Genomic DNA, 130,196 nt, shown 5'->3' with positions numbered 1-130,196 from the left:
ATTTTATTAAAAAGAAATGGCTGTTTGAAAGTGATAACACTTTCAATAATGCAATTTTACAACCACGCAAGCAGACACGTATAAGTGACCATTACGGCCAGTTTACACACGAAAGAGATCACTCCAAGCAATATTTACAAGGAAATCACTGACAGACTCACATGAGGTGACAAATTTGAACTAAAGTTCAAGTAACTCTGGTTTGTTTGTTTGTTTGTTTTTATTAGGTTTATGTGCTATAAAACAAGATGGTAAAACAAAACCATGCACCATTTTCTACCCTAAGATACAATCTAAGATCCAAAATGATATCTGTAGAGTTATGACTTTACACCCCAGCAGTTGACCACCCACATACAAGCTTTAAGGGGATGAACCACAATGTGTAGACCCTGTACACGTACGTCATTTACAGGGAAGATAATATTGACATGCTATAAGAGAGGGTCAATTTTTAAATTCACACAAATAAAAATTAAACACTTGAATCTACTTTCATTCTTCCCGTCCCCACATAGATGGTATCTCGTATTTGCTTATTAACCAAGATAAGGGTAATTTCTTTTAACAGAAAATTACAACAATAAAGAATTGGGTCCCATGCAACTAGCGTACTGTATATGGTATACACAATCATTATTGTTTCTCTCGAACATTCACTAAAACTAATGTTCTTCGACGCCACCTGTGCAACGCATGCGAAAAATGTCAGCTGCACATCATGACAGGACTTATACAGTAATGCAAAATGAAACGCTATCGGAAGGCAAGCAATTCTGTCTCTTTTATCACTCATAAAACTCTGACATCTCATGATTACCCATCATATCCATCAATTTTTCACGATTAAAGGCACTTCAGACAATTATTGCGCAATGTGTGAATTTTGCATTTATGACAACTTGCCAGTTGCTGATGGTATACTTAGTACTTGTTGAGCGGCATTTTTTATTTTACACTGTACAGAGTCTACGTATGTGACACCTTTTCGAATCCTACAATGTATATACCAGACGATGTAAGAAGTGGAATTGGTACAGATGGATTTTATTCCCAAAAGCTTGTTAACACGAGACAGCTGTACCTTAATCGCTATCTTTCTCATTGTGATGATTAGAGTCACTTTCGGAGATTTTAACTTATTATGAGCTGTGCTCTATACTTCTATTACTAATGATAATCACAATAGTGACAATAATGATGATACTCATATAATTACTGTACATAGTAATAACAGTTACTTCAATAGTCATACCAACAGTGATAATGTCACAACATGCATGTTTAATAGTGTAATCATCATTATCATCATCATCACCATCATCATTATCATCATCACTATGCCGCATCATCAGCTTAACATAATTAAAATACGGTTACAGAGAGCACTGTGTTATTGCAAACATGCTTAGTGTCGAGAATGAAAGGTTATTACAATATTCACAAACTTGCGTTTGCACCATCTTCGCGATCGATTCACAAACTTTTAGATGTACATCATTGCGACTTTACTAACGACGTAAGAAGCACGCACAAACGAATTACAACTTCTCAATGCCAAGATTGTTGAAAATCGGAAGTTTGCTCCGATCTTTACTTCTCATTCGTACCGCACGCTTGGGAAGCTATAGTATTTCTTTGCAGATTGGTCGATCCAAATCGTATACATCCATGCTCAAAATATTGCGAAATGATGTGCATTGCTTCTGAAGTACGGGGGGAGGGATTAGACATGTACAAATCTAAACGCGTTATTGCGATTTCTTTTGAACATTGACAATTACATAATGCAGCTACTTGATCTTCTCATTTCGTTGACTTTCGAATTCGTCTAGTTTGAATCCCATTTTTCTCCCATAACTGTAAAGTCAAGACACGGTGACATTTTAATACCGACCACAAATATAGGACACATCTCAGTATACCATGATTGTACCACCACCTTAGGCTGTACCATGGAGCTAGTAAACTTTTGTGCGTAATTCAATATAGTACATAATATGTAGCTCCGTTTTCCGAGCTTTAATGTACGTGTATAAGGTTGGTGAATTCCCTCCTGCTTGACTGGTTAGTGTTCCCATTTCACTGCGTCAAAGCTCGAAGGTGTCGACTCTGTCGGGTTTTGCCACCAAAAGAAGCTTTTGCAGGAAATGGTTACAACGTCCTGGTAAGAAACGAGAAAAGATTTTTGATTTTACGTTCAACACCAACTGTCCTCAACTTATAGGACAGTGTGATCTTTCACACAGTTATTCACTAAACCGAAATCTCTTGGTGATTTCCACAGTCATACCAGCTCTTACAAACCTCGATCTCATTTCTCAACTTATTTCAAGCAATAATTGTCACCGTTGGTATATTTTGTATAGTCTTCCCATATCTGTATCTACTGCTCGCCAGCACCCTGCAACATATCCCACGCCACAAGTAGCCATCATCGTTATTTATTACGTCTTCAAGAGGTATAGTGTTCCTGAATGTTTAATTTCTTTTTTCTGTAGAGTAGAAACGCTAATTTTAGAGACTGCAAAATAAGTCAAATTACGTGTTTATCTACTTTCGTCAGTACGGAAGAGAGCTCTTTGTTTATCTTATTTACTCATTTATCTATCTATCTATCTATCTATCTGTCTGTCTATCTATCTCTATCTATTTATCTATTTTGGCAGCTAATATCATAATAATAGAGCAAGTAATTATGAATTATTCTGATATCATGAACAAAATTTCCCGATAATATGGTTCTCTCTATATTATACGGAGTCACATTTAGTGGACAGCGTACATATTGTATATCCCTGTTTAATACTCACCGACCAACCGGAGGAAAGCCCGTGGTCTCCCGAGACGTATCAGGAAGATTTGAAGCGGGAAAGCAGGCACTATCAATGCCAGAATGATGCCCAGGACACGCGGGTTGTTGTAGACAGCCAGCCCGGTGAGGAACACACAGTAAGCCACGAAGATGACAGGGAATACAAACGGGACCTACGGATCGGGAGGAAAAGTCAAACAGAGGAGGACAGAAGAAAACACAGTGAAACAACGTATTACAAAATGTTTCAATGATATGTATACAACATGTGTTCATTTGGACCAATACCATTCTCGACAACCAAGAGACATAATTAAGCAGACTTCCCGCTTCAAACTTTCCGAACCCCGAAATAGAAATAAACACACAAACCAGAGCAAGCAAACAAAGTACAATTACGAAAATTTAGAAAAGAAACCTTCATTCAAAATAAACAAGTGTATCATAATTATGAAGTCACTAGAGAAACAGATGTAAAATAAACGAATAGATCAGTACATTACTAAATCCACAAGTCGCTGAATGCGACAAAGGGAAGTAGATCAAGTCGTCGTTATTTCATCTTCACATGAACTTAGGAGTATACATTACGAACGATATAGTCCTAAACTTGTTTTCTTCTCACAAGAGTCCCTTGTATGTCTATAGAATTTGTTTGGGAATTAGGGCCCATATACCATGCACTCGATCAAAATAATTGTGACGACAAGTGAAGTTTCCTTATACAGCTCATCTACAAATCACGTTACATCCGATTACATACAATAGTTAAGTATACCATTCAGCGATATACATGATTGCGTGAAAGCCGATCATTTTGTGATTTATCTCATTAGTAGAATACCACTATGGGAATGTTCTACCACTAGAAAATAGTTTCGTGTTAATACAGAGTGAATGTCAAAGGAGAACAGTGCGTCAGCGTACGTTGTACTAAATTTGGGTTTATGCGCACTACGTGATGGGACGTTTAAAGACTGCAAGCACACTACGTGGGCTTGCTTGTAATGCTGTGAAAATGGCTATGTTAATGACGGAAATATTCAAGTTGCAGGTATGCGTTACTTTCAAAATACATTGGCAAACCGATACGACATGCTATCATTTATCATGATGACTTCTGCTGTCGGGAATGTACAGACGTTTCTAGCTTCAGGACTTGAAAAGCTATCTTGAGGGAGTACTAGTCTTGTACTGTCGCTCGAGGTTACGAACTCCCTAAAACATTTTAAACATTTCGGTTGGATAATCTTCAATATTTCCTCCCTCGCCAATCACCATTTTCATGCAATATTGTCCATGCGATCTTCCTTGGGTGTGTCGTTGATCCTATAGGTTAAAGTTGTTGACATTTGATTTAAACGAATGTTTTTCCTATACCGGCATTTTTTTTTTCAGTCATGATCACTGACATAAGAAGGAAATCAAAGCATTGAATAAAGATTCTGTAAAGAATCAGTGTCTTTATTGCTCACTGATACATAGAGTCGAGTTCTTCACCCAGTACCTTAAAGGGTCTAGTTAGATCCGGGTACTTCACACGGTAGACCAGCACCATGACCACAACGATACCACCTGTCAGCCACTGGAAGGGGCCCAGAGTCGCCAGGAACAGCTGGACATCCACGCAGAGTAGCAACAGAGCGATCGGCAGCTGATGCATGAACAAAATGTGTTGTAATGTTGGGACCAAGCAATCATTTTACAGTATGTATTGTATAACCTGTTGTTGTTTTTATTATTATTATCATATGGTGTGATATGAGTGTTATTATGTCTTATTAATTACAAATCGCACATTGAAAACTACAGAAGCATGTGGCATTAACTAATGACCTTTTGTAAATATTGAGAGAGAGAGAGACAGACAGACAGACAGGCAAACAGACGGGCATAATCACGGAGAAGAAAACAAATCACATGAGCAGAAATGCTGCATGACTTCTCTAACACCGTCACGCTAATTATCATTCATCCACAAGTAAGAATAAAGTTGTACTAATTTTCTTGTCGATAGTTTTGACGTATTCAGAGTCGATAAGAGAATTTCCGTATTTCTAATCCACTTTTTTTTTCAGCAGTATTCAATAAACTAGAGTAAGTTCGTTTTTGCGATATCAAAGTGAATGTTAATTGTCATTAGTAATGATTAGGCAAATCGAACATTCTATTTATTTTGAAAGGTGGTTAATTTTGCCTGTTTCTTATATGCACTCGACATTTCTTATTAGACCTGTGATACTGAAACAGATACTTAATTGGGAAGATACGCGTAATCATAGATCGCTACAATTTGTTAGCATTATATTATTGTCTGACATGTTCTTAATTCCGTGATTGGCGGTTTGATTTGTCGCGATATTTTGTTTTTTCTTTCATATGCCTTCTGGTGACATAATTCTGCTGGGTGTCTGTACATGGTATAATTAACACCAATACAACAACTCACCATGACGATAATAGCCGGGAGAGGTGTAAGATACCTAAGGTGTACCATGGACCAGAGACTGGGAGACTGCCCCTCACGACCGGCTGAGAAAAACATTCTGTACGGATTACAAAGTCGTGGTTTGCAAACGATAATAATTCACATATCACTGAATCTAACTATCTATATAGATTGGTTGACGAGATAGGGTTGGTTTTTCGACTACATCTGCCTAACATTAACTATATACCCTCTGGTATATAGTGTGAAAAAGGAACTATGCCCTTGCGGGCTCACTTCATTCAAGTCCCGGCTTTATTTTGAAAGCTTTCCCTTTCCCGGCTCCTAGTAAATATTCAAAACGAGCGCTTACGAACTACATAATAGGGACATATCTGATCGGTATTACCTGGAATTGTGTGATTCGTGTAAGAATTTCGCCTTTCTCAATATAAATTAGGGAGTCGGATACGATTTCTTACGCTCAATCAATGTATACAGTGAATCATATATATGAAAAGAATAATTTATAGCAAAGAGACGAAGCTGCATTACGGCTGACCAAATTTTCTTTTCTCAAAGTCAATAATATTTGAAAACACACTGTGATACCTTGACACAGAGAGAATGAGGACATTCATGTCGGAGAGGGCGCAAATCAGGATTGGTAGATGCACCAGATATGACCATCGTCCGAGGACCTTTTGACCTATCACCTGAGAAACGATAAAAGCATGATAATCATACAGGTTGCATGCCTACGTGTCTGTGTTTCATACAAATGTAAATTGTCTTTCTCCCCTTCTTATAAATGCGCTTCAGAATCAATACGTTGATTAGAAAAGACATGTTCATGCTCTTGTTCACCTTTAAGTACTCTCACACATCACGTGTTTTGCATTGAGACGTTTTATCATTATCGCTTTTTAATGAGCACAACAGACACACACACACATACACACAAAGAGTGAGATTTACAATTTAGCGTCACAAGAAATGTTATGTTTTACGGTATGTGTGCATGTCTGCTTGTGTGTGGACGAAATATCTTACCATAATTACTGGCTGCTTTGAAAGCAGTTCGTCGGGAGTAAGAAGTGTTCCATAGGCTACGTTGAGTAAGATGCACAATACGATGGCTGCGATCAGCGAAAAGGACATCGTATGTTGGATGGTTCTGGGAAAGCAGAATGTAATATGTAGGTGAAAGTAGGTAACATATTCAGACGGTAATTAGATCCACACCGATTTACGGATAACAAATTTAGAAAGAGACGCGTGAAGCTCCTTTTACCTACAAATACACTCACGGATCATTGTCTTGTGCATGAACGGTTTTCCCGTGCAATTTTCTCAGATTTTCATTCAAATTCATGAAAAAGACGTTCAACTTCAAACGATTTTCATCAACCCTCTACTTCCATGGTTCATTTTTATTCTTTGAACATTCGATTTCGTCCGATTTCATAAGTTCAAGTTCAAGATCAAACGACGCTAAGTTGTCATTCAATTTTACGCCAGCTAGATAGTATTGCCCTGGTAAAAATTTAATTTCTTTTATAGGCACACGTTAATGAGCGCGTTCGAATTCAATACACATTTAAGCAAATTCTGTAGTTCTACAATTCTTACTGCCTTTCCTATAATGTTTAATGTCCCTTTTCACAATTTGTAATTATTTGCTTTCATCTTTTACTTCTTTGTAATCGTTTCTTCCAGTTTCACGTTATTCCCTTTCAGCATAGATATAACACCTACAGAACGATCATAAATCATATCATATACGTCTATATTCATTTTTACATTTTGTATAACTCCACCCCTTGGGTACGGCTTTTTGATCAGCCCTCCCGTATCCACACTATACTCTACAACAATAGACCTAGTCGTACACCTGCTCTTTTTCAAGAGTGTCGGCAGTTATAAAATGGAGCTACATACTTTAGTAACTCCATAATTAGAATCTTGCTGGTAGTCAAATGCTTCAGCCAACCTAGCTCTGTCCAAATTCGAGATATTCATTGTATTCTGATAGAGCCGCCATGTCATATGTAAATGAATGCATATATGTATGAAAGTGTCGTTATACGAGCTGATCCCTCGATGACGGTTTATTGAGGAATGGGAAATTTCAATGTAAAGCAAAGGTCCCATTTCAAGGCTCATTAAGTGCGTGCATAAATCTATTCAAACAGATGAGGAGATGCTATAAAAGTAACGAAAACCATTGCCAAATGCTGCAAGTGCGTCATTCATACATTTCAATTCCTTCACCTTCATCGAAACGGTGCTGCATGGTGTGAATTTGAATGCGTCTCATATGCATTTTAAATTTTTGAACGCGCTTTTCACACATTTATGTGAGAAAATCATGATATTGCATGCCAATGAAATTTATTTGAATGAGATAATAATCTTTTTCAGTGTTGATCTCGGTGATCATTCAAATTCGCTTGAAATTGTATGATCGCATCGCTAAATAAAATGAAAATTTCAGTGACTGAATTGAACGGGAAAACATATAGCATTACTGTGTAGTCCCTATACCGTATACGTGTAACTCGTATGAGCTATGATTGCTATGCCTTACCTTGCACTTTATTTACGGAACTGGGCCTTTGTTGTAGTGGTTTGTTTGCTTGTTTCTTTGTCCCGTCGGTCCGACCGTCTATCATCCTTCTGTTTTTGTCTTCAATTCACCTTTCTATGTCTCATACCCTTTCTCTTTCAAGGTTCAAAGTTCAACCCGTACTCAGCTCTTCCAAAACTATTTATTTTGTGAATACTCCAAAATGCAATATTCAAGAAAGACCAGAAATTACTGATATTTGAATGCATCACTTCAAACAAACTCACTTTTCTGGAGATTTGATTTCTTCTGTTATGAAAGCAAGGCTCTGCCTATGGAGAAAATAAGGGAGAGAGTCACGACATTAGGTAAAAATGAGTACAACGTAAATGTAGGTATATATCATTTTGTACCTCTGGAATGATGTATATAAATACCATTTGGGCACTTAGCTTGACTTTTGAAATCCCTTCGCCCATACACTTCACCCTTTTGGTGCCTGGGGCTTTGGACAGTGTGTATACAACGCTTTCGGGTTTACGTGCCAATACACAAATATAATGGTTAAGGAATGTGCTGACTTGGCTGCAAGCATTAGGTTAATAATTTTCTGTCATAAGTGTTTTTTTCAAATCCATTTGTTTATAGAAGCGAAAAGTTACGTTTGCTTATTTTTTAACTTATGATGTAAAGTTTAGTTAATATGTAATCAAGTCAGAAAGGTGAATTATCTAAACTCAGGAGAGCATCAGCGATTAAATCATCAATGTTTGTTTGAGGCATTTCAATCTTGATATATCAATATTGTTCCCAGAGACAATTAGAATGTTATAATATAGTTTGGTTAACTGACGAAACAGGCATCAATGTCGGCATATCATCGGAGTCTAAACTTTAAACATAATATTTATAACATAAAGGAAGAAACAAACATTCTAAAAATTCACCCCCCCCCCCCCCCCGGACCCCCACAAAAAGAAGGACCTGGACAACAACAATAGAACATTGGAGTGAATTTTGAATGCAGACGAGAAATTCAACTGATTCTGTATCTATAAATTTCTACTTCCAGTCATATGCACTATGAATGAGGAGAAGACAACAACAACAACAACAACAACAACAACAACAACAACACACAAACACACAGACACACACACACACACTCACAAAGATGGCTCAGTCAATCCGTTCTCTGAGAAAGTGATTCCTAGAGAGTGTTTTGTTTTCTTATATTCTTTTCTCGATTTCGGTGATCAAAACAACAACAGCAAACAAGCAAACAAACAAAAGTCTCCACCCTGGTTAAAAGGTAGTAAAAGAAAATGAAAAATAAAGACACAAACACAACGATACGAATAAAACTTACCATCTTACTTACTTACCATCCGGAATAGGACATTGAGGCCACTGCGAAGGCGATCATTACATTTGGCTGACCGTTTGAGGGCGGGTGCCACGCGTTGTACTGAAGGTTCGACAACCTGCCTGGTCAATTTAATACATTAATTTCATTATCAGATCAATGAAATTAGGCCTTACTCATATATAATATTTGATATCACATAACGATTTTAGTTACAAGAAGATTCAATAAATCCTATAACAGCACATTTCGAACTTATTTGATTGATGATGGCGCCTTAATACGACTATTCCAACAAACACACACACACACTCTCTCTCTCTCTCTCATACACGTTTTGAAATGCCTGAACAGGCAATTGCACACTATATTCCACTTGACTTCAATACACTGAGTATAAGATTAGACGAGCAGACTGATGGCTGCTTCGTAGTGGAGTCTGAGTGACGTTGGACCTAACCACACACACCACGGGGGTCAACATCGACCACAATGGCACCCCTCACTATAGGCTATTATACTCTCCCATAATTATGGTCTGTCCACAAAATATCATAAAAATCACAATTTTGGTTGATAATCTAGCAACTACAACTTCTTTCATACTTTCAGCAATCGCTATTGATTATCAAAAGACCGCAATAGTCATTTCAATGCAATGGAATGAATGTAACACATTCTTACATAACTTCATGTAAGAAAAAGAAGTCATAATTTCGTTAAGATTTTTTTTTTTTTTTGCAGGTCTATGAGAAACTTGTAAGGTGATGACATCATTATTTCCCAAGATGCTCGTATGTTTTATGGTTTTAATAGATTATCACTTTTAAAGAATACCTAAGAATAAGAAATTTGAAACTTTCTTATTTCATTTCCGATTTTGATAAAACTTCTACCATTCCGATGATGATATGGTGATGATTTCATGGAAAGATAAGATTAATCAAAAAGGTTTTAATGTACTTTATGAATCACTGAATAGTTGACTAAACTAAAATCGCACTCAAGTTCAGCGTCAAAAGAAACAAAAAAAGACTCTCCTACTTGTTTATGTCTTGCTCAGATGAGCTTTTTTTCAAAAAAATTAAACCCGATACACTCGGCGAAAACTAGGCTAAAACCTGCTTGAAACATCTTGTGTAATGTACATATATATATATATAGGCCCCTGTGTGTGTGTGTGTGTGTGTGTGTGTGTGTGTGTGCATATATATATATATATATATATATATATATATATATTACATGTATTTACTTTTTTATTATGTCTGAAGATATGTACACAAATAACTAATTCAACACTGCAACACAGCATGAATAAAAAAACACATATTCATACATTATCATTTGAATAAATGTGTGTATATAGATCAGCTCAAAAGAGAAATAAGTTTGATTAGCTAACCCGAAGCTAGGTCGACGAATCCCAAGACAATAATAGCCAGGAATGATGCGAGTTTCACGAAGGTGAGTATAACTTGCAGCCAGGCGGCGAGCAGCGTGCTACGGCAATGAACGGCCATGAGTACACCTGTTGGAAACCATGGCAACACGAATCAAAATCCAAAAGTCAACGTCCCGGGCATGAATCAACGGGATCTCCGTATAATAATTCTCTACATCCTTTTCGAATTCACATCGCCTGACGATTCAAATTCTATGTAACGTTTCTTATATCTGTATAATGCACTCCATTTTAGTTGCATCTATTGGACAGGGACTAACAGTTTATTAGTGGTGATGCAGTTGAAATGTGGAAATTGTTTTTTTCTCTTGTTTGATTAATGCATTCCGTCTTGATTGCGGTAATTCATTCGGAGTAATAGTGTGCGTGATGCTAAAGTTCTATGTTAGCAGCGATTTCACCCAGGCTAAAATCATAATTGTAATGACATCATTCATGAATCATATCCTAAGACTAACGAAGATTTATTTCATTGTTAAATCATTTTAAGTCTTTTCACTCAAACGAATAAATTATCAACTAGTCAAGAAGATTTCTTCGAAAAAAGGCGTTCCACAGAAAAGTGATGCACCATAGCATAGTACATTTCTAAATCAACAATATTATGGGTATTAATTACTCTTTATTTGACAGTAAGAACATTTTCTAAATACAAAACAGGAATCTAGATGGGCTAATTTATATCATACAAATATTATTTTTATTATACTTTTTATATGAATTGTACTTCTTACAAATAGTGAAACAATTTCATTTGTCAAATATACGCTTTATAATTTGTCAAATACATTCTTATCAAAGCTGTCACCAAGTACACTACATCAAAGTAGATGTCCACAGTCGCTTTGTATTTTGTATCACCTTATGTCTGATGTGCATAAAGTAAACTGAATAGAAATTGATGCGCGCACACATGCACAAAAGAAACCAGTTTTTAAAGCAATGAATTATCAAAGAACTGTGGCTCACATATTAAAAGGCCCGCAATAAGTTTGATTTCCGTGGCAGTGTGGTCCGTGTCGTCACCGCACCTGTTGCATACCAACGCCAACAGGTGGACCGCTGCTAGTTTGCCTAGCACCGAGATGGCAGTGCCCGAGCCCATGACAAGCCCCATCCAAACCTGCATGAAGGCTGGCATCTTGACGGGCAGAGCGTGGAAGAGGAAGATGAAGTCCCCGCCGGTCTTCGGCACGGAGGTCGCGAGCTCGGCGTAGCACTGGGCCCCAACGAACATCATAGCACCAGCGGATAGCCATACCAAGAGTGCGGGAACGAGGCCGCCTGAGTGCACCAGGATCTGCCGTACGGAGAATAAGGAGCCGAAGCTAACACACACTCCGAGTACAACGCACACGCAGTGTAGGGATCCAAAGTGTCGTTGGATTGTAAGTCCAGCCCTTGCGGAGTTCGAACTAAGAGGACTCTCCCTCGAAACGTCCACATCATCGGTTTGGTTTTCGACGTACTCATTTCCTACGAGATCGATGTCGATGGTCGATGTCGTGGCATTGTTGTTTCGACAACGACGGAAACTAGAAGACAAAGATGATCGACTTAAGGAATGTTGTGGCATGATTCCAAGTTAATACCTTTTCTGTATTTTGTAATGCACTTCACAGAATGATGAATCCCGTAAATTCCAACATCCACTCATTCAAAGAGCTAGCTAGTTCTCCAGTCTACTCCAACCCAAGAAAACAATGCTTGTTCCAAATATAGCGAAGTCATGCTGCCCTTATCGTCTGCTGCTGACGAGTTCAAGACATAAAGATCGACGCAGGCGCACCTTGGGAACAAGTCTGACGATTCGTAATGAGAAACATATGCGCAACGCCGTGTGGCATTCTAGAGACGGGATCGGATACCAGTCTTGCGAATTGAGTCTTAGGATTTCTGTCTCCCTCTCTCCTCCTCTCTTTCCCTTCTCTTAGTTCTCTATCTGTCTGCCTGTCTCTTTCATCCCGTCATCTCTCCCTGTATCTCTCCCCCTCATTCATTTTCTCACACTAAATGTTCACTTTCACATCTTCCAAAGGCCGATAAATAAAGACGTCCAGAGGGGTGGGAAGGTATCGAAGGTTCGACACAACGTGAACTTCGATTAAGAACATGGTCTATAGTGAGTGAGAGGAGGGTAAGAGAGAGGGTAAGAGTAGTATTAGCCTTTGTCAAAAGTCCTCTCGTTGAAATATTAAATTTCAAGAAAATCGAGCTGGCTGTCGCCACGCAAAACAGGAGCGGAAACTCCAGACTGACGCGCGCGGTTTAGGGTGTTCGCATTGCATTGGGGTCTTTGAAAAAGGCTATTTAGATGTTGTAGAGAATTTGTTGTTGTTATTTTTGATACCGTGCCAAACGGACTCCTATGTAGTGAGTGGGATCTTTGGTGCAACCAATGTGAAACAGTTTATGGTTCAAGCCTGATTAACAACTTTACTTTCTGTATCGTTTAAAGGGACTGTACAGTACTGGTTGAGGTAGGGATTCATGTTTTGAACATTCCTAAGTGAGATAATGAAAAGCCTCTTATGAAATATGAAAGAGCATGTCATTTTAAGAAGGATTCAACGTTTATTTGACGAAAATTGGTTTTCAAATGGCTGAGATATCCCAAAAAGTGCTAATAATAAAAGGCGACATGCCCCAACTTTATTAGTATCTCTTTGTTTCACCTTGTTTTTGGATATCTCAGCCATTTCAAAACCGATTTTCATCGAATAAACTTTTGATACCCCTTAGAACTGCATGCTCTTTGACATCTCATAGAGTGGTTTCTGAATATCTCACAAAACGGTAAAAGCTAAATCTTCACCTCGACCAGAACTGTACACACCCTTTAATTCGTGCATATCGTTTGTTCACCGACCACATCTTTTTAGTCCATTTGAAGCAGATGATATGTTTGTTCATAGCAGTGTGATCAAACCAGACACTAATTGAGCACCAATATGTAAAGTGTAGGCCTATATCAGAGCTTTGTTTACCCTGGGTTTCTTTTCCCCCTATATTTACCATAGCAATATAGCAACTGATTGTAATAATATTAGCTTTGCAGAGGAAGATTCTACCATCAAACTTAAATGAAATCGTAGACCCCTTCTCATCCCTCTCGTGTGTAGGGAGTTAATTTGAATAGATGCTATCGGACGCTTCCCTATCGTTGATTTATGCACATCAGAAGTACATGCATTATAAACATCATGCATTATATTTTATGAGACGAGTTAGCAACTATGGTTGCCTCGCCATCTGTGAAAGTCATTGGTATCAATCATATTGACGCGGTCTGTTTTTATTGAGGGTAGACTGTTCAGTGTTGCCACTGCTTTACAAAGACCAGGGAGGTAAACGAGATATCGGTTATTACGAGGAAATTTTCCCGGTCCCAAATTTCCTTCCACACAAGTCTATGTAAAATGCTACTCTTATAGCGAGATCGGCTATAACGAAATAACTGCTATAACGAGATAAATTTTGTGATTTCCAAACAAAGAAAAACATAGCCAATCAAACCTGTTATAGCGAGGTAAAGCAAAATGTCTTCGGGTAAAGCTTTACTTCGCCTGTGCTATCATGTTCCGAGATTGTAAAGCTCGATGCGCCAAAAACTGTCTTGTACACACATAATCTTCAGTTCACTCTACAGCTAGCACCGCATGTTGTACGTGTATACTGTGTGTGTGTGCGCGCACTGATACCTGCAGAAAATGTGGTGGGACGGCCGTATACATGACATCATCATGACGTTTAGCAAGGTGAGGCAATCTGATGCTGTGATTGGCTTTCTCCGTAGGGAATTCCCCATCTTCACACACACGCAGTCATAATGTACATGCAGAATGTATCACACACACACAGCATTGTGCAGACCATATTCAAGCTTTCCACACACAACACACACCCATACCATAACCACATACCAATCCACAGACGATCTTCACACAATCGCAAGCTATATAGATTTACAAATTGAAACATCTACAATAAGAAAAACATTCTTGATATTGGATTTCATTGGCGAAAAAGCATCTTCTTACCCATAAAGGTGAGTAATTACCTCACACACATTACCAAGTTATCAGTATCGATCGAAAGATGATGGGTAGCCCCACGTGTGCAAATTAATGTCTTTATGTTATGCTTTCTTTTATGCCTACTGATATAACGAGATATCGGCTATAGCGAGGAAAATGACTCGGTCCCGACCATCTCGTTATATCGAGTTTCCACTGTATCTCTCATCACCTACTTGCAAAGAACGTTTCCATATAACAACAATAATAATGTGAAATATTTATATAGCGCTTCATACATGTTTCGAAGCGCTTTATAATTGTCAAAACAAACAAACATACGAATCAGCTTCGAATACAAATAATCACCTATGCATATCAGTTCTGTTCCAAAACATGGCGTACAATGATCTATTTCTGTTACACAGTCCAGCAGCCTTACTGATTTCAACGAACGAATTCAAAAAAAAAATAGTGTGCGATTATCATTATTGTTATTATTATTATTATTATTATTATTATTACTACTACTACTACTACTACTACTACTAATATTATCATCATTATTATTACTACTATTATTTATTCAGACAATTGAAAATGACTATAACATTAAGAAAACATACATTCACATGGAAATGACACAGTTGACGTATACACAAAATATGAACAGGGAAGCAATACATGGGCTAGGGCTCACAAAATATATAGTCTTTGAAATGTAAAATATATCTGTATGAGGTACATAGTAGAATTATTCAATATCAATGGTTTGATATAATTTTTTTTTCTTTTTTTTTTCTTCGCCAGTTTATAGCGCTTTGTACAATATAATGGACTTTCATGTTCCCAGGAAGATCAAAGTGAAACCATAATTTTTATGTTTTGCTCCTGAAATTTCAGTCTCTTACCAGGTACAATTTTTAGAACTTGATATAAACGCAGTTCCTGAATTTTCTACTGGTTCTTTGTGAAAATAGCTTTTGAACGTGTAGGACGATTCCCTCCGACCTCACAAAACTTTAATGTAAATATATGAGGATTTGCTTTATGTCTTATATTGTGTCTGTTGTTTGTTAAAGCTTTCGTCTGTCTATGAGAAACTGGCTTGCTGAGAATGTGTTATACCTTAAGTTGATATTTTGCGCCATCATGAAGAATATTTGAAATTAACCAGCAACTTATGTTTTAGAGTTTGGGTAAAATAAACTGCAAAACGAATTTCATCTCAAAAGCTTCCTTCACATACCCAACGCTCCTCAGTTTATTTCAAATATTATGATTATGTTTACATATCTCAGGTTTTATCATGATACAATAATAATGGTTGGTGCACGTCACGAGACCGACACGCACAAGTCATACAGTCCACGAGTCATACAGTCTACAAGTCATACAGACCATTAGTTATATACAGCCCACGAGTTCGACACTAAGCAAATAAAGCCCACGAGTTCGACATCACGTAAAATAGGCCCATGAGTTATACAGCCCATGAGTACGCAGAAAGGCTCACGAGACCGACACTACGCAAACAAAGCCCACGAGATCGACGGGATGAACAGCGCCACCTATAGATCAATTAATTGTACAGGGTGTCCAGATAATTGCATAAGGAAGATATGAGAGATGGAAAAGGAGAGTTGCTATGGTGTTACCCAGTCAAATGCCCTCCCTCTACCTCCCTGAAATGTTCAAGATCTTTTATTGTGCTTGCGTGTGTGCTTGTGAAAAAATAATTAACAAATTCAGCAATAGTATACGTCAGATCTTTCCAAATTTATTTTAAAAATGCCAACAGACCGTCGCTTATATGTTAAATCTTTGACCTGTTTTCGGTATTCTTACTCCCCCCCCCCCCCCCCAAAAAAAAAGGAGAAAATCTGCCTACGATCATGGTTGTTATAGTCCAGTGGGATCATCGGGGGAAAAAAAGAATGTGACTGCTAGAGGTACTTTACAGAGTAAATGTTGATACTGCACCTTACCCTTCTTTCGGCATGATTCAAGTATGCTGGGTTGACTAGGAAAAAAATATGGTTTGCAACCGAAATCCCTCTCAATTCGTTACAATTCTGTCGTCGATAGCGTGACGAAATTGCACCCGCCAGTATGTAATTTCGCCCTTCATGGAACACCTTGTACAGGTGCATAGGGCCTACCTGTAATTGACATGTAGATGGCGCTGTTCATCCTGTCGGTCTCGTGAGCCTTCTTTACGTAGTGTCTGTCCTGTGCATGGGCTTTCTTTGCCTTGTGTCGGTCTCGTGAACCTTTTCTGCGTAGGCCTACATAGTGTCGAACGCATGGGCTGTACGACTCTTGAGCCGTATAACTCATGGGCTGTATGACTCATGGACCTATTTTGATGTCGGACTCGTGGACCGTTTAACTCATGGGTGTCGGTCTCGTGGGATGATCCCGAGTTGGTATCCTCCTCCTGAATTTATTGTATAGTATACCTTTGATTCTTCAAAGTGATTAGTCTCGAGAGCATTATCCACTTGAAGGTGTGGATGCTTTGTTGCTAAAGAGTACCCCCCCCCCCCCCCCCTTCCCGGTTGAGAGGGTGAGAAAGGAGCGAACGGTGAGGGCAGCACACACAACATCTATAATTTGCAAAAAGTACATTGTAGTTCGCTTGCGGCAAACGTGACGAAACTTAAGGGGAGCTCAATCCCGAAGCTCAACTGTTCCATGTTCACAGATAAGCATTCTTCGCACACCGATAAAATATATCTATACACATATTTTAAGTCACAACTCAAGTTGTTATAACTTTCTTTCTTTTTTTAAACGCATTTACGATTTATTCCCTCTTGCAAATTGTAATGTCCCCTGTGTTTGTATGTTTGTGTCCAATATAATCTAAGAGGCTTGCCACGGTCACGTGATCAAGATGGCTGCTTTTGGTTAACTGTCTAAAAACACCTTTATGATAATGTTTTATCCTTGTCGTCTAATTTCGCACCATCTCCATGAATATCATTCAAGAACACCCCTTTTCTCGACATGATTTTGTTTAAGATGATGCGATGGTGAAAAAAAAAACAACCATATTAATGAGGTAAGAAGCTCTGTATGGAGAGAAAGTGCGGGGGGGGGGGGGTAGAGGGGGATAGAGAGGGGGAGAGGTGAAAGATGTTTTCAGTGCGGAAGCTCTCAATTGCGGCTCGACACAGCCGGACGTTCTCCGCACTGATGAGTAAGCTCAACGCATCGGTATGACCCGAGTACTAATAGAGATCAGTGCCCGAACCGCACGATTCACCTTGCAAAGTGATAGTCTGCCTGCGTGATGCGTACAAGTGCCGCGAACGATAACGGTTTAACCATCATATCTGCGTTAGATAGCTCCAAGCTCACGGGCATCTGTGTTACTTAAAAATTGTAGATCTGAAAGGGTTAAATTGTATAACTCCAACGTCTTTAGTGCGTCTTCGAACTGCAGTTTAACATGCTCCCAGCTCTCTAATCATTGCGATGATAAAGCAATGTGATCTCCCAGAAATTAGCAAAGATTGCGTATAAACCTTCAACAGTTATCTACTATGTGGTATGCATAGATTTACATTTTGTTTATCATACTCATCTCTAGCTTTAGAGAAGGAATTCACCCCCAAATTGAATAAACTTCAAAAGAAAGAGAAAAATATTCCCTACAGAACGATACAATAATGACAAAAATCGGATAAGAAATAACAAAGATAATATTATGAAGATTTTTTGGAAAACATTTCTTGACCAGTCGTTATATGAATATTTGAGCGAGTTGATGATGTCATACCCTCACAATTTCCATCCACGTTATACATGAAATTCGGAAAACTCTTATCTTCAGCTAATACAATTAAAGAAACGTATGTTCCCATACCAAGATATATCAGAGCTAGCATCACGGTGTAGTTTTAAGGCAAGTTTTGTATTAACAGCTGAAATATGAGATTTCTGTCATTTCTGCATACGAAATGAATATATTGTGAGAGCATAACATTGTCAACTTGCTGATTTGAATATTCACAACGACTGGCCAAGAAGTGTTTCCCGAAAAAAAAAATGTGAAATTTCAAAATGCTATATCTTCCTTATTTCTTATCCATCTTTGTCATTTTTGTAGGACATCGCTTGTGATGCTTTACATTATTGGTATATATGATTCTATAACCCATCCTTATATGGACCTGACAGAGGTAACTGATGCTGAATCACTAAACCTTTAGATTACAACATTATCTGATACATTTATCTTTATCTTTATGACTTTACAGGTAATAGTGAGTCGTCCTGCAGAAAAAAAAAATGTCATTTGATTTTTCAGTTAAAAACATTTCTTAACATCAAAAGAGTGTGCTTTTTTCCTCCCATACTTTGAATGTAGTCTTGAAGTCCACCTAACATGTCTTGTCTTGCTATAGTGTCTCCTTTCAGCATGCGTGCTTCGCAGATGTTCACTTTATTCTTGCTCCTGCAAAAACATCGCACTCAGTGTTTACATCCCCATCAGCATTCACATTCATATCGCTCATGATTTTCCCGTGAAATGGTCTGTACTCATGCACAGCATAGAAAAAAAAAAAATAGGTCTACAGGGATTGTTCGAAGTCGTCAGGGATACTTTTGTAAAGTTATACACGTACAGGGATTCAAACTGAAAACAAATAGTGACATGACATTTCGCTCCTGCTGCGGTCTTATTTCTTTGAAGGACTAAGGGTTTGGTTAGGGTTGTGATAGGGTTTTAGGTTTAATTTGGTGTGAGGATTTGGATTATGGTTAGGGTTATGTTTGTGAGTAGAATTTATGTTTGGCTCAGTGTGCAGATATTTTCATGGGAGCAATTGTCGCAGGAGGAAATGCCATGGAACCGAAAACAAAAACCCCTTTTGCCGAGAGGCAGAGATAGACGTGATGTGCATTCCGAAGACAAGAAATGGATATAGCCCCTTGCTCCAAACATTGATGCATTCTCTAAAAGAGGGGAAGAGGCTGAAGTCTTGTTGCAATCCATAAACAGACATGTGATGCTCTTTACTTGTGAAAGTATCTACTTTAACCTCCGCTCGGATGCAAAAGATATCGTAAATATTGCAATGACGTATGTTCAGTGACAGGGGTAGAACCTTTAAAGGTTTCCATTGTAAATCTGAACTAGACAGAATACACTGTGTAGTATCCATCTTACATGCAATCTCTAACCCCCTCCCCCTTCAACGTGGAGATGAAATTACAAAAGTTATCTCGCCTGCAACAAACGCGGGTGCTCCCAGTTTTGATGACGTCACTTAGAACGCAAGTCATGTTCTATGTATGATGTGCGGCTTGAGGGTGAAGGGGTGGATATGGAGGATTCAGACATTTTCATATATTCTTTTATTATATAAATCCGTGTCACAGACTTGTTATAAGGAAGTATGATGTCGCTTTCTAAGTATTACTGCTAACGAAATGGAAGCAGGAGACTCAAAATTCGTCAATATTTCAGCCAGTTTCTCTCCTAATTCATTAGTGAAGACCTCTTTCTTCTCAAACGTAAAGGGATTTTACTTACGGGTGGGAAATTAAAAGTGATACACAACTCAATTAGGGCAAACAAGATGACCTAAAGCTAGCTTTTCACTCCGTTGAAGAAATCTGATATAAATCGGAGAAAATTGCTTTTAAATCTAAGTGCGACCGGTCACGTACAGGCGTATATGAATGCTCTCCCGCGGAAACTTGCGTCGCGCTATTTTTGGGACGCGCGAGGGAAGGGGATTTGTCCCCGGGGTTCAAAGTTTGAGCAGCGGGTAACTCCCGACTGAACTCCCCGCGCGCAAAGCGTGATCGCCTAGCAGAAGCTCGAGCGACTAATGGAACGATTTCATAACAGACTCGTCATTTATCAGTCAGCAGACTCTTACGGGAGCTTACGTGGATGTATACCGTGAAATGCTCGGCTTTGCATCGAAGGCGGCTAAGTCTGGTGAGTATTAAAGTGATCATGCGATACGGCAATTTCACAGCGTTGCTGCCCTATGTATCAAATGAAAGGGCGGAATTGCATTATTCGTCATTTTCCGATCTGTTTTCTGTAAAAGAGATGGGTTTTGTCGATGTGTCAACATTTTATTCCGTCTGTTTATTCCTGAGATAGTTTTCCGTACGGAGTGCAGAAAGTCAGACATGAGGTTTGACTTCTATAAGAGTGCATGTAGGCCCTACTATACGTTTGTCAACCAATTAAGATGGGATATTTTTAGCATGTGCAAACTTTGTTATGAGCCCAATGCTCATTCAAACAAAATGAAATATTGTTTAGACGTGAAGATTTCAAAAATTACATCATTGTGTAGAGATTTATCTTGTCTTAACCTTTACATGCTTTACCACTAATGTGTTGTACCTGTATTTATTTATTTATTTATTTATTTATTTATTTATTTATTCATTTATTTATTTATTTATTTACAACTTGGCACCCCTGTCTACAAAGATGAACCTTTCGATATGATTCGTATGATCGATCAAACGGGTTCGGTCGTATCAAGTATCAGAAATATGCAGACCAATAGAAAGCTCAAACGAAGTCTATTCATTATGCAATAAATGTCTCCACGTGAGGATTTGAATGATTGATTTCTCCCTTTGCATGTTTCTGAAGGCGTTAAACAGAAGAGAGTGTACAGTAACATGTCTATTATTGGTCAAAAGGTGTAGCTCACAAAAGTTCGCAAACTTTCTGTACCAATAACCCTATAAGAGGGCCTAACGTCTTCCAGTTTCTTTCTGCGACGAACCTCAACATCCCGTATCACAGAGTGGCTCTCTACCACTCGAGAAAGGTTGTGTCTTCCACCAATACCACTCCAGCTGCTACCAATAACACAGATGTATACCATACCAAGTATACCATATACCTGTCACTGATGATAGCGTCAGTATACAGTGTTAGTACACCACTGCTGCCGCCATGTGGAAATGCGACTACTTAGCTACTGTCTCCCCTGTTACTACACTGTACTACCATACTACTACTACTACTACTACTACTACTACTACTATTACTACTACTACTACTACTACTTCTACTACGGCTACTACTACCGGTATACTACTACTTACTAGGCCTACTACTACTGCTGCTACTACTACTGTTCTGTTTATATACAGTATATCTTTGATTGTGAATGTTCGTTACATTCAGTATGCATGGTTACCAACGTTATCATTATCATCATCGTCAACAATTCATATTCATGTTTGCTACCACAGCAATGGTTTCTTTTCGTTTCGTTTCGTTTCGTTACGTTTAGTTCATTTCATGCAATGAAAAACAAACAATGAACCATATAGTATATAATACTATTTTATAATTTCAAGACAAGTGCAGAAAAAAAATTGGTTGGAAATGTAGGGGGAAGAAGAGCTTGTATATAGTCTGCAGTCCCCTCATAAAGAACAAACTGTAGTTACAAAACTGATGAAACGAGGCAAAGAAAGTAAAGTATAAGACAGAGACGAAGTACTGCACATACAGACACATTAACAAACACGAGACATCTCCCTTGCAATGAGGGAAAGAGGAAAGGTAAGTAAGGGTGGAATGTAATGGAAGGAAGATACTACCTTCACAGTGGACAGAAGTTCAATTCAATTCAAGTAATTTTATTTCACAGAAAGTGATACAAAGCAATGTACATAACGCTTACATAAGTACATAGTATTTTAAGGAACTTTGAATCACATGAGTTTCCACAAAACATGGATACAATTATAACAATATCAACTTTGTTTTTGGATAAATAAACAAGCAAGCAATACAATTTTATTTTGTAACTCAATATGGAAAAGAGGAATTTACAAGAGAAGCATAGCTTGTAAATTTTGTGAATTACTCTAGAAGATGAAGGCATCTCATTCTCAAGATCCGTCAAAGACTCCATGTATGAAAATTTTCATTGGTTATCATGATACACGTGTATCATAAAGTTAAAGAAGTACGTGTAAAAATAGCTGTGGTAGTTATGGTAGTGGAACTTACTGTATATTATAGTCTGTTGTGCCATTCATTACATTTACCTGCAACTTAATGAATCCTTTATTGTACAATTGCCATGAATATTACAAATTCTGCGCATTCAATTTGAACTGTATACTCTTTACTGTTTTTCTAAAATTCTCAGTTCCATTTTGTTGATGTCATGGTCATGGAATATAATGCAAGTAATGCATGGATAACGTTTTGCTTGATGTGTGTGTGTGTGTTTGAGAAATGTATACTTGATTATACAAAGCAATTTAAAAAAGGGTAGGCCTACTGTAGAAATACCGATCCTTGCAGAGTTAGTCAGATGTCAGTTGAGCCAATTTCAGAATTGGCGGGAAATTAACTTCAAAAGGTCAAAACATTCCGTAAAACCGCATTGTGGATGGAGGCAATAAGGCCGCTCTGGCCGGAATGCACAGGCTGAAGTGAAATCTAGTAAGAAATCGAACGGAATGAATGATGAAATAGCTGACTAATCAGGGACATCCAATATCACTTATTTCAACCCAAATCTGAGGATCAGTTACGTCATCTGATCCACTTACGCTGAAGCACTATATCGCTGTGTCATTATACTATTCCGAAAACTTGAAACTGGCTGACTCACCCAAAACAAAGTGCTCTCATTAGAGAGAAATCAGGGTAATGCAGTAATTAGTTCACCACTTCCTGTTATTTGGACTTACTTATTGTTTGTATATATTTTTTTTATTTGATTTTGATCTATTAATACTGTGTGTTACATATAATACTGTTTATCATAGTGTTCAAGTTCAAGTTCAAGGTGTGAGGACACTTGTCTTGATTATATGCATTGATCTATCTTGCCGATCTTGTCTGACTTTCATTAAAAAGAGTTAACATGTTTATTTACACTGTTTGCAGTTTGCTCCAAACAAAATCAAATTTTCATTTGATAGTATAGCGTAGTATATAAAACTGAATGATCAAAATTTAATTTCAAGAAAGGTATTCATCTTAAAGAAAGACCGTTTCTCTTCGGGTATTTTTACCCACTGACGGAAAAGTGGTTTTAAGTTTTGATGTTCGATTCCATTTTTCTAAGGGTGGCGGCTACACCTGACGTTTGGGTATCTTCATGATAATTTACACGTATGACATTCTCAGTTGTGGTTGTTTGTTTGTTTGTTTGTTTGCTTTTTGTATTCCTAAATTAATTCTCTGCAATCCCTTGTATTACTCGGATAACAGAATATCTAGTGACCCTGCTCTGGTCATATTCATTCTTTTTTTTTTCGCAAGTTCTGTTTGACTGGTGTTTCATAAACAAATGAGATCTGCTGTTTATAATGATAAAGTCCTTATTAACTGCTGTACATAAATCGATATAGATGATATTTATTTAGTTGTATACTATGCGTTTTGTGATCCACGTTATACAAGCTTTGTTTTTTATTGAACCACTTTTTTCTATTGTTAAACTTACTTTTTTTATCAGCCTCGCAAAGTGTTCACTGCTAGTCTTGATTATTTTACGCATTGCATATACATACTTATTATTTCATTATTATGATCCTCATTGTACGTCTTTCTTAATATACAAAATGATCAAACAATAGTTGCGTAATGTACGCATTGCATTTTGCTCTAACTTTTGTTTGATGGAAATATAAAATGACAAATTGAATTGAATTAACAAATTGAATTGAATTGAATTGAACTGAATTGAATGGAATTGAATTGAATTGAGTTGAATTGAACTGAATTGAATTGAATTGAAGATTAGATCAGGGAGGGCCTATAAGATGTTTCACGTTGTAGTGGGAACTTTGCTTTCTTGCCTTGAAGAAGGCTAAGCTAAAGTACGGCTGTCACGGCGTATTCGTATACACCACACGTCTCGGCAGACCACGTCACTGCTGTCCTTTTTTTTTTTGCCGCCTTTGGATTAGCGACGATGTGACAGCTGATATCGATACGTATCTCTGATATACGTCATCCTGATGTGTGGCGGTTTCCGAAGCTCTAGAAGATGCTGAGAAAAAGAAAGAAGAGATGTGAATCATTCATGACAGTTTTCTTTTTCTCTGTATATTTGTCTGTAACTTTTTTCTCTCTCTCTTTCCACTTTAAAACTTTACCTCCCACCACTGTCCTATATACCAGAAGTGTAAAATGGAATGCCACTCCATACGAACGCAATTAATATTAGATGAATATAGTTCGATTATAGGCTTTTACGTATCAACCAATATGTAAGGTATGAGGCAAAGAATTATATCATCTCAGCCGCATATTATGTGATAACATAATATTCATGAAATATATATATATATATATATATATGTATATATATATATATATATATATATATATATTTATTTATCTATGATGGTTGTTACGTAAAAACATGTGAAAAGTGATAATTCCGTAACATTCTTATTTACTAACACTAATGATAATCATACTTCTACCATACAGATTTAGAAAGCGTTGCTTTCCAGTATCGGTCCCTCCATCTTGCGCCATAAGCAAATATTTAGTCAGACTGATATAAGAATTGCAATGAAATACGTTTGATAAAACATTTACATTTTGTTGTCAGGAATTTTGTGTGATATTAGGGTGCTGCGTATACTTGAAGTTGATGCCGTATATAGTGAACAATGAAATTGAACAGTCGAATCATATTGAACCTTTTCATCCGTTTTCTTAACAACACTCGTCACAGATAATTTGAAAGTGAGTAGTATCTCTTAAAAGATTAAGTACGACAATAATTTTCTTTTGCCAGTCCTCTACAACGAGGTACAATTCTGGACAGAAATCAACAAGCTAATATCACCATATCTAGTATGCTGTGCCAAATCTCCACAGATTACTAGCAAATAACTTTTATATCTACCTTGCATACTTGAATCATAACGTGGAATTGATAGAATTTGATTTCCGCTGTTACGATTGGAAAATTTTGACGAATATCAAGTCAACCTGGAATTCAAGTGTCTTTGGTTGCTCTTGTGAGGACGGCATTTTATGTTGAATGCGTTATCGAAGTGGACCATACGTATCATCAGAATTTGATGGCACACATTCTGTACCAATCTTATGTCGGTGATGGAGAATTAAAGAAAATCATTGCTTTCTCTTTTTTAAGGCATTCTGTGTGAAATTCATACAAACAGAAGTGACTTGCACAGCAGTGCAGCAATCGATATTCCCTTTACTGACCCAAAATGGTAAAATCAGATAACTATGTACAACAAAATCAAAATGAATGTCTACAAATGTAATATATCTGTAATGCTAATATAGATATTTTCGTCTGATTGGTGTCATGTATATTGTATACACGTTTATACATAGTAAAAGCTAAATTACATTTCTCTTGCATATGCTGCTATACAAACTATAATAGTTTCGGGAATCAAAGTGAGCATAAATGGCAACCAAAGACTATATCATGTATGTCCACAGAATTATAGCTATCACTCTCTGAAACGCTTTTATCTTTTTAGCATGGATGCATGGAACGTTTCCCTTTTGCCAATAGTTACAAAACGGGTTGATATATAACAGTTAGTAGAGATCGCTATTGATAATCACGCAACAGTATTTTACTGCTGCCTGACTTTGCTTCCATCATTTTGCTATTCATCACGAAAGTAGCCTGAAAAAGCATAAAATCCAATGTGAAAATGATAGGATTCCACAACGAGTACATTACATACATTCGGACAGTATATTCCTCACCAAAAAAAAAAAAGCTTCTGTTTTTACTTTACTACAAAGCGCAATAAAGAAAGACAATAATGCATGTTGTTTGTTTATTTCTTCTTCTTTTTTAACACTAAATAACAACAGCTGTGTCCATAGCAACTGATCAACTAATGACGACCTGACCGGAGCGCCAGTTGAACTGAAATGTTCTCTGACCGACCAATCAGCGGATAGGTCTCTCCTGATTAACCAAATTGTACAGTTACTCTATGCTGCACCTGTCATGTTGTGTGACCAAAGACATTTGCATATCAATAACATGAGTATATTTTGCAACGGGTGTGTGTGTGTGTGTGTGTGTACTTTGCAATTAGAGATTCCAGGTCGCATGTTATATACCGTTCATTATTTTGTCATCTCTATTAGACACCGCTTTTTAGGAATGCAACAGGCAAAATGAGGAATAAAAAGATTTGCGACAAGTTGCGATGAGCTAATAACTGATTTCTTAGAAAACTGGCGTTTCTCTACTGTTCCTTACCCAGGAGCCTCATACTTTAATGCTGCCGGTCATTATTTTCTGAAGGAATCTTAGCACGTGAGGTAGACACGCGATGTTCACTGACGTCATAGTACATTGTGATGCTGTTCCTTACATGACTAGGGCCCCGTTGCTAGAAACTTTGCGTTTAAACGCAACTTGCAACTGATTGTCACTGGCCAATCAAAATCATTGTTGCATGCATGTCTTCTTAATAGGGCAGACCCTGAGCCAATCAGAATGGTTGTTTCAAAATTAGCAATTATTTGCAATTGATTGCAACTTTCTTGCAACGGGGCCTAGAAGATACAGAGAAAAGGGAGAGAATGATAGAAGATTGAATGAATGTTGTGACAAAGATCTCTTTGAAAAAGGCTTCGAGACCGTATCTTGCGTATCGACAAAAATAAAGCGAAAGGAGGGGGAGGGGGAAATCCACTTTGAAAGATTAACCCATCTCGAATTGGGACGATATCAGATACACGTGGGTATTCGTCATTTCTTTTTCTGGATTGTGACGTCGGCGACGGGGAAATTTCATGTGCTCCTGTAATGTAACCCGTTAATGTAGTCCATTAATGACTGAAGTATGTAGCTCTTCTAGGGACATAGGCCGTCCAAAGGTAGTTTGCGCTTCATTTTTTTAATCACGTTTACATAATACATTATATTTTCATTATATTGCCTTCATTCCAAATTACTTCCGTCAAACAAACTTGCATTATGCATGTAGGTTCAATGCTTATTACTTCACTTTTGTTTGTATTTATGATCTGTGAGAGTATTTCGTTGAGGTTCTTTGGATATATCTTCATTTGGGAAATATGTTTTATTAAGGAAATTAAACAGCAGTTTAAAAACGAAAGATTCGCAAATTATACCTCTGAACAATGAAGATTTGGATTGATAATGTAAATTGTTAACAAGAGAACAATCTAAAAAAAAAGAAGTGCAGAGTGTTAAGAATCTACGCGTAAGAGCTTGAGAGCACTTCGTGTTTGTCTTTGGGTGTATTCGTTCGGAGATACTAATCTGCTAATTCAGTTGTTTTGAAATTTCGCATCTTTTCATTATCTTTTTAATCCTTCATGGCTGTAACGTTCAACGTGTCGTGACTACCGCGTGTCCATTGTATTATTACAATGTTTGATTAATTATTATCTGACGAATAGCTCGTTTGTCGGTCTTTACTCGAATGCAACGAAGAATGCTTGATAGAAAGGAGTCCAAAAAGATTCGTAAAAGGCAGCGGGGAATGAATTGTCCCCTGTGTGTACGGAGATGGTCCAACTGACTGCCTGGTCTCCCCCTAAGCGCATCTGAAATAGATGGCTTTGTAGGTCTCCAATGAACTCATTTCCTTTGCAGCCAAAGAGTGTGACCCAGTCATAGCTGGGGTAATTTTATTTTAGAGAACCGTTATCGAGCAAGACGTGTGTGTAGCTAGCGTATCAGATCGCGGCATCTCGCTGCGCTAATGGCTTCGCGGGTGGGATCGCGAGTTAACTGAACTTGAACATCACAGATACAAAGTTCTACACGAACTGGAGGAAGGAACTCCCTCTCTCTCTCTCATTACTGTTCTGGTTTTCTGTACATAGTCTCTTTCTCTGCCCTCCACCTCTCTCAATCTATCAACCCCCCCCCCCCTCTCTCTCTCTCTGTCATTCTATTTCTCCTTCTCCCCCTCCCTCTCTATCTCTTTTTCATTCTATCTATCTCTCCTCTTTGGTTTACACTCTTAACCACATTACATTTACTTATCCCTTTCGATATGTATTCACGATTCATTATTTTCCTTTGTCTATTATTATGAACACATTCTTTTATTGCTGTTTCATCTCATGTCACCTAAGTAGCTATGTAGGAAACAAAACTAGTGGTTCCTTTTCCAGCCGTGACTTTGTTATGGCAGTGCTCAATTTATTATGACAACTTAATTTCTTTTGGTCCCTCTCTGAATGTCTTCCTGTAGATATCACTAATTAGTCTATACCGACAGATGGACATTATGATCACACGACTGCGACGTCAACAATAAGAGTTAAATTCGCGTTCGTTTTAGGTGAAAAGAGCCTGAAGATGCGCATTGCCTTTAACCTATACGAGACGATACCTACATATTCATACCCGTTATATTCTTTAGGCAGAACCTGAACGTCATGACTACGTTAAACAGACAGGAATTCTACAAGACAGTTTTCTTGTCCATTTACAGTAGCCAAATCAGCGATGATTTAAATGGATGAATCGTTTCGTGTTTTTTTTCTGCAGTGTTCGGTGCCCTTGATAATTATGTCGCCTTTGAATTTCAGGAATTCTTGGTAAAAGCCTTGACATACGTCGATCAAGAGACTTTGAGCAAAGGGTTCGTTATGTTTGTTTACCGGAAGTGATTCACTCAATTCATTCGCACAATAGCAACACATGGGGGAAAGTGAGTAAACGGAAACACAAAAACACACACAGAGTCATACAACACATACACAGTGTCACGCATGGACGTTTTGATACTACAAAGGCTGCTTATCTGGGCTGACATCGTTATAATATTATGTGCACATTCAAGGAAAAAGTAACCTTAGTGAATTGAGGAAATGCAGCAATGTAAGTCGAACACATCACTTAAGTTTTAGGAAAATCGCACTATCGGCCATCGCTGGATAAGAAGATTATTACAGCAAGAGAATATTAATCAGAGGGGTGAAGGTTGAGGTGTGAATTTTCTTCAATTTGTCTGATCTGTAATTTAAGAAACATGTCGGGAAAAAGGAACCGCGGGACTCGAACCTGCCATCTACTGCTTTCCGGGCAGCGACACTACCTTCAGGCTGTCCCTGGTTGCCGACAGTGACACGATGAACATGGAACAAATACCTTTGCTCCGAAATTCCGACATTGTTATGTTAAGTAGTCCAAAGCGGACAAGGCTTTAATGAAAGCAAGAGAATATTGATATTAATTAAAGATTATTACACTTTGCGACGTGCCATATGGAAAACAATTTAAAGAGCATATAGAGAAATTTCAACATTTAATTTTTCTTCCATAACGAAAGATCATTTCTTAGCAGGGGGTGTTGCCCTGAACATAATTATGTCAGTAACAAGTGGACAGAATGTGCCCATTTCATTTACAACAAAAGAAGGAAATATTGCAGAAGTTTCTTTATATTTTCTTCATAATTATTGTTTTCCATACCCGACGCCATGAACTGTAGACTTCTCATCCAGCGATGGCTGTATAGAAAATTAAAAGATCTATAACTTTTCAACGAATTGTACGGTTTTCCACAAACTTCGTGTTCAACTATTGATGTGTTCAATTGATATTGCTGCGTTCACTCAGTTCACTTGTATGTTAGGGTTCCATAACACGACAGAACAAGAGTACCTGAAATGGTTGAAGTATCAACATAATAGATTAGTTTTGCTGAAATTCTAGAACGGTATAGATGTTTACGTTACGATGTGTGACTTTATATATAATCTTTTCCGTTTCACTTGATTTTTTCCCGTTATGTTTCTTATGTTTGAAGGGGTATATATACTGAGTGCATTCCTAGCTGCAATTAAGGTTGAGCAACCCTGGGGCAAATCTGGGGATAAGTGGGTGGGGGTGTCCATAATCTTCGCGACGGAAGTGGATCTGCGTAAATGACATTCGACTGTCTAAGTAAATCTACAAGCTGATATATAATCTCTTTCCCATCACTTTTTTTTCTAGGCTCTCTGGAAATTAAGTCACTATACCTTTTACTAAACTTCCTAGATTTGTGTAATAGGGCCTTGCAAAGAACCGGATGCCATTCAAGCTCAGAGCCTCAAAATCCTTCACCTTCGTTATTATGCTGTCATTCATCCGGAGGTCGCAATCACGCGAACTTCCATTCTTGTTTTCTTTTCTCTTACACTTTTACCCCTATAGGGAGAGCCGACAATTAGCGAAATTTGTCATTAATTATCAGCTGCTTTCAACCCTTAAGGACACCTCATTATTTTGTGAACTCCAGTCGTTGTTATCTGACGAGATTAACAGTAAAGGTTGCAGAGTTATGAAGTATCAGTGACACAAACCAACTGTCAGCGTTTGTCCGATGAGGTAAAGCAACATCCATAACACGAAAAAAATGCGGCGACTGCAAAACAACAACAAACAAACAAACAAACAAACAAACAAACAACAAGAAACATAAATCATGTGGCAGAAAATTGACAGATTTATTGCAAAGATTTTAATATTTGTGTTGTTTTGGTTTATAGGTTTATTTCTGCATACAAACAAATTTAGATTCAAACTCAAATTCCAGGCAATAGTATTAGACAAAAAACACATACAAAACATACACATAAAATAAAAAAGTATACAGTGAACTTTTTTTCAGTAAATAATAGAAATAACTGAGATCGCCAGAGTGAGTGGTTAGGCTCGAAATGACTGGGCCTCATAGTACATTAAAACAAACAAACAAAAACATTCGTTGACATTAACACTGTTGGGGAAAATAGACTGATTAACTGGATGTAGTGCGTAATACATATTTATAAGTCATGATATACGCAAATAAGAAAAATTGGACCTCGAGAGATTTTGTAGCATGCTGTAACAATCACTGAAAATCTTTATCAAGTTCCAGAATTCATCAAACCAAATGTTTACAATGACATGAGAGCTGGGTAAATGACAATTTCTTATCATATCACATGCAGCGTTGAGGTCATATTTGTAGCAAAGTGATGACTAATTTGTCAGCTATATCTAGTTCGGATGTGTTTTTTATGCATCAGCAGTTTATCAGCAATATATTTCACATGACTTTGTCCACTATATGATGCTATATGAACTTGTTGATTCTGTTAACATGGCTCCAAAAACGATGTTCTAATATCAATTGTGATTCAAAAGGACGAGACTTGGTATTCTCGATAAATAGGAACATTGAGACAATAAACCTGATACGACCACTAATGAAAGTCACCAAAATAATCGCTGTGATCATGTGACTGACTTTCTCCATGTCGAATTCCCATTCATTTCCAATTCGATATACTCTATTCCATCCGGGGAAAATCAATGCATAATACAAAGTACAAATTTGACAATTCATATTATTTAACAATATGTAAGAAGTACAAGTCATAAAATATTATGCATATGTACTAATGATTATAAAATGATAAAACAATGCACACTTTGTAATGGTGACAAAAATTGAATATAGCGATGGGAAATAGTGATCTACCAAAAAGCACCTTCTGGCATTTGATGTTTTTTGTTTTCGATAAAAGAACGAAAAAACTGTTGATTCTTTTTTAATGTGCCAATTTCTCATCGTCTCGTTGAAAATAAAAAAGATAAAGAAATTACAATTATTGTTCAGGTTAAAGTTTAAGTTAGCATAAAATGCATGAGATAAAATCGAACAAAACTTTGACGTGGTATAAGAATGTTATGGAATCATAGAGTTTGACAAGTTTAATGAAACAGTAAAGTAGTTGCAACCATTGCACAATAAGACGTGAACTTGGTTAGTTGACGGTTATTGCGTCATAAAGCATCGTATTAACCAAAACATGGTGTTCATTGTAATAATTGTTGCTGTTTGAAGGCCAGTGACCACGATGTTAGGTAATGGTGGCATCATCTGATTTTGTATGAGTTAAAAATACAAAGATCCATTCTTGTATAATATATATAATATATGCTGCAATCAAGGAATCTCAAGTACCTTGAACTACATTGTTGCTTTATACAAGTAGGCCTACATGTATTTCAGATTGTATAGGAAGTGTATCAGTTGATTGTAACACGATACAAGTGACTATCATTTGGAAGTTCAATTAATGTATGTCTATGTTGATCTTCTTTTTTTCATGTAGATTCTGAACCAAGAGGTAGCGGAACGTCCACCGCCTCCAACAATTAGGCTCTAAAGCCGCCAGGAGTCACTGTTGGCAGTAGAGCAGAGACCATTATAACGGACGACCAACAGGTGCCAAAAGTATCGCGGGATTGTTTAGAAGTCGGAAACTGATCACATCCATCGTCAGCGTTCTGATATAAGCTTGAATGTTGTGACAATCCAGGAAAGATACATTTATTTATACATCGCTTGGTAATTTCAAAAACATCATAGCGAGAGAAAGAGAGAGAGAGAGAGTAGGAGAGAGAACTCATCGTCTTAAAAAAGGGAACTCCGTAAGACGACGGGACAGCACAGAACAAATTCCCGCCATTGGCTTGAAGTCATCGCTATATCACCTGCGAGTTGGCACGGTTACATGACAACGCGCAGCTTGTGTCAGCTCTTGATCTTCTGGCCGGTCGGAGTGTGTGTATCACCCCTCTCCTATTTCTGACTCCCCGTGAGTGAAGCTCTGCATGTGCACCATCATCCCTCGACAATTTTCTATGCTCACCTTCAACAGCGCCTCTCCAGTCGACGGCAGAGCCAAGGCATGGAAAGTTCTCATGACAATACCAAAGCAAATAGATCCCGATGATTCAGAAGGGAGAACACCGACGAGTCTTTGACAACATACAACAGCACCACCTTCGTTTCTTTGACATAACCTCAAAAAACGTAGTGAGGTCGATTCTAGGGCTCCTTCGCAATCCTTGATTAATTCTTCTTCTTGGAGGCATACTGTGCGTGTGCAATAATCACGGTTAGTGGAACCTATTAATCCAACCTTTTTATCTGCATATTATCACACTTCTGCACGTGGTTACCTCATATTTGAAGGCCCTTCTGGCGCCATCTCCACAAGCGAAAAAAGACACTGCGGTTAAACGTTCACAACATAATCTTACAACAAGCTTTGTCGATGTTGTTGTCGTTATTGCTGCTGCGGCTGTTTCAACTGGAAGGTCAATACAAGAGGCTGGACATAACACTGTAAGTGATCTTTACAACGTGTCGCCTTGAGCTTTGTGTTTGGAGGCTGAGGAGATCTGTTAATCCCAGGGATTATTACAAGCAGCGATGACGCACCGTGTAGCCATGCAGAAGGTGACGAAGAAACTCCGCCGAATGACGGCCCCAGCCTCCATTCAGGTAAGGGTCGAGGCGTTTCAGACCAGTTTGTTTTATTTATCCACTTGTACAAATTACAAGAAAACAAAGTAATGGATAATTGATAATCTAACTACATATATATGATGAAATCTGTGATTACAAAAACTGTTCATAACATAGACAAACAGGTACAAGAAAGTAATAACATATCATACGTGTAAACAGTTACATACACAATCAGGTACAAGCAAGAAGTTTATAATATACAAGAGACCGTCATGTGCTTTACTGGAATTGCAGCCTCGGAGCGACATGGTATATAAGAAAATTGCAAAACTTTAGTTTGAACTGAATGAGCAATGACAGAAACAAAAATCTTAAACCTATGCAGACTCATTGTGGCGCATCAAGTTTAAAGGCATCATTTACCATTTGCAGATGTAACAAAAACCAAGCTTAAGTGCTTCACGTTCTAACATGTGAGTTTAGGGATAGAAACAACCAGTGTAAAAAAGCTCATCAGTATAATCAATGTTAAGTGTCGTTAGATATACAAAATGTGAATAATAATTATGATAAATTTGTGTATAGACTAAACAGTCTACAGTTATGTTTCGTGAGAAAAATAATTGTATCTCCTTATATTTTAGACTTTATTGCAGAAGTTTTATATGGTATATAGGATGTTTTGTGATACAACTGACCTACACATATGCATCAAATGTGATAACTCGAACATTTTTAAATCACTGCTCTCAATGGTAAACAATACCTTTAACATAGGTCTATACGGAGACACATGCGAGGGGCAAAGAACGGTTACAGCTCGTTATTCCGAAGGTTCATTATTCCGAAGGCTCTTTAGTCCGAAGATTCGTTATTCCGAAGATTCGTTATTCCGAATTTCATTTTCGGATTAACGAATCTCCGGAATAACGAACCTTCGGAATAACGTCACAAATGTTCGGATTAACGAACCCTTTTCATTTTCGGATTAACGAACCTCTAGGTATAGGGAATTTGTGTGTTTCGGATTAACGAACCTTCGGAATAACGAACCTTCGGAATAGTGAACCTTCGGAATAACGAACAGCACCCAAAAGGGTTTACCTGAAAAAAGAGAGGAGGAAGAGGAGAGATATCAGCAGTGATTATAATGACCCAGTTTGGAGCTGTTAGTCTAATTGCATACAACATAAATGTTACCTAGGAATTCTTCTTTTTTTTTTAGCCTACATTATATCAATGTGACTAATAAAGTGGGCAACAACAGTAAAAAAAAATGTTACTGAGATATAGTCACACTGCAAACTTTCTGCTCATCCAGATATCCACATCCAAACCATCATTTCGGATTTATGTCTTATCATTTTCACTTGTAATATCACTGATACAATTATCACGATCCGTACTGACCGAGCGAAAGTCTCTGCACATATTGGATTGGTTTCAACATTTATCTCGAGAGATCAGTGTAAACGTACAGGAATATTTCAGGTTATTATTAATAGTTTCATTCATTTGGAAATGGACATTAACCGCACAAAGTTAATCATTCTACCTGACAAACATCTGCACGTCAGATATCCACAGCTCTGTGTCTCATCTATACTTATACATCAATGACTGTGTGTATCTCTTGACGTATGCATGATATTATCATGATTATACTTTTTATATATGCATAATATGTTTGAATGTAGGATATTCACAAGTAAAATTATGTGTAATAATGCGCATATCTATATCACTATCTATCAAAAGTCGGTCATCTACTTGGTATCTATCTACCTCTGTATCTATCACATACGATTATGATATTTCCGAGCGATGATAAAAATACACACAGACGTGCAAGGATTTGAAGTGTTTCAGGTATAGCTCATAATGCGAAACAACAACAACGACAAAAAAATTGCAACGATGACGTAAGATAGGTCGTATTAACAGGAAGTATTATACACGGTTACATCACTCTGTCTTACCTTGTGGTTAGATCCATGAGGGCGTGTTATAGTCACCGCAAGGTGAACTAAATAACGTTTGCCCTAACAGTTCTGTCACAACTGTCGGACATAGTCATAAAATAGGCATTTCACGGAAAGTGTCTCGAGCAAATGATATACCATGGAGCCGGTTACTAAGTCCATGAAGATACGAAGAGTCGTGTACCTAGGGCCATACGACTGGAGCTATCTCCATCATACAGGGATTGTCAAGGATATAACTCAGAGAAAAGTCAAAAAATCGTTACAAATTAATAACAGATAGAAGAAAATCTTCTAGATTTCTTTCATTCACATGAAAAATTGTGCATCGTTTTCATCATTTCACACATAGGTAATTCAGTTGGGAAAAGGAAGATGTGAAATAATCATTATCTTCAGAGACATATCTCCAAATTTGCATAATAAAATATATACGATATAAACCATTGTAACTACATGCAATCTATACTGCACCTGACTAAACAGCGCAAATACGTCACAGTACACACAAGCAGTCCTTACAGTTGAATATACAGATTTCTCTAAATCTTTGCAGCCAACATCATTTCATATTTTCAAAAGAGAAGTGGAAAAACATCTTGGCATCCCACGGTTTGTTTGTTTGGGTTTTTTTTTGACATATGGATAAACCCATACACAATAGAATTCCATTTACTCTAGATATAAGTTTATCTATGTAAGACCATCTTACGCTTCCCTCATCACATTACAATATTAGTTACATAATACGTACTTTTGCTGATCAACATCGTAACAGCACACTGCAAAAAGTAATATGTATATATATATATATATATATATGTCTTTATATATATATATATATATATATATCTTTATATATATATATATATATCTTTATATATATATATATATATATATATATATATATATAAATATATATATTCAATGATACTGCACTCGTCACATGACAAGAAATATTTTCAAGATGTCATTTAGATTTTCTTATTTTCTTTGTTTTTTAGCAGATTAAACCCTAAATATCTCATACAGATATCTCAAATTTAATAAAGATGGATACAGTTGTTTTGCATACATGTAATATATATATATATACTTTTTTATATTCGATATATTTAAACCACCTCAATACAAGTAATTTCTGCAGAGAAAACTATAGACACTGCTCGATTAAGCAAATCCTCAGATAATGATCTTACATGGACTACATTCCAGAGAACAAACGACTTGATACTGTTAGTCTTCCCAGCATCCTTGAATATCTCAGGAAGATCTTCGTTGAAGTGCGGGAAAAATTTCTTCGTCAGCTCGTCGGTGAACAAATCATCTTGCGTGCCAAACTCACATTTGAATTGCGGATGACGGAGAGCCATTAAACTGTTCCAGAACGAACGACAATGAAATGAATGAAAAGTTGGCAACTCTTGATGCTATTGATCAACCCGACAAAAAGAGCGGAAACGGGTAGAAATGTATGCCGTAACAAAACAAATACTAATAGGCGTGAGCAGTTTTCCTCCATTCGTTCTCCGCAGATGTATCATTTGACTACAGAATGAACGGAGTGAGGTGAAGGATATTAGTTAACACTTTGGAAACCAGTGCTCGCTTTAATAGATTACAAGGATATTCGATACCTTTATTACCTTAGTGATTATTCCACATTGAACTTTCGCAGTGGGTATATTAATGGATTAAACCTGCCACTGGAAAATATGGAGTTTGTTGCAAATTCGTCTCTGAAGCGCGCGATTTTGAGAAGACAGTGGAACTTCTTCGACAAGGTATAAAGTATTTTGTACTTTATTCATCGATTTCTATCAGATGTATCCATGTCTTGTCAAACAAAATCGTGCAAACCACTTTTACATTCGTAAATTGTAACATTTGCCTGCTTACCTACAGACGATTAATTCGTGGTCACTGAATCGTTTGCTTCTGTTGTGTCTTAGAAAGAAAGATTTTTGTTAGCATTTCTAGATAGATGCATGTGTCACATGCTAGGATTGTATCATTCGTGAATTATCAAACTCGTATGTTACAGGTTTGCAGGACGTTGACGAAACAGATAGTCGTTTATTTCAACATGATGATGACTTTAGCATGAGTTGACAAGAGCTAGTTATTAAAACATTCCAATTATACAAATTATTTTCATTATCAGTTTGTTCACGCTGTCGTATTATCATTAGAAGTACAACCGTCATTTTGTATTATGATACCTTCATAAGAATATTGGAAAAGACTTGTCGTGTTTCCATTTTTCTAGCAAATCGCAAATTTGATATGGATTTTACAAAGAAGACAACATTACCTTGCTTGACGAAGAACGAGATTCATCTACTCTGATCATGATAACAACAATGATGATGATATGGTATGATGGAGATGAGATGATGATGATGATGATTTTCATTTTACTTCCTCTGCTAGATTTTCTTTTGAGGTCATCATCATCATCATCATCGTCATCAGCATTATCTTTCATGTCTATTGAAACCATTATCATTGTTATTATTACGTGGCTTCAGATAGATTCTATGTGTTACCGCTGACAACATTTTGTCATTTAGTTTTAGGCCGGAAAACAAAGGTGATGATTTAGCCACATAAGATGATCTTTCTTAAAAATGCTTTAAGTAAAATTTTTAGTAAGATATGATCGTAGTGATAACTTTGTCTACAAATAGTTTACCTCACTTTTTACAAGAACTGAAGTTGTCTCTTTTCTATTAATCAATTCTACATTGGATGCCACAGCGTGAAATATTCCTTGTTTGATAAGGAAAGGCGTATGCTATCAGTCAAGTATACGAAGTTTTTTTTTCTTCCAAATACGATGTATTATGAGGAATCAGAACCAGGCTTAAAGGACAAGTTCACCTTCATATACATAAAGATTGAGAAAATGCAGCAATATTAGTAGAACACATCAGTGAAAGTTTGACGAAAATTGGACTATCCGTTCAAAAGTTACGAATATTTTAAGTATCTGCGCAGTCACTGCTGGAAGAGAAGACTACTGCAGTGTATGAATAACTTAGATGTCACATGCGTACAACAATATAAGGAAAATATAAAGAGAATTTCACAAAATTCCATCTGTTGAAAAAAGTATACATTCCCCTGACTCGTTACCGACAAATGTTATGGGTAATATTATTCCCCCTGCCTTTAGAAAGAGGCAAGTCAAGTGCTCTTTTATTATGCGAAAAAAGTGAAAATATGTTGAATTTTCTTTTACATTTTCTTTATACTGTTGTACGCATATGACTCACAAGCTGTAGTAGTCTCCTCATCCAGCGGTTCCAAGACAAAAATTTAAAAAATTCATAACTTTTGCATCGATTGTCCAATTTTCCTCAAACTTTCACTGATGTGTTCTACTAACATTGTTGCATTTTCTCAATCCTTATGTTTATGAAGGTGAACTTGTCCTTTAAGAACAGAACAACATTTGTTGATATCATCTCAATGACTACGGCTTGTGTCTTAAAGGTCCAGTTTACCTTTGGGAGCAGTGATTTAAAAATGTTCAAGATATCACATTTGATGCATATGTATAGGTCTGTTGTATCACAAAACATCCTACCATATAAAATCTTAGCAATAAAGCCTGAAACATAAGAAGATATCAGCATTTTTCTCAATAAACCATAACTGTAGACGGTTTAGTCTGCATGGAAGCATTTCTATCATAACTATTGTTCACATGTTGTGTATTCAACAATACTTAACATCGATTATACGGATTCAAATTTTTACAGTGGTTGTTTCTATCCGTAACTCACAATTTAGAACTATTTTAAAGCACTAATGCTGGGTTTTTGTTTTATCTGCAAATGGTAAATTGTGCCTTTAAATATGAATATAACTATGAAAAGTTAGGTGAATTGCGTGTATCGAGGCTTTCTGAGAGGAAACATATTACTAATGGGCATGTTTAGTAGGACGTTATAAGAAAATACATCTACAAAATGCTAAAACAAAGCGCAGGGTGGGATGCCCAGGGTATTAACATGGATAATTATACCTTGTGAAGTCATCTATACCTTCGTGTAATTGTTTCGTATATTTTTGTCTGATTGGCCAGGAGCCACTTTGTTATTAGATTGAGAGAGGTTCCACGCGGTTGCCTAAAATTGATCCATACCATTTATAGAATGTCGTTGGTACCTATTGTGTGTGTGCCAGTGTGAAACAATTGTGTTGCAAATTACACGTATAATAAGCTGATAACTAGCACCTTGTCAATAAGCCGTTCCGTTACATACGCCATATGCGAGTCCCTGGTTTATTCGTCTCCCCCCCCCCCCCCCCCCCCCGTTTCTAAAGTACGTGTACCTTATCATTATACCCCCGCCAAACGAAGTTTGAAGGGGGTATATAGGAATCAGCGGACGGTCGGGCGGTCGGGCGGTCGGGCGGTCGGTCCGTTGCAAATCTTGCGTCGCGAACTACTTCCTCAGTTTTCAACCGATTCCCATAAAACTTGGCACAGATGTGTGCCTTGGGTTGTAGATGTGCAAGACGTATTTTTTGACAGTACCCAAAAGTACGTTGCCATGGTAACGGCATGTTATGGGCAAAAATGGGTACAAATCTTGCGTCGCGAACTCCTCCCACAGTTTTTGATCAATTTTTATGAAATTAGGTACAGATGTTCATCTGAATATGTTAATGTGCAAGACACATATTTCCGCAGTGGCAAAAAGTGCGGTGCCATGGTAACGGCATGTTATTGGTAAAATATAGGGCAAAATGCTTCATGGCAAAACTGCTTCATCAGTGTTCTTCCAATTCTCATGGAATTCATATTGAATGTTTGTCTTAGGATATAGGTCAGCATGACACATTTCTTGACAGTGACAAAAAGTATGTTGCCATTTTGTGTTGCAAACTACTTCCTCAGTTTTTGCCCAATTTCCATGAAACTTGGTACAGATGTGTGCCTTTGGTTGTAGATGTGCAAGACGCATTTTTTGACAGTACCCGAAAGTACGTTGCCATGGTAACGGCATATTAATGGCAGAAGATCAAGGAAAGATCTTGCGGATTTAACTACTTCCTCAGTTTTTTGACCAAAGCTTATGAAATGTGGCACACACCTTGATCTTGGTGGGAAGATGTGGAAGACATATTTTTCGGACGTGTCGGAAGCTGCGTTGCCATGGTAACGGCATATAAATGGCAGAAGATCAATAAAAGATCTTGCGGATTGAACTACTTCCTCTGTATTCGACTGAAGCTAATGAAATGTGGCACACACATTGGTCTTGGTGGGAAGATGTGCAAGACATATTTTTTGGACGTGTCGGAAGCTGCGTTGCCATGGTAACGGCATATTAATGGCGGAAGATCAAGGAAAGATCTTGTGGATTGAACTACTTCCTCAGTTTTTGACAAAAGCTTATGAAATGTGGCACACACAATAGTCTTGGTGGGAAGATGTGCAAGACATATTTTTCGGACGTGTCGGAAGCTGCGTTGCCATGGTAACGGCATTTAAATGACAGAAGATCAAGGAAAGATCATTCCTTGGGTAAGACTGTCGTCACGGGGCGGGGGTATTAATCACCTTAAGTGATATTTCTAGTTTACGCACACACACACACACACACACACACACACATATATATATTTTTATATATATATATATATATATATATATATATATATATATATATATTTCATTTCCTGTCCCATCTTTCTTCCCACCTCCGACCATCTTTCGGTGAGGTCAATTTACTGTAACAGTTTTAGGTCATCTTCCTTCTGTATAGCCTCATTAATTACCTTTAGTGGCCAAATTCATCATTTTTTTCTCAGTCTCTATCAGACTTATGGGGTCTTTGTTGGTATCAACAGAGATTATAGTCATGTTTGGCAAATCAAACTTAAGTATCTGACAGATCATTTCCAGTGACGATCCTCATTTATAGATACTTATATTATTGCCATGGATTGTATTTGAAGACTTTTATCGCAAAATGTGTTAACTCTATTCATGTAAGTTTGAGATTAAAGCTGCTAAAAACATAGAAGATATAATATTATATGGTTTATATGTTTAATCATAATTTCAAAAATATTCCTTGTTATGTAGCAAGTGAGGTATCACTGGAAAAGCTGGAAAAAGCATAAATATGATGATGGACTTATCTTATAATGGTTACAAATGGTGCTCAATCCGTTCTGCTATCAAACTCTTCATTTACATTATACACATAAACACAGTGTTGCGTTGTGTTATTATCAACTGTCGATATTCGCCCTCATCTGTGGGTTACCTATGCCAGACGAGGGATACTAACTGCTTGTAGTAGTAGTAGTCGTTAGTATAGTGTCGATAGCCACCTTATAACAACGCATAGGTGCATATAGAAATTGTTTCGGCCTTTGAAATTCAAGTGCGGAATCATTAATGGCAATTGGGCGGTCATCAAAATGGTCGTGTGAGAGGCACAGATACACTCGACTGAGTGCTTCAAAACAAGGTGGACTCGTTTTCTTTTCTTCTCTTTTTCTTTCACTCTCGTTTCCCCCTTGATTGGAACATCCTTTTGACCCACGTTGACACCGTCCCTCCATCCAAATCCGTATTCATGCTCTCCGTTTTAAGGCCGTCGGTAATAGAGGTGTAATGTTTGCAATGCACGATGGCGGGGTGATCGTTTTTGAGGAATACCGATCTCATGCGCCTTGGCATAAATGTTTGACCCTGCCTTGGCTGCGGTGGCTTTGCGTTTACACCTGGCGTAGCCTTGTCTTCGCAGTCAGCAGTGATATAAATACTAGTATTAATATGTATACTAGTAACTCGCGACGACCCTCCGTCAGCAATTGTGTATGTGCATGGTTATGTCCTGATTAATAGAAATAGAGATATCTATAGTAAATCACTTGTAATAATGGGGTAATTAGTGAGGGATCGACTACAGAAAGGTGAGGGAAAGGGGAGGGGTGGACAGTCCATGAATATAGTTCGCCTACTGGGGAGAATAATATTAATGTATTTTCGCGCAAGCAAGTGGAAGATTACCACTCAGTATAGAATTTCCGTGACAAATATTTTCTTTTTCTGAATAGGCCTATTATTCAAATGATTCTAAATGATACAACACACACAAGCCTTTCATGTAAGCCTTGTACCCTATTCTCTTCCTATCCACAAGATAGTAATCAATTTCTCTCATTTTAAAAAGAAATCTTAAGATATCGATGAGCTATACACAAAGGGCTGGAGACATCCTCACTCTAGCCTTATTATTTCAACTTTGTTCCAACCTAAATGCAAACACACACGCACCCTCTGATATACACATACGTGCACAAAAACCGACACGCCCTCTTAACAGACTATCACATGGGCGTTCTCTTTTCGCTCATTTAAAAAAAAAAAAGATTTTCTTGGCATATTTTCATTGATTTCGAGGCCACACCACCCAATAGTCAAGTTTTGCATATGATGACGGTCTCCTGCAAGTTTATTTTCTTTTGTTCTTTGTTGGCATGGTGCGATGAATTTGTCATGATATTGTATAAAAAATGATATCATATAATTATGGACCGATTATGTTACACATCGTTAGCATATAGATACTTAATGCTTTATAATTATTTTCATTTACAGAAACCTCTTTGTCATGTCATTGCCATATTTGTGTTAATGTTTTTTTTTTCGAAAAAAACTGCAGAGATAAAATAAACAAGCAAACATGCAAACAAAATGCCCCTTGCTGTCCCGAAGACACAGAATGTTTTTACCTCAGGCCCAAACTTCATATCGGGACCCCAGACTTAACACCTGTATCTTCCCTCTACAAAGATTTACATACCATCCGGCTGGAACATTCCGTGTTACATTTTCATTCCCTGCTAGATATTTATAACATCACATAACATTACAGTGTACTAATGTCATGTGAAAGTTTGGGTGCTCTTTAAGAAACTGAAGATTTGGAACATCTCCAGGGATGCTTTTTGTGAAATATAATTCTGATTTCCTTCTTTCCTGTTCAAGGACACAACGATAAAGCCTGTGTGCAGAAAGGTCTAGACAAGAAATTGTTCAGAGGCAAGAACTTTCACAGTCGAATTTTACTAGTCCCACATGCGCATATGTTATGTGTGTTTAAGATACTCAGCAAGACATTGTTTTCCGTGCTGTGCATGTAATGCTATGTTTGTTTAAGATACTTACAGCAAGACATGGTTTTCCTTGCTGTGTAATGCTACTTGAACTGTGGCAGTCAAGGAAAACTCCAGGAATAGAAATATAGAGCCAAATTAATAAATTCAAAACGTTAAGAAAGTCCTAGAATGATTTGTTTGTTTGTTTGTTGCTGTTGTTGCTGTTGTTGTTGTTGTTGTTGTTGTTTTGTTTTTTTTTTTTTTTGGGGGGGGGTACTAAATTGTGTTTAAATTTGAATTTGTATCTCTTTCATGTGTCTGTACAGTATTTAAGTGTGTTTGCTGTTTTTAAGGCTTGGAGGGGTAACGTGCCAGAGAGATGGGGTTTTGACTTAGAAATCGATTCGCTATTACGCAATCAAGCCGCTTTTCAAACATTTACGTGTGTGTATTATTTTTAAGTCGTATAGTTCGCTTTTGTTTGTTTTTGTTTTTTATTTCATTTTGGAGACAGTTTGATAAGGGTCACCTTCCTCATATAGTTATGACTATGTCCGGGTGATTTCGCCAGGCGTGTAGCATGTGTTGTATCCGACTTGGTCATACATACACTCACACTACAGTTCCATTGCTGTGTGGTGAGCATCAGACTACTCAGCAGCAATATGTAATAAACACTCCAAGCTTGACACGAATTCATGACTCAAACCACACGTGATGACGATACCGAACGTTTTCCAAACAGTTTCGCTGATCCACCCTGAGTGCATAAGGCTCAGACAGAGAAGTTATAGGTTTCCAATCAGGGCTTAATTTACCGACTGGCCTGGGTTTTTGTTTCATGTTGTAGTCTCATGTGACTGTGATAAAAGTGTTTATCAATTTCGTTAAAAATGATACGTCTATATTTCGTCCAATGTGACTGTAAAGTTTGCATTGATACATTATATATGAGATCGCAGTGGAATTAGGTTACGAGCTCACCTTCAGCCAAAGAGTCCACCTCACTTTCGTCAGTGATATGCCATGATTTCGCTGCTTCCACTTCACAGCCAAGGACCCGCGTCACAGTTGACAATGACAATAGCATCCTTTAGTATTGAACGCATGGCCCATTCAGATCGAAAATTGACTTTGTCCTATAGGCCTATATTATAATAACAATGTTGGCTGGAGACACTTCTCCTGGTTGCCAAGCTATGACTGTCCCATCCATTGTACTGCTCTACTTTGGCGAAGAGAAGCAAGTGTATGACAATATCATCCAAATCTGAGTTATCAATGTTTTTCGATCGGACTCAACACGTTTTATACGTTGGATGCCAGATTTTGAAGAGTCTCATCCGACTGGAAGGTATCTGAGGCACGAAGGGAGAGCTTATTATGAGAGATACATGAACGACAAAACAATGCACCGGTGGTCACTGGAAATGCGATTCCATGCCGTTTTCAAAGTGACTTTATGAAACAGAGTAAATTTAAACAAATTGTTAATGGTGCAGGTTTCACTAGAAAGAATATGAAAGACGTTCTTGAATTCTAGAGTTCACTGGTTTTTGCGAAGCAATGATATTAGTAGTGACTACATAAACATATAATGGAGAAGATATTCGATGTCATCACCTCATGACTATCCAACACATCTAGAGGGATGGTTTAAAAGATTGCCCATATTCAAATCAACTGAGTAACAACAAAGTAATTTTGTAATATAACTGAATGAATGATCAGAATTTATATTTTGTTGTGTTAGGTTAAAATAGTTTTATCTTAATGTTTGTCAAGAAACAGCTTTAATGTATAACTATGTTTGTTTGTAAATGTATAATATTTATATATTTTTTTGCCATTGTCAATTGTGCCATAATGGTGCATTATATTGTTTTCTCTTGTACTTACCTGCCTGTGGGCAGGTAGTAAACCTAGAGATGGTTTATGCATAATTTGATTTGTAATAAAGTATGTTTTATATATATATATATATATATATATATATATATATATATATATATATACATGTATATATATATATGTATATATGAATAAATAAATATATAAATATATAAATAAATAAATAAATAAATAAACAAATATATATATATATATATATATATGTATATATATATAGTATTCAGTTACTTCATTTTGGTAAAATAGGAACTAATTCTTCGCAGTCACAGGATACGATATAGCACTTCTGAAGACAGCAACATGATGTATTTAACAGTCACATTGTTTTGCATCCCATATAAAAATATCATTATAGATTCAAATATAAAAAGACCAAGTATAATGAAATAATTCCCTCAAACAACAGGAATGATGGCAATAATATCAACACATCAGTGACAACGACGACGTAGAATAATAAGAAAATAATTTTGATGATAGTTATGATAAAAATGAGAAGAAGAAGAAGATAAACAGAAGAAACAGAAGAAGGAAAAGTAAGGTTGGAGGAGGAAGAGGGGAAATATCATATTTCTGATCGATGTGGTTGTCATGACTACCTTGTGCTCAGACAAATCAAAACCACTGAATCCATGAAATCGTAAAATATGATTATGGTCAATCAGTTACATATTTTCAGAAAAAAATTGAACCCCGCAAACTATGCCTAAAAAGCCCTTTGAGAAATATATGATATTTGACTGTGCTGTATGATATGGAAAGTAATGTTGCAAGACAGGAAAAGATAAAGAGAGACAGAGAGAAGGGGGGGGGGTAGGGAGAGAGGGATATTAAACATGCAACTGGGCGTATGCATTGCCCATCAGAAATCAGTTTGAAATCATTTTGCACACCCTGTTTACACATTAAAGAAGGAGGATATGGTTGAAGCTACCTGGGATGGTTCCTGTAGCCACAATCATTATTTACCGGTAGGGGGAGTCACCAAACCACACCGACCCGCTGAAATCTGAATCAGAAACCGCAGCCACTTGTGTCTGACATGTATCGATTATATCCGAGCCCTCTCTTTTTTTTTTTCTGATATGAAGTGACTGCTCATGGAACAGGTTGCTGCTCTGCACTAATCTTTGCTCCTTTCTACTGAAGTCAGCGCTGTAGGCACTTGTGTGTTTTCTATCCCTACAAAATGTATATATGTGGCCCTTTTGCAGTGATGTATAAAAGAACTATTTTCCTAGGCCTCTCTTCTCTCTCTCTCTCTCTCTCTCTCTCCCTCTATAATATCTTCGATTCCTCTTTCATCTCTCCCTCTCTTTCCGTCCCTTTAAAAAAAAATTCCTATGTCGCTAGTATTGATTTTTATCTATATGTTTTGATTTTATTTTTCATCGTGTTTTGTGTATCTCTATTTCTACATTATTTTATACCAATGTCTCTATCTGAGTCTATATACATAATATACATTTGTGCGTACCCCTGAAGAAGACGCGTGACGCGCTGATAAATTGGGTGCAGCCATTCAAAGTTGTTGGATGATAATGCATTATAATATATGTATTATATATATATATATATATATATATATTGAATCAAGAGAGGGAAAACTGACCAGAAACAAATAATAGTAAATAGTGAGAACTTTGAGCAAAGAAAATGGGTTTTCATCGGGATTCGAATCCGAGACATCCGGACTCCGAATCCCGATGAAAACCCATTTTCTTTGCTCAAAGTTCTCACTATATATATATATATATATATATATATATATATATGTATGTGTATGAATATATACACACACATATATATATATATATATAACTATATATACATATACATATATATATATATATGTATATACATTCTATATGATATTGGCTTTCATAGAACGCTGTGTAAATTACAACGTGTAAACACATTTATTTTAACAATCTAATTACTTAATTATTCATTAGAGGGATTTATCTAAAAGGAATATCTCATTCAATATATCGAGCCACAAGTCAAATTATGGAATCCTCAGAGACGGAAAAAGGAGTCTCTCTCTCTCTCTCTCTCTCTTCAAATATATATATATATATATATATATATATATACATATGCCCATTTTTGTTTCACCATCTTTCTCAAGCTCTATCACCTGAGACTTTTATCCTGAAAAGATACACTTTGAATGGTCCTTCGTTTTTATCTATGAATAGAATTTGCTAACAACAAATCACATTACAACGCTGTTATACACGACAGTGACTGACGATGTAGATATCTGATTCAACTCCTCTCAAGACTTCATTATAAGTAATTGCAGGTAGGGACCTTAATCGTAAAATCAGGTTTAAATTAAACTCTGTCACCCACACATGCACTGAAGTGTGAGTATGTTTATTTACTAACTGCGGACGATTCTCCTTTTTAGTAAGAGTCCCACAATTAGGGCTCCAATCTTCATGATCACTATTCCTTTTCCCTTTTCTTTTCATGCCTTAAGTTCAGGGAAAATCAGCAACATCATCAACAGCAGCAGCAACAAATACAAAATCAACAACAAACTATGACTAAGATGCGAGCGTCAGACACACCACAGATCATTTTGTATCCTATGGCAAATGCTATGGCACCCAGAGCCTTTTTTCACCTCTTTCCCCCTTACTCATGAATCCCTTCCGGCATGGTGTCGGAATGGTAAAAGACGACGATGATGTGGCAGGGATGCTTCAGTCACCATGGCAACAATGCTACGCGCTTGCTCGAGGCATCTGCTGCACACTGCTTTCCCGAAGTTTTACAGATAGAGGTCGAAACAGAGAATTTTGGAGATGACAGATGTTTAATGTATCACTTAACGTGTTTCTTTCATGACAGATATCCCTTACTATTCGTCAGTATATGCTATATAGATTTAAAAAACGTTCACTTAAACAACCTTACGCCTCCAGGAATTGGCAAAACTCTGTAGTTTAAAAAAAATGCCAGCATGTTCTGTCTCTGTATATTTTAATCTAACCCCGTATAACATATTGCAACATTGTACGGGAAAATTGTTATAAAAGAGAAAGTAAGAGTTCCGAAAAAAAAAATCATCATTCTTATCATTACCACACACACACACAAAAAATCAGTTTACAGATTATAACTCCTCAAATTGCATGATATAGAATGATCTGTAGATATCAATGTGTATGGGTACTGTAATATCTGATCACTTCTGTTTCCAGCACTCCTAAGAAACATTCTTCCCTGACGCGCATGAGTCATAACATTCACCTCAACAATCGCCAGATGCTATTTGTCACTGATCTCTTAAACACCATGACCCCGATATTAAATAGGGACATGTTTCAAGCCTCGGGAGCCAACATTTAAACCTTCTTCATGTAATTGGGAAAGACTTGAAATTCACGTTGCTAATCAGATAGACTACATAACAATCCCAACGTACATTCATCGAAGTGTAAACAATGACAAATGTTTCATATTACCTATTGAACTAAGATCTTTTACCTCCAAATTTCAATTCAATTTCAATTTCAATTCATTTATTTCATTCTCATTTTCTTTCCAACAAAACATAACACGAGGTAAATCAGAAAATCCATCATAAGCATGTATACAGTACAAAGTGCGAAGGATTAACGATATACAACAAACTAATAGAGATGAATCATGTATACATACGGGAAAATACAAAGTTATATTTTGAGGAGAAAAAAAGAGAACTGAGAGGTCCACTAAAAAGCAGTGCTTGTAGAATGTGGACCACTCAAGAATTTCTTCCAAAAATACAGTACTTCACATACAATTACAAATACATTACACACAACAACATGGCATAACTAAACTAAGGAGATACAATCGAACGGAATGGGACAAAAACAAAATTAGTGGAAGAAAGGGAAAGGAAGAAAGAGAGAGAGAGAGAGAGAGAGAGAGAGAAATGAGAGAGAAGGGGGGGGGGGAGAGGGGGGGGGGGGGAGAGGAAAGATAGAGAATGCCTACACGCTGAACAAGAGAAACGGAAGAGAGAATTGATGAGGTGCTTCGAACAGCAAATGCCCATATTCAAAGCAATATCAATCAATACAAAATTTAAATCTGAATTCAATTCATTTCAATTCAATTAAATTTAATACTTTATTTATTTCCATTTAAAAAAATGACTCAAAGCTGTACACGTGTCAATTTGATTTTCATTCAACTGATAAGCACAGTTCATTGAGCACAATATAAAATATTTGCACGAATGATGTTACCAAAAAAAAAAAAAAAACAATGCACACTTTGTCATGGTAATAAAAAATAAGAAGTAATCATAATCCAAGAACTACAAACAATAATGTTTTCAGTCATGTATATGAAACTGTATAATGATGACATACACAAATATACTTATATGTTTATAGGTGTTCATTATGATAATTTTATATATCCGAGCAGACATGTGGTTTGTGTTCAAATAATTGTCAGTTTCAGTTTCAGTTTGTGTTATTTCTATACGCTTGTACAAAATCGTTATTACAAATCAACAATGTTCACATCACGTTCTTCCGCACGTACCTGCGGAAGAACAGTCTCCGGACTGAAGTATGTTGCCGTGCTTAAATAAATGAATGAAATCAAATGAAATCAAAATAAGAGTACGTAAAGAGTACTGGTACTCTTGATTAATACCCCGGCCTTGCACCTGGACCAGCACTGTACTATACCAGGTTGTGAGTGATAGAGAACTTTGTCACATTTTTGCATCACATTGTATCGTCAGCACCAGATGTTCTAGCTTGGTCACGTTCAAAGCGAAATCCAGGATTAGTAGCAGTGTATCTTTCTTCTCTTTTTTTTTTCTTATTTAAAAGAAACTCAATATATCATTACGAGCACCAATAAAGAAAATGCACAGATATCCTGTATTCCACAAAGTGATCGCGGGGGGGGGGGGGGGCAATGGGGGATTAGTGTTGCCATATTCAGTAATTGGTTTCTGATACTCTTTCAAAATGCTATTTGCAACAACGGAAGATACGATGAATACGGAATCATTGATAAAGCGTGGATCTTGTAGCAAAGAAACAAATTAATGACAATTTGCATTCAAGCTACAACAGCATTTATTTTTCAATGTACAAAAATGTCAGGGGTTACTAGTAATACAAGAAGAATCCAATCGTATCTTTTGATTTGCATATTGATTTTGGTTGCGGTCGATGTCATTGTGTTGCGAAGCACAAAAAGCTTCAAAATTCTGTGCATTTCCCATGAACACTACTTTACGATACATTTTGTATTATAACAAATTACTGATTAAAAAAACAAGCTAACACTCAACAAACTGTCAGTTACGACAGCTACTGGACATGTAGCACCCGTACCCAATGCTGCAATTCCATTGGTCACAAGTTTTGGGTCGTCAGGAGCGCAATGACCTTTCACCGTGCAAAGGCAAAGGTCATGAAGACACAATCACAACAATCATGGCTTCCTATCGTGGGGACGATCTGTCGTCTGATTCCGACGATGTTAATCCCTTTTCTTTCACAACATTTCTCACGAAGTCCACACCCAAACCGGAACAACCACAACCAGTACAAGTAGAGTCAGACGGCAGTAGCAGCAATGAATCAGGTAATGTCATATTTTGTTTCGATTGTTCTTCTCTGATTTCAGAAAAACGGATTCATGCCGAATGGAATCGGAGGGGAGGATGATTACATTCATGTCGATGATATCGATGAATCGGACAGCTCATTTGTTCACGTTCCCTATCGGAAACGATCGTCACAGAGTATTTTTGATGAAAGTGAGGGCGAACTGGATGAAGTGAGGGGTCACAGCCATCAAGACAGATATTCTCTTCATGATCCAAATGTTATTCGACGAAGTAAACTCAAAGTTGCAGGTAAGTGTCCTTTCTCTTCCCTGGCATACAGCTGTGCGGATGTAGTCCCACCTATTGAATACGCTGTGTAACAAAATTAGACGGCGCGCAGTGGGATGCAATGGATCTTGAATGCCCTACTACTGTGTCTACCATGCCCCTGTGCTGTGCTGTGGTTTACGAATATTGCAATTGCATGTGTAGCCCAACAAGATGCATGACAGTGTTCTGCAAACGCCGACACTTATTTTGATAACCATTTTTTTTCTTCTTCCTGTAATGCGCATATTAACTGAGAGTATGGACCTTAATTTTTACTCAGTAGGCCTAAATTTAATTTACTTGCATACTTGCTGCTGACTTGTTGGATTTGGATGGTGGGCTCTCCCACCTGACAGACATGAGACTGGAGGCAAAAATACAAACAGAAATATAAACATGTTTCTAAAAAAGTTTTGTACTTGGGTTAAAATCATTCTATTATTTAATTTCATTTATTTATTGTCCATAAAATGGAAAATATGTGTGATTCAAGTGGCATACAATGTACATAGATACATATATATAAAACACACATTTCAGAATGAAGCACAGAAAGGATTGATATTGCTGATATCATAGTCTATAGGGACCCTACTTTTTGGTTTCTAGAGCAGTATCTGTACTTCTTACCTTTATTTTAGCACAGACGACAGTTATACTGTCACACTTAAGCCCGCCGCACACTACACGATTTTGCCCCGATTCACTGGTCTTAAGACCTTAAGACTAGAAGTGTGACGTCACAGTCTTGCCAGTTTCCAGTCGTACGACTGGGTCTTAGCGCCAGTCGTAGAGATTTGACATGTTGAATTTCTACAACTGGTCGTAGGCTTTCAGCCATTCACAATGCAGTAAAATGCAAGCGCACGCAGTGCGCACTGCGCGCGCTTTACAGTCGGGTCGTATAGTGTGCGGTGTCCGGTCGTACAACTGGTCTTAAGACCCAGCTTGGCTTAAGACTTTAAGACCAGTCTGATCGTGTAGTGTGCGGTGGCCTTAAGTGTAGTCCTGCCTCGGCGCCCCTGAGCCTGGATGTGGTGACAAAATGGCTAGCAATGTGATTGAGTGAAATACCCCTTGATCCAAAATGTAAGTACTCTTGTCATACATTATGTTCTGTTTTCTAAATAGATGTAGAACTATTCAAGGCAATGCCCGGCCATATATTGATTAGGCAGGAGTTGACACTATTGGGGCCATGAGTATCTTCAGATTTCAAATTTTGGCAGCCCGCAAAAATACAAAACAAGCTGCCAATAATTTAACTGTAACGTCATCCAAAATTCGACCACCTTCTACATGAAAACCTATGCTTTTGCATGTGGTCGAATTTTGACATGGGAGCTCAACCATGGTGCAGGTTTATAAATGTATATAATTGTACAGGACTTATGAGGAGGTCAACCCCCCCCCCCCAAAAAAAAAAAAAAAAAAAAAAAAACCAAAACAAAACAAAACAAAACAAAACAAAACAAAAAAAAAAACCCACACACAAAAAAAAAACCCCACAAAACAAAAACATTATGAATCTTATGGTACCCAATAGGGCCACCTAAAGATAACTTTTTTTGGAAATTTGGTGTTCCAGCATAAATCTTTAGTGGCCCTGGACCACCAGGCCATCACTAATGTCAAGCCCTGGATAAAGTAATGCCTTATGATGCGCATTGTACACTTAACATGTGAACCTACACTCTTCAGATGAAATGAGTTCACCCATTCCTCCTGTACTGTAAAAGTGGAAATTTTCGCTGTGTTAAAATTATCAAGCATTTCATACAACCAGGAACTATCGCGAAAATGAAAGCACGCAAATATTTTTGCTTGCCATGTTCCAGTACTTACTGTCTTGATTCCGCAGAATTCAAAACACACAAAACTATTCTTCCCAGGCCTAACACGAAAAAATTAGTCGTATTAGGTTTGATATTGGATACTCATATCCTAGAGACTCCTGGTCCTCTAGATATTCCAACACTAAATGTAACATTTAGCTTTCCAATCCAGTAACAGCTTGGAAGTGTAGTATTTTATTGTTTACTTAAGAAGCCATGATAATAAATTACAATTGTAACTTATTTTTTGCAATGGTTATTTGATTCTACATCCTCTTGATATTTAAAAGTTACAATTCTATTTCAGCATGATACTTGGTGAAATTGTAAAGTATCCAATACGGACGTGAAGGAATTGTTTAAACTTCTATGATGATTTAGCTATAGAAATCAACTAAATGTCATTAATTTGTCACCAGATAAAGCAAAGACACACATACTAAAAATACAATATCAAGAATGAGGTGTGGCCATCCATATGATACCAACATGTCTCTGTTAGTAGGTTTTAAAGGATGTAATCTTCATCAAGTTTTATGCATATTAACCATATGATTAGGAAACTGAAATGTCACATTTAAGTATGAATTGTAAGTTCCTGCATATTATCACCTTTTGAAGAATGGTACTTGGACATTACTATTCAAGACCTGTATCTCTGATGCCAAAATCAGACGAAATTGAGCATGAGTGAAAAAAAAAAATAACAATGTTCAGTAGAATAGTTGGTAGTTTTCCCTCCTGGACTATCCAAGAGATCTACCATTACTCATGTTAGCTCTAAGGGTATAAGTTGTCAAGACAACTGTATGTGTGTTCAAATTCCAGATGATCTACATGGAAAACTATCAGCAAAATCTTCAAGATCATGCTTTTCCTTTCTATGAAAGAAGATATCACAGCAGTATGCCAGATCCTTCCTTCCCACTTCAAAATATTTAAGCTAAAGCAGACTTTGACGAGTCTATCACTTTGTGCAAGGAGCTTTGAATTCAAACAGTGAAGACAGTGATAGCTTGAGGTAAAGTATGAGAGCCTTCGTGAAAATAAGTCCCACTCTTCCCTCAGCTCGATGAGTTATGACTTGCGCAAGTGATTATGCTTGCCAGTGATCTGACTTAAATCCCTCATGCCAGGGATGTCCCTGAAGCCATGTTAGTGATCAAGCAGGCTCACAACCCAGCCCAAATTATGACAACAATTTCAAGGGGAAATTTTTTCTAGCGGCACTTCAGGAGTCACCACGCTCTTCCTAAGTCATGGCATTAGATTTGATATTTTCTATGAGATGAATACCAGTGTCAATGTCAAGCTGCACATAATCATAGTTGTATATACTCCTCCGCATCGGGTTGTAATGCTGTTGCTGGTTACTGCAAAGCTGAGCTCGCGTGCATGTTTTGCATCGTGCACCTCTTGTATAAATGTATGTACTATTCCATAGCGGAAGCCTTTGCCATGTTTAAAATTCTGTCACCCTGTACAGCATGTTGTAAGCAGCAGAGGTACCTGTATATCGGTAAGCTATGTATCCCCTTTTACTCATCATTTCTGCATGCCCCCGCATTTTAAATAGGAGGCCTTGTTTTGCTAACTCTATCTTTGTTAACGGATTGGCATTGATTCAATGTGATGAAACATCAACTTGACAATGCCATACCTTTGAATCTTGACTTCTTCATAGAAGTTAGATGTACCAGGTGCCAGCTTATAGTTGCTCTCATAATATGTGCAAAATAAAAATAATATATTATATTTCTGGATTTTGGGAAAATGATTTTTTGAGTGTAGTTCATGACTTAATAATCCTGTAGGATCCTCATTTTTGACATAGCGCATAAAAGGCAAACTTGTTAGAGTGAGCAGACATACAAGAAAAGTACCCTCAACAATCTACCTGAAAGTGTAATTCTGTCATGGATTGCAACTAGATGTTGTTGTGTTATTTTTTTTTCTTTTCCTTCCTTAAAAACCCCCACATTGCTTTTTACAGAATCCCCAACAGAAGAGAATGGAAAAGATGGCAAGAATCCATTTTCCTTCAAGGCCTTCATCAAGAAGGAGAAAAGGAAAGCAGTTTACTACACATCTCGTGAGCATTTGGACAGCTCTGGAATGGAGGAAGAAGACTGGGTAAACATTTTGCTCTTATTTTTGTTTCTGCTTAATAGTTTTATTTTTTCTTCTGTTATTTCATCCATTTCCTTGTTAAGGCCATTCATGAACCTATTTTGCTGAAGCATGCACTTTATTGTTAGGGGTCAATATAACAATTCAGTGCAGCAAACATTTAATTGTGCATGCGTGCATCATGTGCAGTATAATGTTCAATGAGACCAGCCATACAATATATGTACTGCTCAGCATGCTATAAAAGATTATAAGTTGCATTGAATGTTCATTTGCTGGAGATGAAATGTACAGCTGTCTTGTTTGAGCAGATTTTAATCGTAAGTGTTAAGATAGTGTTAGTAGTTGCTGAGAACAATGATGCCTCTCCTAAGGACTTGGGATGATAATGTGGGTATCCTGTTAGGTTCAGGATTTGGCTGTGTTCCGTAACTCATCATGGAACAGGTCAAGAAAATATTGCAATCTCATCGGTCAAGAGTTGTGCATCAATTTTTACTGCCATGCATTTGATATCAAATAATCTTTGCGATCACTGGCAATAGACACTGTGAACATGCTATCACACACTTGTAGCGAAAGAGTTTGTGCACAAGCATTGGCACACTACGCAAGAGATGGCTAACCATGCCATCCAGTAAATTTGCTGTGCATCCAGTGATTATTGATGCATGGGTGCATCTACTGCAAACCAAAAGGAAGTGTATCCTGTAAAGTTAAAAAGCATCGGTGATTATCAGAAATACAATTATAGAACAATGGATTCCTGGCAAAAATTTGTCCACCATTATGTAAAACACATAATGCACAATACGTCGTGTCTTTCCATATGTCATTAGAAAAAGGTGTACACACTTTTTCTACTGACACATGAAAAACCATGTAACCATGGAATCTTGTCTAAACCCACTTGGCTGTGCCACCTGGATTAAACAGTTGAACAGAAGACCTGTGCATTATTTTTATACCAGTATCTTGCACACCCATGGTCATTGAGGGCAGTCTTCATGCCTCTCCTCTTGTAAGGTTGCTTTCCTCATCACCTACAGGAGAAGGGAAATCCAGGGAGGCTTCTAATACCATGCCTTGAATGCAGAGGTCAAAGTTTGTATCATTAGCCTCTGGCATATTGGCAGAATCCTTTAAATGGTATCCCTTGTTTCACTCAAGTTGTTGCTAAAATGCAGCCCTGAGCAGTTCCTCTGTCTCAGCCACAGAGTCCTACCAAAGGTCTTTATTTCAATCCTGTCTCGAAACATTCTCCTGATATTTAGCCCCGCAGCAGTGATATCTTGACATCATGCGGTTAGTCATACTTCATGTGCCTTGATACATGTATATGTGTGCATGTACTATATTCATTTATATGCAGAAGAGTGCTTTCATGCAATGGGAGGTTGTACAACGTATTGACTCACATTGTGCCTGTCATGACAATGTTCAAAGGGTGTCACACATCAGTAGAAGATCTGAGAACAAGACAACATCTAGTAAATTTGTAAAATCTTATTTTCATGACAAATAGAAACATGTTTAGAAATATGTTTATCTTTTGAGATTTCAATAATTTAATGTTCATAAAGACACCAGAGGGTCATAAATGAAGATATCTTGCAATCATTTAGCAATCATTCATAATGTTTTGCACAGAAAGTAATGTTTGTGGCATTCTTGAATTCTTATTTCTCTTTTAAACTGATGAGGAGGAATTATATTTTGTTTGACTTCAGACATCAAAGTTGCAACATCAATTCATTGAAAGTCAAAGATGTCATCATGAGGCAGGTCAAAGGTTTTCCTTCCCTGTATGTTAATTAATAGGAAATCAACAGATGTTTATCAAAGATTTGTTTTACCTATTTTGTTTTTGATCTATTTATCTCCTTCATTCATTCATTTATGTATTATATTTTTCATTTATGTAATCATTTACTATCATATGTACATGTTTATCTATTTATCTGTTTAGTCTTTTATTCATTATTTTCATGCTGATGCATTTTTGTGACATCACAATCAAATCTTGGAGAAAAAAAACCACACTACTAGATACTTTCAGATTGCAACTGCTTGGAATGATTCACGTGGCATTTACTTCGGTTTGGCTCTCCCTCTCTCTCTCTCTCTCTCTCTCTCTCTCTCTCTCTCTCTCTTATAACTGTGTAGTCTTCCTTATCCATGTACTGATCTCCAGCTGTTCATGGTAGACCTCAAGTAAATCGGAAAAGCCTTCAATGTCCCTCACATATATCGGCTTCTTTCTCACAGATTACTCGAGATCTTCCATGATTGATCTGTATTGTATGGTCTTGTGAGGTTATTCAGATTTGAAATCCTACTCCACGAGGAGGGCACATCTTGTTCGGAACAAGCGTACACATGAGCTTGCTAGTGCCTTATTATTTTGGAAAATAGTCAAACTACATTTGTGAAAACTATAAAGCTGTTTTACATATTGACATTATTATATGGGGGGAGAATGGGGAGGAGGAGATATCATTGTCCACAATGGAATTGAAATGTATATGAAATCCCATGGGTATTCAGGGCTTGACACTAACTTCTTACTCCCGTGACCTGTTTGGCCACTAAAATCTTTGGATTTAAACTTTTGGTGGCCTGAAAAGAAATGTAGTGCCTGGACATAAAAGAAAATAAAACAATTCATTTTGAATTTTAGCTACCCGGTCAGACCACTAAGAGATAGCCCTTTCAAGAAATTGACCAGAAATCAATATTTAGTGGCCCAGGGCCACCAGGACACCGCTAATGTTGAGCCCTGGTATTTAATTTTTGATTACATGGAAGAAGCAAAATAGTCTCAAACTATTCAAATGATGTGGCTAAATTTCTGTTGGATCTGTTGAGATGGGGAATGTAGTAACGCTTCTGATGTTAAATATTGCCATAGTTGGGTCCATATACATTTCTTATACAGTTTTCTTTAATGCATTGTGTGACTTTGTTTTGCACATACACAGGATAATGTGCATCATCTAAAATGTTTCCCTCAATGTAAAGGTGGCCATATAACCCACTAAGTGGTGTGTAGGCAACAGATTATAACATCATTCTGAATCTTCACTTTGGGATATGATTTGCAGTATTAAAAAAGAAAAGAAAAAAAGTAGGTCTGTGAGTATCCAAGCAGCCACCAGCAGCAGAGTGGTGAAAGCAGGATGAATCAGCAGTCTTCTTGTGGCTCCCAGTCTCCGACTAATTTGAATAAATTGATACTTGTAGAAGCAGGAAACCTATCATTTATGCTGATGAGACATTTCATTCCAGCAGTAATTATGACGTAGATTGCGCCACAAGGCTCCCTACGGGCCCGTAATCAAGCACCTGCATATATGCTCAATTTTCTTCTGTCAGTAAGGCTTAGTCATGGATATCCAGTTGCCCTGCACCAGAATCAAACTATATATTCAACTTTGTTGTTGTTTGTGAAAGATATCCTTTTTCTCGGATCGTAACATTCCATTTTGTTTTGTACTTATTCTTCTTTTTTGTGACCAGGATAGAGTAAATTAAAACAAATTGAACAGTGAATGTTTAAGTTTAATCAAAGACAACAATTTGCAAATGGTACATGAGGTTTTTTTTTTATGTTGAAATGTTTTTATGCAAGAGTGATGCCAGTCACACTCACAAGAAAAATAAATTAGCAATGTCAATGCCTGAGAAGTCTCATTTGGTATTTCTGTTTTGTCAAAACATGACATTTTAACATTTCATATAACATTCTTATTCTTTATGAGATGCCAACAAAACATTCACTGGCCTGTTATCCAGATTTTACTTCATTGATGTTAAAATCAGCCTAAATTGATTTACAGTTTGAAAAATAGGGAACTCTTGAAAAAAACGGAACTCTTTTGAAAAAAACACACACCAAAAACCAGCCCCCAAACAAAACAAAACCCAGCTTCATGCATAGACACTGATTGTGAGAATAATGGTGTATAATGTTACAAAGTGTTTCAGATAGGAATTAGCAGAATGGTGTCATGAGCCCTAGAATCCACACAAAAAATAATTCATCCCTCATAATCTATTAATATTTCAAGGAATAGTTGTAGGTAGGGATAGCGGCATTCCTGCTAGGCTTACTGAGTTTACTCCTCATAACGTAACAGGGTATGCTCCCAACAGTGAAACAGGCATCAAATACTGTCTAATAGCCTCAATTAACCCATTGACACCTGCTGGAGTACTCTTGAGACTCATCTTCAATGGGGGTAAAGTCACATAATAGCATGTACCCATTGCAGCTTCAGGACAAGATGCTAACAAACAGTTCATCGAAAAGACACAGAGAAGGGATAAAGAATTCACATGCTGGCAGTGAACTATATTCACTATCATTATGAGAGCCTTCGGTTGACAAAGTCATGCTTCTCTTTGTCTTTTTATGATAATGCGAGGCTGCTAGGCTTGGTGAGTTTACTCCTTATAATGTTGCAGGGTATTCACCCAACAGTGAAACAGACATCAAATACTGTGTAATAGCCTCAGTCAGTAAAAATCACATAGTAGCATACCCATTGGAGCTTCAGGACAAGATACTAGCAAACAGCTCAATGAAAAGACACAGGTAGAAGTGATGAAGAATCCACATGCTGGCAGTCAACTGTATTCACTATGATTATGAGAGCCTTCAGTTGACATAGTCATTCTTCTAATTTAATTTGTCTTTTTATAAAAGTATGATGATTGACATTGCTTATAATATTTTCTGTGATTGTATCTTTCTGATACGCGATGGCTTAGATGGACATGATGTGTACATTCTGCTTTCTACTTGGTCAGACATTAGCTTTGTGGTGCATCATATGTGTATTGAATGGATGTCAGAGCTTATTCATTTAGATATTTGTTTTTATGCATGTTGTTGTTATTGATAGTGTTTATTGACACTTTTTCTCAATCAGTCAGATTATTTGCGCATATATACAAATAAGTGCATACATTTATATCTGCCCAGGCACTGCATGAAGCTTCTGCATCATCACTTGTTTTATAAAGTTTTTTTTTTTTTTTTTGCCTTGTATGGGTTCAGATTTCAAGGTGCAATATGCCCTGTGGTTTTTTTTTTGTGATGTACTGACATTTAGATTCCCTCTTTTGAAATGTGAAAGTTTGCTCATATGCGTGCATTTCATACAAATTTTGTGTTTTATAGCCCACTCAGACACACCAAAAGAAATTTTTAACTGAAGTATGCATGACTGAATTAATCTGTTTTGTTTTCAATTAAAAAGTCTATACAGAGTATCTTCAAACTGACAGTAGATCTATACCCATACTTTTATATTCTGTATCATCAAGTATTGCAATTAAGTAATCAAAATCAGATTGTGAGCTAAATGTTTTCAGGCTTTTGATGTTTGATCCTAATTTAGTACTAACCGTTGATATCAGTCCAACTTTTGTAGTTGTTTTGAATGAGTTCTTTCTGCCTTGTCTTTGCGCCTACATGTGTAGATATGTATGACAAACAAACCTTGCACACTGTAATCATTGTGTCTGTGCGAACACGATATGAACTGACATTGTAAGCATGCATTAATACCTCAGCGAGTGCTTTACCATCCAGGGTACATGGAGTGTCTTACAGTATATGGGACTGACCAGCCGAAGGGATAGGGGAAGGGGAAGGGTGGTTTGTCATGCTGCTCCTTACTCTAATACTATCCCCCAACCGCCAGGTAGGAACCCTGTGGCTGAAACCCCTGGAAAGTTGTGGTTTCTGTGGGTTTGTCATTTTTCTTCCTGTTCTTATTTTGCTCTGTTTTGTTTATTTTTTTGTTTTGTTTTTAATAGCATAGGATGTGAAATCCTTCCCTGCAAGGAATTGCTGATCAAAGTGTGTCATCTTCACCCCTGTTGCAATTTTGTTGGGAGAGGGCGCTCTTTTTCTGCAATGATGTAGAGGGATTAACCTGGAGTTCTGTGTGATTGGAAGTTTGTCATAGCTGGGGCCTTTTCAGCTTTGTTACAGAGGTTTAGGGATCTCTGAGACACATTGCCAGAGACTGCCAAGAGCTGACATTGCCGCAGCTGCTGAATGTGTGTGCTCAAGGTTTAAAGGGGAACTCCACCTCAAGGTCAAGTTGATTTTAATTTTAAAAAAAAAAGAGTTGTAGCACTAACAGCAGAACAGTGAGTGTTTCTTTGAAACCAAGCAAGAAGTTAAATGTTATGAAACCTCTTTAAAATGCTACACACTATTTATGTGTATATATATTTTTTTACTGGTCAAGGTCACATGATCTTTGTACGCAAATTGATTACGGTAACAAAGTCATTTTCTCACTATTGGTATTATGTCAAAATGATATGAATTTATGTTCAATAACTTAGAAAGTATGCCATACCCTTGAAAAAAAGAAGAAATCATTTGAGCTGGTTCATTACAAATCTTGACTGATATGCCTGAAAGGGCCTACTCATCTTGCTTAATGTTATGTCTAATTCGAGATAAATTTCGACCCTTCTGTTTATTTTCTTTTATGCTTTCCAAGTCGGCCAAAACATTGAGCAAATCTGAATTTTAAGCATGTTCTCTTTTGAAGTCTGCCCAGAGTTATACTGTAAAACGAGGAATGTTTGCGTGCATTTTAATTTCGTGAATTTTGCGAGAGCCAAGATTCATGAAATTAAAATGCATGTGAAAGTTCTTGTCTACACTATGCCGCCAAAAAGACTGTCAGCTCCAATTCACAAAAATTTCATGCTGCGAAAATATCATGTTTTACATTATTTTATGGGACACTCTTTTTCAACCATTTTTACTTGTAAACAATTGCAATTACCATGGCAACTACAAGGCAAGAGCCAGTCTGCTGCAAGAGTCTTCATTGTAGCTGCCAGCATAGTGCCTTACATTTTGTTGCTCATGTTTTCATGAACTTTGACCCTGGGTATATCTCAGATGATTTATACTTACCATCATTAAAAATCATCAAGATGACCCAAAATAATAAAAAATGAAGAAACAAAGGTGACTAAAGCAAAATTTGTGTCTCAGGGGTCTGTAGATAACATCATAGATAAAGCCTGATGAAATATGTATATGACCAGCATCTGTGGAAATTGTTCATTACAAAAGTATGACTTTTCAAACAAGGTCTACTGCTTTGCCTAAAACTTTAGATACAAATTTTAGCTTCTGGATTGATACTCGGTTGTGACAGAATACAATTTTTGTCATGATCTGCTCATTAGTGTGGCACTTAGATTTTGTCGAGATACTGAAATAATTGCAGACAAGCAAGTAAATACTGATTACAGCACTTAGCAGGCTAGGGTTGTTTTATACTAAAATTTACAAAGCATTGTCAATACCCATTGGCTCACAAAATTTAGAAGATGTGTTAAATACTCTGGTGAGTAAAATGTGTATTGTGGGGAGAATTCCCTATTCAGTCTATCGCTGTATGCTCAACAGGCCTTGTGAAGACTTTGTGTGCTGCATACTAGAAGAGCGCCACCTTGTGGTAGAATTGACTTGCTTTCACGTCTAGTGTTGGCTAATACTGGTAATGTTTTAGTGAAGTTGTGTGTTAAAAATGGAGTGGACATTATTACTGCTAGCTGAACTGCACAAACAATCCGTATGTTCAAACTACCATCCTTCATTGAGGTGTGAAGTTTCTTTAATTTGTCTCCCTCTAACAAATGAAATTTGTAAGATAGTAACTGTCATTTGTTAGAGGGAAACAAATTGGAAAAAATTCACACCTCAACCATCACCACTTTACTACTTAATATTCTCTGACCTTCCTTCATGTTTCACTTTTGCCCATTCTTGATCAATTTCCATATAAAGTCTTGTCTTAATCATCTGTCAGCATGCATAATGTGTTATCTGTATTTGGTAGGTTATGGAAAATGAGTAAACTTAATTGATATTGCAAGGTTGCAGTTTGTGGTATAAAGATCATACAATAACATATATGTTTATGTATGAAGATCAGACATTTATTTTGAAGATTGTTTAACTTGGTTGGAATACTGCAGATTTACTAATAATGCATATGGTGAGTTAGTGCTTTGGTATTGCTGTTTTCACTTGTCACCTGTGTGATCTCATAAGTTTAAGTCACCAAACCACAGTGAACCTCCCTTTTCCCACACAAGAAAGGTAGGGATAACTTGTAACATTATTGTTTACTATCCTGCTATAATTGTAAGCCTGCAAAAATAGTAACTACCTCACCAAGGACCAGTCAGATTCCAGAACTTTCAGATGCAAACTTTGGTGATTAGGCTATTGGTAGGTTACTACAGTGCACTCCCGTTATAACGAACACGGTTATAACGAAATTCCGGTTACAACGAAGTAAAATTTAGGGCCGCAACATTGTAAACTCTATGTATTTTCATTGTTTATTCATTCGGTTATAACGAAATTTCAATATAACGAAAGAAAATTGCCGGTCCCGAGGACTTCGTTATAACGAGAGTCCACTGTATTTATAAATTCTATTTATAAATTATTATGCAGCAGGGCCATGGAACATGGCATATACCATACTACTATTTACTATCTTCAAGTCAAAACTTGCCCTCGTGGGTACTGGTGTGAATTTGTGTATGAAAATTGGCATCTAGGGCAATAGCACTTGGCATCACCACAAGTACAAGGTTTTGGATGTGGCCCAAATTTCTGTCATTTTGAGAATTATCATTGTGGAATATTTTGTGCGGAAATCTTGGAGAAATCACACTTGATTGAAGTATCAGGGAATAATAAGAAACAACTGCTTTTGGAGATACATTACTATACATATTGTACAACAATACTCTCATCCACTAATCTTTTATTGAGTAAACTTGGCTGGCTGAGGCCCTGTGCAAAAAAGCAGTCAAATTAAAGTTTCCCCTTTTACAGGCAGGTCAATATAGAGATTTTTTATTTTCATATATATATATATATTTTTTCTGAACTCTGTGCTAACATCGGAACGAAGAAGAAAGAAGAAGAAAATGGAAGGACATTGGAAGAGTGGGGCTCAATGCTAATTTTTAATTTTTTTTTTTTTGTATGGTGGCCTGTTTGGGCCACCACCATCTTGAAATCTGAAATTTTGGTGGCCCGAAAAAAACATGTAGTGGCCTGAAATAAAAGCAAATGTAACAATTCATTTTGAATCTTAGTTGCCCGATAGGGCCACCAGAAGGTAAATTTGTTGGCTAGACACCAATCTTTAGGGCTCTGGGCTACCGGGCCACTTGGCCACCACTAATGTCGATCCCTGCATAGAGTAGCATAATGATACACTATCACCACTCATCCTGAAGGGCTGGTAGAACAGGGTTCATGCTTTCTCCTGTGGAACATTGTCAGGTTTAGATGGATTTGTACAAAGGCTTGGAGCAAGGAGGTGGAAAGAGCTCTTTCCACCCCCCTGCTTGGAGGGACATATACTGTAAAAGTGAATATTTTCGCGCGAGTAGTTTTTCACGCTCGGCTGGGTACAATAAATTTCGCGTTTTTTTAATTACGTGGAATCCAGGACATTAACCATGGAAACAAATGGCATGCAAAAATTTTAGCATGCTTTTATTTTCGCGCTAGCGTCTGGTTGCACGAAATTTCCACACCGCGAAACTTTCCACTTTTACATTAAGTGAGTTAATTAAGCATATAAGGTGAAAGTGAATAGGATGATAAGGACAGCTTTGAATGCTTGAATTCATGGTTAGCACATAGCCGCATACAGCTGTCCACTGATTTTTGCGTCTATCTTCCACTAATACGTCCTCCCGCTGGTCAGTGGGGATTATATACACCAGGTGGGATAAGCACAAGAGTATGCACAACTATCCACAGGTGACAGCATGGTCTGAGGAGAGATTGGACAGGGAATGTTGACCAATTACTGTGTGTCCACAGGCTGGGAATATAAGAAAAATAAAGGGGGGGGGGGCAGAGAGGAAGTATGAAAATTAGGAAGGATTCCATGTACATGCAAACAAAGGAAACATGGAGTGTGATAGTGCTGAGAGAGCAAGAGTAAAGGGGGGGAGGAGGAGGAGGAGCAAGAAAGAGGGGAGAAAGAGAGAGAGAGAGAGGGGGGTACTGGCATTGGAGCATTCAGGAAGAATATTTTGTTGGAAGTTTTATGAGTTGTCATTTTACTTACAGGTGAGTTGTGTAAGCTGCGGTCACACTTGCAAAAGATTGTAAAGTTTATGTTTGCGATCTGTAAGATCTCAAAGTTTTGCCAATGTGACTGCAAACTTCCCAAGAAACTTTTTGCAAAACTTCCAGCGAAACTTCCCACTCAAACTAGAAATATTTCCCAGACCCCTGCCAAACTTCTTGATCTTTGGGCAGTGTGAATGCTAGCAACTGAAACTTTGTAAAGTTTGTTGTGTGACCAGTCCATGGCTATATTGTGAGTAGCTGAATCATTGCATTCTGTTATGGCCAGTATGAGAGAGAGAGAGAGAGAGAGAGAGAGAGAAAGATAGGGAGAGTGGCATTGAAATGAAATCATTACTTGCCAGAACTCTTTTATAAACACAATGCTGTAAGTGATACACAATGTTTTCAAGTACTTGGGGTCATGGGACTTTTTACACGTGTATGTGTGTGTTTGTGGGGGGGGGGGGGGGGGGGGCTGCAAGGCCAATGGTGCCCCTCTCTCAATGAAAGAATCTTTGGGTGGGTAGAACCCTTAGAGAGTCACTAGCCCATTTCTATTTACATTTGCTGCTAAATGCAATGTCCTGTGAAATATAATTATGTTTTTGATTGGTTACTACAGAAATTCAAAAGACATTGTAACTAGCACTGATCAAACTTTTTCTTGTCCTTGTAATTCATGATTTTTATTTTTAATCTGGAGGCTGAGGGATTTGATATGTCATGTTATGTCACCAATTTCAGGGAAATTCCCAAATAAAAAACAGTCTGCAATGCACAGCCGGCAACATGGTTATGTGCAGATTTTTCTCAAATCAAGCCTCCTTGTACATAGTAGTGTCTTATGATACTTTCACGACGCAGTAAGAAAAGTTTAAATTTGTCTGTGCCCTCTCTGTCTTGCTGAAGCCCCATTGATTGTTTTGTGACTGCGACTCCCTGTCAGTCAATGTAAATGCCTTTTGACATTTAACTCAACAATATTTTGGTGTCACCTTGGCTATTTCCCCCCTTCTCCCAGTGTGTCGCTGCTGTGCATTGCCAGGTTACGGGGGAAGGATTAACTTTATTGAGCGGCAAGATCTTTTGCAAGAGATTATTTTAAGGGCTGATTTCCTGTGGCTGGACACACCATAATGGATCATTATGTCTTTAAGGTAAATGTTGAGCTAACTCTGTGTGTGTGAGCATGTGTGTATGTGTGTGTGTGTGTGTGTGTGTGTGTGTGTGTGTGTGTGTCTCACTCTACTCTCTTGTACAGAAGTGTAAATTTAGCCCATGTCTAATTTGAGGCAGGCTACAATACAGCTATAGTGGAGCGGTTAGATATGAGCGTGTAGGTTCAGTATATCAGATGTTACTATCTATGCCTCCTTGCTCTTCTCTGCATGCACATGCAGATCTATCTGCCTTATCTTGGTCAAGTTTTTTTTTTCTTATCTATGTTTTAATCTTTCTCTTTTCATTTCAAGGCTTTGAAACTCATTCTTCTTTTCCTTTTTAACAACAGCAAAACTAGATTACTTGATGTTTGGCTTGTGTGAAGTAAGATATCTCATGAAATAAGTATGAAATAAAGTCCAAATAGCATTATTACCTGTCACCAAAACTTTGCCAGTCAGATGACCAACATGTAGCTGTTTTTTGTTTTGTTACATTACATGGTAACTTCACCACTAATTCTAGATGCACACAATCTTCCAGCTAACTCTTTTCTTGCCATTCCGTGGTGGTTTGTGTGCTCATTAGTAAAGATATATTAACTGATTACTTCAGGGCTAGATGATCTTTTAGAGAGATATATTTTCAAGGCAAGAACATCTACCAATATTGATTTTCACTCTCTATGTCCTTCAAATGCTTCTTTTTACCCAATCTCCCATAATCCTTTCAATGCCTCCATCAGTCTTCAGTTTAATATATCATTCACTCTAATTTGTCATAGATTCATTCCTGTAGTATTTTGTCAGTCAGTCATTTATGTTCCGCTGGTATTCTCTTGACACAAGCTTGCAATCACAAGTTATCTAGTCAGTTGTCTCCCATAACCTTAACAAACCTATGATTCATAAAATACTTCATAAAATCTTGTCCAGGGGGAAAGTTTGACAGAGCACTGTGTCAAAGTTTACATTCTCAGAAATCTTACAAAAATGTGACAACGTTTTGGGAAGGACAGACAAGTTCAGAACTCATTGGTCAAAATCTATGTAATGTTGTTACTTCTTAGTAAATTCAAGGTCATTACAACATGATATCTCACTGTGCTTGGTATAGGCGAGAAAACTTAAAAATGGTGTATTCTCTTATGAGATTTTTTCTGAGAATTTAAATGTGAATATTCTGAAGTTCCTTTCATTGCACAATATTTCAATGACCACTGAATGTACACAGCACCGGAAATGATTAATCAAGTTTGCATTCTCTGGTAATAGTGCAATGTATTTTGTAACCAACTTTGACATCAATAGACCTAGCTTATTGAAATGATCTGTACTGTAATATTTGCAATTAAGCTCAGTCACAGTACTCTACACATTATTTTCATGAAGCCAAGAGAAAGGGGGATCAAATCAATATGCAGAGCTGAATAGATTTAGTCTGGATTGTCAATATTTTTCACTGAACGGTGTGTTTCAATTGTCTGTCCTATTTGATATCAGTGTGATGAAGCTTTTATTCCGAATAGGTTAGGAGATCCAGCCCATATGAATTATGGCTCTAAGAATTAGCAGACTTTCTAATCGGCTGTAAGCTGAAGATGAAAGGTAAAGAAGTGACATACTGCACACTTTGTTACCTTGCTAGCTAGCTGCTGGTCAAACTGCAGGAATGGATAAACCCAATAACTGTAGCAGAGAGCAGCTGCCCTTTTCTCTAAGGATGTGAGTCACTGAGTAACTTCTGTGACATAACTCTTAAGCCTGGATCTTTTGCTCCAAGGGATGCCTGCTTCTAGAGGGATAGAAAGAGAGCGAGAGAAAAGGGCTAGAGAGTGGGAGGGAGGGGGAAGGAGAGAAAAAGAGGCAGGGGTGGAGATCTAGAAGGGGAGAGGGGGAGGTGAAGGGGGAGTGCTGATGGGGTGGGGGAATGAGGAGGGGAGATGGGGTGCATGATTTTCATCCCACGTGCTAAGCTGACCAGAAATATTGTTTGGTTGGCAGGAGTTGAGGGTGGGTTTGCTTCTTTGTGTGCTGTGAGGAGGAGGATTTTTCGTCTCCAGTAACCCTGACTCACTTTGTTTTGTTTTGTTTTGTTTCTTCACTGGGGATTCCATGTGACATGATTGATCCACTCCGCACATTGCCCAGGCTTGTGCTCCACCCACTGTATTATTTTGTGATATCAAGAGGTATCCCACGTTGGACTGGTGTTCAGTTTCAAGAGTGAGTATGTGATATTCCGGTTTGTTTGACAAAATCCCCTGAGCGCATGATTTAGCAAGCATGAGATGGCAACATCATGCCGACATGATAATGCAGTTTTTTATGTGTTCAAGGATCAGATTTATTTAAAGTATCTTGATTGTTATCATCATTATTATTTTAGGGGGCTGGGGGTTGCAGGAGGGGAAAAGTGGAAGGGGATTCTGAGTTGTCTTTCTGATGTTGAGGAGATAGTGGTGTTTTGTTGGTATTAATGGTTGATTTGTCTTTGACACAACATGGTTCGAGCATTCACATGGTAAACTCTTCAATGATATTCCGGTATTTAAACTCTGAGCTCGTGGACGTCATCTCCGGACCTTTGTGTGTGCGCTGTCTTGTCTCTCTTTGTCCTGTATCTGTGCAGCTGATAGATCAAGACGTCTATGGTTGAGGTATAGTACTTGTGTTTTGTTGACAGGCAAATGACTTTAATGGGTTTTGCCTCAACTTCCCACTGTCTTCATCTCAACGGCCTTTTTCTCACACACAAAGGCTTGCATCAGTGCATGCTTTAATGGTGGTGAAAGCTTCTAATGCCCAAGACAGGAAGACTATAAATTGGATTTATGACACTTTAAACCTGATGGTAACTCCCTGTTCTAAGCACACAATGTCCTGTACTATTATTGGGATTCAGGCATCTACAACAACACTGCAGAAAAAGTTTTTTGGACATGATGACAGGTTCTAAGCAACATAGTCATACTTAAGAGAGTATTGCAATGACGTTGAAATTACAGGTAAGCCCCGATTCATCTCATAATGAGGTAGAACCTTTGTCATTATTACTCTGCAGATTGTATGCTCGGATTGATGCTTTTTTTTCTACTACTTCACCTAGTTTTTGTCATTGCTGTCTGGCCAATCTAACAGTGCAATGTTACCTAGCAAAACTGAATATCTGCTGGATAAAAACAATTGTCCTTTGTAACAGTAGAATTCAATTCTCAAAAAAATCTCATAATGTACACATACTTTTAGTGGTACATGTATACTAATAGGGGGAAAAAAGGTCCTGAAGTCATTGGTATATAAATGTGTATAGGTAAGCATCCATGTGTGGGTGGCAGTGGTATCAATTTTCCTGAAATTAAAGAAGGGCATTTATGAATAGTATTAATATCATAGTTGAGCGTGGCTATTAGTAATGTTTTTACTGTTATCATTATCATAATGATTCCTATAAATATGAATATATATCTATATTTGGCATATGATCAGAGAGAGAGAGAGAGAGAGAGAGAGATTGAAATATGCACGCACCATTATGTTAGAATTGCCAATTTAATACAAGCTATTTTACTGGCAATTATGCAAGAAAAGGTCCTTTATTGAAAAAAAGAAAGGATACCACACTTATTTGTGACTGGGTAAATGTTTCAAAGTATAATATCAACTTACAGCTACATGAAGTTGCACTGATGCCATAATTGTGCTTTTCTTGTCTGATGTAACTACATACCTTTACATGGCAAAGGACCAAAGAGAGACTGAAATATCTACACATGGCACTATGTTAAGAGCTGTTTATAGCTACAAGCTATTTCAGTGACAAAGATGCAGTAAAAGGTCCTCTTATTTTGAAAATGAATGGATAGGACATTGCACCCTTTTGTAATCCAGTAAAATGTTTCAGAGTGTGATATTTAACGCTAGACAAGGCTTTGCACAGATGCCATAATTATGCAGTTGTTGCCTAACAAAAATATACCTTCACGAGACTGCTTCTTTGGCAGAAACTCAAACTTCTCAGTCCCACCCATTGCCCCTTGTGCGCCATACTTGTTCCTTCCCTGATCTATCTTTGGCTGCCTCTGGGCAAAGCCACAAAAGCGCGAGAGCAGATTTAGGAGGGGTTGGCAGGCAAGGGGGTCAGACACAATTACGCTTGACATCAGTCCAAAATGTTTCTAGAATGTGAAGCTTTCCTCTTGTGGATACAACCATCAAAAAGAAAAGGAAATTATAAAATTGCATGTCACTTTGTGCTTTATGTGCAGACATTTTATTCCCTCATTTAGCATACATGACAACAATTCAAGATGTCAATTTGTTTGTCAGCACATTTGATAAACAAGATGAAATGTATAAAAAGTAAAGTTTGGAGGGGACCTGCAGGTTAAGGAAAACTTTTGTTTACCTATTTTTGCTGTAAAAAATGCCAATGAAATAGCTATGGCATGGCTAAGATTTCTGTGACGGTAAGAGATAATTCTCAAAGCATCTTTTGCACACACATACAGTAGATATAAACTAGCTACATGTTTCTCTCAGACATTTACCTACGGTGGTTGCAACTAGCTGCAGGTAGGAGCCAGCGATACATCAATCTGAGTTTCATGATTGCGTCGACTGATGTGTTACTATGGGTCTATGCAGGATCAAACTGTGATAACTGTGTGTGTATTTAGTGATGACTACTGATAATTAAAAATATGCATCTCTTGTGTGAGTTCTAATCTTCATTAGATATTCCATCTGCACCCACCATCCAAGGTATCATATCAGGATTTGACTTCATTGGTGCTACACATCATGCATATATTTTTTTGTTTTTGCTAATGCTAATGGACATATATATAGTTATTTCATGTTGTACAACATCTAAAAAGATTCTTGCTACCTGATCGTGGACTGCTCATCATGTGACCTTCACTAAGAAGTACCTCTACTATTGCATGCTCTTGCTGTTGAGCATGCAATTTTTGCCAAGTAGCTTTGGATAGCACACGATGCCATTACCCATGTACACTTACCACTGTAATAGACTCGTACATGCACACAGTCAATCAGTTACTGCTGATAACTTGCAATCAGGCGCTTCCTCATACAACTGTATCATTTGCCTTTGCTGAGAAATGGTTACCATGATGGTGCTCTATTCAGGTCCTGGCATGGACAACACTTGTTAGCTTTTGAAGTACTGTATAAAACAAATATTGAATGGTGTTTACTCTTGCAGTAGTACAAAATTTTGCATTCCATGAAAGATGAGATGCTCCATTCAACTTGTCTTCACCTGTTGAATAGAGTGTGTAATATTTCACCTCGTGCAAAATCTTGTAGTATTGCACTTTCGACCATCCGCTGTGTCCATATTTTTTGATTAACTAGCAAGTGAGGGTATCTTAATGGCTGAAAAGTGTCTGTATGATCATGGAGAGATAACTATGAATTTGGGGCCAGAAGGCCTCAAGTCAAGAGTTGAAGGTCAAAATACCCAAACTTTGCCTTTCAAATGGTATATCAAGAGGCATTCAGTGAAATTTAGTGACTCTTTGTATAAAAGTAAGCTAATAAATGACAGTGCAATCCACTTGTTTGTGTTTTTTTTCAAAGTCTAATGTGGAGTGCATAAGCCAGATGTATTCAATGTGTTCACCATGAATCTTCCAGAGAGGCGTTGACTCATGTACAGGTGCATACACCATCACCCTTCTTGCTGCTAAGTCCCTACACTATAAATCATACATCAGTCATGCTTTCACACATCATGTGACTTATGACATGCCAAACACAGCCGACATTGACTCTGTTCTGGACCAGAGCTGATACTGTTCATTTATCCATAGAGGGCATTTCCACGTCATGTCCAAGTTGGCTGTAAGAATTAGAGCAGTATCAAGTAGGCCAGTGAAAGTATTATCAATGCTTGACGTACATGTACTAAAAAACAGCTACAGAATTATACAAGTTCTTATGTCTTTATGAAACACAGACACATTCTTTATCTGTTTGCATGTAGGCAAAGTGATGATGTCACTGTCTTGAAAGCAGTGATCTGTTAACAAAATCTTTCCTGGTATGGATAATGAAATAAAAGAATATACTTAAACCATTTGCATCAAATCACAGTTAGATGGTAAAAACCTGACAATGATTGCTCTCAAGGGGAAAGGAATAGTACCAGTAGGTGCCAAATCTTCAACTGATATAATTATTGTTTTGATATATTTTTGCAAGTACAAACCAGTGAGAGGGTTGTAAGGTGATGGCACGTAAGTTACTGTTTTTGCATCCAATATCACTGTTCAGCTAACACATCTTAAATCTTAAGGATGTCTTTAACTTTGTTAACTTGTTCTATGTACATTTTTTTAATGAAATTCGCCCCATGCTGTTCGTTTGATTTTACCTTAGTCATTAGAGTCACCTTGAATATACAGAGACTGTGGACTTACATTATTTCTTTTGTAGCTGTAGACTCGTATCTGAAAATGACTGCAATTCAAATGACTCCGTTTCCATGGATAAATATGAACGAGTACCATAGTTTATGATTACATTTCTTTTGTTTGTTATTTTTAGTTCATGAAGAGAAAGCATTTTTATGTGTTTGTATATGCATATGGAAAAGATGTATCTTTTTTTTTTTCAGATGGAAATGAAATCAATTCAGTTCAAATCAAATTCAGTTCCATGTTGTGTAGAAGAGAATGAAGTTTTAGAGTACCTTCCTTCTCCGTAAGGTACGTGTCCTGAGATTCTAAAATTCAAATAATTCAGTAAAGCAAATTTGTGCTGGGGAATGTTAATCTGGAAGAGATAATGTCCTGGTAGGAAATGTATCATTTAACATGATCAAACAAAGCTCAGCCAGCCCGGTAAAGAGCAAAGAGTTGTCTAGAGATACATTTGTGGCAAATTCCACAGAATGTCAGTTTCTTGGACTGATGACAAATCATTGTATAATTAGATTAAATGCTTCTCTCTTTTTTTTTTTTTTACAGCAGACAATCAGAATTTGGCCCAGACCATAAACAGATTATCTTATTGGGAAGTTGTCCAAATGAGTGATATATTTAGCCATTTAAATCAAACTCCCAGATACTCCAGAAAGCTTAACCTGGGAATTTTTGAAATTCAGCCACTATGTTGTCTGCAAATAGTTGCCCCCAAATATTACCTCCATATAAACAGAAATAAACAAACAAAAAAAGCTAGTGATAAAGGTGAAGGTAAGGAAATGTGGCTGTTATTCAAGAAAGTGAAACTGCACATTTTATTGCTTAGCTAAGGCAAACCATATGACAATTTCGACCATCCTAAAAATTTAGTATTTATAGAATTATGGATAATATTCATTCATTATTGTAAGAAAAAAGATATGATCCTTATGCCACAGATATCTTTTGAAGAGGGTCATGGAGAAGGAGGGAAAAAAAAGGTTTGTGATGAGAGAAAAGATGATACGTCCCCATGTAAAACAACTAGCATAAATTTATTTCTAAATCAGTGTCTTCATTGACATTTATTGCACATGTGAAGTATTATTTGCAGTGGTGAGGTCATTGTTAGTGAGTCCTTCAGTTTCCAAAATGATATGCCCTCTTCTCCCCCTCCCCTCCTCCCATTTCCCCTCTCCCAAGTTCTATAATAAACAGGAAAGTGTGCTGCCCACACCAGCAAACAGAGGGAAGTGCTGTTGGTGGGGTGTGAAGGAAATATTTCCTCTCAGGAACCTATTGGTGTTCTTGTCACACCCCCTGCTGTCCCTTTTTCAAGTGAAATACATACAATTAACTAATTGGTTCCCAATTAGACGACCGCATAAAGGAACTAGGAAAAGCAAACTATGCATTTATAACGTCATGCAGTTTGTGAGGTGACAACAACATTGCCCCTTCCAATTTGCATATATTGAAAATGTGAATATTCAAAGCTCCAGTAATGGTACTTTCTTATTTCATGTCCAATTTAATGAAATTTCCATCCTTTTTTTCAGATTTTATTCTATGTATGTAGACTTAACTAGAATATAGTTTAAACAACTGCACTTAAAAAAATCCCAGTCCAGTAAGCAGGTACTGTATGTAGGTTTAGGCACTGTTAGTGGAGATGTATGTGATACACCTTGAGGTTTTTACTTCACATTCCATTCCATTCGAGAATGACATCCTAATGTAACAGCCAAATTATCAGCACATATTGTGTCAGATAGACTTTATATAGACTCTTGAAAAATTGTGGCATTTCTGGCACTGCATCAACAATTTGCCTTGTGAGCACCAGTGATAATGCAGAAATTTCCAGCCTTTGTTATATTTTGTTGTTGGTGCTTTCAGTTGTGCTGGGATAATGAAACTATGAATGCCTGTTACCAACATTCCGCCACTCAGAATAAAAAACCAGCAACAGCAGTTCAGTTGATAATGTCCTTTATACTGCTCCTGCAGTTAGAAACTGTGCAATATAAATTTACAATTGTGATTGTTATCATTTTACACTTGCAGTCATTCTATCTTTTTCAGTATTTTCTAGGTCCCCATTTTCTCAGCAATTGAGATTTTGTGGTTCCTCTCTTTGTCAAGCTTCATTGGTATTTTAGCCTGGAGGCATAAAGTAGAATTTACATAGGCAATGATTGTTTGAGCTCATGCACACATTTTCATTTGCATTCATTTGATGGTATCAATTTTAGACTTGTTGGATTATTAAAAAGCAATGAATGTCTCAAGTTTGAAATTCATCTCAACAATAAATCCATGATGGCAGGGAAAATTTGATAGTGTGAACCCTGGGATCCTGAGAAGATTGAATAATGGTAATGTTAATGTGACTTTATATTGTGCAGTTTCTATAAGAATATATTTTCAATTGTGCATACTGATATGATACAATTACAAGAAAAGAAAAGCAACAGATTAATACACAAATAAAAAATCAATTCTTAATTGAAAATCTTACAGTTTAATAAATATAAAAAATTTAAGGAGATGATGATTATGTAAATCAATCGCAGTCCATAAAAGGTATCTGGGAAGCATACAGAGATGTGTTGAAACATGACTAGATGTAAAGGATGAATGGAGAATTTATTGGAGATTTCATCAAGGATGGAGACCTTGCATGGTATTAAATTCAGGATCAATTTTTTTTTCTCTGCTAGCTGCAGAGTATGTTTTGTCTCAAATTTGACACACATCGAATTAACGAATGCCATCATTAGTAGAGTGTGAGCACAGGTTTCTAGGATTTTTCACATCTGATAACTTACCACTAGCTAGATTCTATTGCTTTTCTTATTTTTTTTTTTTTTAAAGCAAGAAATCTAAATCACGGCAAAGAAGTTACAGAATACCAATCAATCATACTCTGCCTCATTTTCACAGGTCATAAATGTGTCGGCCACATTATAGACCCAAAAGTGTCTGCATGGATGTTAAACATATCAGACCTGCCAGATAAAGCCATTTAATGGAAGTGAGGAAAGTTTACGTGGGAGCAGTCTTCGACTTTTGTACCGCAGGAAGCGTTTCATAATATGCCATAGCCTGTAATCTCAGTCTACTTATCTTCCCTGAATAGAGGGATAACCTACAAGACAGCATCTACATACAAGGACTTCTAGGATTGCTTGAAATGCAGATTATATTTTTGTTAATTTTATTGTTTCGTTTTATTTTTTGTTGATAGTTTGTTTGCTTGTGTTTTAACTTTCAAAACAGTTCAGGGAAACCACAAACAATAATATTGCAACAAAACATAGGTTTACCTTTATTTTAACATCCACTGTATACACAGTATGTGAAAACAAAATGTACAGAGAGGGTGAGGCATAAATAGGTATGGAAATAATGATAGCACAATTCTGAATTCTTTGAAAAACAAGCAAAACAAAAATGTGAAACAGTGAAGCTACAATACCAGAATCCATTTTTACAGTTTCTAAGATTAAATACAATTTGCAGCAGGTTTTGCAGATTTTTGGAAAATTTTGTAGTGTGTTAGAATACATGCATTTGAAATCCACAGACCTCGGTGTACTCTCAAAGTGTGAGTGATATTGGAGTAGGCTAATGAGTATATTCCACTGGATACTGAAAATCCAGCTTAGCATCTCCTTGTAGCAATGTGATGATCCTGCCATACCATGTCTCTTGCAGGCTCTGGTGGCCATTGCTCCTCAGTCATCTAAATTTCCTGCAATTTGAAAAAAGCCTGTGCTACTAAATCCACTTGCTGATGTAATAGCCTACTGTTCAGTTTCTGAAGATAGATGTGACTTCATGTATGTTTAAATTGTTCCTTTAGAAAATCACGGAAACATTTTTATCGCATGACATCATCTTCAGCTATTCAAGACTATTTGGTTGTCAATTTCGATACCATTCCTGGCAGTTTCTTGTTTCTTTAATCAAATTGAAACACTAAAAGTTATTTTACCCTTTGATGGTGAGATATTGTAATTCCAGTATCAAAAGAGTCATTCCATGGCACACCAGACTCTAAAAAAGCAAGTGGTTAATGAGGAAAAAATAATATATGGCATCAATGACATTACACAGGAAATACAATCACATTTTGTATTCCTCGAGGACTAGTCACACCCTCAGCCTAAATGCATCCATAACTGGTTGAAGATGTGTCGTGATTAACTTCTTGTCTGTGTAATGATTATTATTATTTCTCATTAGGATTAATACTCAGCACACCCAGTCCAGTAAGCAGTGGATTAGCATTACTTCTTCAAGGTTCATGGTTAGTAGTTATTGATAAATCTTTTATTTTTATGTTGTGGAAAGAAAAGAAACTGTCAAATTCTATTCAAAGAAAAGTTTGGTGTTTGTTGGAACACCTCAGAAGATTTCTGACTGATTCTTTGTTCCAGCTTTACCCGTCTCCTAAATGGGCTGTAAATTGCCAATATTCTACTGTGAAAATGTTAAAGAAGCATGTATTCCAAAAGAAGTTTGTTTGAGTAATTACTTTGAGAGGGGGAAAAAAATCAGACGAAAAGAGCAAAGGTGTGGAAGGAACACACTCATCGGAGTCACCCTGTTTTATTCATTTTTTATACAGAAACAGTTGATTGACAAAGACTGAAGCAGATTAGCAATATCCGCAGAAAGGGGCTGGGAGAAGAGAGCGTTTATAAAAAAAAAAAAAAGTCAAGAAAGGGAAACGCGAATGAACAGGAAAAAGGGGGCTGAGGCTGCACATAGCTGAGTCCATGTTTGAGGAGGCTAACCGAAGCAACACTTCATGTACCCCAAATTATCTTATGCTACAGTTATGCTTGCATTTGCCAAGGTGAAATAAAAAAAGGGGTTGTCGGAGAGAGATTTTTTTTTCTCGTTAGTTTGGGAAAGTGGATGGATACTTTCTAGATGCCTCGCCGGGTAATGAGCGCTATTCGCAGAAAGGTGAGTGTTTCTTATTTTGAGCTGATTTTTGGCAGCGAGTTTGGGATTTTGTAGCGCAGCGCGAGTTTCCCTCCCCCCAGCCAGAATTAGTAGGCAGCCATCTTGACTTCCTGCAAGTAGGTATAGCGCTTCGAGGGGAAAGAGAGAGAGCTCACGTCTGAAGTTTGAAGGATATCGGTGACAAGTTCTGACTGTTTCTTTGGATGATGTGTGGCGTTTAATGAGGTACGATTTTCTTCTCACGTATTCTCAGCTGTCTTTATCAGTTGGTGGTCTGTGTTTATATTGTTCCTCTGGGCTACGTTGTTGGCGACTCCATTATATTTTGTCACACTTCAGCCTTGTACAGATCATCACAAATTGATACTTGACACATTTCATTAGAAGTGGCAACTTAGCTGGAACAGTTTGTGAACAGGTGTGGTTTCTTGAACATCTGTTCAAGATGTTAAGAAAGGAAAAGATAAAGATGCATCTAGTGAGCACGCATGTCTAAATGTATCAACAGCATGGGACAACCATAGTTCATAGATTCTCAGAGGTGAGCTGAGAGCAGCTTTGTGCACTGAGAAAATTAGAATTTAGCCAAGTAAGATTTGAATATATATGCCAGAAGAGATTTCCTTGTTCTACACTATGTCATGCATAAGTCACATTTTATTAAAAGTATTTGTACGAACATATGAGATATTTTCTTATTCTTAGACAGTAAATGTATTAGGACAAGTTAGTTTAGATTTTTACTATCATTGCACAAGTTTCTTTGAAGACTACAGTTTTCATGAGAACTTTATATGACATCTAGTTAATCTGAATGTCAATGCTAAAATTGTTACTTGTCAGCTTTCATCTTCAGTCATTATTCATAGATTAAGTGAGTTGTTAATCAGATCACCACAATGTGCTTGGTGATTATACTGACATCTTTCTGTATTGTTATAAAACTTGCAAACTTTGAGGAGTACCAGTGAAAAAAAGATCTCTAAATATCTCTTTGTCTGTTATCTTTCTCCTTAAACTTTATGATGGCCAAAACATTTTAAGAGAAGTCATACTAGCTGATTGGTAGTTTGGTTTTACATATAAAAATAGGGTTTTTAAGTATGCTCTTTAGCCACTTTATGTGATGAAAATGGTAGACATGAAATCTGTGAAAAAAAATTACATATTCACTGGAATACATATCAAGAATTCAAGAAGGAACTGTTTAAATCAATTATGAACAAAACTCTTTGTTTCAAATCTTTATTCCATTGATATTGAAGTGAAAAATTTGATTATGATATGGTTAGAACAGATAAAACAGGGAAATTATCCATTTTCAACAGTTTTTCCTGTATTTTGTGAAGTGGGTTCCAAGAGTGTCATGTGCAGCTGTATTTATACATTCATATAATATTCAAAAATATCAGATCTACTTGTCAATATTGACAAGTATGCTTACATACAAGACACACTATAATCATTGGAAATTTTATATGATGTATTAGTTCATCAAGAACTGTGCTATAATGTGCTGTTAGTTTGAAATGATACAATGCAGGTCACATTGCAAAGATATAGTGTAACAGGCTTACACTTTATTTGGGATCTGTGAACTTTGCTCATGAAACAGTTGTAGCCATTTGATATTTTGTGTGGCATGTCCATTATTCAATTCCTATAAAGAAATTTGTAAATGGAGCATGCAAGAATGTTGTAATTTTATCGTAACTTTGCACAAATTCATTTTATGGGTTTGTTGCTATCCCATAGTCTTCTCATTGTTTGGTTTATATGATTGTAGTTTCCATGATTTTGTTGAACTAAATCATTGCTAAATTGATGGCACAACAAAACTGCCTGCTTAACGATGAAATTAATTTGGAGACCCTGTGCAACTGGTTCATGTCTTAACATTGTGATGCAGTGATAATGCCTCTTGAATGAAATAATAAACACCTCCTTATTCTAAACCAATTTGCTGGCTACAGTCAGAATGAATAATGCTCAATCTGTGACAGAGAACTGACGAGTCACTACCAGAATTAAAAAAAAAGAATAAAAAAAGTTTGATGAGACATAATTTTCACGCTGAATGTCAGATACATGTCACTGATCCTAACCATAAGAACAAGTTCCAGCACCACCGTACACTTGATTCATTCTATGCACCATCTATTTTTAAGTCCATTTGCCCTCTCAAGGCATTCACGAAGCTAAGATTTGGCATCACATGTCCATGATGTTTATGGCACCTGTGGCTAATGACTGGATCAAACTTGACGAAGATGACGTCATATTCTAATATTAGACCCCTTTTCTTTGCTTCTATCAGTTGAAAATTACGTCGTAATGTATCATACGCACATGGCAGAAGTGCCAGGTAGAATTTTTGTAGTGAATAGCGCAAAGCAACATTATTGAGGTAAATATGTCTACAGGTCTAGTTTCACATGTCTTTTGGATATCGTCTTTGGTAAGATTCATTTTAGGAACACATAAAAGACATTGTATTTCATTTTATGATGACATGGTAACATGAATACTTTAGGCAAGATGTAAAGACAATCAGGGATTACTGACACTTAAAGATTACAATCTGTAAGAACTTTTATTTTAATTTTTCCAATGTGGATGTGAAGACGAGTGCGAAAAATTATTTGTAGATGGCTAGTGATGCTTTTTCTTTTCTCATATGTAAGCACCTTACAAATTTTTGAGTGTGAATTCAGCAGCATGAAACCTCATGTTAGGGTTTTTTTTTCTTTTTCTGTGTCACATCCTGTACTTCCTGTCGAGTTAATCTGCATCTCAAGGCAAGTGTAAGCCACATTTGTGTGCTCTGCTCCTGAGTTCAGAAAGGCTGTGGTGTAAACTTGCACAGCATGCTAGTGATATGGGCAGATTGAGTTCGGTTTGTGCAGGCACGAGACAAGGGGAGGGACTTTTTTTCCCCCACACTCCTGTACATAACTTGCTCTCAATGCCATAGGATTTGGTGTTAACAGCACATACTGCGATAGGTCTGTTAAATTTGATCTGGAGTTAACAGTTTGTACTGTTACCTTATTCAAAGAGTTATATATCAGCCATGGAGTGCCAAGACCTCAAATGTCAGAATCATGAATTTTCAGGAGAATGAAAACATTTTTTGTTTTTGGCAACATTTTCACAAAATAACATGAATTAATCTGAAAACACCATTTTGGATTGCATTATAATTTGCTCTGCTTTAAAAGTTTATTCAGCATTTTCAATCAATACAAAATTGAGTTTGGATTTTTTTTTTAAAGTATGCCAATTGAGATAAAAGCGCTTGTCACTCCAGGGACAATAAGTGAATCAAAGGTTGTTGGCTGATTTTGAACAGAGCACTGGAAATTGTCTGCCATTACCCCAACAACAGTCAAACCAGTCAAGAATAGAATCTGAACTTTGCAATCATGATGTGAAAGTGAAATGAATCTTCCAATGTTGAAAATAACCACATTACATATTGTAGTTAGTTTGTATGCATAACAGGCCTGGAATGTTAAAACCAACTATCTAGGAGGGAGAGAGAAAGACAGTGAGTGATTTTTAGCTCATCTGAGTCAAAGGTTCATGTGAGCTATTGCAATCAGTCATCTTCCAGCGTCCGTCATTTTTTTACATTTTCAGCTTCTTCCTGAAAACTCCATGACGGATTTTGACCAAACTTGCTAGGTAGCATCCCTTGGGTGAAAGGATCTTATTTTGATCAGATGGATACTATGCTTGCCCCCCCCCCCCCCCCCACTTTAAGGAATCTTTACGAGTCTTCTTCTGCAGAACCAGAAGTGATAGAGCTAAGTTTGTGCTATGAGTAAGAATGTTAGTGATTGAATTTCAAATTTGCTTATGGGGGATCCGAGGATGCCCCCCTTTGGGGCCTGTGGAGGTGGGGGGGGGGGGGGGGGGTAGGGGACCAAGTCAAATTTTACATTTACATTTTCTTCTTGAAAATGCTAAGTCAAATTTTTACCAAACTTGACAGGTATTATTATTATCAGTAGGTTGATTGAATATATTTGTACAAATATGCATATCACCTGCATCACCACAATATCCCCTGGGAGATATATAGGATGGGAGAAGGGCAAAGCCCCTAAATAAAGGAATCTCTCGGATCTCTCTACAAATTTTCTTCTCTTGAACCAGCAGTGAAAAGCTTAGTTAGTGCTATGAATAAGTAGATTGGTCACTGTAGTTTCAAGTTTGTTTGTGGCAAATGTGGTTGTGGACCATGGGGGGGGGGGGGGGGGGGGGCACCAAATTGGGGCACAATTTTTTCAATTTTCATCTTCTTTTTGAAAAGGCAAGGTCAAATTCCCACCAAACTTGGCAGGTAATATATGTATCACTATTGTGATAGAATATTTTTGTTTTGTACTAATGGCTACCATTCTCCACTTGGGGGCCTCCCAGGGGCACAATGCCTCCAGGGAGGGGAGGTGGGGGGGGGGGGGAAGCCTTCAAAATTAAGGGATCTTTGCAAATCATCTTCTTTACTAGAACCAGAAGTGATTAGCTAAGTTAGTGCTATTTGTTAGTACATTGGCAACTGCAGGTTCAAGTTTTGTTCATGGCACATTTAGAGATTGTGGGGGGGGGGGGGGGGGTAGACAAAATTTGGGCTCAATTTTCACATTTTTATCTTCTTAAAAACACATGGTCACATTTGTTGCCAAACTTGACAGACATTGATTGAGTGATATGTATTACATGCGTATATTTTGTATACATTTAGATCTTCTTTTTGAAATGTGTAGTCCCTTCATCTCTGGTTGCTTGTGTTTTTTATGCCTCCGCCACGAATGTTGCCAAAGGCATTGTTTTCGGGTTGTCCATCCGTGCGTCCTTCTGTCTGTAGTCAATTTTGTGGACAGTGTAACTAAAAAACACATTTGAGGTATTCTAATCAAACTTGGCATGTATATGTATGAGTGGACGAAATTGTGCCTATCAACTTTTAGGTGCACATGCTCAAGATCTAATGTCAAAAGGGCAAGGTGAAATGCTCAAAATTGTACTATATCCCCTATATCTATGCAATGCCTGAAGGTATTTTCTTGAAACTTAATGAATACACGTACTACTAAATAAAGATTCTCCAAAGAGAGTTTTTGGTCTTGAGGTCAAAGGTCAAAGGTGAAGTGAAAATGTTAACATTTTACTTCTTCCATATTTTGCAAATGGTTCAAGGTATCTTCATGAAACTTAGTACATATACATGTACTGACTGGCAGTGATTATCTAGGGAATGGGGGGGGGGGGTGTCATGGGTCACAGTTCAGGGGTCAAAGGTCAAGGTCAACTCTTCAAATTTTCACAATTTCCCTCATATTTATGCAATGCCTACAGGATTTTTCTTGAAATTTTACATATATGATCTTATTTATATGTGTATTACCCAATAGAGATTCTCTGGGAAAATTCTTGCCAAAAGATCAAAGGTCAAGTGAAAGTGCTAAATTTCACTTATTTTTCCTTTTCTCAAAAGTGACTCAAGGTATCATCATGAAACTTACAAATGTAGTATGTATTTATGCATGGTACCTGACAGTGATTCTCTTGGGAACTTTAGGGTCAGAGGGTCAAAGGTCAAGGGTCAGAGGCTGGGTTAAAATGCTAAAATTTTACTATTAATACTGAAATTATACTTTTTCTCCATACCTTAAAAATCGCTCAGTGCATAAACTTATAAAGGGTCAAAAGTAAATTAAAAATCCTCAAATCCCCAAATACCTGCTCTCTTAGACTGTATAATGATTCATCCAAATAAACCTAGTTCAACGAAAGTGAACATTCAACACATTTGTGACAAACCTGTCATTTTGATATTTTGCCAGTTACACGTGTATGTGAAACTGTCATCACACCTTGTCAAGACATTGTACTATTATAGACCTATTAGGAGAACCATGCATTATGGCAGAGGCATACCAGTCACCATAGTGGCATTTCTAGTTTTATGTTATTACCCTTGCATTGGATGCTGATGTAATGTGTTTAAGTGATTCATGAGTCAACTGGAAACTTTGCTGTTATTGTTGTTGTTGAACTGCTGTGCTTTTGCATTGATCAATGCATTACAGCCTTAGAAGATTCAGTCATTTGATGGAGCTTGATCTTAATTAGACTACATTTCTGTTGAGTTGATACTTTTTATTATTTTTCACAATATTTTTTTATGTCAATTTCTATAATATGTGAGACTCTAGCATCTATAGTTTGCTGCTAAAGTGCAATGAAAGCTTTCAGGATATTTTTTCCCTTTCTAAAGGTGCCAGGTGTGTGTGAACTTCATGCTATAGTATCCTGTGAATATCTCTGCTGCCCTCTGTGGTCAGAAGGTGTAAACTCCAGAAGAATAGCTTATCTTAGCTTAACTTAGCTTTCCTATGCTTTTTAATGCTATGATATCTGCATGTGAGTTTTAGATTGCAACTTTACCTTTATCCAAAGGCAAGACTGTTATGTAATGGCACTGGAATTTTTTATAGTCATTAAGTCATAAAAGGGTTCAATTGACTCTGAAAATATTTGATACTTTTATTGCTGCTTTGCAAGGATGTGACCAATTGTTTCTGACTATAGTGTGTATATTCTGTGTGATTATCATTAGGGCTATCAAGTCATATGTATGCAGCATAGTGTTGATTTTTTTTCATTCAAAATGGTTGATTTTAGGATAAAAATATAACACTTACACAGGGGGTATATCAGTCAAGAGAGTATTCGTTATGAGAGATGATACAATAAGGGTCCATCTCCCTGATAATATGTTCATATCTACCAAAGGTAATTACTAAATTTGATAATGCTATCTCATTGTACATCCATACTCATAAGTCATTCTTGCATTCTAGTGACATCTTTCTTATGTTTACTACTTGATACTGGCAATTTATGAATCACTTTCAGCTTCAGTCAAAGCAGCTACCAATGAACAAAGTATGGTTATTGCTGTTTGCTGCCCTCTACAGTCAACATAGTGTCGTCAAACAAGGTTGTGGTGAACACTTTTGTCTAACAGGAGCTAGTGTCTTGTTTCTGAATATTCAAGGTGTCAACTGACTCATGTCTGGCGCCACCTTTGTTGAGACCTGGGGAGTGTTTCACAAAGCTGTTCTTAAAGTTACGAAGGACTTAAGAATGACTGGTGATCAGTTCTTGTGCTGAATTATTGAGATTCTGATAAGTATAGCACATAAGAACGGATCACCAGTCGTTCCTAAGTCCTTCGTAACTTTAGGAACAACTTTGTGAAACACCCCCCTGGTGATGAGGGAGTGATAACACTGTCATCAAGTGTTTGCCTCTGCAAGCTTTTATCAATATGATGTAAAAAATTACAAGCATTAGCAAAGTATGTAAAGCATTACGTTAAATTTATGTTAGATTCATGAGTATGAAGTATAAAAGTGAGATAACAATTTTCTTATATCTTGGTGGATAATATGAAGTTCTGATAGAAGAAAGAAAAAAAAATACAGTTGTACCTTGCAGCAAGGATCACACCATGAGAGAACGATGGTAATGCCCACATAAAAAAGAAAAAAAAATTGTAGTCATACACATCAGTCATAAACATGAGCTTCTATTTATACCCCCTCTCTCTCCACAACACAATGATGATCTACTTTCTCGATAATCTGATGCCAGGGATTACGCGAACTTTAGCCGAATGCGGACATGTGACACATTTACCCATGTCAATTGTAATCCGCCCCCTAGGGCCGTGTATTTCCTGCTGCATTTTAAATGTATTAGATTATCCATAGGTCTCTGTGTCTCCCTACCTGGTGACCCCAGTTTCAAGTTCAACCTAACTTTGTCTGCTTTAGATTGGGTATTTCTTTTCTTTTATGTGTTCACCCATAGGTTGGGGACAATTAATTAGTTGTATGCCATGCAGTATCAAAATAGGAGCACCTGACTGTAGACTTTATTTCTCTCACTGTTTTTCACTTGTAATTCATGATTACAGTTGAATCTCAAAATGATAATGGTGATGACATAAAATGCATTAGATTTGTTGTTTTAATCAGGAATTGCATTTAGGAGATACCAGAAAATTCCAATCTTTTTCCTCTAACTTTTCTTGAGACATCTACTAGCAAATTTATGAAATTATTCACTATCTTTGTCAAATATCATGTGGTATCCTTGAATATTTTATAAGACGAAGACTTCAGATATCATTTCTAGTAGTAATAGAGTAAGTGAACTTTTCAACCACTTCTCAGCCCCTATAGTGTTTTTAAAGGAAAACTCCGTTGAGGACGGTTTGATATTGCTACAACACGCATTTCCCATAGACGCTTGCCCGAGTATACTTGGGACTCGTCCTCAACGGGTTAACTTTAATATTCCTGCAAATTCTCAGATGGCATGGCATCTTGCATTGAGCAAGTAGTTTGGCCACTTATAGGTTTTCTCCTTTGGTTGACGAATTGGCACAATCATTTTGACGACTGTTTCAGAAGTATTGTAATTATGAATAATTAGTAGAAAATCAGCTGGCTGTACTTTAATATGTAGTCCCAAATGTCAACAGTGTGATGTGGAATAATGAATGCAAGATTTTATCGTTTAATGTCTTATCGTGGAAAATTATAAAATTGTTACTGTCTACTGTGGTGTACAGAAGTACATGTACACCACAGTGCTTGAGTGTGCAGTCTTGTGGAAATGTAGTCTCACCTATTTGTGTGCATACTTTTTCATGAATTCTAAGAAATTAAGGCATTTTTAAGGATAAACTTAATGTTGTGAGATTGGATGTGTGAGTTATAGTTCTGGACCTCTGAAACAATTCTGTAATATTTGTAACCCACATTTGAATGGGATGTTTATTCTACTGATGTGTTGGTTTTACAATACTGTGTCTCTAGTCATTATCCCACAATGCATTTGGCAGACTGGCTTGTTTCGGTTCTCTGCTGGCATTAGACAGAGGTTTTTTTTTTTTTTTTTTTTAATCTACCTAGTGGCTACCATTTCTCATGTTCCCCCTTTTTCAGATCTAGTTTCGTTGATACAAATCAAATTTTATGAGCCTGTAGATATTTGATGATGGGCAAATTGGGCATGTCATGCTGCCTGTAAAAGAGAAAATTCACAAGAAACGAATGGCTGATTTCTTTGGATAAGTCGAATATCTATAATGCACATCTGAGCATTTGACCCGAAGGAATTCTTCGATTAGAAAATGTAAGAGATGAACGCTGGCTGGTGTCCAAGGAGTTACTTAACATATGATTTTTTTCCTCTTAAAAAAAAAAAAATTCTTACTAATTTTGGATTGTGGATGAGGCTGTCTTCTGTAGGGAGCATTATTGATTGATGTTGCTAGGGGATGAGAGATGCCACATTACAGTAATGATTAATTTCCTCGAGATTACGTAAGAGTTACGGAAATTGGCGGAAAGATGAAAAGGGGTCATAAGATGTCTTCGCCCTCCTGCAGTGCTGAAGTCATGTGCTCTATGATGTTTCTTCTCACTTTTTTTCTATGACATGCATGCGAAGCACCACTTCATCTCACAAAGATATGCTTCTTTATCATTATTTTGTTGTTGTTGTTGAGGGTATCATCATCATCATCATTGTCATCACCTTACATGATTTGTGCTTTAATTTTGCAAGCTGTCTGATACTTCTTGTGTAGATCGCTTTCAAATAATGTCTTACATATTGGCAGTGTTCTAGGGCTATGTTCAAACAAGTCTATTTACTTGATATGCATATATATATATGTTTTTGTGTCTGTGAGAGTGTGGTTGTTCACAAATATCAAATTTTGATTTTACTTGCTGTTCTTTTAGGGGGCTGTCAGTGAAGGCGTATATAACCCCTTTCCTACTTGTACATAATGAAATAGTTTTGTTTGAAATTTATTTAGATTTCATTCAATACAAGAATTTTTTTTTCAAAGTTATTCAACCAGGATGTCTTCTGCTGCGTACAAATCACTTGTAAAAAGCCCCACACACATGTATGACATAATTGCATTAAATACAAAGGAAGCCCAATGTCAAGCCTTCGATTGTGTGTACACATGTTCACAGATCACCAAGCATTAAAGGGTGTGTACAGTTCTGGTCGAGGTGAAAATTTAGCCTTTTTAAACATTTTGCAAGATATTCAGAAACCACTTTATGAGATGTCAAAGAGCATGTAATTAATTGTAAGGGGTATCAAAAGTTTATTTGATGAAAATCGGTTTTGAAATGGCTGAGATATCCAAAAACAAGGTGAAACAAAGAGATCCTAATAAAAGTGTGGCATGTCGCCTTTTATCATTATCACTTTTTTGGATATCTCAGCCATATAAAAACCAATTTTCATCAAATAAACGTTGAATCCTTCTTAAAATTACATGCTCTTTCATATTTCATTTGAGGTTTCTCATTATCATACTTAGGAATGTTCAAAACATGAATCCCCACCTCACCCAGTACTGTACAGTCCCTTTAAGTACATTTGTGCAACATTTGATATTTATGGCCATGGGGTACATTGATATTGGTATCTTGAACAACATAACTATCCTTTTTCATCTTTCATTAAGTCATTATGTTCATCATTCATGTTTAACTACGCAAATACACAACATTTTGACTGCAAGTTGAAAGTGAACAAACAAATCTAACACAGAGAACAACAATGAATATCCAGCACCTTGTTGTTTATTGCTGTATACTTCACAGATTTTACTCCCTTTGTTTGTTTGTTTTTACATTCATTTGCAGATTTCTGATAGTGGCAGTGTGTGTTTCATTAATTATTACTCATCTCCCCTCTTCCTGTATGCTTTATGCTGTTGATTTCCTCTGTAGTTTTGGGGATTCTTTTAGAATAAGATCTTTGCTGTCAATGATTGACCTTAAACTTCTGTTGTTAGTCACCTCACTGTTTATTTCTTATGCTATCATTATCATTCTTTCTTTGTTGTAGTTGTTGTTGTAATTGTTTTTATCCCTCTTCCCCAAAGGGTGCCAAAGTAATTATTTCATAGTGTTATTCCTTTCATTTCGTTGTTCTCTTTTACCTACAAACGTGTAGCCTGGCTGAGCAGCCTGAATTTATCACTCTAACTATGCACTTGTATGCCATATGATAAGAAAAAGAAGGAGAAGATTGTTCTTATCCTATATCCTTTGACTGTATTGATCTTCATTGCTGTCTTCATTTGCTGTCATTTGTTTGTTGTGTACATTTAATTTTTGACCAAGTTGTATTGGATAGAATTAGATATTTACAAAAAAAACAACAACAACAACCATCAAGACTGATGTTGTGTCTTTCTTTCTTCCTTTCTTCTTATTCTTCTCTTCTTCGTTTGTATGTTTGGCTATTCATTGTTAGTGTTTCATGAAGTAAATGACATTTTCCTCTATTTATCTAACCTCTTTGTGTTCTTATGTGATTTTTTTTCACTTGCAAGAATATCTTTTTAAAGCCTCTTAATTGCTATAAAGTTCATTACTTACAAGAAATATTGGCAGCATATCTTAGAAGACTAAAGTTCCTGCTTTTTTCATCACATAGGCAAAGTTGTATAATTTTTTTTTTTTCAGGTTTTGTGAAAATTAATTAGATTTATCTAGGTCTATCTAATTTTTTTCCAATGAAAAAAATGCAATGAAATTCATGTGAGCCAAGGCAGTAATGACAAAATGATAATTTCTATTGCAGAATTCCCCTATGATGTGGATTAGTTCACAGAAATGTATTTTTGTTTGACAGCTGTGGCAGATAGGAAGTCACACAGCACAGTGAGCAATTTCCTAGGCCTGTTTTGGTGTGCTGTTCAAGAAAGCCAACTCCATTGTATTCTAAAGTCTGGTGCCCTAAAAAGATTAAGGGTATTATGTAATATGCACATGATTCTACAGACATTTTCTTTGATCTGGGAATAGACTAGGAAGGAGAGGTATTTGACTTGTAATCAAGATTGTAATGTTTTGGTCATGCCAGTGTTTGAAGTGAATTTGTAGTGCTTCTGAATTCTCTTAGTAAATTTGTAGTTTTTCACTGTCAGTGGGTGTGCTGCTTAATGAAGAATATAGAAATGTTATCATTGCTCATGTATTATTATTATTACCTCCGCCAAGGGAGGAGGTTATGCTTTCGTTACCGTTGGTTTGTGTATTTGTGTGTTTGTTTGTCCTTTTGCTAAATAAATCAAAAACGGATTTAAATGAAACTTGAAAGGAAAGGTTTAGAATGATACAAGTTACAAATGATTAAATTTTGATATTGACCCAAGAATTTTCGGGAATTTATGAAGGATTTTTGATATTTTGGCAGGTAGGGTCGATGAACTTGAGAGTTCAGGCTGCGCGTATTTGAGGTTTGCATGCGCGCACTGAAGTGCGTGCTCTTATTTTCTACCAGGGCAAGGCGCGCCTTGCAGCTGAGGGTTGATGACGTAACAAAGGCTTCTATATTGGGAAATCGGGCGACTTTCAGCACACAATGCTAGAAGTACGTATGGGTAGAAATCACCGAAATCTCTATGGAAGAACAAGATCAGTAGTGGAAATGAGCTGCATGCTTGGCGGAGGTCTGCACTCTCAGAATGCTTCTCTAGTTTTGTTTTTGTTTTTGTTTTTGTTTTTTTTTTTTGGGGGGGGGGGGAGAAAGCATCACAAATTTGTACAGACAATTTAGCTGTCCATCTTTGTTGCTTTCAGCTCTGTTTGCTTATACCTAAATGTGAATTAAGTTATCATAGGGAAAATGATGACAAGCAAACTGAAATGGATAGAATGTGTGCATCATCAGTGACTGTAGACTTCATAAATAAGTTGTTTTGCTAGGTATGGTTAGATATGTAATTTGGTTAGTTTGGTCATTCTGTTTTTAATGGCACTCTTTCATCATGCGATTCTCTTTGTGAAGGTCCTATTGCAATGACTGCATAGTAGTGGCGTGGTCACAAGGACTTCTGTGTGAAGTCCTGTCACTTGACGTATGCTATACGACCATCTTCTCATTGTTTAGCAAACAATTATGATGACAGATGATTGTAGATGTTTTTGTTTGCTGCCCCTTATTTGAATACATCCGTTGTAGTAATCTCATTAGCGATACGGCCGTGTTTGTTGTGTTCTGAGGCTGCACGTTAACACCGCAGCACCGCGGCGGTATCAATCCGTGGTTGTTCAGTCTCATGCTGGGCTGTTTTTTTTTTGTCCTTCCCACCCCCCATCAGTTCTGGCAAGGCTCTGCGTATGGGCCCGATTACAGTGCATGTTGGTGCGGAGTGTGTGGATTAGCCTGTCCAGGCCCCCCTTCCCTAGCCCCCCTCTGACGTGCAGGAAATAGCGGGAGGAAGCCAGCGATTACAACGGCAACAATCTTCAGCCTGGAATAGACTTATCTAGTCTGTGTGATCCCATCCTCTATTCGCATTGAGTCTGCTTTTTCTCTCATCTCTCCCCCCCCCCCCCCTTCTCTTCATCTTTTCTTTTCATTAGCTTTTTCCTAGGTTCTGTTTGTTTGTTTCATTCATTTTTATTTTTGTGGCTGTGTTTCTCAATTCTTATTCTTTTCTCTCTGATCTTTTTTTTTCTCTCTCCAATGTTGATATATTACTGTACACAGGGCTGGACATTAGTGGTGGCTCGGGCCATAAAAAATTGTGTCGAGCCACCATATTTATCTTTTGGCGGCTGATCGGGCATTCTTACTATGATTGAAAATAGATTGTTATGTTTCTATTTATGTCGGGGGGGGGGGGGGGGGGGGCATTTCATGAAGTATTTTGTGAGAAACTGTTTAAAGCTATAGAAATCCTTGCATCTGATTGGCTGACAACAAATTTGTCCGACAAAGTTGTCGGACAAAATGCTTCATGAAATGCCCCCCAGGTCACTACATTTCATTTTCAGGCCACCAAAATTACAGATTTAAAGATTTTAGTGGTCCAAAGAGGCCACCAAAGAAAAAAGTTCATGTCGAGCCTTGCTGTATGTATGATGTATGAACTGTACTACTGATGGAGTAATGTTTATATTTTGCTATGATAACTTGGCCTTTTTATGCCTCTGCCACAGAGCGTCGATGGAGCATCATGTTTTTGGGTTGTCCGTTCATCCATCTGTCATTGATTTTGTGGATGTCACTAATGAATTGGTTTGGAGAAAGTTGTGGGCTGTGGGGTCAAAAATCAAGGGACAAAGTTCAAGAGAAAATGCTCAAATATCACAGTTTACATCATATGTCCTAAAATGGCTCAAGGTTCCTTTGTAAAATGCAATTCATATGTAAATATTCTATGTATCATGAGACTTGAAATTTCTGGTGAAGTTTTAGTCCAGGATGTGAAAGGGAGGGGCACTGACTTTCTGCCATTGGGGAAAATGGACAGAAATTGTGGAAACTGCCATGTACTGAAGACCTACTGGGAAAATACTGTGATATATAGCAAAGGCATACCTGTCATCAAAATGACATTTCTTGTTCTTTCTTTTGTTATAGTTTGATATATCCATCAGCTAGGACTTCGTTTGTTGAATCAAAAGAATAAAAATGTTAATCTGACTAAGATGTTAACCTGTAGAGTGTTGTGACAGTGGTGATGAGACACCTACTAGGTGAATTCACATTGGAATGGTATTTGAAATGAAATGAAATGAAATGAAATTCATTTACCAAACAAACATCATCAACATAGTCACAACAGTCAATAGTTGAAGTATGGTGTGGTGTGGTGATTTATTGATTTATTTAATACCATGGTGATTTATTGGTACTATTCTCATTCAAGAAATACCATGGTAATTCTAGTAAGCATTGCGCATGCTCATATCTCTAACATAAAAGGCACAAAATGTGACAGGTTATGTTGGAAATACACCGCTGTATAATCGGTAGTATTTCATGCCACAATTCACACTCAAATCTTGCATGCAAACGTGCGCACACAAAGCATGACATCCCTTGCAGCTGGGGCCTCGGGTTACAGATGCTCTCTGAGTGTTATCTTAACCGTATTTTTTAACATATATAGCAAAACTAAAGTTTGGCAGGAGAAAATCTAAATTTTAAGCAGGAGACACACAGCTAGAGTAAGAAAATTTAAACTTTAGCAGGAAAGTGGGAGATTTTAAGAAAAACGGCTTCAGATGGGAGATCTCCTGCCAAAAACGTTAAAGGCATAATTTACCATTTGCAGATGAAACAAAAACCCAGTTTAGTGCTTCAAAATAGTTCCAAAATGTGAGTAAGGGATAGAAACAGTCAATGTAAAAATTTGAATCAGTATAATGGATGTTAAGTATTGTTAAATATACAAAATATGGACGATGGCTGTAATAAAAATGTTTCTAGAGTAAACCGTCTACAGTTATGGTTTTTTGAGAAAAATAGTGATATCTCCTTTTCTTTTTTTGTGGTACAACTGACCTACACATATGCATCAAATGTGATATCTTGAACATTTTTTAAATCACTGCTCCCAAAGGTAAACAGGACCTTTAAGAGTTGGAGTCTCTGACAATCCTCTAGATAACATAACTTTTGTGCACCCAAGCTGTAGTCTGGGGAGACACGCCCACACGTCCGGTCACGTGACACGTTCCCGCCAAGGCATTCACGTGTATGCCTTGGCTCAGCACTCCTGTACTGTGCAAGCACACGGGCAGGACGCCGAGATTTCGTTATGGCGGAAAGGGTTTCAGCGTTGGAAGAGAAAGTCGACTTACTTGCTTCCACCCTGGAAAAGAGTGTTCAGAAGATAAACAACGCCATTGCTCAGTTACGTGTTCGTACTTCTGCTGATAACTGAAATTGTAATTTTTTTTTTTCCAGTGACAGAATCAGCAGTCTGTATGTGCGTATGTGCATAAATTGAAACAGAGTGATATGAAGAAAGCGATAGAAATTATATATATATCCTGTTTTGAATATGCAATTACAGCCAAAGCATGGGTATACACAGTTTGTAGTTGTTGTTGTTGTTGTTTTTATCAAAGCTACTATTTGAATCATTGTTCAAATTGCCAGTGGAATTTTGGGCAAATTCACAGTTCCTCAATCAACTCTGCAGAGATGCAACAAAGAAAACAAAGCTCAAAATGCCATAACTTCATTGTAGTCATTCATTTTAATATTTCTGGTGTAATTTGGTGTTAAACGGCACAAAATCTTTGCTAAATGAAAGCCTCATATGCTCTGCATGGTGTAAAATATTTAATGAAATCAAAAAAGAGAATCCAGTCAGATTTGCTCGTCATGACATAATTGCCTAAATTCTTCTGAGATCATTTTCATTTCAAAAACAGCTGACTGTCTTAACTACTCTCTGTCTATTTCTGGGGAAATACAGATCTAATCACCCAGTACACAACTGATGTGTTTATCATTACTTAGAAGCCATTGTTTGGAAATGGCTGGGCCATCTGCCTGTTGGGTATCTGTCTTCTCAGATTTTTAATCTTTTTTGGGGAAATCCATGACATGATACATCTGATCAATCCCAAACTGCTTTATCATATTTGCTTCAAAGTCGTCCTGTGAAGAAAGGCTAGTCTGTCTGTGTGGTGTCTGTCTGTCCGTTTGGTGTCTAGCTGTCTACCTGTCTCCTATCGCAGACTTTCCTGATTGTTTCATTCCCTCCCTGCCCCTTAACTTCTCTCATTATCTGATAATATGTCATGCTGAACTGAAGCTGTTCTATTAGCAGCTCATAAGATTCCCTTTTACACTTTCACAGCTGCAGTCTACAGGAGCCTCATATCCCCCCCCCCCCCCCCACCCTTCCCACCGACTGATAATTGCCCCCTGTCATTGGCTTGGGATCCAGCTGGCAGTAGGGATGTCACGTGATGTGTCTCTTTTCTAAGGCTCTTCCTGGGGCAAACACCAATGATATGGGCTCATTGGCCCAATCCCATCCACTTCCCCACTTTTGGTCATCAAGATTAGCCACTGGGATGAAGAGTATTTGGTGGCAACTCCCATGTGTCTAATTGGGGTCCATCCCCATCTTCAATTTCCAGACAAATTCGGGCAAAGTTACCATTATGTTAGTGCAGGACTATCCCACAATGGCGGTGTCATTGGTGGAGAGGATGATTCCACAAAATGCCTTCTGTTGCAGAGGCAAGTAATGGAACACAAAAGATGATATTCAGTTTTCTCTTGGCCTGAGATTTTGACAAACTTCACCAGTGTTTAGGAAAATATCATTCAGAACTTGTGAAGAGAGTAGATATTTTGGTTTGTATTATGTGTAATGGAGCTGTAATGTTGTCAAAAGGAGATGTTAAGTAGGAAGTGTGATTTCAACATGTGTTGACCTTACAACTGGTGTAGTGCATGTGTCACAGATCATATAAATATATGCACGAGGGAACAGTGAATGTTGGGGGTAAATATCTGAAAAAATAACAGAAAAAAATATCAGGCAATCTGGTTTTCTGCACTGATCTGTTGAGATTATTCCTCTGATCTTTCTATATCTCTCCTGGCTAACAGTGATATTTCAGAATTTGACCCCAGGAATAGCAACTTTGGCGAGGAGGAATATAAATAGTGAGCAATCTCAGCCACAATCCATTCCCTTCTCTGTTCCCCCCCCCCCCTTAATCACATACAAATTACATCTCCTCCTCATTCTGTAGAAAACTGTCGTGAAAATGGCTCATGAGGGAGCTAATCATTTTGACCTTTTGCTCCGATGCCAAACAGATAGATGCCTGCCAACCATCGCCTATTGCGTGTGGAATGCCTTGAATATCAAGCACTGTTGTAAAGTCTCACTCATTCTCAGCTTTGAGTTTATTTTGGGCAATCTGCAACAGAAATACAACCCTGATTATCAACTTTATATCATTATTATACCCTGAACCATCGCACAGGGATCTACAAAAATATACATGTGCAACCATATGTATTTGTATATGTACATGTTTGAATGTGTGGTTGTGTGTTTATACATATATATATATATATATAAATTGAAACAAGAGAGGGAAAACTGACCAGAAACAAATAATGAATGGCGAAAACTTTGAGCAAAGAAAATGGGTTTTTCCGATGAAAACCCATTTTCTTTGCTCAAAGTTTTCGCCATTTATATATATATATATATAACATATACATAATGTCTGTATGTACCTGGCATGTTTGTGTGTGTTTGTATTAATAAATGTATGTGTATGATTGTGCACATAGTCTTCCTTTGTCTGATGTCTCTTGGCAAACACCTCCCTCACAAAGCCACAGACATGGTAATACAAATGTTACTCCTTTTCCCGTATTAACCCCCCCCCCCCCCCCCCCATGCAGCAGACATCACAGTAGATTTACTATGTGCTGCCAAGATCAAAATCCTAAAGGGCAAAGCAGTATTAGATCATGCCTATTTTGCTTCCATTAGATTTCTTTTCGTGCCTGCTGTAGCCCTCCAAAGAAGAAGAAGAAGAAGAGAGATCTCACTGATAGTGATGCATAGTATACTGCATGCTGTTGTGATGGTTTCTGTGATCGATAACAAACATGTGTAGTATTTACTCAGCATCTTCTTTTTTTCTTTCTTTTTCCTTCTTTTTTTTCTTTGAAACACACTCATAGCTGCGATGACTAGCCAAACAGAAGAAAACATCCTGAGTGGTCTTCGACCACATTATCCCTGCTTTGCTTACGCTGACTTGTGGTAAAACATTCAACATGACTTGTACCACCTACGTTAACAAGATAACCAAACTCTCCTGAGCCCCTTTACCGCATCACCATGTCAGCACGTAAACGAGGCACCCCAACACCACACACCTTGAATGGATAATGATGAATATTCACAAGGAACTCATCTATTGCAAGGTGTTTCCAGTCGATATATGGAAGGAATTTGATTCAATTTTCATTGATATTGATGGGGAGGGGTTATGGATTTAGATACCGTTTTTGTTCTTGTTGATGAAACTTATTCTCTCCTGGAGACATTTTAGAATGATGTTTCATACAGTTTTCATTACTTTGTAGTTAGATTCTGTACAATTGCCCAAGTTAACAATAAAAGAATACCAACAGGATAATACTGAACTGGAATATCAATGATGATATATTGGTATGTATTGTCTTTTGTATTATTCTTTAATTAATTTCTTTTAAAAATTTCTACAAAATTATTTAAAACAAAAATGTGCGATAGCATATGATGTCTGATACTCTTGTTGGCTTAGTTGGATCTGAGAAGTGTAGACCTGACTGGATTTTACTCATATAACACTGTCTAAAATGCAAGCTCTTGAATAGACAGACATACCATAGCAAAGTTGCCTGTGGAGATATTACTCAAAGAGCCAAGGGTCATACAAACTGATTTCTGTGAATACCATTGCTGGATGCGAGTTTGTGGGAAGGGAGCAGAAGGGTTGGTCTCTTTAATGTCAGAGAAACTACAGTTTGTTATTCTGAAGGTTCATAGTTCCAAAGGTTTGTAATTCCGAAGGATCATGATTCCAAAAATAAAATATCGCTCGTTGTTCCAAAGATTCTTTATTCCGAATGTTCCTGATTCTGTAAATGAAGTAAGGTTCATGATTACAAAGGTTCATTTTTATGAAAATGAAACAAGGTTTGTTATTCCAAAGATTCATTTATCCGAAAATTGTCTAGGTTCATTATTCCGAAGGCTCATTAGTGTACCTTTTTTTTTGTCATTTTTGGAAGAAAAAACCTTTGGAGTATTAAACAAACCTTGTTTCATTTTCAGACTATTATAAAAGAACTTTCAGAATTATGAACCTTCAGAATAACACCACAAATGTTCAGATCAAGGAACATCTAGGTATATAGAATTTGTGTGTCTCGAAATAACAAATTTTATTTCATTTTTCAGATTAATGAATTTTCAGAGTAACAAACATCACCCATCAGAGAAAGGGTTGTGGATGTTGATGTTTGAATGTGCCAAAGATTCATTCTAAACAATATGTTGGCTTGTGTGACTACATTTTGAAGTTTAGAGACATTTGGGGCATCATGAAAATTTTACGAGGTTGAAACATGAATGTTGAATGACGAGGCAATATGATCTGTAAATGGCAACTTCCTCCTAGCCCTATACACCTGTATGTTCCCAGTGACACAAAACTGAAACATACCGTCTTTCCCTGTTTGCCCACACTAGCTAGTCTAAGCTGTCAATTCTCCCCCCCCCCCCCCCTCTCTACATATCATCAGCTGAGATCCAGAAGGATGCTATCAGGTTCTAAGATTTGAGCATAAATAGAAACAAAACAATAAATTTTCATGAAATTTAAAGTTCATTTAATCAAGAGTGGGTAGATTTATAAGTATTGTTCCACATATGGGGTAAAATACTGCCCTTGTGGTTTACTGAAAAAAATATTCAGTTTACTGAAAAAATTACTCAAAATGAAAATAGATAAAAATTAGCACCATAACATATAGGAGGTCAAGCTCTTCAGTGTGAACCAATAATTCAATACATCCCAAAATTGCAATAAGGACCTTCTGGTTTTCAGCCCATGATATGCACTCTTTACCCCATTGCACTTGTCACATTGAGTTATAAACCTGTGGAAGAGACATGGAAGATATACCTTGCCAGCATACTTTGGTAGACTTTAATCATAGAAATGACCGTCAAGAGTGGTGATGATCAATATCTGACATACTGAGATATGAAGAGTCTGCTCTAGGCAGGCAGTGAGGGGGATCGTATCTGCTAGATACGGCAAATTTCCTTTTGCAGGAATGATTCAGTGTTAATCACGACTGCAGCTCATTCTCGGAGAAGGGAGATTAACGCGGGACTGATGGAGTGAATCAACCATTTAAACCTGCAAAGATTTGGAGAATCATTCTCAGGGAAGAGAGTGGTTAATTAGCGGAGAGACTTTAACAGCCCAAACTGTCGATGATTGCTGAGCACGATTAACCGCCATCTTCGAAAAGTCTATTCACCTGCTGTAACCTCAGATGAAATGAGGAACCTTGTCGTTTTGGAGGCGTACTTTCCTCTGACGTACATCTAGAAATGCATATGATGTTGAGCTGTCCAGTAGTGTTCTTTGTAGTGAACAGTGCATTTGAAAAGGCATGAAAATATTTGAAAAAGACAAACAGCAATTTCTTTTACAATTATCGTGTCTATCAGATATTCAAATTAATGAGGGATAGAATAATCATGCTTTAATGCTATGTCTGTTTTTTGCCAGAATAATTATTCTTATTAAGAAAATGTTGAACACATTCAGTTTAAAGGCTAAAAAGCACCACAGCTTAAAATATTAAAAAGAAGAGAAAGAAAGAGAAAAAGGCTTTATGTTCATTCCACTTAACTCAAGTTATTGAGAGCATTTATCCTTTTACATGACTCAGTTCTTGCCTAAATTGGTTCCATTCTTTCACCCCCAATCCAAGGTAATGAGTCGACCCGGTGATGCTAAAGTTAGATGCTGACTTATGCAGTCGTAGATTGCATGTTCTGCCCACGTTTTCCAGTCTCGATGGCCTCACTCAAGTTCGAGTATTTTCTTTGAGTGCAACAAATGCTCTCTTGTTTTCAGTATTGCCTTCTGTTGTTTAGTGTCAGCCCAAGTGAGCTCATATCAACACAACAATTCAACCAGAGAATGGTTCCAGTGTGCCCCACCCGGGAGAGCATTAACCTGACAGCTAGGTCTTGTTTCTTTGTCTTCTAGCTGTGTGACTCAGTCTGAATTTACATACATTCGATTTGAAGGAGGAGCTCAAGAGAACTTTGTCAAAGAAAATGCTATGTGCAAAAACAAGCAACACATTCGTGTGCGCAAGGGCTGATGATGTTACAGCAAATTTCAGTAATTACCATTATGTAATGCTGAATGATGATAAATGCTCTTTTTTACATCTCCAACATCTAACTGACTTTCCCAGACTGCAGCCATAGAAGTGGCATTCTAGCAGATATCTTTTTCTATAAAGTCTATAAAGTTTTGTAAGTTCTGTAAAATTTGTCACAAAACAGATACAACTGATTTTAAAAAAACTGACATCATCATTCAGTCGCATGTGTCTGGCACCATAGATGAAAGTTCATACTTCAGGAACTTCTTCTTTGTACCCAATAATGCACACAAAAGTTTCCAGGAATATTTCATCTCCACTCTTCTTGGATCATAATCCTGCTTCACACTGCTTTGAAAATCATGACAGAGACAAAAAGAAACATGCATCCTTGTGTGCCCTATCATACCCTCTGTGCGCCCCTTCCCTACACAGAATGGAAGTGATTCCTCCTCAGATTTCCTTTTATCTACATGAAATGTTTGGTGCATGCAGACTTGTAGCTGTAGACTGAAGCATGGCAAGGAGGGGGAACTAGGTATAGAGGAGGAACACAGATAGTTTGTGCATGTACGCGGCTGGGGGAAGGGGGGGGGGGGTAATGGTGGAAGGCTGAGTGAGAAAGTTTAGACAAGTTTCCCCTCATTGCTAGTGACTCATGCCCACCTGCAGCCAATGGGCTAGCCCCTGACGGGAACAAGTAATGAAGAGGGAACGAGCCAGTGCGCGATAATTGAGCTTGTGTGCCCGCAGCACGTGAACTCGCAGGCCCCTCGCCTCTTGTTCACTCTCCTGCCGACATTCAGTCGCTTGTGCCGTTGTTCTGGGTTTATGTGTGCATATGCAGTTGTGTTGTCCGCGGCACGAGAACAGTGTCGAGACCTGGACTTTGTTTTGTGCCTTGTCCACTTGGCTGTGGATCTAATCGGATAATCTTTGCGCTGTAGTCTGGGATGCCTACGACAAAATGTATGTTCTAACAAAGTGTCGAAATCGTCTCTTCAAAACCTTCCAGGTAGGAGATTTGCCCAGGGATTTTTCTTATTTTACTGGATGAAGGATTAGAGTTGACTGAAATGCACAGGAAATAGTTTGGAGTGTTTGTGCCATCATTTTCTATTCCTCACATACGCTGTAATCTCTCTTGCTGGCTGAGTGGTTGTATGTTATGTGGCCATTCTCAATCAACAGGAGAGATCATTTTTCAAGGTTTTTCTTTTTTTTTTAAAAGTAGATTAATGACTCTGCTGACATGAGGCAGAATCTTGACTGTAATCATGAGGGATGTGCTTAGGAAAGGCAGGCATCAAGCCCTTGATCTGGCTTAAGTCTTCAGAAGTGATTTGTGCATGAAATCATATGATGAGCCTGCTTCTCCTTCCTGTTTGCAGTTTTCAAGTCATAAGAGATAACTGGGTAACACCCAGGCTATAAACATCACCGCAGTTCCAAATTTGTCTCTGCAGTATAGGAAATATGTATGGTTTATTGGTAATGACCTCATACTTAGTATTGCTTTGGGGAAAAGTTTGCGTGAAATCGTACCCCTAATTCTTCTCCGCCATTTTCCTTGTCTATTTTTACCCAAGCAGACCGAAGACATGGGCAACCAAAATGGTACGGCGCCGCAGCAAGGGGGAGCCGCCCCGGAGGTGAGCAGCACCAATGCTGGCAGCAACACCAACGGCACAAACAGCGGCAGCGGCGGTGGCAATAGCAGCAGCAACGGGAGCAGGGCCAATCAACGCCGAGCCACCAGCCCAGGCATGCCCAACAGAGCAAGGGGGAAGGCGGGCCGCAGTGTTCAGAGCACGGCAGGGGGAACGCCGGCTCCCCCGCCGCCAACCAAACCCAACCACATACAGGCCCAGGTGCAGCAGCAGCAGCAAGCCGCGACTGCCACGGCCCAGGCCAAGGGCAACGAATTTGTGGATTTTATATACGATTATGCGACAAAAGAGAATGACGGAAAGGAAGGCGGGGAGAAAAACGGGCACGCCGGCAGTGAAGAGACGGCGAACAAAAAGAACAAGGGTTACGATGCCGTTGTAGCCGGGGACTTAGCCGGACACAGAGAGCATGTTGATAAGAAACATGGGCGAGGTGAGAGAGCGAGGGCACACACCCATGGCCATGCAGCCAGGAAACACAAGTCCCCTGCCAGTAAACCCAACACAAAGAGCACCCTTCTTGTGGACTATATCGATGCATCCCACAATGCAACGACCTACTCTCCTTCGGGACTAACCGTGCCCAACCTGTCCAACGACGCAGACCACCAGTTCGATGAATTCTCCCGCCCCAAGGCAGCCACGGAGTCCAAGCCCCACCGGGAGCGGGCCAGGGCCCACTCACATGGCCACCGCAAGAAGGGCTCAAGTGACTCCAAACACCAGAACAAACACAAAGGCAATTCCTCGTCCAGTGAGTCCTCCGATCCCGTGGCCAATCTCCTTGCCGTGCCGCCCAAGCCCGCTAAGCCCACAGAAAATGGACATGGCCCTACAAGAAATAAACTGTCCAGTAGCACCAATGACTTGGAGAGTAGCCGAGATGATGGCAAGAGCCACGAATACCTGCCCGATGTATCGGGCAACGACTCCTCGCTCGACGGGGAGAAGGCCAAATCTGGTCGGCCAGATACTCCTCCCCAGTCCTCCACCCCACCCCCAGGGGATTCACAAGACTGTGGGGTGAGCTCTGCGGAAATAGCCAGGCTAAGGCAGGAGAATAGTAAACTCAGACGGGAACTGGAAAGTAGTAGGAAGGCCTCTGAAAAGGACAGCAAGAAGTGAGTAGCATTGTCACATTTGCCATTCTATCATTCACTTTCCAATTGAAAATAGTCAGCATTCAGAGAAATGCCATACACATAGGCCCGAATTCATGAAGGTGGTTTAGATTTAGACCATGGTTTAAACTTATACCATGGTCTAATGTAAGCATGAAATCGGCATACTTTGATATGCACGTATCAGTGCGCACTTGTTGCTGGATGTCTGTTAGCGTACGCAATTTGTAAGTCGTATTTATGCAAAAAAAAAGTTGTCTAAACCATGGTCTAAATCTAAACCACCTTCATGAATTCAGGCCATTAAAGTGAACAGAATTTTAACTATTCTGTACATTTTACGAAATGCTTGAAATCACAGCCTTAGTTAGCCTCCATCCTCACAATCCAATGAAACATTGAGAAAAAGAAATAAAAGTACAAAAACTCTTTGAGAAGAATATTGAGACTGAGCTCAATCGTGTCGAACATAATGCTGCACAGGGTTGAACTAATGGTACTGTTCATCATTAGACTTGTGTCAAATTGTGAATTGTATATCTCTGGTGGGTGATTCATTGGCTTAATATAAACAGGAAGCAATCAAATGAAGTTATGGATAATTTGATACATCAGCCTGTGTATTATCTGTTAGGGGCTTCAGTGACCAGACTTGCCAGATGATAAACATCCGTATTGTTTGATTCCTGTGAGAAAGCGAGCCATTGTCGGGAGTTGCCTTCAGTTTTGAAGCGGAAACGAAGTGGCACAAGCAAGCGCCATAAATGGCCCTTTAGTGTTGACTCCCTCCTTCGACTTCAGCGAATGTTGCAGGAGATGATCGGGAGCATACGACTTCTGTTATTTGGAATGAAACGCGCGGATGTGTTGTCGCAAGCTAACAGTCACAGGGGGGAATGGGAAACAGATGTTTGTGATGAAATCACAGTGTGATCTGTAGCTCACTTCATGGGTGGGTCCCACAACACTTGGCCTGTGATTCAGCACTGCCCCTTCACTACCAAGACTAGGCATGCCAAGTTTAGATAATTCCCTGCACCAAATATATGCTGGCATTACAAAGTGACCACATATATTTGAGAGAATTCTGTTTGATGTGTCTAGCGAGGAAACCTGTTGCACCCATTACAGTTGTATTCTATAGTACATACATTGTGGCTTTGGTAGCTAGATACATCTGTACGTCAAAAAAAGAGCAAATGGGGGATGAATACAGCTGTAGGGATTAAAAACTTTTACCACGATGACAAGCAGTGGCCAAATGCCAAGAATTTGTGCCGAAAATTTTCCAGCAGATGAACGGAAAGTCGACAAGATTTTTGTGGCGTATACGCTTTTGTTTCAATTTTGAATCAGATTCTGACAGGGCAAAACTCTTGAAGGAAATAGACAATTACACATTTCCCTGTTGGCTATCCTATGGATGAGCAGCTGTATCAGAAAGTTTACATTAACAAAAAAATTAACTTTGTCACAATCCGTCCATTTAAGGGAGGCACTCATGGCATTGTTCATGATAACTTCGTACCTGGTTATGTTTGTCCATATTCATGTAAGAATATTTTAGCTGTTGTTTCGTATCTCTACATGTATTAGTCACGATGTGTTGATTATCTCTCTACTCATACCTCTGTCTTTCTCCCTCCCTATGTATACCTATCTTTTGATTTACCTGTCTATATATCCACTTAACTATCTATCTATCTGTCTTTCTATTTATCTATCTATCTGTCTGTCTATCTATCTATCTATCTGTTTGTCTATCTATCTGTCTATCAATCTGTATCTATCTATCTATATGTGTATCTATGTGTCTATCTATCTATCTGTCTGTCTATCTATCTATCTATCTGTCTATTTATCTGTTTATCTGTCTACCTATCTGTTTTTGTCTATTTTCTATATATTTCCTATATATGTATTTCCTATATATTTCCTATATATTTTCTATATATTTCATCCATCTTGTCATGATTTCTCTCTCTGTACTGTCTCCCGGGTTTCATCTGTCTGCTCTTGTCTCCACCATTCTATGTGTCATATCTCTCACTCCATCTCTCTGTCTCCCATTGTCTCTCTCTCTGCCGTCTTTACTGTCTGATATGTCTGACTCTACTCTCCTATCTGTCTGTCTCATTGTGCCCTAATTATCCCACCCCACCTTCTCTGCTGCCTCCTATGTCTGTTTCTATCCACACCCTTCTATCTATTATGTCTATCACTCCATCTGCCTGTCTATCTCATAATGTCTTAAACTTCCCACCCCTACCCTCCTGTGCCATCTCATTTGTCTGTTCCTGAATCTTTCTATCTTTTTTTCAAATCTATTATCACTCTGTCTTTCTGCATATCTTGCTGTTTTTCCATCTGTGCCCCCATCCTCCAATCATCGCTCCTCCACCAGGATTGAATTGATGGAGGCAGATATCAAGAAGCTGAAGATGCGGGAAGCTGAGGATGCCAAGACCCTAGAGACGATGGTACAACATGTGGAGGCAAACCTCAAGAGAACGACGGTGAGTCTTTGAAAAGCGACTCTGAACTTTTGCACTCAGCTGTCTGCTTCCTTTTTTATTTCCTTTTATTTGCTTTTTTGTGTGTATCCAAAACAACAAGTCTATGGTTAAGCTGGTGTAACAAGTGGTTGTATCTAACGGCAGATACATTACTTTGTTTACAAGTTTTGTTTAACTCTTCTAATGTGTAATCCATATTTAACTTTTTTTTTGGACATTGTGATATTTTGGCCATGTTATGAGAAATTGTGTTACAATGTTACAATATTGCATTCTTATAATACAGGCATATATTTAAATACCTGCAGACATATATATATATATATATATATACATATATGTATATACATTATTTATACATGTATGTATATACATTATGTATATGTATATATATATATATATATATATATATATATATATATATATATATATATATATATATACATATGGAAGCCTGTTGAGTTCGACAAGGACATCATACATACAAACAGATATAAACACATAATATACAGTATACAAACATTAGAATGTACATACATACATATGTACATACATTAACACATAATAGTCAACTGCTCAAATTTTAAATCCTCTTTATAATATCTTTCCCCCCCCCCCCCCTTGAAGTATTACTGGGTTACTTTGATAGCAAATACAGTGCATGATTGCACAGCATAGAATGTTGTAAAATATTAGTCACCTCTCCTTAGCCTTTGTTTGATCAAATACAAATTATCGTACCTTTTTTTAGCCCTTGAAAGGTCAACAGAAGGGTTTTTTTGTGCTCTTTTTAAGTTTATGTAATTATTATTGGGGCAAATAAATTTATCATTTCCATTTTTATCTTATCCTTCAAAAGGTCATCTGAAGTGTTTTTGTGCTCTTAATGTTAAGTTAATGTTAAAGGGGGCAAAACAAAGGTATCATGCCCTTGTTTATGTTAATTTTTAAAAGGCCAACTGAAGGATTATTCTGTTCTTTCAAAGTTTGAGTTAATGTAAGGGGCAGCAGATGTATCATACCTTTTTATACTTTAAAGGTTGACTAGAGGGATTCAATATTTTGTTTCAAAATTAATGGTCCTGTAAAGGGGCAATATGAGTAAAGAATAGACAAAAGATCAGAGTGAGGTTCTGGCCAATATCCAGCAGTGTTTATATTAAAATAAAATATCTATGTTTAACCGTGTGAATCACTGCCTTTATGTCATTGGCAGATATCCCTACGTAAAAAGTCATCAGGAAAACAAGAGAAAAGAAGGAAAAAGCAACAACTTCAGGACTATAATCTCGGAGCTTTTGCCAAGATACGTGACCTTGTAAAGTTGCATAGCCCCCCAAACCACAATGTGGGGTAGTTCAGCATGTTCACTCTACTCGTACACCTCACTACTGAATCTCATGGGAAATATCCCAGGACATTTCTTTAACACATCAAAATTACTCACAGACCTTTTCAACTGCAGACTACAGATACCACAATGATTTTAATTATGTATGATAGATATATGTATGTTATATATATCTAATATGGTGTTTACAAAGAAATACCCCTTGTGTCCTAAGAAGTGTAGGACATTATACTGGCCAGAAGAAAAATCAGATTAGGAAAGAAAACATAATACAAGATTTTAATCGTAGTGTCTGAGTGGAATATTTTGTATACAAACATGGAGCTCAATGTAATTTATGTACAATTTTCTACTATTTCCTGCATCTTGGCAAAGAATTATTTTGCTCTGAGTGATTTTGCTTGAATAGAATCCAAACACGCTGCAATGGGGCATCAACAAATTGTGTAATGAATAATAAAAGTTTTACACTGGAGTGTTGAAGAAAAACGTTATGGAGCAGACACTGTGAAATGCAGGGAATGCCCATTGTTATATCATAATGACAACAATGAAGGTGATATCAAATAAATGAGGTGTACCATGCATCATTAAAAAACAAGTAAGTAAAGCAAAACAGAGTTAATGCAGGGCTGTTGATTAGAGAGAGAGTAAGTGATAGTTCTCATAAATCTTCCCTTAGGTATTTCAAGTTTAGAACCAAGGCCTTGCGTATATGGCCAAGTTTATTTATATGGATGATTGTGCTAAAGGGGTTACACAAAATTAAACTATTATCAAAATAAGTTGGAAGCAAATAACATGTAAATATCACCTAAAATTGCCTTACTTCCTCCAATAAAAAACACGAAAACAAAAAAAAACAAACAAACTGGAACTGATATCTCTAAGCCTGCAAAGATATTTATGTACATTTTCATTGAAACAAAGGAATTGTATTCTTTTTATACTTGAATAAGTTAAAAGATGGGCATGGTCAAAAGATTGATAGATTTTATTCAGAAACATAAATAACTTTTGTAGTGAAAGGGACAAGCAAAATGTGCGTTTCAAACATTAAATCCATTTTTTTTTTTTGTAGTAGTTAGAAGGATGATTTTTTATATACATATATACATACAGATATCTGTGAGATACTATTTATAGCTTATATAAATTCATTGGATGAAGCAAACTACCTGAAGGATCCCCCTTGGACACTAGGATATCGCTCCCAAGAAATCGCTCCCAATTTGTTCCTCATAACAGCTAATAAAACAACAGATGCTTGTGCCCTCATTTGATAAGCTTTTGGATGCATGTCAAAACAACTTTCGCAGGAAGCAACCAGATGTTAGATAAAAACACTCTCCCGAAAACAGAGCCGTAAACCCTTCTGACATCGCTCTCACTAATTGACCTTACGTTGTTCGCAAGGTAGTTCAAATTCCCTCCATGAAACTCTATTGTACAACGCTTTTGTGAATATATCGTGCCTTTAACACGCGCCCGTCACAGTATGCCAAATTTTGCGTCTATTTCCGGGGAAGTGCAGGGAGCACAGATACTGCAAAGGCTTTGCACACGATGGCATGTACATTGTGTATCTACCCACGGTCTGTCTTCAGTGCCTGGCTAACCCCTTCTCAGATAGTTGCGGGGATTTAACCGTCTGTGAGTCACGTAATTGTTTTCGATAAACCGCTGTGTGTCATGCCCGGTGGTAAGGGACATGTGACGGTTACCCGGGGGACCAACCCAGACCCCCTCCTTATCCTGTTTTGATTTTCGTGACTCTATCGTTCTCTCTGTCTCTTTCCGCACTTTGAGTCTCCGTCACTTTGTCATGTCAATGTTCTTCTTGTTCTGTTATCTTCTTGTGTTTTGCCCTGTTTGATTCTTCTTTTATAATCTGTCACTTCCTCTTTTTTTCTTTCCCTTTCTCTCTCAAAGTGTGTCATATTCTGTTCTATAACTTGCTGTTTAACCCCTCATCCTTGTTGTCATATCATCTCTTTTCTGTGTCCTTTGTCAACATATTGGATAATGTCTATTAATCAGTTTATCCTTCTATTTGAACATGCACATCTGCAAATGTCTGTTTATCATTTTATTATATATCTGATAACCAGCTTGTGGCTTAGTATGTAACTCTCATTCTTTCTTCTTTGCTTTTCTCTCATCTTTACTATGAACCCATAAATGAATATTTTTTGTTCTAAATTTCTTTTTCTATACACTTTACATCCTTCAGTCCAGGGACCATTCTTCCAAAGGTCTGTCCAGATAGAAATTTAAACAGAAATGTATTAAAACAAAATGAATATTACATAAACATATATTTCCATATCTCTTTTTCCTTCCAGTATAGTGAAGGCAAACTATCCTTTTTTGAAGGTTTGAATGTATGCTGTTAAGAATAATTTAAACTTAATATGTGAGTAAAAAGAAGAGATATTAAAAAAAATATATTTAAGACCTTTTTTTTTTCTTTGGTGTGTGAGTGTATGTAAGAACTTCAGGAGGAATTTTTCATTTTTGTTGCATTCTTTCATTTCCATTGATTTATTGCAGGAGAGAGCAGTAACAGCAGAGAACACGATAACCAAGCTGAAAGCTGAAATCAAACAATTAAAGGTAAGCTCCTTTTTCCGGAGTCCCTGCCCAGTAACTGAAAAATCTACAAATATCTGTGTGTCGCTTGTGTCACCGAGTTACCCACTGATGGGAAAACATTTTGGGTTTTCATCCCTCCGTCCAGCAGGAAGCCAAAGGTATTATTCAAATCTTAGATTCAGAAGAAAAGTGTTCAGATATCAGTCTATGTGGTATGTATGATGTGGATTACAGTCAGGAGGAAAGGAAAAGTGTGTTACATCAGCATTGATATGCATCATATTTGTATCAACTGATATTCGTCAACATTGAAGCTGATATTTCCAACAGTTATGAAGATACTGAAAACATATGTGACCATGCATCACAAAACCAACTAAAAGTTGCCAGACATGGATTTTTAGTTAAGGGTAGATTCTGAAAGAGCAGACTCTAAGCTTTAAAATGATTTATAACTCAATTCAAATGGACTCTCCTAACCTATCTAAATATTGGAAAGAAAGCACACGCTCTGGAAATTGTGAACTGAGAAAACAAGCTCTGAAGTACAGGGTCTATTCAAGCACTTAATCTTTACCAAACCATGCTAGCTGTGCGATGAATGGGACAAAAAACAGGATGTAAACCACCGGAGCAACAACAATTAAGGGATTATCAAATTAAGCTGAAATTGCACATGCTCTATTAATACATTCTGTCCATGATTAGTGGCAACTTTCAAAGCAGTAGCATTATCCCTTCAAAAGTTATTAGTGTTGAAAGTGAAGAGTGTGCAAAGGATTTTAAAGAAATGACAAAGGGCCTTTAAGACATACCTGATCTTACTACTCTACAAAAGAGGGGTTGTAGAAAACTGCTGAAAACACACTTTTCCATTCATTTTGTGATCCCAAACTTAGGAATTATGTAGAAGAAAAATAGTTCTTTCAGAAAATAAGAAAAACCCAAGATTGACTTGGTTGACCCGTTTCATCTTTTTTCAGTCCTCATGTAAAATCAAGGGTGTGATATTGGTTTTGTGATGCACGGTCACATATTGACAGATAGAAAAAGGGTAACCTAACCCGGAGTACTGTCAGTGTCAGTGGTACTTCACTTTTCTTAGACATTCTTTTCATTTTGTTTTTAACAAACTAGAAAGAACAGATTTGTGTTACAGCAACCCTTTCTTGATAAGCTCATGGTCATGTTTTTTAACCCGTTGAGGACGGTTTGATTTTGCTACAACACGCATTTCCCGTAGATGCTTACCAAAGTATACTCGGGACTCGTCCTCAACGGGTTAACAAACAAACAAATAAACTTCAAATTCATCCCTCCACCTGTTGCTGAAAGTATGGAAATACCCCTGGACCAGATCACTCTTAGGAAATTGCCTTCATCGTTAGAGGAGCATAGATTAGCTTAAAGCGACTTAAAGGGCCACTCCGCACTATGTTCGAGTTAAATTTGTTGATAAAGGGGGGGGGGGGGGGGAAACTGTCATGGAGGTAAAGTTAAAGTCAGACATAATAGAATTGACAAGTCATAGAATTTCAGTGTTTTGTGTGGTTTCAAAAACATCACACCAAACAATCACATATATACAAAACAAATGACATTAGGATGCCAATACCTAATAATTGTCTTATAGGTTTGCAAACAAGAAGCTTGTAGGGTTGGTGGTTTGTAGGTTGATAATTCTGCAATACCTCTTGTATTCATCAATGCTAGATCATAACAACTGCAGAATGATATGATGTGTGGGATATGATTTGTGCTTCTTGAAGTCATATTTGAGGGAATGAAGTAAAGATTTGTGTACAAGCCAATAGGAATCTTGCAAGGTATTGACACTATCACCTCATCTCATTTGCATATCATTTTTTTTGATACTTTAAAATTTCTTACCTTTGTTACTCTAAATATTTTGATTTCAATGTGACTTTCACTGTTCCATCCACTGCTTTTACAGTGTCCATTGAAACAAAAGTGAACCTCAAATGGAGTTTAACTCTTAACACTGTATTCTATTCTTTGAAAAAGGATCTTCTTCTTTTCAACTGTCAATTTGTGGATACAGCACACAGTATTGAATTGCTTTGAAGGAAACTTCGTTCATATCTACTGCTGATTCTTGTAGGCACATATTGTGTAAAAACCTGTCTTCCCTTCTACACACTGGAGTTTAGAAAGGAATGGGGATTACAAAGTGGATTTTGAGTTAGTGTGAAATTAATAGGAAGGAGAATGTAATAGAATGTAGTGGTTTGGGAGCAAGAGTGGATTGCAGATTACACGTCTAGGGCTGGGATCTCGGCATATGTGCAAATGGAGCAAATCACATGGATCCAAGATTGCATGATGACTTAATCGTAAAGTTGGACAAATGATCAATTTGAAACAACCTGTCAAGTGACAAGGATCATGAGGAAAAGTTTTTTTTTTTTTTTTTATTTTTTATTTTTAAGGGGGATGATGAGTAGAACAAAGATTTTGTGGAGAATCCAGAATACATCTGAACCTAATTAGAGAGAGGAAGATGAAGTAGATTTTATGGGAGTTGAGAGGGGGGAAAAACTAAGTGGATGTAGATTGGAGGTTGGGATAAAATTTGAGAAGGGCGAGGGACAAGAAAGTATTAAACCTTTTTATGGAGAAAAGAAATGGAAAAAGTCATGGAATTGAGCTTAGGGGATGGGGATTGGGGTTAGAATAATTGCACTAGACTTTTCGGCACGTTTTCTGGAAGGATGCAAGCTAAATATCCAAGACTAATGTTCAAACAGAGTCGTGGCTTGGCAAGTCAAAGAACATTTCAGTGTGGTTTCAAGGTGCAGGTGCTAGCGTCCTAGCTGGATGGAATTGTCGCGGGAAATGACATTTTTCACATGTTCCAGTCTTCCTGTCATATCCCGAGGGCAGGCCAAGCGTCTCTCCCTCTCTCGGCCTTCTGTCTGAGAAAAATGTCAACGGCTGTAAATGTCACAGGTCAATGAACTCTGTCCGCAGACAGGGGATTAATTTGATTAACAAACTTCCAGAGATATGGCCCAGTTTTTTCTTGTTATTATTATTACTAGCCTGAATATAACAACATCAACAAGTGAGACATTGCAAGTGGGTTGTGGAGCATGCATCTAGTGTATCTACATCCCCACTTGAGGCAAGACTAATGATACTTGGTATGAAAGGACTGTGCCTATATGAAGGCCAAACCAGTGTAAAGTTCGTTGGCCCGTACTAGCAGCTGCTATCCAATTTCCAGACTTTTTTTTTCTACCTTGATTGGCCATTGTTGAAAGATGCTAGATGTATACCAGACTGACAGGTCCGAATGAGACTACTGTCTTTGCTGTATCTATGAAAGGGGAAACTTAACTTATTAATGTCTTTGGTGCCATTCATCATCTGCTGTGGTACATACACTTGATTTCTTAAACCTGGCGATACGAAAATGTGATGCTTATGTCTCATTAACATTCTGATTTTGTTTCTGGTGGGGAGAGAGAAGTGCTCATGTAAGTCTTTTTCCAATAAAAAGTTTATTGTTTTGTTTAACATCTGCAAAGTCACAGATGACAGATTAAATGTCATATTGTATTGGATGGCTGTGAATGGGATACCAGGGAATATTGCACGAGTTGAAGATGAGTGCAATATTGACCCTAATGAGTGCAATATTCCCTGGTATTCCATGAATTATTGCCATCCAATATATTCATTATCATCTATAATCATTATGTAGAGAAAGCATGAACTGTACAAAAGTACCGTAATTCTACTTGTCTTTGAAGTTGACTCAGCACTGAAAGAGGAGTAGCCCCTACGCAACTAACTGCGTATGAAGCAAGCAACAACTAGCAAGATGTTTGTGTGCTTGTGAATTGTAACAAGATTTTGCACACTAGTAGCAAGAGTTCACGTGCTCAGCAAGCGCTCGCACCACTAAGGAGACAAAATACGGTCCAGTATTGAACAGTAATTACGGTAGCCTATGGGTAATTAGTTTATCGGCCTATGCATTCTGTTCAATATGCTCTGATTTTGAACGGTAGACATTGAGCGGACAACAGTATGCATTTTTAATGCGCCGGTATGATGTCCTATATAGATGATATTACATAATACTATACATAATACCCTACATAATATTGTATGTGCAATTAGTTCCATGTGTGTTCCTGTGCAGTTAGGGATAATAGAAGAGAGACTGCAATATTACTCAATACAGTAAGATACCATCGCTTGCTAATCTACATAGTGCGGATGTCATAACTGCTACCTCTGCTGTTGATGCAATGTACATTTTGTTAATACACTACTGTGCATCGTTAGAAAACAGTTGAGCATGTAGTGAACAATAACCATCATGTATAGACCCTTCCAGATCATTTCAAGCAAAAATGTTTTAAAAAGTTTGTTGATCTGAATGCAAAATATGCGTTCAACACAAACTGTACTCTCTGCTCAGCTTCGACTGTAGTGAGTACAAAATCGGTCTCTTTCTCCTTTTTTTTTCTTAAAATTTATTCTTAAAATTTCTTGCTCTCAAAGTGACTCAGCATGACTCTTAATCTGACCCCTTACTAACTTCCTGCCTCCTCGGTAGAAGCGTAATCCTGCACCACGAAAGATAACACTAAACAAAACATTTGTGGTCGCTGCACTCTAGACATCCACAGAGCAATAAGATAAACAGAGCAACAGAGTATTCGCAAACATGTGAATTTTATCAGCGCAGGCTTTACATGAATGTTAACACCATGTTACGGCAAAAATCGGGGAGAGGTCATAAAGGGGGTAGAGCAGTGAGTGAAGACAGCAGGCAATACACCGTAGCTGTTGGAGAAAGGGGAAAAAAAAGAAACAGGCAAACCTGTAAAAATGTTATTCAATCTATGTTTCATCATGTTCATAGAGTGAAGAGGCAATATGATATGGTAGATTGGCTAGCGTGCTTGTTTTTTAATTTCCGTTTACAATGGACTTGATAGATGTCTTTGCATAATCTTGCAATAGCCTATGTTATGGTCTTCATAGTCTGTGCTGTGGAATGTTCTACCTGGAACTTGTTCGGACTAACGCAGTGTTGCACGTACTGACAGGGCATGCGAAGTTCTTACAAACTTCCTTGTGGAATATTTTTGACATACAGTACATTTGAGTTTTCAAACAATGCATATTTTTCAAGGAATATTCTTTTTGTACAGCACATAAGTCTATGCTATACCTATAGCATATAACACAGTGGCTAGACATCTTTTGCTTGTTTGTTTGTTGTTGTTTTCACAGTTGTGATGCAATCGACAGGTGGCCAACAAACATGTTTTCGAAATAGAACTGTTGATACGTCTTTGTCAAGATAGTGTTAAGTGCTCTAGTGTAAACACAATTACCACAATTAGCATGTTGGCCCATCATTAATGAAGTCCAGACAAATTCTTATCAGGACTTGGACACTGGGGCAGAATGATTTTTTTGATGACAGATTCAAAACAGCAGTGTCACCACTGATTCTATCATTTCTGCAGTGAGACTGATAGTGGGTACACTCATTCTGTTTTTGTCCAATTACTGAAGCTTTGTGGTCACACGTGTCATCGTCTGTAGCCACAAAGTCAACACTTTTAAGTCTCACAGTGCTGGTAGGTGCAACGCAATACCTGTGTGTGTGTGTGTGTGTGTGTGTGTGTGTGTGTGTGTGTGTGTGTGTGTGTGTGTGTGTGTGTGTGTATGTGTGTGTGTGTGTGTATGGTCTATATATAACATGATTCCACTCTTTTGCTATACAATTTTTTGCTTGTTTGTTTTTTGTAATTATCAATTTCAATTATCAATCTGATAAATGAGATGCTACATGTTTGTATTATCAAGTTTTCATTTCTACTTTAATATAAAAAGAAAGTTGTACACTGGAAGGATATATCATTACTTTTGTTACTTATGTCCAAATTATGTTACTTTGTAATAACAGCACAAGTTTCAAACTTGATATTGATATTAATGTTAATTTTCCTATATCAATAATATATTAATATTGTTTAGGCAGTATTATATAATATTGCCTAGATATTATTAAACTGGTAATGAATAGATACCATTAAAAAAGTGTGTGTGTGTGTGAGATAGTGCATGGAGATGAATAGATGTATATGAGAATGAGAGCTTTAACCCATTGAAAACTAGTCCTGAGTATTCCTGGGCAGGTGTGTATGGGATATGTGTGTTATAGCAAAATCAGTTTAGTCCTCAACGAGTTAATGGGGAGCTGAAGCAACCCTGAGAGGAGGGAGACCGTTGACAGTCCTATGGACACCCTCTGTTTCAGGCCGTCAGACTCGGATGCCAGCAGACAGGTGATTGGAGTAAGCTGAATCACATGTCGACTTGCTTGTCCCAAATAACAGTCCCGTCCTCATGGCAACAGTCCACACAATTTGCCGCATTCATTAGGTCAGGCAGACAACATAGAAAGCATGAGAGTGAGACAGGGGGAAAGAGGAGAAGAGAGGGAGATAGAGAGAGAAAGAGAAGGAGAGAGAGAGCATGGGGGAGAAAGGGAAATGGTTTTTAGGGAAGCTTCCTCCTATTTGTTTCTGAAGTTCTACTTGACATGTCAGGGTGACTTGTGGCTGCATAATACTTATTCATACTTATGTAATAAGACAAGTTTGAAAAGCACTTTGTGTGCAGCAAGATTTGTAAATTCTAATCACTTTCCAGAGACTTTACTTTATTTATTATACTTTCTTGGTACGTATGGAAATTTCTCATCATTACAGAATTTCCAAGAGGGAAAATTGCTCACTATGGATTAGATCACTTTGTACCACAGTATGGTGAAGAAATTCCACTTATGTCGCACCCTAAAATGTGTAAAATAGTGATGTTAGGACTGCTTCCATATATAATGTACATCAAGAAAAATGCATGACATGTGAAGAACTAATTATAAAAAAAATACACACATTGAATCAATAGAAGCAAAAGTGATAGCAGTTATTGATTTTCATGGCTTTAAGTGAGAACCAAGGAACTATCACATTCCAGCATAAAGAATCATATTATAGACATTACAGTGCAGATTCCATTTGAATGGGTATGGAATCATTGAAGAAAGCATGCATGTGAGGTCAAGTACTCTGAAGAGCATATAGAACTGAAATAGCAATGAAAACAAACTTTTTGTACTTATCAGATATCTAAAAGATCAGTATAGATCTTTATTTTCACCTGCTATAGAGTTACATTTATTAAATTGAAGTTTCTCTCTTTGATTACATCAGCATATCTTCTTTTTTAATTTTTATTCTTGAAAATAAAAGATACAATAGTTATCTTTCAGAATGGTAAATATTTAACACATTTTTGGGGGTCATTTTTTCCATCAACTGAAATAAGACCCGTTCTGATTTGAGGGATTATATTGGTGACTGGCCATTATACCAGCATGCATCTGAAGTATATTCTTCAGATCTAAATCAGTACAGACTGATTCATCATCAAGATCTCTCCTCCTTTCAGTAAAGGTCAAACTTTGTTACATCTATTTGTAAGCCATCTTGCGAGTCCCATCAGTGCAGTTGTACTCAGCCCTGTCCTTCTTCCCAAATGTTTGCCGTGTTGCCACGGCAACTGTGCCTCAGCTCCCAGACCACTGATGTCCTTCGAAGCAAATGAAACACACAGGGAAGACTTTAAAAGAGGCAGGGCTTAAAAAGGGGTGAAATGGCTCTACAGTTTCAGTGCCTTAAAGACACTGTCTACCATTGGGAGCAGTGATTTTAAAAATGTTCGATTATCACATTTGATGCATATGTGTAGGTCAGTGGTATCACAAAATATCTTACCATTTAAAAATTGTGCAATAAAGCCTAAAATATAAGGAGATATCGCTGTTTTTCTCAATAAACCATAACTGAGATGGTTTAGTTTAGAAACAATTCTATTATAACTACTGTTCACAAATGTTATGTAACAATACTTGACATTGATTATCCTGATCAAAATTCTTACATTGATTGTTTCTATCTGTAACTCACATGTTAGAACTGTTTTGAAGCACTAAAGCTGGGTTTTTGTTTCATCTGCAAGTGGTAAATAATGCCTTTTAAAGTCCATCATGTTGCTTGTTACGAGAGGAGTATTAATTGTCAGGAGAAAGTTGTTTTGACAGAATTGAGAAAAATAGATATCAGTCATGGAGTGGGAAATGTTAAACATGATATAGTTTTGTTTGTGTGTGGTAGTCATAAATGAAGCAACTTTTGGTATGAAATGGAAGCACTCATATGATAGAGCCAGATAAGATGTATTGCAGATAGTGGGAGTGTAGGATTTCAGCTTTTTGTCAAGTTATATCCATATCATGATTAACTTTAAAGGACAAGTTCACCTTCATAAACATAAGGATTGAGAAAATGCAACAATATTAGTAGAACACATCAGTGAAAGTTTGAGGAAAATCGGACAATCGACGCAAAAGTTATGAATTTTTTAAATTTTTGTGTTGGAACCGCTGGATGAGGAGACTACTACAGCTTGTGAGTCATATGCGTACAACAGTATAAAGAAAATGTAAAAGAAAATTCAACACATTTTCACTTTTTTCGCATAATAAAAGAGCACTTGACTTGCCTCTTTCTAAAGGTAGGGGGAATAATATTACCCATAACATTTGTCGGTAAGGAGTCAGGGGAATGTGTACTTTTTTCAAAAGATGGAATTTTGTGAAATTCTCTTTATATTTTCCTTATATTGTTGTACGCATGTGACATCTAAGTTATTCATGCACTGCAGTAGTCTTCTCATCCAGCGGGTACTGCACAAAAACTTCAAAAATTTATAACTTTTGAACCGATGGTCTGATTTTCCTCAAACTTTCAATGATGTGTTCTACTAATGTTGCTACATTCTCTTAATCCTTATGTTTATAAAGGTGAACTTGTCCTTTAAAATCAATGTCTGCTCATATTTACACCTAAAATTCTGTTTGGTTACTCTCTTTCCAAGCAAGCAAAACAAGAGGAGTTTGAATCTTTTTTTTTTAAATTTGTCTTTGTCATTGCCAGAATATTGTCGTGTGTTTGCATATTTTGGTCAGTATTTTACACTACAAAACATACATTTAAAAAACTTCACGAACAGAGTGTTGTGCATTTAATAATTTGTGTCTGTCATACAACTTGCACGTTCTTTGGCTCAGTTTTCCTTGAGCTTATATCTCTCACTACCACTGCTTAGGGGATCGCATAGAAAGTCTGCAGTGTATTTGACGGGGCAGCGCTAAGAGGGTTAATCTGGATGACTGGCTAAAACCAACACACGTACACCTGCTCCAAGAATGACTCGACCACTTTGAATAGATACAGCCAACGGATTCACGGGTGCTTACTAACTCTTGCCTGAGTATTATAGACCTTAGCTCATATGGCTTGACCAAATGACATGACTATAAATAGCAGGAGGAGATTGGGAGAGCTGTGTGAGCGTGGGGCTAAATTTGTACCCCTGTAAATTCGTGCCCCTATAAATTCATACAGCATAATATTTGCATGTAACAGACCATATAAGCGTGAATCACGGTGAAATGCAAGTGCGGGCGATAATTGAAGCGGAGGAAATGAAGTTTAAAAATATCGCATCCTCTCTTTTACGCCTGATGCCGTCCCCGGTGCCAGTCGAAAGATGGTTTAACTCATCGAAAAGTATGTCCCCTAGATTTTGCCCAACTAGCCGTATTCCCCCCTTGCTTAAATATCGTACCCATAGATAGATTTGAGTCTCGATCCCTATCAGTAAAAGGAGCATTTGAGATGTTGACCTTAAGGAAGCAAACTAAATGCCTAGCCATAGCTCATATATGTGGATGGAATGATGGACTTTTTTTCCTTCCTACATTGTTAGATTACAGAAGATACCATTCCAATGGCCTTTATCTGGCAACTTTCATAGACCATTGTCCATATCTCCTGTGATGTATGACCATGATGAATGTACACACACCTTATATTTCAGTACTCTGTGGTTGAGTTAGAAATCCATGGCTCTGTTGGAGTAGTCAGCCCAAGTTTCAGCTCCCTTTCAAAATGACACATTATATTTTAGTAAAAAAATATATATATTCTGTTTCATCACATTGGACTGTACAATGGAAATTGTAACAATGATACATTTTGATGCATATGAGTGCTGTTTTCTCCAGCTGATGTTTACTTTCAAACAAATATGTATGTAGATTGTTTTACATTGGGGTTGTGATATACCGTGGTACCCGAGGAGTACTTGAATTGAAAGCAAATATCTTTATGAATTGTCTGTGATATCTGTCTGTAATGTGTCAGAACTTTTATTCTCAAGATGAGTAAATTGGTAAAAGAGTACTGTATAAGTGGATATTTTCACTTGGAGTAATTTTTCGCTCTCAGCTGGGCAAGATGAATTTTGTGTGTTTTTAATTCTGCAGAATTGAGACATAAACTACTGGAACGTATAACAAGCAAAAATATCCCCATTCTTTTATTTTTGCTCAGGTTTCTGGTTGCACAAAATGCTTGAACATTTCCGCACCCTGAAAATGTCCACTTTTACAGTAACTTTGCAAATATATAGCATGTCAAATATACAGGGTATCTATACTGGTGTAATGATCATATAGGGCAAATCTAATGCTGTAAGAGGGGATATTTTCACATGAGAATATTTTTTTTTGCTTGGCCAGGTTTTAAAGATCAATTCGATATGTATTTGATTGCATGGAATCACAGACATTAATTGCTAGAACATAGGTGAGCAAAACTATTCTTGTGCTTTTATTTTCACACTAGTTTCTGGTTGCGCAAAATGCGCAAAAGTTTCCACACCGCAAAAAGTTTCTACTTTTACAGTACGTAGTGTAGAAAGGCCAAAGTTGGTATTGCAAAATAGTTTGTGTTTGTTGTGCAGAGACAAAACAAAGCAAACAAGATAAGAACACAGTTGACAATTCTACAAACAAGCTTATGTAGTTAAACATTGTTTATAAATTAAGCCATAATGAATTTGGGATGCATTTGACAAAACGGATAGAATAGATATACCAGGTAATCATATGTTTAACCCAAGGGGGGGGGGGGGTGAGAAAACAAACATGTTGTAATTTAACACTCATGATTCAGCGTAGTACATGCTGCTTTTTATGCACGAAACTCTATCCCTCGAAAAGGCGAAAGAGGGAAGTGTACCTGCACAGTGTGGACAAAGAAAGTAGAGTTTGTTGCACTTGAAAGTGATAATTATGTTATCACCACTGAGGCTTGCTTCTGCTGGGCCTAAATATAGAAATCTCTAGATGCTATTTAGGGAAAGCCCAAGGTAAAGAGGTAAATGGGGGGGGGGGGGGGGGGGTGGGAGACAGGAGGGAGGGGAGAGAGGGAGCTCCCTCACTGCATGCTGTCCATGAGAATGAGTGACTGATACAAATGCTAGAGCTCTGATTTGAAGTTGGGGGGGGGATGTTATGTGATGGTTGAAGGGGGAAGGGGGGGGGGGGGGGGGGACCAGAGAGAGAACAAATGATTGGAGACAATTGGCAGTGATAAAATGACAAGGTGAGTTCTGGTGGTTTAATAATAGCTGACACCACTCAGACAGGTGGTGCACCATAAGGTGATGGCTATGAGATTATCAGAGCTTGGAGTTGAAGGGAATCAAGATGCATGGTGACCAAGTAGGCCCTCTGTCATACCATGGACCTAATAAACATGGACATTCATTGTATCATTAATTAATTCATGCACCCGTACATCTCTAAAGCACCACAAAGACATTTTTAGCATGCTTCACTGCTTTGATCCCAGGATCATCACCGCCAGCAAGCCAGGAGGAGAACAAGACGGAGATTCAAGAAATCTAAAACCATATGCGCAGAAGAAAATAACTCACAAAAATCAAGTAAAGTGAATGTGCAGTTGTGGTGTATGTTAGGAAATCATACTTCAAACAATTTCGCTTGGGAGAAGCAGGCAGTTTTTAAAAGAAAGCTAACATTTTGGCAGAATGATTGTCATTTGTGATCTCAATATTTCACTTTTCTCCAGCTTATTCCAGAGCAAAAAGGGATGGTAATGATAGAGAACAGATATATCTTGCCATTAGGCAAGGTCTTATGCATGTGCGAATCAGCAATTACCCATCTTTTGACACAAAATTTGTAATGATCACAGGTTTGCTGCTCTTCATCATCTGTATTTATTCAAAGACATTTCCATCTGAAAAAAGGCACATCAACAAAACAAGACTGAAATGAGGGAAACGATTCTTCCGTTAGTGACGATACATGATTACACAATCATTATTGTCAAGACACCTGAATGTACTCATTAAAATGCACATAATCAGGTGTTGGTGATGATCATTACATCAAAGAAAGACTGCCATGAATAGTCCATGTTGTATTAGGTCCATGGTCATACACAACCTCTAGTATGTGTAGGTTGGCAATGATCAAAGTTGCTGTAAATGCTTTGGGAACGGGAGCACAGACTTCCTTTGCCTTCAGACAATTGAGAGAATTCGTTAAAAAAGGAATCTACTGTGATGCTATACTTTCAACCAATCAGGAGCCATGTTTGGACTTCTATTGTGTTTAATACTTAAGTTCAAAAGTTTTCTTTCATTTTTGTCATCATCTAGTTATCATCACTATTATGATATCTAATATTATCGACGTTGTCATTATTTGTATTAACTTTTTTGAATTATTAGCATTATCATTATCATTATTTTTTAGCATTGTCACCATATGGCTATTATTACTTTGATCATTGTCTTGCAGTTCATAAGTGGATACGTGAAGAACTATGATAAGGTTTCATGAGAGCTCAGCCTAATCAACACTGCTTTGCTCCTCTAGCCTGTGTTTGACATTAGCAAAGGTGAATTCAGTCATTGCCATGGCAACCATACAACTTCCTCAGGGGTCATTAGGACTTCTTGTGTATTGGCCAGAATAGATTTGGGACACCATCGCTAATCTTCCACAGACTTGCAAAAAAAAAAACCAACTCAAAACAAAAACACAAAACAAAACAAAAACGCAAGTCATGTGCCATTGAACACTGAAAATATCGATCTGGCACCAGGTATGAATAGAGTGTTCGCTGACGGGGCTCACAGATTCGTTTGTAATACACAAATTGAGGCACCTGAATGGGCTCAGCGAATACCAAAATCTTCTGAGCTCAGCCTTGATCGTTATGTACATCTTCATACAAATTTCATAGCAACACAGGCTCAGGTACATGGGAAAAAAGTAAATATTACAGTGATAAATGCAGTTTTCCTGCAGAACAAGAACAAATGCTGATAGTAGAAACTCTAATCTTTCTATCAGTGTCATTTTTCTGGGCAGTATAACACAAATAAACATGAATTTAGGCCACAAATGCAGACACCCTTGACTACATTTTGGGAACATGGTATACCAGGTTCCCTGTAATAAGGAGCGGGTTAAGTGCCATGTTGTATGTCACGGCTGTGATGTTTCCCAAGGATTTGCGTGTGCGGTGAGTGCGGAGCTGTGGATGAGCAGACGGACAGTCTGTAATAGTTACCACATGTTAGCCTGTTCTTACCACCACCACCACCACCACCACCACCTGTGGTGCCTTGTCAAGGCACTCTGATGTGAGTGTGTGTATCAGTGTTGTCTGGAAAAGTGCCTCTCACCACCACTGCTACGCAGCCAGAAATTGGGGCTCTGCAGTAAGAACATGGTGGGTCTGTAAGTGGCAGCAGGTTTGTGCAGGCTGGGGCACCGGTATGATGGGGATGGTTGGCATAATCCTGTAAATAAAAGAAAGCTGTGGTCACTAAGACCCAAAATATCATGATTTCTCTCAAGTAAATATTTAGTACTCCTGTATTCCTTTATTTCTCATGTTTTATGTGAATCCTGGCAGCACTGATGCATGTTTCGACACAGTATGCTTAATAGCCATTCCTTTTCAATTATTTTCATAGTTTGGTGCACTGGTTTAGAGCTCTTCAGAAATAAGTATATATATGCCTATCAAACATACAATAGCAGCGGAACTTTTTTTTTTGTGAAGGTGGAGAGGCTGCAGGTCATTGGTAGCCTATTCCCCCCCCCCCCCCCTTAGCTAGGAAGAATGTAAGGCCATTAACTTTGGGGGGTGGGGGGAAATGGATGATGTCTTTTTTCCCCCCATGATTTCTTTTTTAAAATCCGTTAATTTTTCTTTTATCTTTTTACAAACAAAAAAACAAAAATTGAGGGGGGAGGGGACTGCAGCCCCCTCACCGATTCCGATACGTAATCACTGTATGAAGTTTGTTGTTGTTTATCAACAAGGGAGACGTAACCGCAAAACATGTTGGTTTGAATGCATTTCGTGAAGTGACAGCAAGTGAAAAGCAAAGGGTTAAAATGAATCTTCCATTTAACCTTCTCAGTACCAGCACCTCAAAATGCCATTTACATTGTATACAACCTGGTTGCCAATGATTCTGACAGGATTGATACTGTATACGCTGTTATTTTCGCGTACAGATATTTTCGCGAGTGAGAAGGTCACAGACATTTTCGCGAGATGTTGTTTTCGCGAATTGACACAGAGGCCCTCATAAGTGCACTACTACCTTAGTGTATGGTGACTTTTTTCGCGTGTTGTTAAATTCACGGTCCAACTGTGATTCGCAAAATTCGCGAAAATTAAACCCTTGGGAAAATAACAGCTTATACAGTATCAGACTTGACTTGATATCACATTTGCCTGTGAATGCTTTTGAATGCTTTTGAATGTCTTTGTACTGCATCGGTCCAAGCGATATCAGATTGCATTCTACAACAAACAGGGAAAGTACTGGGTAATCGTTAGTTGCACAGTTTGTTTTAATGTCATCCAATATCACACTATATATGCAGAGCTGCCATGTGGTATGTTTATATGATTTTTTTTTCTCATCAGATATAGAAAAATGAGGTCTTTTTAAATGAAAAATGTGTGTTTTTTTTTTACCTGAAATTTTATTAAGTATGCTTGATTATTGCCATTTCCCACTTTGATCCAAAGTATATTTTTGTTTGTTTCCATTTTTTTTTGTGGTGATTACAGTCAGAATTTGAAAAAAATACACTTTTCTTGAATTTTCAGTTATAGGTGATTGTCCACGTAAGTGAAACAATGTGTGTTTGCTGTCACTGTCAACTACAACTAACTCATTTATTTCCAAATCAGTTGTCAGTTGCTATGCATATGATGTGCTCTGCCCATTAAAAATATTCTGATACATAGATTTCAAACTAAGTCAAGCTTTTCTTGATAACAAACATTTCAAATGAAGATTTGTATCACCCCACAATAAGAAGCAGATGTATGACAAAAAACAAACAAACACAAACAAACAGAACAGAGTTTGTATCATGCTATCGATCATTTCAGCTTGTGCATATTCCCATAAACCGTAACGGTTAGGCAAAGATGAAATTCACTTGTAATGCCACAAATAGATGTAATGATGTTCAGACAGACTATCCCATCTTTCCTTTCCCCCAATATCATCCCACTGCGTCCTTCCTTCCCTTGTGGAATTAAATGTGTTATTATGCACATCCTGGGAGGGGGCTTCTTGTTGCCAGGGGCAACACGGACATGACTTTGTCAGGCGAGGTTGATACAGGCAAGCGTCTCATTTCCCCCTGGCTCCGCAAGCGGAGTGTGTCATGCTTGCCACACAGGAACAGCTCTGTCAGACTAGACTCTGCCGCCAGTCTTTTCGGTCTATATCGTAACAACATGCATGAATTGACAAGGGCACCCATTGTCTTGGGCATCATTTTATCCGTCGCCAGTCTTCCTAGCAATGCGTATCACCAGAGCGTCATGGGTCGCGGAATCTGTGTCGCGTGTAGTTTGATTGTCTTTCGTGAAGCGCACATGTCACTCATGATGCAGGCCCGATTCATCACTAGGGTACCTGAAGTAACTTTTGAGGCTTCTGAGTGTAAAATAACATAGTTGTGATGTCTCAAGACAATTTTATTATTATGCTCTGTAATTCATTCTCTTTATCATATGATCCAATAAATGGTACAAATCTGCTTTTATAGCTACAGTGCACTCCCGTTTTAACGAACATGGTTATAGCAAAACTCTGGTTACAGCGAAGTAAAAACTCAGGCCGCAACATTATTATGTTTTTTTATTGTTTATTCATTCAGTTATAATGAAATTTCGATATAACGAAAGAAAAGTGCCCCGAGGACCCGAGGACTTCGTTATAATGAGAGTCCACTGTACAACATACACTACAGTTATGCATGAAAATGAGAAGACAATACGAAACATTTCCAAGATCCTTTAAAATATGTAGAACCATGTACTAGACAGGGACTGAGATTATTTCAACTTGGAATGAATCTTCAAAATACTAAGTTTGTTAGAAAAAAAGGGTCAAATGTGAACTAGGAAAAGTTAACACATCCAACATCTGAAATTTGCATATTTAACCACATGCTGATGGACAGTGACAGAAGGGGAAATGTCTTCTGTTTGCATTTTAGCAAATGATGTGCACTTTATCATCTAATCTTTTCTTTCTGTCATATGTTGACATGGAAATGAGGGTGAATGAGTATAAACATGGCATTTTGTAGAACATGGCCGCCATGTTTGTCATTTTGGGCATGTGCAGAGCTCTGAGCAAGAGAGAAGTAACCAGTATGATAATATGCTAAGTAAAGATGTCCATTTTGTGTCTTCATCTTTGCAGGGCCAGCTAGGTTCTGGGGATTCCAGCAAGCACAAGTCAGAAGAGAACAAAGAACTTCAGGACTTAAAGGAAAAGGCCAATGCAGCCTCCCTCAAATTGGCAACTGCAGCCAAAGAAGCAGAAGCAAATGTAAAGTAAGTGTCTTAAGAATGGTATCATTTTTTTTAATACTTCCAGTTTCGTTTCATGGATGTCACTGATGATATATGATCACACAGCAGTAATTGATACAACAGAAGGTCATATTTTTTAAAATGTTCTCTTCAATATTGTAAAATAACAGGAAAATATCTTTACGTTAAATTGAAGCACTGTTCCAGGTGTATATATTTGTGTTTTTTTCTCGTATAACTCCCCCATGTGCAAAAAAACAACAACACCAAGATGAATTTGAGCTCGATCTGTGATTGTAGTTCATTACACCTAATTAAAAAATCACAAACAGTCTTTAGAAGGTGGATTCACATAATATGGTCCACTTTTCAGGGCATTCATACAGTTGTGTGTTGGTTCAGATTTCCATATTAAGTCACATGGAGAGAAAGGGTACCTTGGTACACCCCCACCTAAAAACAAACAAACAAACAAGCCACCACCCCTTCAACTTCTTCATTATTCATCTTTGACCAAGATGATGACAGTGCAGTGTAACTATATTATGGGCAAAGATCCCTCCCCTCTAAACAATTCTCCCATATGTTATATCTGATGATAAAGATAGATGACAAAACTGCATTGCTAAGTTACCAGAGATGCCTCCCACCTTGGTACACCCCCTTCCCCCCCCCCCCCCCCATTCCCCCTTTGTCATCTCTTGTGACAAAGACTTCAGAAATTGGGTGCAGTCACCATCTAATCTGTGATTGTTGAGAGATGGACTGGGGCACGTCTAGAAAGCCGAGTTCCTGTTGCAGCCAAAATTAGACCAGGATATTTATTTAGGCTGCTGCTTATTGTCTTCTTAATCATACTCATTCCCTCCCCCTATCACTGACACCATTCGTCTTCTTGTTCTTCTATCTCCTTTCCATTTTTCTTCTTATTTTCCTTCTTCTTTCTCCTCCTCCTTCTCCTCCTCTTCTTCTTTCCCTTCTTTTTCTTTTTCTTGTCATTCTTCATCTCCTTTATCTGTTTCTTATGTTTCTTCTCCTCCATCCCCTTCTTCTTCCCTTTTCTTTTTTCTTCTTTATCTTCTTCAAATTTCTCTTTTCCTGTTCTTTCTCTACTTGTTCTTCTTATCATTCCTTGTCCTGATATTATCATCAATCAATCCTCTATTTGTCACCTGATCTATCTGTGTATCAATTTATCTGTCTGTCTATCTATGTGCTTATTATTCTAGCTATCTATCCAGTTATCTTTCTGTAACTGTACGTCTTTACATTTCCAACTCTGACTCCAGATTTCAGTTTTCAGTCTATCCTTTCACTGAATACTCACCTCACAAGTTTCATCGCAGGGCCAGCACAGTGTTTTCAAAAGTGTGGGGGCCCACTTTCGGGTTTCATGAGCTAACAAGCAAAAAAAAAAAAAAAAAAAAGGTCCTCAGCTCATCTCTCCCCGTCCCCGTCCACTTCCGGGTTTCTTCAGCTGACAAGCAAAAAAAAAAGGCCCTCAGCTCATCTCTCCCCGTCCACTTCCGGGTTTCTTCAGCTAACAAGCAAAAAAAAAAAAAAAAAAAAAAAGGTCCTCAGCTCCTTCTCTCCCCTCCCATTTTAGTGCCACTTACGTACTTCCGGATTGAAAAAAGTGTGGGGGCCCAAAGTGATGACACCTTATGTATTCCTTTGTATGGTGCACAAAAAGTGTGGGGGCCCTTATGGCCCCCACGGCTGTGCCGCCCCTGCATCGTCTGTTTGTTCTTCTGCTGCCAGAGTTATCCACTGAAGTGACACGCATCAGGGTTGCCTCAGACTTGCCTCCCCAAGTTCCTGCTATTAGGCAAATAATCAACGTTGGTGAAGGTGATGGGACAAACTATCACTTCCGAGGCGATCTGGATGTAGCTATCTTTCCGAAGTGCAGCTGAGGAAAGATAGCGTACACATTCAGATCGCCGAGGAAGTGATAGTTTGTCTCATTGCCTGAAACTATAAGTTGATTATTTGCTTTATATTCCACATCCAGGGTCATAGATACTCCCCATTTTATTCCACATCTGAAACCGTTTTAGCTGTCTTTGTGTATCCTCAGGGCTTAGGCTACATAGTTTCATTTAGACGTATGCGTGTAGATGACAAAACAACGAATTTGCTCCGCGCCCTACACGTGGCACCGAAATAAAAGTGCGTTGCACTGTAGTCTATCACTTGACCCAGGTCAAATTATAGACCACAGTGCAATGCACTTTTATTTCGCGTGTACTCAAAATTGTAAGTTATATCGCGTGTTAGGACTGTGTGGACTAAGAGATCAGCAAAACAAAATGACTATCATCATAGAGTGTAACGAACTTTTATTCTCAGGTGATGTGATGGGCAAAACTATGCTTTATCACGTGATCAGCTCATGACCAATTCTATAGCAAGATTCTTAGTATGTGGAACATAATCTGTGATATGCCATGCATATGTCATGCATTTGGTGCCATTCTGTGGGGTGCATGGATTTGTTTTGGCTGTCCAACCCTTTTTGCCATAACTAATTATGATAAAGGATCCCATATCTTGACATCCTAACTTGATATTCTTCTTCTTCTTTTTTAAAGCAGTGATTACAGACAGTCCTGATTCAAACTCTAGTTGCTCTCTCTGTTTTTAATTTTGTGAACCTGTCTTTTATGGCATGACATGCACTAGGGACTCCCATAACAATAGGAATATATATCACTCAGCAAGATATGTATCCCCTTCCCCTCCTCTCCCTTGTGTGACATTAGTGAAGTGTAAAAGGGAAAAGTTCATGCATTTTGCATAACTTTTAAATAGAATATAAAAGCTCTTTTTTTGCCTTTTATTATTTCATATATTTGACTTTAAGATGTAGGTATATTGTAGAGGTATAATTACTATGTTATTTGTTTTCTTCATGTTCACTAGTCTTGTACTGTGAGTGAATTTGCTGTTGTAATGCGGACCAGCTATCATTTATTGTTATATGTGCTGCTATAGCCCTGAACAGCTGTGGTAGCAGTGAGCTGTTTGAAATGCTCGTTTGATCAGCATGAACATCCATGTCTTTAAAAACATGTAAAATTCATCTTACCTAGCCGAGCGCGAAAAATGCTCGCACATAATTTCCACTTTTAAAGTACATTCAAGTCTTTGTACTCTTCCCTTTCTTTTCCTCACACACATTGGAGGAGCCAGGGGAGGTACAGAATGACTTGAGGAGTAACATCGCAATAGGCGTTTTCACATCAGCCCGATAAAAATCCAAGCTCGAGATATTTTCCAATTTCCCAAGTCAGAAAATAGCGCGCTATTTCGAAACATTGGGCTGATGTGAAAATGCCTATGATGACTGTATGAATGATGCAACAGCGATAGATAATGCATAATGAGATAAAGGTATTATCTTGTTTCACATTGTTACATCATTGGCATGGAAACGAACATTAGTATGACACAGTCCAGATAATTGGATTTGTGGTCATGCTGCTGCTCAGCTGTGAGCGTGGGTGGTCCAAACCTTTTTCTCTATTGGTTGCAAGTGTTCTTCTTTTTTTTTTCTTTTTGGAATCATGGTTCATGAAGTTACAGTGAAAAATGCACTAGCTGCAGCACATCCATCATTTAGATCAGTCAATAGCTTGCTCATACACCCGTTATTTGAAGCAATATCACAGAATCTGAAAGACACAGGAT

The 130,196-nt window shown here is 37.6% G+C and overlaps 2 protein-coding genes across 2 annotated transcripts; one reads left to right on the top strand and one right to left on the bottom strand.

Moving 5' to 3' along the window:
- Nucleotides 1-2,090: 2,090 nt before the first annotated feature.
- LOC139729777 (cystine/glutamate transporter-like) lies at nucleotides 2,091-12,219 on the bottom strand. Its single transcript, XM_071640711.1, has 10 exons — nucleotides 11,613-12,219; nucleotides 10,584-10,709; nucleotides 9,198-9,300; nucleotides 8,100-8,144; nucleotides 6,297-6,420; nucleotides 5,856-5,959; nucleotides 5,265-5,361; nucleotides 4,323-4,469; nucleotides 2,814-2,988; nucleotides 2,091-2,164 (listed from the first exon to the last, which is right to left on the bottom strand). Exons 1-10 carry the CDS (start codon nucleotides 12,217-12,219, stop codon nucleotides 2,091-2,093), a joined length of 1,602 nt encoding a protein of 533 aa, XP_071496812.1.
- Nucleotides 12,220-33,892: 21,673 nt separating this feature from the next.
- Nucleotides 33,893-126,524, top strand: LOC139729776 (uncharacterized; the record flags this gene model as incomplete). The annotated part of the gene is made up of 7 exons (XM_071640710.1): nucleotides 33,893-33,964; nucleotides 51,616-51,847; nucleotides 55,697-55,836; nucleotides 101,975-103,173; nucleotides 105,578-105,689; nucleotides 109,594-109,656; nucleotides 126,391-126,524. Coding segments are annotated over exons 1-7 (1,952 nt in total), but the record flags the coding sequence as incomplete, so codon positions are not given.
- Nucleotides 126,525-130,196: the final 3,672 nt, after the last annotated feature.

The sequence above is a fragment of the Diadema antillarum genome, unplaced genomic scaffold, assembly GCF_040938485.1.
Source record: "Diadema antillarum isolate AM-2024a unplaced genomic scaffold, OU_Dant_1.0 seq00000263_RagTag, whole genome shotgun sequence".
Lineage (NCBI taxonomy): Eukaryota > Metazoa > Echinodermata > Echinoidea > Diadematoida > Diadematidae > Diadema > Diadema antillarum.
The sequence above is the reverse complement of the archived record's forward strand: the minus strand, read 5'-3'. Positions and strand labels throughout refer to the sequence as shown.

Excerpts from the sequence above, each read along its gene's own strand:
- LOC139729777 (XM_071640711.1), bottom strand. The coding sequence starts at position 12,219 with ATGCCACAACATTCCTTAAGTCGATCATCTTTGTCTTCTAGTTTCCGT. Across the intron at positions 4,470-5,264 it reads TCCCGGCTATTATCGTCATG|CTGCCGATCGCTCTGTTGCT; the intron begins GTGAGTTGTTGT and ends TTCATGCATCAG. Across the intron at positions 2,989-4,322 it reads ATCTAACTAGACCCTTTAAG|GTCCCGTTTGTATTCCCTGT; the intron begins GTACTGGGTGAA and ends CCCGATCCGTAG.